This window comes from Mobula birostris, chromosome 20, assembly GCF_030028105.1.
Source record: "Mobula birostris isolate sMobBir1 chromosome 20, sMobBir1.hap1, whole genome shotgun sequence".
Taxonomy (NCBI): Eukaryota; Metazoa; Chordata; class Chondrichthyes; order Myliobatiformes; family Myliobatidae; genus Mobula; species Mobula birostris.
In genome coordinates, this window is record NC_092389.1 from 11,114,596 (window position 1) to 11,258,774 (window position 144,179).

Genomic DNA, 144,179 nt, shown 5'->3' on the forward strand with positions numbered 1-144,179 from the left:
TACAATTCCATTAACACAACAATTGTCTATACTCAACCGTTCTGACTGAATTTGTTCATTTAACAGCCAGCACAATGTAAAAGGGCACCAAAATTACAATGTAAAGACATGATCTTTTATTGAAACAGTGTACTCACTGAATGTTATGCCGTACTTCTGGCTTCTTGTCCAATAATTGCACTTTTAAACTACTTCTGATGGCTTTGGATTAAAGTCATCTTCCAGTTTTTACGCAGTCTTTAAACAAGACATCCTTCACTTGTTTAGAGTAAGATTTGTCAGCATACCATATACTTCTGGTCCAATTTCCACTAGAGAATATTTTCATGCTCTCATATTGCATTGTTTTCATCTTTCATTATATCATCTACTGTTTTAACCCTTTGGCTACTGTTTGCTTTGAAGAATATTTTAAGTTTGTTCAATGTGCAAACCATTTTGTTAGCTTGGTAATACATGCCAGGGTCTTCTTCAAAACAGTGGCATGGCTCAACTTAATCAGTGGGGTATGATGTCCATTGGTTCACACAGAGTCTACACACATGAGAAAATGTGCAAGAAGTCACAGCAAACCATTGTGTAAAATCAGCTTTAATGTGTTAAATGTCCTGCTTGCTAGTTGACAGTTAACAATATCTTCATCAATGCTGAAGGAAAAGTAACAGTTGTATCACCAACCCGAAAGCATCGAGATACAGAAATTGTATATCCAAACGAGGCAGAGATTACATACGAGGCAACAGCTTTTAAAATAGTTGCATCATTGAGTTGTGGCAGACTGAATGTCTATCTGTGACAACGTTTCATAGCTGAGGTTTAGTAAGTCCACATGACTTTATTATCCAATAAGACCATTGCATAAATCATGCATGGATGTAAAGATGACTCCATGCCATATGCTTAAACACAAATGGAACACACACAAAATGCTGGAGGAACTCAGCAGGTCAGACAGCACCTACAGTATGAAGGGAAATGAACAGTCAGTTTAGGATCAAGATCCTTCACTGGAAATGGAAAGAAAGAGGACAGAAGCCAGAATAAAAGGGTGTGGACAAAGCGAGGAGTACAAGTTGGCAAGAGGTAGGTGAGGCCAGGTAAGGGGGTGAAAGGTGAGTAGGTAGGGGAGGGAGGGAAGTGGGAATGATGTTAGAAGCTGGGAGGTGATAAGTGAAAGAGGCAAAAGGCTGAAGAAGATGGAATCTGATGGAAGAGGATAGTAGACCATGGAATAAAGGAAAGGAGGTGGGAATCAGAGGGAGGAAGGTGTGGGAAAGGTACAGTACAGGTTTAAGTGAGTCCAAAGATAAGTTCATGACAATTGTTGTTGAATATTTTCCAGACTGACATTTGGTTCTTTCAATGATTTTCAGATTCTCTGCGGGTCAAGACAAGCTGCAGGTAATAACTACCTTTCTTTCTTTTTTCTTGTGATTGTTTAAATGATGGTTGATATGATATTGATTTTGTACAAAGTGGATTTGACCACAGGTCCCAGAGGGTGATCCATTCCCCTGCCCAATTTCAATCAGAGCAAAGAGCCCTGTCTCCCCTCCGGCTGAGAGTGGAATGATGCATGTCAAGATTTTTCTACGGCATTGCTGGTTTCCAGCACAGTGGGAATAGAATGGAGACTATGCTGCTGTGACACTGAATTGAATATAGATGGCATTGCATTGGAAGGACCAGGATGAGCATGTGCTTCAAAGTTCAAGGTAAATTTCTTACCTAAGTACATATATGTCACCATATACAACCCTGAATTTCATTTTCTTACAGGCATACTCAATAAATCAAAGAAACAAAATAAGTGGCAGGGTGGCGGTGTGTCCCGGGTTCAATTCCCACGCTACTTGCAGGTGTTTGTACATTCTCCCTGTGACTGCGTGGGTTTCCTCTATGTCTCCGGTTTCCTCCCACAGTCCAAAGACGTACCAATTAGTAGGTTAATTGCTCACTGTGAATTGTCCCGTGATTAAGAAGGAGAATGCCCTTAACTCCGAGTGGAGTTATCGGGACGCCGTCATGATGGCGTTTTTTTTTTTAGCAGGCTTCCTTATTTTTATGAGGCCGAGTTGCTAGCTCAACGCTCAACCCAGCACGGATGGAAAGTGTGCAAGGGAGCCGGCTGGATTCGAGCTCGGGAGCCTTCGCTCCGAAACCCAGCACTGATGCCACTACGCCACCACCTGTGATTAGACTAGGATTAAATCAGGGGTCGCCGGGCGGCACAGCTCAAAGGGCTGGAAGGGCCAATTCCATGCTGTGTCTCAATAGACAGATAGATAAAAGATCTCACCCAGCAGGACAGACAAGAAAACAATGCACAAAAGGCAACAAACTGTGCAAAAATAAATAAGCAATAAATATTGAGGACACGAGATGAAGAGTCCTTGAAAGTGAGTCCATAGGTTGTGGGAACAGTTGAATGATGGGGTGTCATGAATCCTTCAGACCGGCACTGGGCGCATGGTAGCGGCAGGTCTTGACCAGCCTGAACATCATTATTTGAGTTCATTACAGCTATTTAATGACTGTGCTTATTATTAAGCTGTCACTGTGTTTTTCCTGATGCTCATTATGTGAATATAGTTTCATTATGCTTCTCGTTTTTAAGTGATTAGTTTGTGATTTCAACCGCGCAGGTTTCCCATGCTTTATATTCTGGGTTATTTAGGGTTATTCTGGGCCAGCGCTCATTGCTGAGTCCTGAATTCAAGTTCTGTGTGCTCAAGTCCCGAGTAAGGGAGCTCTTAGATTGATTATTCCCTGTATTATTCTCCGAATAAATCTTTGTCAGTTATTTCTACTATTGAGTCCTGAGTTTGCTCCAGACCTGGGTACGCTTATCTAAAGATTATTACAATCTACCAAACGTAGGCAACTGAGGCATCATAGTCAGAATGATGAGGTGGGTTGAAAGGGCTCGCTTCTGCACTTTATGATTCGAAGATGAAATTCCTTACTAAAGATCAGAAAAGGAAAACGTATTTATTTATTGGTAAGATGAATGATGCAGCTCAGAAAGGAGGTCTTTGGCTGATTGTGGCCTGGTTAGTAGGTCGTTGTAAATTGTCCTGTGATTAAGCTAGGGTTAAATAGATGGGTTGCTGGGCAGTGTGGCTTGTTGGCCTGGAAGGTCCTGTTCCACACGGTATCTCTAAATAAATAAATGTATCTACCGTATTTAGTTGTAACTCTTACCACAAGCAGACAAGCCCAAGTCATGATGAATGACTGTCGAGTGGACAGCCAGAGCAGAAATGGTTGATGCAAGGGGCATAATTTTAAGGTGATTAGAGGAACATATAGGGGGATATCAGAGGTAAGCGCTTTACACAGAGAGTGATGGGTGTGTACTTCACTCTGCCAGGAGACAAAGTGGAGGAGGATATATTAGGGGCATTTAAAAAAACTCTTAGATAGGCACATGGATGATAGAAAAATAGAGTTATGTAGGAGGGAAGGGTTAGATTGATCTTAGAGTAGATTTAAAGATTGGCACAAAATTTTGGGCTGAAGAACCTATACTGTGTTCTAATGTGCTACACTTAGTGGCCACTTTATTAGGTACTCCTGTCCATCTGCTCTTTAATAGAAACATCTAATCAGTCAATCACGTGGCAGCAACTCAATACATAAAAACATGCGTCCGTAGTCAAGAGGTTTGATTGTTGTTCAAAACAAACATCAGGATGGGGGAAGAAATGTTATCTAAGTGACTTTACACATGGAATGATTGTTGGTGCCAGATGGCGTGGTGTGAATATCTCAGAAACTGCTGATCTCCTGGATTTTCACACACAACAATCTCTAGGGTTGCAGAGAATGGTGTGAAAAACAAAAAAACACATCCAGTGAGTGGCAGTTATGTGGGCAAATATGCCTTGTTAATGAGAGAGGTGAGAGGAGAATGGCCAGACTGGTTCAAATTTACAGGAAGGTGACAGTAACTCAAATAATCATGCATTACAGCAGTGGTGTGCAAAAGAGCGTCTCTGAAAGCACATCAAGCCTTGAAGTGGATGGGCTACAGCAGCAGAAGACCATGAACGTACACCCAGTGGCCACGTTCTTAGATACAGGAGATACCTAATAAAGTGGCCATGGAGTGTATGTTCTGTGTTCTAATCATGCTTTTAAAAATCCTGACAGAAGATTGAAACTTGAAAATTAAATACTGAGTGGAAAGTTGCCAGCTGTATTAAAATCAAACTGAACCAAAGCTTGGTTGTGTCTGCTCCTGCACAATGTCACCCCATCCAGTTGCTAATCATAAGAAATCTCCCAGAAAATGCCCTTGTGGAAATCTCAGAGGAAATTAATTATTCAAACTGGAAAGTATTGTCACTTCAGAACATGGGGTCATCAAAAGTAATGACCTAATACATGCAACAGGCTGTGTAGAGATCAGCAGCTGGCCCATTCTACCACCCGCGTACACAAGGAGAATAATCATGCAAAATGTTGTCTTGTCATTATTATCCAAGTCAAATTATAATATTTTAATTTTGTGCTGGTTCCTGACTATTTACCAAGCAGCTGTGTGTCAGGTTACAATGTAGAATTTCTTGCAGAAGCACATTGAGGACATTTTCTGCTCATTAACCTGAGGCTTTCCAATGAGGTGGAACAATTTAGTACCAGGCAATGGGGATTGTGAGGCCAGGTGGAATATACTAACAACATGGAGAAACTAACAGGCTCTTTCTTTGGTTACTAAAAATGGTCTCCAGGATGTACACAGAAACAATTGAACCACAGTAGCAATGGATCCAATGAACAGTAGGAATCTAAAAAACAATTTTTCTGGGAGGGGATTCGATACCAATTTCAAATGCTTTCTGCAAGTCAAATTCGTAACTGCGCAAACACACAAAAATGTACACTAGAAAATGGGAGCAGAGTAACCTACTCAGCCCCTCAGACCTGCCCCACAGAATGATAATATCTCCTCTTTCCAGACTACATTACCTCTTTTGCGCCAATTCCAAATTGCCTTCATTTCCCTAGTATTTCAACAAAGTCTCCAGAACCCTCTGAGATATGAAATTATATCTTTCACTGCAATCCAATATAAGAAATTCCTATGCACCATATTTTTTTAATGACTGTCAACTTACATCCCCTCATCCATAATTGTGTCTTGGAGTGAAATATCTCTGTTGTTGTCTTGTCAGCCCATTAGGATCTTAGATGCTTCAATAGGATGACTCATTATTTCACTGAACTCCAAAGAATATTGGTCTATATTTTTAACTGTTCATGACAGGGCAATTCTTTCATCCTAGGAATTAGCCGAGTGAATCTCTTCTGGATGACTTCCAATGTTAGTCCATCCTTTATGTCAATGAAAGGTAACTAAAGGACAAGAACAAGCTGGCACATAAAAAGCTGGCATGCGAGGACTCATGGTCTTCTGGAAGAATGTTAACATAGATTGAAGACAAAGAGTTTGAATAAATGGGTCTTCCTTGGACTGGAAAGGTTTAATAAATGATGTGTCCAAAGGATTGGACCTTGTTCTTCAGTTGCTTTTCATTCCTGATGAAAGGTCTCAACCCGAAACATCGACTGTTTACTCTTTTCCATGGATGCTGCCTGGCCTGCTGAGTTCCTCCAGCATTTTGCGTGTGTTGCTCTTGTTATATAAGTATTGGTTAGGTTTATTATGGTCACATGTACCAAGTTACAGTGAAAAGCTTGTCTTGCATACTGTTCATAGAGAACAGATCATTACACAGTGTACTGAGCTAGAACAAGGTAAAACAGTAACAATGCAGAATCAAGTGTAAGAGCTGCAGAGAAAGTGATGCACAGGTAAACAATAAAATGCAAGATCATAACAAGATAAACTGTGAGGCTAAGAGTCCACCTTATTGTACAAAGGTCCATTCAAGAGTCTGATAATAGTGCGATAGAAGCTGTCCTTAAGCCTCGAGGTACATGTCTTCAGGCTTTTGTATCTTGGGTCTTGTGATGTGCTGAGCTGTGTGACGAGCTCCAGAAAATTTATAAACACGATTTCCCTTTCATAAAATCATGTTGAATTGGTTTGATCGCATTAAGCTCTTCTGAATGACCAGCCATTTCTTCATTCCTCCTGTTTGAAATTCGCCCATCTGTTACATTTGGGACGTCTTCAGTGTTCTCTGCTGTGATGACTAATGCAAATTATTGATTTAAATTATCTGCCATTTCCTTGCTTCCCTTGATTAATTCCCTTGTCTCACTCTCCCAGTGTCCCATCCTGACCTGAACTACCCCATTTCTTTATCTCTATCCATTGAAGCTCTCACTGGTTGTTTCACATTATTTCAAAGTTCAAAGTGAATTCTATTATCAAAGTATATATATATGTCACCATATACAACCCTAAGATTCATTTTCATGTAGCATACTCAGCAAATGTTTTAAATGGTAACTATAACAGGATCAACGAAAGATTAACCAGAGTGCAGAAGACAACAAACTGTGCAAACGCAAATATAAATAAATAGCAATATATAACGAGAACATGAGATAATGAGATAATGAGATAAAGAGTCCTTGAAAGTGAGGTCATTTTTTGTGGGAACATTTCAATGATGGGACAAGTGATGTTGAGTGAAGTTATCCCTTTTTGTTCAAAAGCCTGATGGTTGAGGGGTAATAACTGTTTCTGAACCTGGTGGTGTGAGTCCTGAGGCTCCTGTACCTTCTACCTGATGGCAGCAGTGAGAGAAGAGCATGTCCTGGGTAGTGGGTGTCCCTGGTGATGGACGCGGCTTTCCTACTACAGCATTTCATGTAGATGTTCTCAATGGTGGGGAGGGCTTTACCCGTGATGGAATTGGCCTTGTCTACTACTTTTTGTAGACTTTTCTGTTCAAGGGCATTGGCGTTTCCTTACCAGGCTGTGATGCATCCAGTCAATATACTTTTCACTATACATCGATAGAAATTTGAAAAATATGTTTTCTTTCTTTCTTTTCAAATCTTTTTATTGTTATATTATACAGAAGAAATAACATGAGTACATTGAAGTAACAACACTTACAATGTCTCAAAAAAGACATTATCTTAAAGATTGAAAAAAATTTCTGTGATAACGAGAAAAACCTACTAAGCAGAAAAGTGAGAAAAAAAAGGAACCCATTAGGTGTACAACCCTGGAGTCATGCGTCATACAAAAAGCTTCTAAAGATAAACATCAAACCGCCAGCAAAAAAAGAAAATGTACTAAAATATTTACAATTAGATCATGGAAAAATTATATTGTTTAAATGTTTTAAATGTCATGCCAAATCTCCACAAAGTCCTAAGGAAGTAGAGGTACTGCTGTGCTTTCTTCACAATTGCACTTACTTGCTGGGCCCAGGACAGGTCCTCTGAAATAGTAATACCCAGGAATTGGGTTGCTAACCCTCTCCACCTCTGATCATCCAATGAAGACTGGCTCAAAAACTTCTGGTTTCTTCCTCCTGAAGTCAATAATCAGCTCCTTGGTCTTGCTGACACTGAATAAGAGGTTGTTATTGTGGCACCACTCAGCCAGATTTTCAATCTCCCTCCGATATGCTGATTCATCACCACCTTTAATTCGGCCTATGACACTGATGTTGTCTGCAAACTTGTATATGATATTGGAGTTATGCTTAGCCACATGGTCATAAGTGTAAAACGAATAGAAGAGGGGACTAAGTACACATCCCTGTGGTCCACCTGTACTGATGGAGATCGTGGAGGAGATGTTGTTACTAATCCAAACTGACTGGGGTCTACAAGTGAGGAAATCAAGGATCCAATTGCACAAGAAGATATTGAGGCCAAGGTCTTGAAGCTTACTTGAGAGGATGGTGGTCTTGAATGCTGAACTGTAATTGATAAAGAGCATCCTGATGTATGTGTTTTTGGTGTCCTGATCTTCCAGGATTGAGTGAAGAGCTAATGAGATGGCATCTGCTGTAGACCTGTTGCTCTGGTAGGCAAATTGGAGCGGATCCAATTTGCCTCTCAGGCAGAAGTTAATATGTTTCATCACCAACCTCTCAAAACATTTCATCACAGTGGACGTAAGTGCAACTGGGCGATAGTCATTGAGGCAGGTCACCATGCTCTTCCTGGGCATGGCTATGGTTGAAGCCTGCTTGAAGCAGGAAGGTACCACACACTGCCGAAGCTAGAGGCTAAAGATCTCAGTGAACACACCAGGCAGTTGATCAGCATAGGTCTTTAGTGGTGGCCATGTACCCCACCTGGTCCGGATGCTCTCCACGGGTTCGTCCTTCCGAAGGCAGCCTGCATGTCAGCTTCACAGACTGAGATTATAGGATCATTGGGGGATGTGGGAGTTTGCGAGTCTGCATGTTCTGATGGTCAAAGTGAGCACAGAAGGCATTGAACTCATCTGGGAGTGGAGCTTTGCTGTCTCGCATGTCGCTTGATTTAACTTTATTCAAACCCTGCTACAGCTGGCGAGCATCCCTCGTTGATTCAATTCTGGTCCGGAATTTCCACGTTGCCTGTGAGGTGGCTTCCCGGAGATCATACCTTTACCTCTTGTAACTCTCTTAGTCTCCAGACTTGAATGCCTCTGATCTGGCCCTCAGCAGATTTTGGATCTCATGGTTCATCCAGGGCTTCTGATTGGTGAAGACTCTGAATGATTTAGTGGGGACCCACTCATCTGCAGCTGTTTTAATAAAGTCCGTGACAACCTTGGTGTTTTCATTCAGATCTCTAGATGAGTGCTTGAATATGGCCCAGTCCATTGACTCAAAGCAATCCTGTAATCACTCCTCCAGTCTGCGCGCCTTATCTTAGTGTACTAGTGGTCTAGTATGTTGGGACCTCTGGTGCTGCAGGTTATATGCTGGTGGAAATTGGGCAGGGTTTTCTTCAAACAAGCCTGGTTCAAGTCTCTGACTTTAAGTTGAAATGTGTCCGGATGGGCTGTTTCTTGTCTAGAGACGACGACATGCACTGTTGCGAGCGCTTGATTATTTGCCATATCTTTGCAAATACATTTATTTAAGTTGAGGACAAAGTATTCCCCCACCGGCTTAAATTCCACCTGGAATCCTACCATGGTGTGATCAGTACCCAGTGAAAGATCCTTAACTACATAGCCTCTTAATAATCCTATTTCATTATACGTGGGCCAATCTAAGACAACATGTTCCTGGGTAGATCCTGTAACATATTACTCAAAGAAATAATCCCTGATATACAGCACTAGTCTAAAAACTTCTTTTATACTGTTTTCTTACTAGTTTTATTAGCCCAATTGACATTCAGATTAAAATCGCCCATGTTAGTTGCAGGGCCCTTCTTATACACCTTCGATATTTCCCCATTTAAGCTTTATCTTACTGTGAGGCCAAAACCACACCCACCCTGGTCTTTTCCTCCCTACTCTTTATTTCCACCTATATCGATTCTATGTCACGATCCTCTGCATCTATATCGCTATTCAGCATTGTACTGATACCTTCCATGATTAAAAACACTGCTCCACCTCCTTTTCCTTTCTGTCTATTCTTCTGGAACATCAAACAGCCTGGAATATTGAGTTCCCGCTCCTGATCACCCTGCAACTGTGTCCCTGTAATAGCTAGTAAATTAAATTCATTTATTTCTATTTGTGTCGTCAGCTCATCTATCTTGTTACCAATGCTGCATGCATTCAGATAAAGAGCCTTAAGCTTTGTTTTTTTTTATCTACTCTGATTCCAGCTTCTTCTGCTCACTTCACTTTTGCTTATATTATCTGCTTTTTTCTGTCAGATTTTGATTTGCATTCTCCCTTTCCTACCCAACACCACTGCTCCCTCATTGCTCTTTTACTAAATTTCCCAAAGCATACATACACTCTCCTAATCCTAATTATGTAATTCACCAGGACACTGGTTACCAGCACTAAATCTATCCCAATAGAACAGTATTCTTTTTCCTCTGTACTGATGCAGTGCCCCATTTCACCCACACCAAACTTTCAATTACATGAATATACTCTTCTTGGGCTTCCAGCCGGGCACAGGCATCGATTTTAACCAATGTTTCGATGACAAACTCTGCCATCTTCATCAGGGATGATGCCTGGGCATGTCCAGTCCAGTGGTACTTATACCCCCATCGTCCGTCCCTCTAACCAATCAGGATACCAATCAGAATCAAATGCCACCAGACTAGAGATGCCCAGGCATCATTCTTGATGAAGATGGCAGAGATTGTCATCGAAACATTGATTAAAATTGATAGCTGTACCCAGCTGGAAGCCCTAGAAGAGTTTATTCGTCATATATGCCAGGAAAGCACTAGATCCTTTTTGAACTATATATTTACTTTCCTGATTTTATTTACTCTCTGCCAATTGCATGCAACTCAGATAATAATGTAAAGTTTATTACTCCTGTGGTTCTTTTAATTTTGCCCTGATCTGCTCATAATCTATCAGTGAAGCCTCCTTGCTGGTCCTACTAAGCCATAAGTGCCTATACGGACCATGACAACTGTTCTTCCCACTCTCACATCAAGTCTTTCTTCAGCCTGGAAGAGCTATCCTTACACAAAAACAAAATGCTGGAAGACCTCGGAGGATCAGGATCTGTAGAGGGAAATGGATAGTCAATATTTTGGGTTGAAATCCTTCTATCGTCAACATTTTGGACCAGCGCGAGGCGTCGAGTAGCAGCAGGACTCAATGCACCTGAACGTAAGTCGTAACTGTGTTTTTTCTGACACTCATTATGTGAATATGGTTTTGTTATGCTTCTCGTTTTTAAGTGATTAGTTTGTGATTTCGACCTGTACAGGTTTATATTCTGGGTTACTTAGGGTTATTCTGGGCCAGCGCTCATTGCTGAGTCCTGGATTCAAGTTCTGTGTGCTCAAGTCCCGAGTAAGGGAGCTCTTAGTTTGATTATTCTCTGTATTATTCTCCAAATAAACCTTTTTCAGTTATTTCTACTATTGAGTCCTGAGTTTGCTCCGCACCCGAGTCTGCTCATGGACCCAGCAGAAATTGATCAGCTTTGCATGCCATTGGCCTGCCAGGGCCAGGCAGTTGGGTGGCATGAGCAGCTTTCCAGGAGATACTTGCATCATTGCAGAAAGACTCTGGTTTCGAGCATTCGCCTGTGTGTCCTGCTACGTGTTCCTAGAACCACTAAATTGAAGAAGGAGAAGCTAAAGTCAGACTTATTGGTATTACAGTAGAGTAAAGGGAATTACAGAGGCATGAGACGGGAGTTGGCCGGAATTGATTGGAAAAGAACACTGGCAGGGATGTTGGGAAAGCAGCAATGGCTGGAATTTCTGGAAGCAATTCGAAAAGCACAGGATATATACATCCCAAAGAGGAATAAATATTCTAAAGGAAAGATGACACAACCGTAGCTAATAAGAGAAGTCAAAGCCAGTATAAAAGCCAAAGAGAGGGCATATCGTAGAGAAAAATATTTGTGGGATGTTAGAGGATTGGGAGAACTCGAAGATAAAATGTTGAGATTTTATAAAGCACTGGTGAGGCCTCACTTGGAGTATTGTGAGTGGGTTTCGCCCCCTTATCTGAGAAAGGATGTGCTGAAACTGGAGAGGGTTCAAAGGAGGTTCACAAAAATGATTCCAGGATTGAGTGGCTTGTCATATGAAGAGACTTTGATGGCTCTGGGCCTGTATTCACCAGAATTCTGATGAATGAGGGGTGATCTCATTGAAACCTATTGAATGGTGAAAGGCCTTGATAGAGTGGATGTGGAGAGGATGTTTCCAATGGTGGGAGAGTCTAAGACTAGAGGACACAGCCTCAAAATGGAGGGGCATCTTTTTGGAATGGAGATGAGGGGGAATTTCTTTAGCCAGAGGGTGGTGAATCTGTGGAATTTGTTGCCACAGGCAGCTGTGGAGGCCAAGTCTTTATGTATATTTAAGGCAGAGGCTGATAGATTTTTGATTGGTCAGGGCATGAAGGGATACAGGGAGAAGGCTGGAGATTGGCTCTGAGAGGAAAATTGGATCAGACATGATGAAATGGCAAAGCAGACTCGATGGGCTGAATGGTCTAATTCTGCTCCTATATCTTATGGTTTTGTGGTACAATGGGGACCCTGAATCCTGCCACGAGTTCTTAAATTAATGCTCCCTAGTCTTTGAATTACAACTCACAAAGTTCCCCTCGGACAGGAGTAAGGTGGCCTATATAGTTTCCCTCCTCTCGGCCAGGGCCCTTTCATGGACAACAGCTTTATGGGAGAAGGATGCTCCCATGTGTTCTGATATAAATTTAGTTCTAAGAATGATGAGGAGGGTATTTTTTCATCCTGCTAGGGATGAACAGCCAGCCAGCAGGCTCCTCCAGCTGCATCATGGCTGACTATTCCATTGACTTCCATACCCTAGTGGCAGAGACCAGGCGAAACAATGAGGCTTTGGTTGCTCTGCTTAGACAGGGATTAAAGGACCAGCTTAATGACTTTCTTCTGACCAGGGATCATGTAGAGGATTTGGAGGAACTTATCGACATGACCATAAGAATCAACAACCAACTTTTTAAATACCACACTGCCTACCTTTCCGATTTCACACTCTACTGATATCACGGACAAAACTTTAGGTTTAAATCCTTATCAGAAGGGATTGATGGCAACTATTTATGATATAATTATGAAAATACAGCCAGGTATAGCTGATAAAATTAAAAATGAATGAATGGGAAAGGGAACTTCAACTTCGCCTACCTACGGAGAAATGGGAAAAAATTCTTCAATTAGTTAGCTCTTCCTCTATATGTGCTAAACATACGCTGATACAATTTAAGGTAGTGCATAGGGCCCAATGTCTAAAGATAAACTAGCCTGTTTTTACTCCCATATAAATCCTATTTGTGACAGATGTCATTCTGAGGTGGCTTCTTTGACTCATATGTTCTGGTCCTGCCCTCTCTTGGAAAAATTTTGGAAAGATATTTTTGATATTATTTCAACAGTTTTGCGCTTTGATTTACAACCCCATCCTATTACGGCAATTTTTGGTTTGCCAATGACGGAACATAGTTCTCTATCCTCTTCAGCCTGTCGGATGATCACGTTTGTTACATTAATGGCCAGAAGATCCATTTTATTGAATTGGAAAGAGACCAACCCCCCTACTACATTTCAATGGTTTTCCCAAACTATATCATGTTTAAATTCAGAAAAAATCAGAAGTGTCATTTTTGATCCTTCGGTTAAATTTGAAGAGACTTGGAAGCCATTTATTCAACATTTTCATATGATGTAGTTTGACCTTTTCCGAGTCCTTTTTATTAACTTAGAATATATGAATGGAGGAGCGGAGTGGACGACATTAATGAATATATTTGATCTAATATATTGGTTCAGCCTTGTTTTGTTCTGTTTGCTTTTTTTTGGGTTTATCCATTAGTTCTATTTTTTTTAGTTTTACTGGTTTTTGGGGTTTTTTTCTTGGCAATATCCTTTTCTCTTTATTTCTTTTTTCTCCATGATTAACTATATCAAGAGTTTGGAAGTCTATTACACATGTACTATTTGTATTCTTTTTTGTATATGTTTATTAACAATAAGGTAATTCCAATCTCTTTGTATCACTGTTGTTATTATGTTTATGAACTTGAAAATTAATAAAAAGATTAAAAAAGAAAGAAAGAATCAACAACCGTATTTCTGAAAGAAGGAGAGAGAGATGTGGCGAGTTCACCTGGAGGGCCAGTTCTCAGAACTTTCCACAGTCAGTTCTGGAAGAACCCACGCAACTTGGAAGGACCCAAGTCTCCCCAGCGGAGCGAGAGAGACATATGAAGCAGAGGCGTTGCTTATCCTGTGGTAAGGTTAACCACTTCTGAGTCACCTGCCCTGGGCTGTCTGGAAAACTTCCAGAACCATCCAGTCAGAGGGGACTGTAATAGTTTCAAGGCTCTCTCCTGTTCCTCATCTGGGAGTGAAGCCTTGTTATCATCTATGTTGCTTGGTTTCATTTTGTAAGAAGTGATAACATTCAAGTCCTTCAACAGCTGTCGAGCATTCTTCAGTGATTCCAGCTTGGTTCAGAATTGCCACCGCACGTGAGATGGTTTTCTGGAGATGATACCTGGACCTTTTGTATCTTACTTGGTCACCAGACCTGAATGCCACTGAATAATCTGATTGGTGTCAACCATTCTGCCCAGAGATCACCATCTCAGCAAATTATTGCCTTGTACACTTCACAATTACAATATTTCAGCTAACTAGGGGCTAGACATTATGCTCCAATTGTACAACTCTAATTAGTCCTCATTAGAAATATAGATGACATCCTTGAACATTGAACAAGCCTTAAAAAATTCAGTATAACTTCACCAGATTGATACCACGATGAAGGTCTGTCCTTGAATGAACAGACTAGACTTCTAATTTCTGGTATTTCGAAGGATTAATTAAATGAGATGGTTAAAGATTTTAAGTACTGCTATTTAACTGTCAATAATGAGAATCTATTTCCTCTAATTCTTGGGAATCTTGAACAAGAGATAGGAAAATGGGAACTAAGCTAAGCCAGGGTTATGTCCAGAATTATTTCTTCACTCTTTTGTGGAAATCCAGAGCTCTTTGCTCCCAAAGAGCAATACTGTCATATTGTGTAACTTCAAAACATCAGCCATGATAGAACTAGTTCAAAGGAAAACAGGAAAATCAAGAGATGCGAGTCTAATTCCATCTTTTACTTAAAGCAAGGTGTGTCACGTATCACATGGTAGCATGATGACATGATGATGTATGCAATTCACATAGTTATAGATAAAACACATAATGAATTATTTAAATGAAAAAGAATGCTTAATTAGTACGTGTGTATGTATGTATGTGTGTGTATATATATATATATATATATATACACACACAAGATTACTCAAGTATTACTGAAGTATTAAAGACACAACACTCCTCCCTGCTTTGCTATTAACCCCAACACAATAGAGAATGCTTCTCAAATATATACACAGTATATTATAGAAATAATCTGCTATATACAACTACAGCACAGTAAACCTTAACTTGTCCCATTCAGGCCTAAAGTTTTAAACACTGTGGAGGATTCCTTACTCTTGTGGGTTAGGATCTTTCCTGGCGAGGGATGTCAACTCTGCTTGGCAGGTGAGACCTGTGGCTGTGAAACAATCTCAGGTGTGTTCTGGGGCCTCCTCCGTGGTACTTGTAGGAGTTGACTCTGAGACTGCAGGAAATGGTTCTGACAGCTCTAGATACCTTTCTTCTCCTTCCTTTTTCTTCTTCTAGCTTGTGCATCTTGATCTTGGGAAGGTCCATTTAGTTAACTGGAGCATTCTGTCATTAATCCTTCTATTGTTCCCTTTACGATCTGATCTCTTCTCTTCGTTTCCACATCCACAACATCATCTGACAAATCTTCAGTTTTCGTATCTCTATTGACTCCTTTCTTCTGGCCTTCCATCCATCCAGCTGGGTGTTGGTCTTTGCATCTACTTTTACAAGCAGCTTTTTGTCTCCCACTTGAGGTTCATGCAATAACCTAATGCATGCAGAGTAGATTCTGGCTCCTTATACCTCACAAAAGCCGAATGCTTGCCACTTTCATGTAGCTCCTGGAAATCTCTTTCAGCTTAAAACCAAGCCACATCTCGCAAGTAACTCAAACAACAGGAATTCTGCAGATGCTGCAAATTCAAGCAGCACACATCAAAGTTGCTGGTGAACGCAGAAGGAAGAGTTAGTAAGGGATTTGTTTTTTTTTCTCTCTTTTTTCTCCCTCTATCCCTCTCACTATAACTCCTTGCCCATCCTCTGGGCTCCCCTCCCCCTTTCTTTCTCCCTAGGCCTCCTGTCCCATGATCTTCCCCCTTCTCCAGCCTTGTATCCCTTTTGCCAATCACCTGTCCAGCTCTTGGCTCCATCCCCCCCCCCTCCTGTCTTCTCCTATCATTTTGGATCTCCCCCTCCCCCTCCCACTTTCAAATCCCTTACTCACTCTTCCTTCAGTTAGTCCTGACGAAGGGTCTCGGCCTGAAACGTCGACTGCACCTCTTCCTACAGATGCTGCCTGGCCTGCTGCGTTCACCAGCAACCTTGATGTGTGTTGTTTCGCAAGTAACTGTCTGATTAACACATCAGAGGCTTTTGCAGATACATTACTGACTGAAAGCTTTTGTAGTCAGACTACTGCTTTCATCACGTTCGCAATTCCTCTGAGCAGCATGGTCCAAAACCTTGGTCCAATATTCTTGCCAATCAGACACAGAGGCTGGCACCTATACCTGTTTGCCCTCTGATGGGCAACAGTTCATGGTGTTCAACATAGAGACAGATCTGGCATCATCTAGTATCTTCCTAAATTAGCTTTCAGTTGATTCTGTTGCAGGGGATGTGGCATGCAAATAGTGGATGGATATCCAATCAAGTAGTTGTCTCAGCCAATCACATCCCCAAAATGCTGGCCCTCCTGTTTTTTTTTACCACATACAAGCTCAATGTGGTTTGTTGGTTGTTGTATTTCACTGTTATGGGTATCATTCCCACAGGAGTTACATTTTCTCCGGTATAAGTTCTTAGTTAGATATCTGCAGGATACAGTTTAGTATCTTTGAAATGCTATTCAAACTCATTTTGTGTAATTACTGAAACAGCTGAGCCAGGGTCCAATTCTAGTTTAATTAATTTGCCATTAACTTCTGGTGTAAGCCATATTGCTTGTCTACTGTTAGTCTTCACATTGTAAATCTCAAGGCTATGTAGTCCTGTTTCACTCTCATCATTATCAGATTTTTCATCAACAGCATGCAGATTAGTGGTATTTTTGAAACTGCAATTTGATTTTTTATCATTTTCTCTTCCCTATGCAGTCCATGTATTTTTATCTGTCCAACATGCTTTTTGTATGTGTCCTACTTTGTTGCATATTCTGTAAGTTTCATCTTTACCTCTGTATTAGTCTGGTGTATGTGAGTCGTTGCCACAATTTGTTCAGACAGGCAGATTTCTGTTTAGATGTTGCAATTTTGTTCATGTTCACTCTTATTCCTGACTGCAATTCATATGTGTCTCTGTCTACAGTTTCCATTGTTATAGTGATTTCAACTGCTCTTATAGATGTAAGCTGTGCTTCAGTTAGGAGCTGTTTTTGAATGCTTTCCTGTTATGTTTTGTAACTACAAACATTAAACTAATTCAAAGGAAAACAAGAGAGCCAAGAGATATGACTCTCACTTTGTCTTTTACTTTAAGCAAAGTGCGCCACATATCACATGGTAATGTGATAACGTACGCAATTCACGTATTTATACATATAACCTGTAATTAATTATTTAAATGAACAAGAGTGCTCAATCAACCTATATACACAACAAGTACTGTTCCTTTATTATGTCACTTTCTAACTATGGATGCCTTTTGCTGTTGAGCCAAGCATAATGTAATAAGTGTGTTCTATCCACACCAACCAAAGGTCAGCACTCACAGAGTTATAGTGAGCTTAATCTTTGCTGCAGGAAAAGTGTGCTTTTGACTGAAAACAAACTCAGTTTTGCTTGTGTTACAACAGTGATTAAATGTCAATAGCACAATGTTGAAAATTGGTGAAAGATGTTCAAAGTTCAAAGTAAATTTATTATCAAAGTACATACATGTCGCCAAATTCAACCCTGAGATTTTTTTTCTTACAGGCATTCACAGTAGAATAAAGAAACACAGTAGAATCAATACAAAAACCTCACACAAAAGACTGATAAACTGTGTGAATACAAAAATAAATTAATAATAGTAATAAATCAATAAGTAGATAAATAATACTGAGAAAATGAGAGTGAGTCCATAGGTTATGCTCAATAATCAGTTCAGTATTGTGGTGAGTGTAGTTATCCACGCTGGTTCAGGAGTCTGATGGTTGAAAGGTAATAACTATTCTTGAACCTGGTAGTGTGGGACCTGTATCTCATTCCTGATGGTAGCAGCAAAAGAGAGCATGGCTTGGGTGGTGGAGGAGCTTTATGGTTGATGCTTACAGCCAGGGGTGCAGTGCTAGCCTGAGTGCGTCCTCTTTAAGGAAAAAGCCGAAATAAACAAGCTAATTAATTAGGAGCCGCCCAGGGTGATTTGAGTATCTCAGAAACTGCTGACCTCCTGGGATTTTTACGCACAACAGACTCTGAAGTTTACAAAGAATGGTGCCAAAAACAAAAAAAAATCCAACGAGTGGATTTAACAAGATGATTTCCCTCACAGAACAGCCACTCGCTGGATTTTTAAAAATAATTTTCAGGGGATGATGGTTTTAGATGCAGAGCTGTAGTCAATGAAGAGCATCCTGATATATGCATCTTTGCTGTCCAGATGTTCCAGAGCTGAGTGAGCTGATGAAATGGCATCTGATGTTAACCTGTTGTGACGGTATGCAAATTGGAGTGTATCCAAATCACTCCTCAGGCGGATATGTAGATGAGTGAACTTTTACTTTTTTAGCAACAGGTACAGTGGATTCCAGTTAATTAGGATACATCAGGAGCAGTACATTGTGGCCCAATTAGCCAAAGTTTCATTGATATAGCTAAAAAGGTATAAAAAAGACAAACTACTCTTTAACTGAGTAACAAATTATGTATTTGAGTAAAATAGAGAGAAAATTAGAATATTACCAATACTAATACAGTACTATAAAACTGTGTATTTGTTCCCAATAGTTATCGGTCAATGAATTTATCCAGTGAACACTGCCTTGTTCTTCTGATTGACTGTAAATGAACAAAATCAGCTCAGAGACTTAGTACAGATAATGGACTGCCTTCGTATAATGCTTTCAACAATCGCACCATCCCAATCTTTATTTACATTGTAACATTCAAGATGATTGTTGATACCTTCAAACTCTTCTTAGGTCCTAACTTGTTGAAGTAGTGAAATCATTTCATTTTCACTCACGGCGGTTTCTGGCATCTGCACACCTGAATGCTTGAAACCGCAGTGAGCATAACTGTTCTGAATGATCTCTCTGCTTGTTTCTCACCAAATGTCAGCGACAAAAATCGTTGTTTTTTGAACACAAACACATGCAACTGATGCTATTTAAAAACCGTTCACTCTAAGTACGATGTAGTGTTTAACAGCCACACAAGTGCATGCCCAATTAAGCAGCATAGTGTTCCAAATAAATGACGGGAATCCTGGATATTTTCTCAATTAGTTTTAGTTCTTTAAGAGGTGTCTCAAGTAAGCAGTTGCCCCAATTAACCAATGCCCCATTAACCAGAATACATTGTATATAAGCCTTAAATTTGGGTTTAAAAAAACCCTGTGTATTTCCTCTGAAAATCTCTTTTGCTCCATTCCTATCCTGTTCAAAGCAGGGTTCTTGAGAATGTCTTAGTGGAAGAACCTTCAAGAAAATAAATTTCCTTATTGGGCTTTACTTGAAAGGAAAGAAGGTGTCCTTAAACTTACAACAATCACCAAATGAATCAAACGAAATGTGTTGTGTGATAACAGTAATCCTCCTTCATGTCATTGATCTATCATTGGAGTGGTAAGCAGTGGGCCCAATATAGATCACTGATGGAGTAGACTGAAATAGTTGAAAATGTTATTTGATTGCAATAGTCCAAAATGAACAGAAGCAGAATGGCTGACCGTTAATCAAAACAAAAAATTAGCTTTGCTGAGAATGTTCTTCTCCTTGTCCAAAGAAGTAATGAGAGAACATAATGTTTACATTTTCTGGTAAGGTTATGGAATTTAGTCTCATGGAGCTGGAGTTAGAATGCAGTGTCACTGCTCAGATTCTGTGAAAATGGTATCTTTTTTACTTGCTTTATTTACAGATGCAGTGTGGAACTGGCCTTTCTGGCCCAATGAGCCTCACTGCCCAGCAACCCATTTATTTACTTAGAGGTACAGTGTGGAGCGGGGGCTCGTCCAGCCCTGCGAGCTGCTCCACCCAGCAACCCCCGATTGAACCCTAATCTAATCATGGGACAATTTACAATGACCAAGCAACCTGCTAACCGGTACATCTTTGGACTGTGGGAGGAAACCAGGGAACCAGGAGAAAACTCACACATTCCATGGCGGGAACGTACAAACTCCTTACAGGGGACACTGTCACAAGGTGAACGTACCAACTCCTTACAGACGGTGCATAAATTGTACTCTGAACTTTGACACTCCAAGCTGTAATAGCGCGGCACTAATTGCTACACAACTGTGGCACCCATCTTCTTTGGGTGCCAAGCCTTGGTTTCTAGTTCAATCGGTTGTGATATACATGAATATTAACAGGGATAGACCAATGTGCAGATGTTATCTGAGATTGAAAGATATGAACCCATCCCCACTTATTTCTCACCCATGTGCCGGTCAACAACCTATGTATAGGAAGAAATAAAATTAGTGCTTCTAGTAAATCATCTTTCATTTATCCTGCTGAGTATTTCCAGCATTATCTTTTTTTTAAATTCAGAGTTACAACCTCTGCCATTTTTGTTTCTTTTTTCTGTTCGAATGGATTAATGGGCGGATTAAGAAGGGAATTGTTTATGTTTTTGTAGAGTTGGGGGAGAACTTCAGCAGCTGGATACATATGGAGTCTTCCAGGACTCGGTGTCGGGCCCATTACGATTTATCATCTTGGTTAATGACCTGTATAAAATGCCGGATGAATGCTTGGAGTGTTCTGCTGATTAACGTGAAGAGATGTATGAGGGTCAGGGCCTTGGATCTATACAAACCTTATAAGCACGCTGGTCTCCTTCAGGTATTGGACCTTTTTTCCATATTTGAACCTAAATAAGCAATAAATCTGGCTGGGGATGATTCGGAGTACATGATCACTCCATGGAGCTCTACACTTCATGATAGGAAAAGGATCAGCCATGGTTGAATAGTAGAGCAGACTCAATGGGCCAAATAGCCTAATCCTGCTCCCATGTCTTATGGTCTTATGGAAATGGAGAAGGAGGAACTGGTGATAAAATGTCCAAGGCTAATGTCACAAGTTTATTGCAGAACCGTTGGACTGCAGATCATGGGCTCTCTGGGGGCTTTGCTATTGCTTGCTTGGTGGGTGGAGGGTGCTGATGCTTCCTGCTGAACACGTGGGGAGAGGGATGATGCTTTGCTGCTGCTTATGCGTGGGAGGGGATTGGAGATTTGGTGGTTCTAAAGTTTTTCTATCATTCATTTTGGAGGGGTCTTCAGTTTTGTGGATGTCTGTGAAGAGTAAGAATTTCAGGTTGTATATTGTATACATTCTCTGATATTAAGTGTAACCATTGAACCATTGAATGTTAATATTTTTGGTAAAGCATACATATAGGACAAATTTTTTCTCCTGTATAAAACTTCAGTATTCTTACTCAGTTTTTAATTTGGACTACAACTAGCAGAGAGGAAGGGTGGTGGAACTATAAGCCATCTTAACTTGACTTGAATTGTCTGTGATATGTTTTATGATATTCAAGCAACACACATCAAAGTTGCTGGTGAGCGCAGCAGGCCAGGCAGCATCTCTAGGAAGAGGTACAGTCGACGTTTCAGGCCGAGACTCCTCGTCAGGACTCAGGGTCTCGGCCTGAAACGTTGACTGTACCTCTTCCTAGAGATGCTGCCTGGCCTGCTGCGTTCACCAGCAACTTTGATGTGTGTTGCTTGAATTTCCAGCATCTGCAGAATTCCTGTTGTTTGTGTTTTATGATATTAGTGGCCTTATTCCATGTCTGAATGGGACTGGCTGAATGAATCATCTGGTTATTGAGTCCAGGAAGGAAAGTGGGGCAAAGCAAGAGAAAAAAGTGGAAGAGTGAGATAAAAAAGAAATTAGAAGTCCATGTTCCACATCATATTCCTTTTCTGTGAAAGATATTTTCAAATTTCAATTTGAGGAATTATTTCCCAAGAAGTGATAATGGAGTATTTGTCTGGTATGCTTTTTACACTGATTAAGCCGGTTTCTAGGAGTTGTATTCTCATAGCCCAGTGTGTAGGCTTGTTATAACCCACCTTTAAGGCTACGTGTATGATATTATGACATAGTAGAAGTTATTTGGCCCTTTGTGCCTTTGCCATCTCTTTGAAAGAACTGTCCAATTAGTCTCAGTCACTTGTTCTTATCCCCCATGGCCCTCAATTTTCTCCTCTTCAATTATTTATACATAACAGTTTCCTGTAGAAAGTTACCATCTCTGCTTGCAGCACCCTTTCTGCAAGTTAGAGAAGACTTTGGTGCATAAAATAAATTCCTCTATCTACCTTCCAGTTCTTTCAGCACATACAATAAACATTGATTCTCTGCTTATCAACTATCTTGCCAGTGGATACAATTCTTCCCTTTCTACTCATATTGTGATTGTATCAATGAAATCACTCTAAGACATTTGATTCATAGAGTTGTAGAGGATGAAGTCAGGCCCTTTGGCCCATCACATACATGTCAGCCCATCCACACTGATCATATTTTTCATCTTGCACCCTCATCTCACCAAACTATACTTGGGCAATCCTAGTGAAAGTGCTTGCAGTCACAAGGGGAGTGTGCAAGCTTCACAAAAACAACAACCAGGACTGTATCCAGGTTTCTGAGATGTGAAGCAGCAGCCCAAATCATAATACTTCCTCAAAGGAGAACAGTCTCTCTTGTCTGATTATTCCACATCACATACTTGTCAGTCCATGGGGATGTAACCCAGTGGCCACTTTATGAAGTACACCTGTACACTTGCTCGTTAATGCAAATATCTAATCAGCCAATTGTGCGGCAGCAATTTAATGCATAAAGACATGCAGACGTGGTCAAGAGGTTCAGTTGTTGTTCAGACCAAAATCAGCATGGGGAAGAAATGTGATCTAAGTGACTTTCACCATAGAATGGTTGTTAGTGCCAGATGGGATAGTTTGAGTATCTCAGAAACTGCTGATATCCTGGAATTTTTATGCACAGCAATCTCTAGAGTTTACAGAGAATAGTGCAAAAAAGAGAAAAAAATCCAGTGAGTGGCAGTTCTGTGGGTGAAAATGCTGTGTAAATGAGAGAGGTCAAAGAATGGTTAGACTGTTTCAAGCTAACAAGAAGGTGACTGTACCTCAAATACCCATGTGTAACAACAGTGGTGTGCAAAAGAACATCTCAAAATGCACAACACACCGAATTTTGAATTGGGTGGGCTGCAGCATCAGAAGACCCCTAGGTGTATTTTGAGGTGCTGTTTCCAGGAAGGAGAAGTATTAATAACACAGAATGAGAACATTCACCCCCTACAGTCTCTTCTACTTAATCTCTCTGCATGCTCATCAACTCCTCTCTTCCCATCATTAAGCTAAGGGGAGACTGAATAAGCTAGGACTGTTTTCTACAGAGCAAAGGACACTGAAAGGTGCCAGAACTCACATTCAGACAGGACCATGAACTAGAAAAATTTAGAAGGATAGGACCCAACACAGATAAATGAGACCAGGTCAGGTCAGGTAGGCACCTTGGTCAGCATTGACGAGTTGGGCTGAAGGGGTTGTTTCCAGGCCATATAACTTCATGAGTCTATGCTAATAGGCAATTTGCAGTAGCCAAGGTACTTCATAGCACAAGTGTAGGACGTGGGAAGAAGCTGGAACACCCAGATGAAACTCAATCAGTCCACACTCCACAACGAGATCAGGATCAACTCCAGGTTCCTGGAACCTTGAGCTCATAGCACTAGTTTCTGCATGAAGATAAAGATATTGAAACATCAAAACAGTGAACTGAGTTGTTTGCATCAACGTCTAGTACAGTCCGAGGATGTGCTGTGGGCAACCCGCAAGTGTTGCCATGCTTCCGGTATCAACATAGCATGCTCACAACCTACTAGCCCTAACCTGTATCACTTTGGAATGTGGGAGGGAACTGGAGCACCCAGAGAAACTCACATGATCATAAGGAGACATAAAATCTCCTTACAGACTGCGGTGGAATTCAACCCAATTCACTTGTTCTGTGAAACGTAGCACTAGCCACTACACCCAAAAAGAAAGCTTCATTGCCTTACCATTATGAAATGTCCCTTGAAATTCAATTTCAGTGGTAGGGAGAAAATTGACACGAGATATTCTTGCTCATTATACAGGAAGGTTCCTAGTTGTCCTGGGGCCTGAGGATGTTCACCGATAATACAGCAGTGCCTCTAAATACTCCAACATGTCACTTCTAATTCAAAACCCTTTACAGTGTAACAAGTTAATGAACACACTTTGCTACAGATTAAACCCTTTGGGTGTTTGATGCCTCTTTATTGGGATGTTGCCTCTTTAATGGGACATGTGCAATATCTGCCAGCTAACACCAGCAGAAAGAAGCATCTTGTAGTGTTGGTGTTGAAAGAAAACTGGAATGTGTAAACTTTTTCCTTTAAAGTGCCTGTGATAGTGGTTCTTCTGCCCTGTCCCACAAGATTCTCATTCTATCAGAACATATACAAGAGACAGATAATGGGTCCAAAGAAATACTCTCAAGGAGCAAAAATAGATCAATAAACATTTTCTGAGACAAGTTATAGAGGATAGAAGGAAGCAATCTTCCCTGCTGGGGTATCCAAACTTGTTGGCATAACCTTAAAATCTGAGCTTCATTATTGTATGTGATAACAAATAGTGCTTCATGCAATGAATGTACAAACCTGGAATTCTTTCATGCCAAGACCTATTGCACCAGAGGGTTAATTGAGAATTTCAAAACTAACCCTGAAGTTTTGTTGAGCAATGGTGATTAGAGGTAGGGGTTCAAAATGAATAGGATAGTGTTGAATGGCATGGTGGGACAGACAGAAATTACAGGTTAGATGGCAGGGAAACTGTGAGGGGAAAGTATGGCGCAGTTGCAGAAATTGTAAATCACAACACCAATACTTTCTTAAATAAGAGAAAATCTGCAGCAAAATCCAAGCAACACACACAAAATGCTGGAGGAACTCGGCAGGCCAGGCAGCATCTAGGAAAAAAGTACAGTTGACGTTTCTGGCCGAAACCTTTTGGCAGGACTGGAGAAAAAATGCTGAGGAGTAGATTTAAAAGGTGGGGGAGAGGGGAGAGAAAAACACCAGGTGATAGGTGAAACCTGAAGGGGGAGGGATGAAGTAAAGAGCTGGGAAGAAAATTGGTGAAAGAGACAGAAAGCCATGGAAGAAAGAAAAGGAGGGAGAAGCACTAGAGGGAGGCAAGGAGATAAGGTGAGAGAGTGAAAAGGGGGTGAGAAATGGTGAAAGAGAGGTGGGGTGAGAGCATTACCTGAACTTTGAGAAATCAATATTCATGCCATCAGGTTGGAGGCTACCCAAATAGAATATAACGTGTTGCTCCTCCAACCTAAGTGTGGCCTCATCACAACAGTAGAGGAGGCCATGGATAGACATATCGGAATGAGAATGGGAAGTGGATTTAAAATGGGTGGCTACTGGGAGATCCTACTTTTCCTGGCAGACGGTCTCCCAATCTACATTGGGTCTCACTGGTATACAGGAGGCCACACTGGGAGCACCGGTCACAGTATATAACCCCAACAGACTCACAGGTGAAGTGTCACCTCACCTGGAAGGACTGTTTATGGCCCTGAATGGTAGTGAGGGTGGAGGTGTATCACTTGTTCCGCTTGCAAGAGTAAGTGCCAGGAGGGAGATCAGTGGGAGGGACAAATGGACAAGGGAATTGCGTAGGGAGTGATCCCTGTGGAAGGCAGAAAGTTGGGGGGGAGGGAAAGATGTGCTTGGTGGTGGGATCCCAATCGAGATGCCTCTTCAACTCTGAACTGATTCCACAACGTATGGACTGAGAGTATTAACCTGAGAAAAATTAATAGAGGTGTTTAACAAGTGAGAGGTCCAGATAAAATACAGAGGGAGAAAGTAGAAGATTTGATAATCCAAAAATGCAGATTTATCATGACTGGTAAAAGAACCTGAAGAGATTTTTTCTTTCAAGTCTCTGTATATGTCAGGACTTGCGATCTGGATTGCTCAACCCAGAGGATCAAGCATCTGCATCAGCTTGTAAAAATTAGGCATGTTTTAGAAAGATAAAATATTATAATGTGGAATAATTAATGATAGAAGATGGAGCCAGCAAACAATGCTACCATGAGCAGCATTCTCCAGATGGTTCACAAAACTGTTTCTTTCATTTCTTTTATGTTTTCATTTTCTTTTAAATGTGGCTCTAATGTTCCACACTTAGTGGCCACTTTATTAGGTACACCTGCACATCTGCAAATATCTAATCAGCCAATCATCTGGCAATAACTCAATGCATAAAAGCATGCAGACATGGTCAAGAGGTTCAGTTGTTGTTCAGGACAAACATCAGAATGGGGGAAGCAATATGATCTAAATGACTTTGACTGTGGAATGATTGTTGGTGCCAGACAGAATCAGATTCAGTCAGGTTTAATATCACTGGCATATGTCGTGAAATGTCATGGTGATTTGAGTACCTCAGAAACTGCTGATCTCTTGAGACTTTCACACACAGCAATCTTTAGAGCTTACAGAGAATGGTGTGAAAAACAAAAAAAAACATCCAGTGAGCGGCAGTTCTGTGGGCGAAAATACGTTGTTAATGAGAGAGGTCAGAGGAGAATGGCCAAACTGGTTCAAGCTGACAGGAAGACAACAGTATTTCAAATGACCATGCTTTACAACAGTGGTGTGCAGAAGAGCGTCTCTGATTGCTCAACACGTTGAGCCTTGAAGTGGATGGGCTACAGCAGCAGAAGACCATGAACATACACACAGTGGCCACTTTATTAGGTACAGGAGGTACCTAATAAAGTGACCACTGAGTATAAATTTTACAGCAATCTCGCCTTCCTCACATTCTGCTTCATTTCTTCATTTCCATTGCAATTTATGAGTCTCCAGATCTTCCTCCTGTTTAGCACGATATCAAATTCAATTTTAAACCTTGAATAGGTCCTCCCCTTTAAAGCAAAAAAAAACCTTAAGTTACAAGAGTAGGGATCATTTTGAAGCGAGACAGAATGTTTGAGTATATTAAGATGGGACTGTGATAAGTGAAGACTGAAATGGCAGTCTGAGTTCAAGTACAGAGAATCTATACCGTGAAGTTAGTTACACAATTCTGTTTGGGGAATCAACTGAGTAAATCTGGGCAGAGGAGATAGATAGACCCTTTAATGCTCGAATCAGCACTTGGAAAGAAAATGACACAATTGTACTTGGAATTTCAATTTATCAGAAGTTCATTCAGTGGATTATTAAGTGGAGTAACAGAAGTGACTTTCTATTTTTGAACATGCCTAAGGGCTACTGCAGGTCCAGTAATTGTGTAAACAATAACTGTGCGAAAATACTGGATTTACTAAGACCACAAATTCACAGTAATTGTTTGCTGATGATTTACAATGTCTACCTCCATGGAAAGCTCCTTGAGAAGGAGCTAGAGGCTTATATGGTGGTCTCAGAGGTGAAACCTTGCAAAAATCAAGAAGAAAGAAACATGCGTGGATTTATTTATTCAAAGGGACAGCACAGAACAGGCTGTTCCAGCCCAATGAACCTCACCACTCAGCAGCTTTAACTCTAGCCTAATCACAGGACAAGTTACAATGACCAATTAACCTTCTTATCTTAAACTTCTGGTTTAAGATGATGCTGGTGAATCCCAGTGACTTATGGCTGGTAACAAGAAAATCTGCAGATGCTAGAAATTCAAAGCAACACACACAAAGTGTTGGAGCAACTCAGCAGGCCAGGCAGCATCTGTGGAAAAGAGTACAGTTGATGTTTCAGGCTGAGACCCTTCATCAGGATTTATGGCGGCGGTTAATAAAACAAAGAAAACAACTAAATACTGTACTTTGTTAGTCACTCTTTTTCTGGTAAACGATCATCACAAACAATGGCCTGCAATTTCCCTTTAGACTTGGAGGCAATTTGATATGGCAGAACTGAGACAAGACGAGGCAGCAAGCCCGTCGCCAAGAGTGAGGAATACCTGAGGTTTAATCAATTTTAAGCACCAGGCCGGATTTAAAAGGTCAGGTACAGGACAAATCAATGTGGCGGGGTTCAGGCGCCAGAGCGCATTGAAGTAACTGAACCCAATATTTGGACAACGAGTTAGGCACCGGGCCAGATTGAAAAGGTCCTGGTGTTCGGGCTCAATGCAATGGATGGGCCGGTCCAGCTCACTGCTCTGCCGTGCTCTGCACCAAACTAAGGCTCTGTGGATAAACTCTCTTTGCGGACTTCAGTTCAGAAGGTTATTTGCTCGTGTTTATTGTTTGCATGATTTGTTTTTTTTTCTCTGCACATTGGGTTCTTGATGATTTTTTTAATGGGTTCCTTTGAGTTTCTTTGTTTTGTGGCTGCCTGTTAGGAGACGAACTTCAAGGTTGTAAAATGCATACACACTTTGATAATAAATGTACTTGAACTTTGAACTTAAACCATACACCTTTAGACTATGGGAGTAAACCAGAGCACCCAGAGGAATCCCACACAGTTACAGGAAGAAAGTACAAACTTCTTTCTAACAATGCCAAATTAAGCTCCGAACTCCAGGACATCTGAGCTCTAACAGCGTCGCGCTAACTGCAAGGTTACCATGGAAAAGTGAAGACTGAGGAATGACCTAACCATTAAAGATTATGTGTGTAGTCTATGTAAATATATTGATGATGTCATTGATGATGTAACTACTACATGGGATACTTTTATCTGCAACTGGCAGCTGGAAGGAGACATCACACCACACCTTGCCAAAGCTCCTGAGATCTCATCTACCTGCTGGAGCAGACTTTTCTATGGCTTTATCAGGATCCATTGCTAATAATGAACAGGCGTGGTAGGGTGGAAGTGGGATAGGTGGTCTCACTTGTGAGTTAGTTAGCACATTAAGAAGGACATGCTTGGATGTAGCATAAATGCTGATTCAGAGCAGTAGGGCTGAATGCATCACACACAAAATGCTGGAGGAACTCAGCAGGCCAGGCAGCATCTATGGAAAAAAGTACAGTCAACATTTCGGGCCGAGACCCTTTGGCAGGGCTGGAAGAAAGAGGAGAAGTCAGGACAAGAGGAGAACTTCCAGAAGTCAGAACCCTGTCTTCTCTTCTTTCTTTCCAGTCCTGATGAAGGGTTTCAGCCTGAGTCTTTGAATGTTTTAAAAAATCTTTCTCATAGATCCAGCATCTTGTGTGTGTTGCTTTGGATTTCCGGCATCTGCAGATTTTCTCATGTTTGGAGTAGGGCCGAATGGCCTGTTCCTGCAAAATATCTCTTCAATTTTTACCTCTCCACAAAAATTAGGAGAGGGGAGGCAACATGAAAGATAATGCCACCTGAGTTTGGAGCATTTTGCACAGAGTAGCGTTTGGGGGGAGCCGAGCAAGAATATGCGAGATGACCATAAAGTGCAATGAGACAAGGCAGAAAGTCGATCTGGACAGAGATAACAGAGGGGATAACAAGTAACTAAGTATTTAACAAGGCACAACAAAACAAAAGGATAAAAGTGATGAAGAAATTGATTTGATGCCAAAACAATTCATGAGATTATAACTGCAGCACAAAACAAAAGAATATTTGAATGATTTCTATAATATATTCTCAGAAAATGAGAGACAAAAGAGCAGAAGAAACCCTAGGGGATCTCAATGTCTGTGTTTTCCTAGGATGCATTATAGAAACTGGTCACATTCTTTTTGATATTTTCTGTAATTGTAATCTCATGATCTGTTTTGGAAGATGTCATGAATAATTTCTAAATGTCAGTATTTACAAATGGATCTGAAGTCTGCTTTCTCCATACAATGTTTGTCTTTAAAGGCATGGGGAATATTAGCAGGTGAGCTTAGAAATTAACCAGAACAAACCAGAATACGGTAGCGTGGCGTCGGAATTCAGAGTTCAATTCCGGCGCAGTCTCTAAGGAGTTTGTACATACTCCCCATGACCGCGTGGGTTTCCTCCGGGTTCCCTGGTTTCCTCCCACAGTCCAAAGATGTACAGGTTAGTAAGTTAATTGTTCTGTGATTACGCTGGGGTTAAACAGGTATGTTGATGGGCAGCGTGGCTCGTTGGGTGGGAAGGCCCTGTTCCATGCTGTATTTCTATATAAATAAATACATAAAATGGCTGAGAGGCAAAGAATGTAAGGAGGAAATATTACTGATAAATGGCTCAAGGTTCCTCAGAGAACCGTTTCCAGGTTCCGCTGAGTTAATTTCCGAGTGGCATGAGTGCCAAAATTACAAACAGCATCCTTTTAGGATCTGTTGGCTCAAGTTAGATCAAATTTACCTCTGGTGCATTCACAAGGGACCACATGCTATATGCCGTGATGGTATAATGTTATCAGAACATCACTGCATGGTATCTGCTCAAAGCTGTAAAAATACAACTCACCCAAAGAGCATTGTAGCATTTACCACTAAGTACAGACCTCATTACCCTTCCTAGGACATTACATCATCCTTGTTTCATTCAGGACATGAGGACTAGTGGTTTGGGGAACCCATGCTCTTCCTCAAACCTTCTCCAAGATAATGTCTGCTTTACCACCCAAACCCCACAACCTTTCTACCTTTAGTTCCAAGAAAGTATTGATTTCATTAATGAACATATTCAATAATTGCATATTCACAGCCTTCTGGAGTGGAGAACAACAAATCTTTGCAAGAAGTTTCTGCTCAGTTTATTATTGAATACAGTAGCTGGATCCTATCAGGCCTATAGCCTTAAGTTATATACTCCCCATCAAGATGAAGCCATATGTACCTCACCTACTGTATCTGTTTAAAATCACGGTGTCTAAATGAAATTATATACTCTCTCTCTTTTACACTCTGCATTGATTCTGCCCTACTCTGATCTCCCTTCATATTAAAATCCCTTCAATACATGAATTAATCCAGAGAATCTGCATCTGCATCATTTCAGAAGCATGTTTCTTGATTGGAGACAAGAAAGGTGCACAGTACTCTAGAGTGGTCTAGGCAAAGCCCTTTGATGTTGTTGGTCCCAATCTGATCTCAATCTCATTAGATTAGAGCAATTTATTTTTAATAGGTTCAATAGGTACATTTAATGTCAGACAAATGTATACAATATACATCCTGAAATTCTATTTCTTCACAAACATCCATGAAAACAGAGGAGTGCCCCAAAGAATGAATGACAGTTAAATGTTAGAACCCGAAAGCCCTCCCAGCTCCCTGCACCCACGCGTAAGCAGCAGCAAAGCAACAATCACCCTCCCCCACCAGCAAAAAGCACTGGCGCCCTCCACTGAGCACTCAAGCATGCAGCAAAGCATCAATAAAGACACAGACATGCAGTACCCCAAAGACTACTCGTTCACCCTGTATTTGACATACCACAGGCTCTCTCTCTCCCTAATAAGGGAAAACAAAGTGTCCCCATTTCAGAGCAAAAGGGGAGACAGAACAAAATAATGCGCTGATTTATGGTGTTAAAAGTCTGTTGCGTCACTTCTTCCGAGCTCTGTGCCCAAAGAACTTGTGTCTCTGGGCACACAGCCAGCAGCCAGCTTGCTGCTTTCGATCTTCTGTCTCCCACGACACACCAGTTTTCAGCAGAGGCACTGACCTTGAGTGCACCCACCTCCAGAGCCATGAAATCCCGGCACCCTGAAGGCACACTAGTCTTCTAGGCTGCGTCCTTGGCATATCGAATAGCAGCCAGTCGTGAGACCCTGACAGCAGGTCTCATTTCCACGGTGAAACAAGTCAGCGTGTAACTCCAGGTCAGGGTCTTTAGAAGAACCCTGAAAGGGAAAAATAGAGATATTAAAGATAGAAATAGAGCTGTTTCCGAAGGTGCAAACAAAGGAGTCTCCGCCATTTCAACATGGCTGAGCAGACTCGATGAGACTTCCATGGAACAAAAACCCAGGACTTTCACAGGAATATTCTCAAACTAAAGGCATATTTCCAAAGATCAATAGATTTGAGTTCCAAGGGATAGGAATCTATGTACCCATCAAGAGCTAATTTTCATATTTAGATTGATTTTATTTCTTAAAAGTTAAAATGAGTATATAGAGATAATTTGTGCACCATCTTTGCCTACTTGAATGGTATCAGAAACATGAGGGACTAAATAGATTTCTCCTGTTTCTCCTTGCACAATAAATAACCTATAGCTTTGTACAGTAAATTTTCATCCATCTTCCTGTCTATGCCATCATGTTGTCGAAGTCCAAGATGTTATATATGAACTCTGATAGATGGTCCAATGCACCATTGCATTACTACAGAATACAGTTGCAGTCCCCGTCGAAAATTAAGCAAGGACTGCTGATGTAATTTGAATGTTGGATTAATTTACATAGAATTTGCATTACAGAATCCAACCATAATGCCCATCTGGTGCATTTGCTTCACTTGAGTCTCCTTCAACCTCTCTTCCTCTCATTATAGACAGCGGCTGTATTTCATTAGGAGTTTGAGGAGGTTTGGTTTGTCAGCTAAATCACTCGAAAACTTCTACAAATGTACTGTGGAGATGCATTCTGATAGGGTGTATCACCGTCTGGTTTGGGGCGGGGGAATCCTACTGCACAAGAATGAAGTAAGTTGTAGAAGCTTGTAAAATTAGTCAGCTCATCATGAGTACTAGTCTCTTAGTTTCCAAGATATCTTCAAGGAGCGATGCCTTAGAAAGGCGGTGTCCATCAATAAGGATCCCCACCACCCAGGACATGCCTTGCTCTCACTGTTACCGTCAGGAAGAAGGTACAGAAACCTGAAGGCATACATACAACGATTCAAGAACAGCTTCTTCCCCTCTGCTATTTGATTTCTAAATGGACATTGAACCCATGAACACCACCTCACAACTTTTTTATTTCTTTTTTTTTGCACTCGGTATTTTAATTTAACTATTTAATCTCTATATTTATTTATCATGGATTTCATTGTACAGCTGCCATAAAGTTAGCAAATTTCACAATATATGCTGGTGATATTAAATCTGGTTATAATCCTGATTATTCCATATACTTATATTTCAGTCTCCCTTCAAATATAACATCCTATAACATTCAGCTTAACTACTCCTTATTCTAAAATCTCACCACTGCATGAATATGGAAGTGTCTCTTGAATTTACTTTTGCATACATTGGTGATGTTTATAGCCAATAATTCTAGTCTTTCACTGTACACATGCATTGATGCTATTGGTCTTATGAAATTTCCCAGTCCATTTTTTCTGTGAAGTGGCTGAGATCACTGGAGTAGAAATTACCTTCTCTTCACATGACACAGTTATATAATGTGCGACAGACTGTGATTGTCTCAGAAATCCTCTGCAGGGATGGATAGAAGGAGTCAACTGACTGGCATCCCCAGTCACACTGGGTTGGTGAGCATGTTTCATCTGCTGTCAGGAGTGGTGAAGTAGATTAGATATTATAGAAATATTTGAGGCATGTGCTGTGAAAATTCTGAAATAGATTGGATGTGGAAGTTGTGGGGAATATTAAGCATGGATGTTATTGAAGGTAGTTGGATGACAGATCAAATGGGGCACAAGTAGTCCAGTGTCTGGGTCAGATTTACCATCAATATTTCTCTTCACTTACACATTCACAGGATGTGGGCATAACTGTCAATTGCAACATTTATCATCCACCCCTGATTACTGACAGACTATCAAGGCAATTAAGAGTCAACTGCATTGGTAGGTCTGGAGTCACACATATGTCAAAGTAGGTAAGGAGACATATTACTTTAATGCAACAAGATAATCAGCCGTGATGATATTGAACAATGGGACAGGTTTAAAGCATGGAGCTTCCTGTTCCTGCTTGTATTTTCTTGTATTCTAATTTGTTTTACAACAATCTCCATGTTATGTGCTTGCTGTTACTGAAATGAGTGACTTCTTAATAACAGTTTTATTTGGTTTGAATATACATTCCCAGCTGGCATGTTAGGATCAATCATAGCAAGGATAAATGATCTGATAATCTGAATCACTGTCACTTGTGGTATCTTGCTCTATAAACAAAGGAGCAGGAGAAACAGGAGCAGGAGTAGCTTCATTATCCAGTAAGAGCACAGCAGATCCAGTTTTGGTGTTCACACCACTTTTTTACTCTCTCCCATATCCCTTCACACCCTCGTGGCTCAAATGTCTGTCAGTCTCCATCTTGTATATATTCAATCACTTTACTTTCACAGCTTTCTGGGGTAAACCTCCTGAGAGAACTCATTCCATCATAAATGAGAAACTCTTTATTCTAAAACAATGCCTCCTAGTTCTTGGTGCTCCAACCAGAGGAAAGATTCTGTCAGCTTGGCATGCAAAATCTTCTTAACAGAACAGTCTATTAGCAGTCGATGTTTCCTTATATTTCAATATTCTCCAACCTTCATTGGCCAGAGTGATCTTTGGAGATTTCAGAAGACTGCTTAATCAGGATTTTATTTGGATGCACCATTATGGGTAACATTATTTATTTATTTATTTATTGCAATACTTTGAGCCACACTCTCCAGCAATACCCCGATTTAATCCAATTTTATTCCGCTCGTAGAAACATAGAAAACCTACAGCGCAATACAGGCCCTTCGGCCCACAAAGCTGTGCTGAACATGTCCCTACCTTAGAACTACCTAGGCTTTACCCATAGCCCTCCATTTTTCTAAGCTCCATGTAGCCATCCAGGAATCTCTTAAAAGACCCTATCGTTTCCACCTCCACCACCATCACCGGCGGCCCATTCCACGCACTCACCACTCTCTGCGTAGAAAACTTACCCCTGACATCTCCTCTGTACCTACTTCCAAGCACCTTAAAACTATGCCCTCTTGTGCTAGCCATTTCAGCCCTGGGGAGAAGCCTCTGACTATCCACACAATCAATGCCTCTCATTACCTTGTACAACTCTATCAGGTCACCTCTCATCCTCCATTGCTCCAAGGAGAAAAGGCCGAGTTCACTCAACCTATTCTCTGCTGATGTCCAGACCCTTGCCCTTTTTACCTCTCACTGTCCATACAGTCTTTTATACCACTTACGCTCACCCAAAATTCTTATTCTCCTGTCTTAACTCGTGCAAAATATGCCCACCCTGTTGTCACTGACTTTTCACTGACTGCTGGTGAAGCATTGTCTCACTACTAAAACTCTCAGCTTCCTTTTAAAGCCCTTCCATGCCTATGAATCTTACATTGTCCCTCATCTCCTCCAACCTTACAACTCTCCTTGATCTGTGCACTCAGCCATTTTAGCATCTTCCTCAAGCCTGCTTTTTTATGCTTCACCGCTGGATGATTATGCCTTCAGCTACATGGTCCTAAGCTGTGGGGTTCTCACCTAAATGTCTCCAGCTCTTTGCCTTTCTCTCCTCCTTAACCCATTGCTCTTTGACCAAGCTGAGAATCCTCATATCTCTTTATGATATGGGATGTATGGGGTCATTAGCTTTATCAAAGTTCAATGCAGAATGCACAGACTTGTACATATGAGACACGAAGTGTATTCAAAAACCCTTCACAGACTGTCTCTGGAACTTTCTACACACACAGTGACACCCTCCAGCTGTTGGTCACATGACAAAGAGGTGACGGCCTTAAATCATTGTTCATGATCAATTTAACATAAACTACAATATCAAATTTCTCTTGAGAATCTTCCTGTGAAACACCTTGGGACTTGCTACTTTAAAGAGACTATTTTAATACAGGTTAGTCCAGTTTCCTGGAAAAGGTTCTGAGATAATTAGCTTGTTATATTATCTTACAATGTAAAGAAAGAGAAAGTGGGGCTGAGGAAGGTCATGTGGAGGAGAGAGAAATGGAGGAAGCAATGTTGAAAAACTGAATGTACTAATAAGACAGTTTCTGTCACTGGATGGAGACCCTACAACAGTAAATCACAGCAACAATAATACATCCTAGAAACATCTCAGCTCCCAGTGTTCTCAGAATAGAATCTTAAATACAGCAAAAGACGTAAAGTATCTAGGTGACAAAGTGGAGCAAAGACAACAATAAATAGAATCCTTCTGATGTTTTCCTGTGATCAGCAGAGAACACATAAAAAGCACATTAAGCATTCAAAGATCAACGCTCGACTGAAGAGTGTTCATGACAGGCCTGGCTCGCAAGAGCAGTCAACATAAAATCTGGATGACTATAAATGAGGGGTTACACTGTGGGGTAGGAACACTGTACATGAGTGCCTCCACTAAAGAGGGCTTGTTCTCTTGACAGAGAACAAGGCAGTCTAACTCTTTATTTGAGTGAACAGTCCACAGATTTGGAGCTCTAAGAATACAAGGGAGCGAACAAAGGCCTGGGACACTGTTCCTGGGGGAAGCTCGGCAGGTTCGGACTCTGTACATCTGTACATGAGGTGGAGGCTCTGCAGGCCCAGAACATTGTCTCAAGGCCTGAAGCATGTGACACAAAAGGGACATTACAGTCTAGGGTACCAGGAATGGGGCAGCAGAGACCTGGAGCTCTGCATATTTGGGAAGTGCAAGGGGCCAGTGTCACTCTACCAGCTACCTATTGTTGGGAGCAGAGAGACACAGGTAGAGCAGATGAATGCCATCTGCTTTCAATATAGTGGAAAATAAAATGCGACGGGACTGCTTCATGTCTTTGATCAATTGGTAAATTGGGGTCATCACTGAAGTCTGCTGGCCATTGGGGTCAGTGCAGAGGTGATGCTTCAGAGGTGAATGGCTGGTAGGTAGGGTTAGCAGGAGAATCAGTTGATGATAGGGTCAGGGCAGAGTTAACAGGCCATCAGGGTCTGTGTGAATCTACACTGCTCACCAGACCATCCTCTGACAGTTCTAAGGTGCCCATCAACTGACGCCAGACAAAGGTCAAAGTTCAAAGTAAATTTATTATCAAAGAACATATATGTTGCCATGTACTAAATTGAGATTCATTTTCTTGCTGGCATTTACAGGGAAAATAAAGAAATTAAATAGAATTTATGAAAAACTATACATAACCAGACAAAGACTGACAAATAACCAATGTGCCAAAGAAGACAAACTGTGCAAATTATATATATATATATATATATAGAGAGAGAACATAAGTTGTAAAGAGTCCCTGAAATTGAGTCTGTATGACGCAGAATCAGTTCAGAGTTGAGGTGAGTGAAATTATCCACACTGGTTCAGGAGCCTGATGGTTGTAGGGTAATAGTTGTTCCTGAACCTGGTGGTGTGGGACCTCAGACTTCTGTACCTCCTGCCTGATAGTGATAGTGAGCAGCTGCCCCATGTTTCTCATGCATTGTCTGGTGGGAGTGCTGTGACCTCACGGTGCATTCTCTGCTTACCGCACCCAGCAGTCCACCATCCCAGCACCACACTGCCAACCTATGCACAGGTACTAGCAAAGTTATGCCATGCTTTATGTTACCTCTCAATGTCTGCAGGTGCATTAGAGCTGACAAAATGCTTTACGGAATGTAGTCAGGAAAGGCAAAACCAATTTACTCACATTTCCACAGCAGTAAAATGACTGACCAGATAATCTGTTACGGTGGAGACATAAGAAACTGCGGATGCTGGATTCTGGAGCAAGAAACAAATCGTCCCGCTGTTCTAAGACTCTTGAAAGACCATTGCCCTTGTATTTTATTTATCTACCTGCACCAAAGTCCTTATTTGGGACACACACAAGCTGGCAGCCTTTGGTGTCATATTCATGCAATGGGGCGTTGATTGCATTCATGCATATGCAAACATCTCAAGTCAATTGGATGGTTCCTGTTTCGAGTTGCATTTCCCACTAGGGCTGCATTTTAAATGTAATCTCCAATCCATATTCAGATCTGAAGGTCAGTTGCTGAAGGTTAACATTTGCTATATTGCAACTCCAAAATACGCCCTAACACTACACCACCTCAGTATACTCATGTATGGAATGATTTGAATGGCATGCAAGCAAAAGCTTTTCACTATAGCCTGATGCATAAACCAGTTACCAATTACTGCTGGAAGAATTCATTGAGTCAGGCAGCATCTGTAGAGGCAAAGGAATGGTTGACATTTTGAGTCAAAATCCTGCAGCAGGACTGCCATCTTATGCAGTGTTTTGACCCAAAACTTTACCCTTTCCTTTGCCTCCACTGATGTTGCTTGACCCGCAGATTTCTTCCAGCAGATTGTTTTTTAATGTGTTATGGTGTTGATGTTGGCACTGTTCACAGAGCAGAACTTCTCTGCAATTACAAATCATTCAGTAGCAATCTATCCCCGCAATTCCCCATGACAGTTTAAGCTCTGGAATTAGCCACATCTTGCTTGAAAAGCAGCTGACTTTTTATTACATGGATGCTTTGTTATTGAGATTGGATGTTAGTCACGCAGCCTGTTACCAGGCCCAACATTATACAGTGACAAGAAGTGAACCAACCCTGCACATCCAAAGCTGAGGTAGCTTCTTTAGGAGATCCATGTATATTGTTCATATTAAAAGTCACTAGAGTATGACTAAGCCAGCAGCCCAAATCCCTTCACAACTGTCCCAAATCCGATAATGAAGGACGGGTGAGAATTTTATTGAAATGTCTGCACTAAGATGTCTGTCATGGTTTGTAGGAGGCAGCCTGCAGCAAACTCATGCCTGTTTCATGGGAATCATTTCATTGTCCTACTCAACGGTGTGTAAATCTGATGTAAATCTATGTCTCTGTGGCTCGGGCAGTCAGGCATCAGGCTCCTAGGGAATGGAGCAATTTTGATTTACAGGAAGAAGTGTTTTAAGAAGCATACAGAATTACACAGCAAGGGAGCAGGCCGTTTCGCCCAACCAGTCCATGCTTATTCTCTACACATGAGTCCATGTCCTGTACTTTTCATAGAAAATGTAGAACAGTACAGCACAGGAACAGGTCACTGTCTATGCTGAGTGCGATGCCAAACTAAATTAATCCCTTCTGCCAGCTCATGATCCATATTCCTCCATTTGCTGCATATTCATGGACCTATCTAAAAGCCTCTGGAATGCCAAAATGGTATCTGCTTGCACAATGACCCCTTGCAACATGTTCCAGGTACCTACCATTCTCTGTGTAAAAACCTTGCCACATACACATCCCCTTTAAACGTCTCTGCTCCTGAAAGCTACACCAATCAGAATTTGATATTTCTACTCTTGGATAAAGTAGAAATACTTTTCTGCCTGTTGACCCTATCTATACCTCTCATAAGTTTTTAAAACTTCTATCAGATGTTAAACTGCTGAACGGATCCTGACCCGGATCCAGGCTGTACCCTCCAAATATCCGGACCTGCCTCTCGGTTTTTTTGCACTACCTTACTTCCCATTTTTCTATTTTCTATTTATGATTTATAATTTAAGTTTTTAATATTTACTAATTTTTACTATTTTAAATATTTTTAATATTTAATATTTGTAATCCAGAGAGCGGAAAGCACAGAATCAAATATCGCTGTGATGATTGTACGTTCTAGTATCAATTGTTTGGTGACAATAAAGTATAAGATGTTGATTTTTTGCATACCCCTTTGTCCTTCTTTTCTGTTACACACAATTCACATCTCTAGCCTATTCTTAAAATGTTAACATGGTCACTAACTCCTGTAGTACTTCACAGTCTCGTCATCCTGTGTTTTTTCCTATCCTTATGCAGCCCCATACAAGCCTCCTTCCTAACCCTCTTCCTATAATCCCAGCAGCCTAGGGTATCATCCTGTTCCTTTCCCCTCAATTGTTTATCTGCCTTTCACTGAAAAGCATCGCAGTGAGAGCACTTTCTGCATTCTTACTGCTTTCTAGTTAAAGGCATTTACCCTGAATTCCCTGCTGAAATTGTTAGCAACTACCACATACTGTATTTAGCCCGCACCCCTCATTCTAGGTTCACCATTCAAGAAGAAACCTCCTCCTATTAAACTTCTGAGTATTTTAAATATGCTAGTGCCTCCACAGTTTCCCTTTCAGGTGAAGTGAACCAATCTGTTCAAATTCTCTGATAGCCATCACCTCTTCGTTCTGGGGTTAAATTTCTGACATTGTACACTGTGCTCAGGGCAAGCTCCCTTTTCCAGCCAATTCTTTATTACTATTGGTTCTCTGTACTTCTGTTATTGCCGGCTGTTGGTGTAGTGACATCCGCACTGGACTTCGAGACAAAGAGGTCCAGGTTCGAATCTGGCCGGCTGCTTGCACACTTTCCATCCGTGCTGGGTTGAGCGTTGAGATAATAACTCGGCCTCGTAAAAAACAGACAAATGCTAAAGAAATGGCAAGGTTGCCAGCCGATGCACCACAAGACGCGGAGAGGGACAGCAACAGTTTCTGTTATACACTCAGTGGCCACTTGATTAGGCACAGAAATATTAGGTAAGTGTTAAAAGAATTAGGTACGCTTTTGTACCAAATAAAGTGACCATAAGTGTGAAATCCAGTGTGATCTTTTGCAGCGGTAACCCATCCACTTCAAGGCTCGATGTGTTGTGCATTCAGAGATGCTCTTCTGCACACCACTATTGTAACATGTGGTTATTTCAGTTACTGTCACCTTCTCGTCAGTTTGAACCAATCTGACCATTCTCCTTTGATCTCTCTCATTAACAAGGTGTTTTTGCCACTCACCAGATGGTTTTTGTTTTCTGAAACTCTAGAGACTGTTGTGCGCAAAAATCTCAGGAGACCAGCAGTTTCTGAGATAGTTAAACCACCCCGTTTGGCACCAACACTCATTCCACACTCAAAGTCACTTAGATCACATTTCTTCCCTCAACTGATATTTGGACTGAACAACAACTGAACCTCTTGACCATGTCTGCATGCTTTTATGCATTGAGTTGCTGCCACATGATTGGCTGATTAGCTATGTGCATTGTTGAACAGGTGTACAGGTGTACCTAATAAAGTGGCCACCGAGTGCAGATTTGGTGTTTAATTCTCGAGTTCACAGTGAGTGGAATCCGTCTGCTTCCATGATGCCCTCCTACATAATTTTAAACATCTCTTTTAAGCAACACTTAATCCCCTCATTCCTATTGACAAGAGACAGGCAAGCAGCCTGTTAAACCGCAAAACTTTAAACTCAGCCAGGGGCAAAACTGATGATATCTGGTAGTGACCTCATAGCTTCCAAAATCAAGGAGGGTAACATTATAGGTCTAAGACCAGAGGGCACAGCCTCAGAAGAGAAAGTCATCCCTTTAGAACAGAGATAAAGATGAATTTCTTTTGCCAGAGGGAGGTGAATCTGTGGAATTCATTGCCACAGATGGCTGTGGAGGCCAAGTCATTGGGTAAAATTAAATCAGAGGTTGGCTATTTCTTTATCAGTAAGAGTGTCAAAGGTTATGGGCAGAAGATAGTATTGAGAGAGAAAATAAATCATCCATGATGGAATGGTGGAGCAGATTCGATGGGCCAAATAGCCCGATTCTGCTCCTATGTCTTATGGTCTTTTGGTCCTATTATTTAAATAATGGTTGCTGACAGCCACATCTGAAGGAGTACATCTCTGGAGAAGAGTGTGAGGCCATGAGTGAGACTGTAGAAGAACACTTGCAGAATGCATGCATTGTTTTCCCTTGTGAAGGGAATAAAAGAGAAATGTTTCAACTCTTTGAGTACACAAGTAATGACCAAGACCGGAGTCTCCTGGCCTGGTTACAAGACCTCTCATTAGGTCAGTTAGTGCACCTGCTCTTTGTCAATGTTTTGCCCCACTGCATCAAATATTTCCAGGGAAGACACATCAAGGTTTAAAAAGAAAGGCCAGATTATCTACTTTGTTTGATAAGTGTTAGATACAGCGTAAAGATCCCTTCATGCTGTCCTTTCAAACACTTCCAGGGCAGATGCAGCTTAGATTGGATACAGAATAAAATATTCTCCATATTTCCATCATATTCTTCCATGTATCACAAACAGGAGAAAATCTGCTGATCCTGGAAATCCAAGTAACACACACAAAATGTTGCAGGAGCTCAACATGCCAGGCAGCTTCTGTGGAAAAGAGTAAACAGTCGATGTTTCAGGTCGAGACCCTTCATCAGGACTGGGAAAAAAAGATGAGAAGTCAGAGTAAGAAGGTGGAGGGAGGGGAAGAAGAAATACAAGGTGGTAGGTGATAGGTGAAACAAGGAGAGGGGGTTGGGTGAAGTAAAGAGCTGGGAGTTGATTGGTGAAAGAGATAAAGGTCTGGAGGAGGTGGAATCTGATAGGAGAGGAGAGAAGGCCACGGAAGCAAGAAAAGGGGGAGGAGCACCCGAAGGAGGTGATGGGCAGGTAAGTAGATAAGGTGAGAGAGGGAATGGTGAAGGGGGGAGCAGTTACTGTAAGTCTGAAAAATTGATGTTCATGCCGTCAGGTTGGAGGCTACCCAGACGGAATATAAAGTGTGGCTCCTCCAACCTGAGTGCAGCCTCATCACGACAGTAGAGGAGGCCGTGGACTGACATGTCGGAATGGGAATGGGAAGTAGAATTGAAATGGGTGGCTACTGGGAGATCCTGCTTTTTCTGGCTGACAGAGTGTAGGTGCTCGGCGAAGTGGTCTCCCAATCTACGTCTGGTCTCACTGATATACAGGAGGCAACACCGGGAGTGCTGGACACAGTGTATGACCCTAACAGACCAACAAATGAAGTGTTGCCTCACCTGGAAAGTCTGTTTGGGGCCCTGAATGATAGTGAGAGAGGAGGTGTAGGGGCAGGTGTAGCACTTCCATGTATTCCCTCCACTCAAGTCCAATGAAACTTTCAGGAAGAATCTAAAACAGGAGGGTACCCTTGAACTTGCAGATACTAGTCCCAATATATTGGACACTAGACATCCACAAGAAAGCAACAAAACAGGAGAGGTGCAGTTTCTAATCTACAGTACACAGGCCTAATGTCTGCCGAGCACCCTGGCATATATCCCGCTTCAATACATGGTTTCACTAAAAGTTGTAAAAACAGAAAGCAGCCTGAGCTTTATCTTCTTTTTCATGTTTGCTTGTACGAGAGGCACATAACATCATAAAACCTCAGGAATTTGGCTGATGGTACTCGTGCAGGTGTTACCTTTTAAACTGGCTCGGTCTAATCTAATCCCTTGCCTTGGCCTTTTTTCCCTGCATTCTTCATCCTTTAGAAATGTTTATCTACGTTCCCAGCTGTCAGTGGCTGTGACAAAGCGACACTTACTAGTGGGGTTAATTGTATGAATATTAATAGGACCCAAGGGGTTAATCCAATAATATGAATTACACAGCAGCTTTCATGTGTTAAGTATGAGACCAGAGGTGATTACAAATTCATCAATTTGTGACCTTGTCACTCAGGGCAATTTGGGAAATAATTATGTAACTGAAATAATTTTGGAGCCATATTAATTACATGTCAAATTGGAGAATAAAGAGCAGCAACATAATAATTCTACATTTGACCCTTAAGAGGTCTTTTCACTTTCAAAGAAGTTTGGATGTTTTCAAACTTCTGATTTTAAGTCTAATTTATTTTTCCTCTGGTCCTGGTGTTGGTCTTCATGACCATTAATGATTCTCTCCTGAAGCATTGAGGACTAGTTCAGACATAATTCCCATCACTCATCCCACAAGTCCCGTCATTCCCTCACTTTCTAAGGTAACCACTCACTCTTCTCAACACCACTCCTGGGGTAATCCGCACACAAGATGCTGGAGGAACTCAGCAGGTCAGGCAGCATCTATGGAGGGAAGTAAACAGCCGATGTTTCAGGCCGAGACACTATTGAAGTTGCTTTAGCATTTTGTGTGTGTGTTGCCTCAGATTTCCATCATCTGCTGTCTCTCTTATGTCACCATCCCTGGGGACTGCCTTGGTACAGGGGCTCTGACCTCAGTGAAGCCCAAATTGCTCACCCACCATATCATTCCCAGGGCTGTTGCCATTATTCACCCCAAAAGTTTTAACTCTGGGATAATTTTTAATGCCCTGATATCATCACTCTCAGGGTATGTCCCTCTCTGCTCATCTCAGCTGTCCTGGGGCTGCTGCAGTCTCACCTAGCAGCCCAATGACATCACTCCCTATTCAGTGTGAACTTGCTTCCCATTCTCTGTCCTTTTGTTTCCCATTTTGATGTCTTCTGGCTTCGCTGGTTACCAGTTTATTGGGAAGCAGGGCTGTGTAAATTTGATTTTTTATAGGAACAGTTTCGATATTGAGAGAGGCAGCTGGATTATCAGCATCAAACTATTAAAAGACTCAGTGGGAAGAGATAATGACACTGATTAAGTTTCAGTAGGAGACAGGTAAAAACCGTTCCCTGTAACAGAATATGTAATCCTTCTATTTGGCTCTGTGGCCATCATTCTCACAACTGGTAATGACTTCATGCTTTAAATACAGTTCCTATAGCATTAAAGCCGCCTCAAAGTGCATTAAATATCTTCTTGAAGTGACTTCAATTTAATGTCAGATTTAACATATACAGGATGCCAGTGATCAAGTAGGAACAAAAGAACAAGGGAGAAAGCACACCTTATCTTCCATTGAGCACGTTACACCCTTTGATACTTCATAGTGAATTGAACAATTTCTGATAACCAGCTGTTCCTATCACATAGTAGCGCTGATTAAGACTATCCACCTGTATTAACTCAGATTTCCTGTCCCATAGATGCATCCTGATCTGTCGGACATTTCCAGCACTCCATTTGCTTCATAACATTAGCAGCTACTGTGCTTTACCTCTGATGTGTCCTTTCATTTTTACCTCTCTCTCTTTCTAATCACCTGCATCAGCAATAATGTTATCTGAAAAACTTCCGGCTTCACTCTATCACATGCATCCCCTCGCTCTCTGTGTCCACGCCTCTCGTGTTCCATGAACTGACCCACCAACTCTCTACAGCTCAAACCACTGATGAAGGTTTGTCAGCACAAGATGCTGACTCTTGCTTCTCACTTCACAGGTGCTGCCTGACACATTGAGCATTTCAGGATAATACAGACAAACTGCCGCAGGAACTCAACGGGTCAGGCAGCACTTATGGAGAGGAATATCTCTCAAAGTTTTAAAGTTCAAAGTTCAAAGTACATTTATTATCAAAGTATGTATACGTTGCACAACCTTGAGATTCGTCTCCTTACAGGCAGCTACAAAACAAAGAGACCTCAAAAGAACCCATTAAAAAAAGACCATCAAACACCCAATGCACAGAGAGAGAGAGAACAAAAGCAAATCGTGCAAACAATAAAAGTAAGCAAATAGCTTCAGAACTGAAGTTTTATGAAAGACACGAAGCCAGGCATCACTGCAGCCGATTCAGGAGCAGGCCACAGCCTCAGTTTAGCGCAGAGCTGAGGAAATATTGCGGAGCGGCGAGCAGAACAGGGCAGAATCAGCCCTCATCTCATCTTCAGACCTGGCACCCTGATATGGCAGGTCCTTTCAATATGACCTGGCACTTAGATCATCCAAACGTCGGGTCATTCCTGGCCCTCAGACTGCTCTGGGGCCTGAACCCCTCCACCACAACTCGGACCGTACCCAACATTTCCAAGACAAAATCAAGACATGTGATTTGGAGTGTTTCTTCCATTTTCTGCTTTTGTTTTAGATGTCCATTTCTGATTGAATGTTTGGTTTATGTTGGTCCCATGTACTGAGATACAATGAAAGGCTTTTGTTTGTGCATCATCCTGACAAATCATTCATTGAGGTAGTACAGAAGGAAATATAAAACAAATACAGAATGTAAGTTCAGAACAGGTGGCCAAATAAAATGCAAGGTGCATTATAAGAAAGATAGAGAGATCAAGAGTTTATCTTTATGATATAAAAGGTCCATTCAAAAGTCTTTTTGAGAGTGGGATAGAAGCTGTCCTTGAGTCTGGTGGTATTGCAGTCTCTATTCGCTTTAAGGAGAAAAAACATGTCTGAATCAAAGATTATGATTGAAAAGAATAAAGAATAGCAGAGAGATAAAATAATCAATAATAGGCCAGATCATGTTCAGCTGCAGCTGACAGCTCCACAGAGGATTCACCTCCTGGATAAACTCATCCCTCACATTAGTGCCTGCCTCGCAAAACCATGGGAGTCAGGAATTAGCCATTGCATCAGAGATCCAGCTGCCTGTTTGCAATCAACATTGATTCCAGTGGCAGGGCACTGATGTACTGAGCTGAAGGGCTGTTTGCACTGGGCCTTCAGACTTCCATTTTACCCAGTAATGTTTGGAAGAGGTACCAACGTTGCATTCTTTTGAAATAGAGTCATTGACCTGAAATTTGGCATTTACTGTTATTTTTATTTCAGCATTTTAAATCAGTATAAAGATCTTTAGCAGGTTCTTAAATATTACTTTCATAGTACTTTTATAAAGTTATATTTTTTTTAGACTGCTGAGCTTTTTTTGTCTTTTCTGATTATTTCTGCTTCTTTCTGTCTTTCCTGCTCTTTCTGGGTTACTCTCTATCCCATCTGTGATGACTCTGGGTTACTCCGGTGTCTCCTTATCCCTGACCTCTTTGTCAAGCGGTCTTCTGAACATAATAGCAGTGGGGTGTCAGGAGTCACCATCCGAGGCTCATCTCAGAAGGGGCTACTCTTCACGTTTTGGCTGCACCTCAGCTTCACAGTCCTGATCTTTGGTCACCTGGTGTGAAGGGGGATCTCCTGGTCGATTTGTTCCTGGGCTTGGCCAAGGTAGCCATTCATAGGTGCAGACAAACGGCACTCAAGGGTTCTGCCGGAGCTGATTGCCTGCCCCTCATCTGAGGCTACATCCGTGCCCTTGTGCCCCCAGAGAAGGAGCATGTGGTGTCCATGGGTACATTGGAGGCTTTCTGGGTCAGGTGGGTGCCAAGGGGTTCGAGTGCATTCTGGATAGAGATGATTGGCAGATAATTTGAAATTGTAATAACGTGCCATGGTAATCACTGAATAAATGTTAGTTGAAAAAGAAAATGCAAATTGGGTTTTTGTTTCTATCTTAACAAAACAGACAAACTGGTGGAGGAACTCAACAAGTGAGGCAGCATCTATCTATGGAGTGGAATGAACAGTCAACTTTTTGGGCCCAGCTCCTTCTTCAAGACTGGAAAGGAAGAGAACAGAAGTCAGTATAAAAAGATGGGGAGACGAGTAGGAGCAAGCGATAGGTGAGAACAGGAGTGGGTGGGGAAGGGTGGTGATTATCAGAAGTTAGAAAAAAAATGATGTTCAGGCCATCAGGTCGGAGGCTACGCAGATGGTATGTAGGGTGTTGCTCCTGCACCCTGAGAGTGGCCTCATCAGGGCAGTAGAGGAGGCCATGGACAGGCATTTCAGAATGAGAATGGGAAGTTGAAATGAAACGAGTAACCACTGGCAGATCCTGCCTTGTGTGACAGTTTCTGCTTGTAGTGTCCCCTACAACGTGGGAGGTCTCCCAAGTACACAGGATCAGTTCAGTCAGCCCTCCTCACTTGGGTCAGGTGGCAAAGGCAGTGAGTTCAGGGAACAGGATGCATCAACGATGACTTGCAAGAGAGATAAAGAAGAATGGGAAAGAGAGGGGGACTGCGGGGAAGACAGAAAGGGATAAGAGATGGCATGAAGGTTGAGCAAAGGGGAGAGAGGGAGAAAGCAGAAAAAAGAGACACTGAAAGAGACAGAGGACAGGGAAAAATCACAAAGAAGCAGAGAACAACCCCAAGATGCTAGCAGAGAAAGACAGAAAGGAATAAAGGAAAAGATAAAGACTGATGCAGATGGAAAGGAGACAAAGGTAAAATGTTGGTGACACAGGAGACTGCAGATGCTGGAACCTGGAGCTACAAACAATCTGTTGGATTAACAGAGATTCATAATGCTCTCAGCCCTAAAGCTTCTAAAATCACAAATACTATTTCTTAGAATTGTTTATATGAAGTCTCATTGATAACCTTTGCAAGTCCATGGGGGGAAGACCTGTAAAGATTTCCCTGCTTTATTGGATATCTCAAAAAATTGCTACTGAAGGGTTTGTACACTAGGTGCCAGAGTTAGTTCTAGATTGATCAAAGTTGCTAGTGAACGCAGCAGGCCAGGCAGCATCTCTAGGAAAAGGTACAGTCGACGTTTCAGGCCGAGACCCTTTGTCAGGACTAACTGAAGGAAGAGTGAGTAAGAGATTTGAAAGTTGGAGTGGGGGGGAGATCCAAAATGATAGGAGAAGACAGGAGGGGGAGGGGTAGAGCCAAGAGCTGGACAGGTGATTGGCAAAAGGGATACGAGAGGATCATGGGACAGGAGGTCCGGGAAGAAAGACGGGGGGTGGAATCCAGAGGATGGGCAAGGGGTATATTCAGAGGGACAGAGGGAGAAAAAGGAGAGTGAGAGAAAGAATGTGTGTATAAAAATAAATAACAGATGGGGTACGAGGGGCATTAGCGGAAGTTAGAGAAGCCAATGTTCATGCCATCAGGTTGGAGGCTACCCAGACGGAATATAAGGTGTTGTTCCTCCAACCTGAGTGTGGCTTCATCTTTACAGTAGAGGAGGCCGTGGATAGACATGTCAGAATGGGAATGGGATGTGGAATTAAAATGTGTGGCCACTGGGAGATCCATCGATGACTGCATTGGCGCCGCTTCCTGCACGCATGCAGAGCTCGTTGACTTTATTAACTTTGCCTTCAACTTTCACCCTGCCCTCAAGTTTACCTGGTCCATTTCCGACACCTCCCTCCCCTTTCTAGATCTTTCTGTCTCTGTCTCTGGAGACAGCTTATCCACTGATGTCTACTATAAGCCTACTGACTCTCACAGCTATCTGGACTGTTCCTCTTCTCACCCTGTCTCTTGCAAAAACGCCATCCCCTTCTCGCAATTCCTCCGTCTCCGCCGCATCTGCTCTCAGGATGAGGCTTTTCATTCTAGGATGAGGGAGATGTCCTCCTTTTTTAAAGAAAGGGGCTTCCCTTCCTCCACTATCAACTCTGCTCTTAAACGCATCTCCCCCATTTCACATACATCTGCTCTCACTCCATCCTCCCGCCACCCCACTAGGAATAAGGTTCCCCTGGTCCTCACCTACCACCCTACCAGCCTCCAGGTCCAACATATTATTCTCCGTAACTTCCGCCACCTCCAACGGGATCCCACCACTAAGCACATCTTTCCCTCCCCTCCTCTCTCTGCTTTCCGCAGGGATCGCTGCCTATGCGACTCCCTTGTCCATTCGTCCCCCCCATCCCTCCCCACTGATCTCCCTCCTGGCACTTATCCTTGTAAGCGGAACAAGTGCTACACATGCCCTTACACTTCCTCCCTTACCACCATTCAGGGCCCCAGACAGTCCTTCCAGGTGAGGCGACACTTCACCTGTGAGTCGGCTGGGGTGATATACTGCGTCCGGTGCTCCCGATGTGGCCTTTTATATATTGGCGAGACCCGACGCAGACTGGGAGACCGCTTTGCTGAACACCTATGCTCTGTCCGCCAGAGAAAGCAGGATCTCCCAGTGGCCACACATTTTAATTCCACATCCCATTCCCATTCTGACATGTCTATCCACGGCCTCCTCTACTGTAAAGATGAAGCCACACTCAGGTTGGAGGAACAACACCTTATATTCCGTCTGGGTAGCCTCCAACCTGATGACATGAACATCGACTTCTCTAACTTCCGCTAATGCCCCTCGTACCCCATCTGTTATTTATTTTTATGCGCACATTCTTTCTCTCACTCTCCTTTTTCTCCCTCTGTCCCTCTGAATATACCTCTTGCCCATCCTCTGGGTCCCCCCTCTCCTTGTCTTTCTTCCCGGACCTCCTGTCCCATGATCCTCTCGTATCCCTTTTGCCAATCACCTGTCCAGCTCTTGGCTCCATCCCTCCCCCTCCTATCTTCTCCTATCATTTTGGATCTCCCCCTCCCCCTCCAACTTTCAAATCCCTTACTCACTCTTCCTTCAGTTAGTCCTGACGAAGGGTCTGGGCCTGAAACATCGACTGTACCTCTTCTTAGAGATGCTGCCTGGCCTGCTGCGTTCACCAGCAACTTTGATGTGTGTTGCTTGAATTTCCAGCATCTGCAGAATTCCTGTTGTTAATTCTAGATTAGAAATCTAAAAGGGAGGGGGGGGCTTGCCCTCCCGAATTTTAGATTTTATTACTGGGCAATTAATAGTCGATATTTAAAATTTTGGTTACGAAATTTGGACGTATCTTTAAACCCTCATTGGGTAAATCTTGAATCTAATTCATTACAAGGGTTTTCCTTGGGTTCGGTTTTAGGAACTTCACTTCCTTTTACTTCTTTTAAATTATATAAACAAATGAGTAACCCAATAGTTAAGCATACTTTACGTATATGGTTTCAATTCCGAAGATTTTTTGGGTTTAATCAATTTATTCTAGCAAGTCCCATTATATCAGATTTTCTTTTTCAACCTTCCACGATGGATCAAGCTTACTTTGATTGGAAAACCAAAGATATAATATCTTTTCGCAATTTATTTTTAGATAATTGTTTTATGTCTTTTGATCAACTCTCTAATAAATATAATTTACCCAGATCTCACTTTTTTAGATATTTACAGATTAGAAACTTTTTAATTACTGTTTCTCCTAATTTTCCACACCCATATCCAATGGACATTTTGGAAAAAATCTTAGATTTAAATCTCTCTCAGAAAAGTGTAGTAGCAATTATATATAATATAATTATGAATTTATGTCCTGATGCTTCTAATAAAATTAAAGCTGACTGGGAAAGAGAACTTGACATTAAACTTGACTGAAAAATGGGAAAAAATTCTTCAGTTGGTGAATTCATCCTCTGTATGTGCTAAGCATAGGCTGATACAGTTTAAAGTAGTGCACAGGGCTCATATGTCCAAAGATAAACTATCTCGTTATTACTCTTATATTAATCCAATATGTGATAGATGCCATTCCGAGATAGCTTCTTTAACCCACATGTTTTGGTCATGTCCCTTGTTGGAGAAATATTGGAAAGATATTTTTGATATTATTTCAACGGTCCTAAACATAGATTTACAACCTCATCCAATTACTGCTATCTTTGGACTACCAATGATAGACTTAAATAATTTAACCTCTTCATCACAAAGGATGATTGCATTTCTTACTTTAATGGCTAGAAGGTCCATTTTGTTGAATTGGAAAGAGATCAACCCTCCTACTGTATTTCATTGGTTTTCACAAACTATGGTGTGTTTGAATTTGGAGAAAATTAGAAGTGCAGTTTATGACCTTCCATTAAGTTTGAAAAAACTTGGTGGTCGTTCATTCAGCATTTTCACGATGTAATTTGATCATTTCCAAACTTGTTTTATCTCTCTGTACTGTTGTTGGAGGGGAGTGGAGGCGTCGACGCTGAGGTTTTCTTCTTTTCCATTTTTAAGTTGTTAGTTTTGCCCAAGTCTTTTAGTTTAGTTGATTAATTCTGTTTTTCTTTGGGGATGGGGTTTGTTTTTTTTTTTTGGTTTTGTTTTGTTTTTTTTCTTTTTCATGATTTTTTTTCAGTTTTTTTTTGATTTGTATTATCCGTTGTCAGTTCTACATGATTGGGAGCTTTGTTAACTTACACTATTTGATTTTACAATTACTTTTCCTAAGTGTAACTCCTACTATTTGTATTATTGCTATGTTTTGTTTCTACTTCGAAATTAATAAAAAGATTGAAAAAGAAAGAAAGAATTCTAGATTGAGGAGGTTTAACAGAATGACCTGGGATTAGACAAATGGAAGCAGAGTGCAGAATTGTGGACCTACTTTTCAAAGCAGCCTTCACTAAGTAATATACGTGTTGACAGATGGATAAAGCTAATAGCTGACTGCACAAGCCAAGAGGTAGTGATATCGCATTGTAGCAGCAAACATGAGCAACAGAATGTAGAGCTCCTGAAGGGGAAGAAGGAACAGCAGGCGCACCAAGAATAGTGTCTTATCACCACCTGACGGGCTAGCTGGGTCTCGGAAATGTGCAGCAGACTTTGCTTCAAGACTACAGATGTCACCTGTAATTGCTTCTGCACTCTTTGTGCTACTGTTTCTCTCTCGCCCGCCCTCACTTTTTCCTTCTTTCCCTCTTGCTCTTGCTCAGTTTCTTTTCCACCCTCTGTCTATACTCTCCTCTCACTCTTTCCCTCTGTATTTTAATTTTCTACTTGTCCAACTTTTAACCAGCAAACGGTCAGCTCGAGGAACTTAGTAGGTCAGGCAACATCTGTGGAGGGAAAGGAATTGTCATGCCAGGTTGAAAACCCTGCATCAGGTCTGGCCCAGTCCTGTTTAAGAGGTTTGATCCAAAATGCTGACAATTCCTTCCTCCTACAAAATATTTTGGCTTGTGCAGTCAGCTATTAGCTTTACCCACCAATTGACAAGTCTGATTCCTGGTCATTCTACTTAACCTTCTTGGTTTAGAATGAACTCTGGCAGCCAGTGTACAAACCCTTGAGTATAGATTTTTTGAGATATCCAAACAAAGCAGAAGAATCTCTCCAGATATTCTCTTCATGGACTTGTGAAGGTAATCAGTGAGGTTTCATATAAACAATTCGAGTTGTACTTGTGATAGATATTACAAACATTAGGACTGAGAGCATCTTGAGTTGCCACCAAAATCTAGTCGCTGTCTATAGGCTTCCTCCTTTCACACGATAATAAAGGCATCTGTTAGTCTTGTGAGACCATGGATCTGTGCCTGGAAAGTCTTCACTCTCCAAGGGCAGCCTGGGCAAGGTTGCATGGAAGACCAGCAGTTGCCCATGCTGCAAGTCTCCCCTCTCCACGACACCGATGTTGTCCAAGGGAAGGGCATTAGGACCCATACAGCTTGGCACCAGTGTCGTCACAGAGCGATGTGTGATTAAGTGCCTTGCTCAAGGACACAACACGTTCCCTCGGCTGGGGCTCAAACTCATGACCTTCAAGTCGCTAGTCCAATGCCTTAACCACTTGGCCACGTGCCCACACTTTGACATGATAGTGGCCAAGGAATTTGGTGGCTTGTTTCAGTATCCACAATCCGGTTTCCTTTCTTAAACAAAGAACACAGAATATTACAGCACAGTACAGTCCCTTCAGACTACAATGGCCTGCTGACCTTTTAACCTACTCTTAAGATCAGCCTAACCTTTCCCCCTCTCCATTTTTTCTGCCATTCATGTGCCTATCTAAGAGTTTCTTAATTGTCTCTAATGTATATGTTTCTACCACCACCCCTGGCAGCACATTTCCACCACTCTCTGTGTAAAAAACTTACCTCTGACATCTACATATCCTTCCCTCCAATCACCTTAAAATTATGCCCCCTTGTATGAGCCATTTCTACCCTGGGAAAAAGTCTCTGGCTGTCCACTCTATCTATGCCTCTTATTATCTTGTACACCTCTATCAAGTCATCTCTCATTCTCCTTCACTCCAGAGAGAAAAGCCCTCTGGCCCAGTCTACCTGCATATGCTCTCTAATCCAGGCAGCATCCTGGTAAATCTCTTCTGTGTTGAGTGACAGTGGGCCTGAGATCAACAAAAGTAGCATTTCCCATAATATTTCCTTTATTTTGAACAACTAAACTTACAAATGATTCCAGGATTGAGTGTCTCATCATATGAAGAGTGTTTGATGGCTCTGGGCCTGTATTCACTAGAATTCTGAAGAATGAGGGGCGACCTCATTGAAGCCTATTGAATGGTGAAAGGCCTTGACAGAACGGATGTGGAGAGGATGTTTCTTATGGCGGGAGAGTCTAATACCAGAGGACACAGCCTCAGGATAGAGGGGCGTCCTTTTAGAACAGAGATGAAGAGGAATTTCTTGAGCCAGAGAGTGGTGAATCTGTGGAATTCTTTGCCACAGGTGGCTACAGAGGCCAAATCTTTATGTATATTTAAGGCAGAGGTTGATAGATTCTCAATTGTTCAATGCATGAGGGGATACGAGGAGAGGGCAGGAGACTGGGGCTGAGAGGAAAATCAGCCATGATGAAATGGCAGAGCAGACTCGATGAGCCAAATGGCCTAATTCTGCTCCTGTATCTTACGGTCTTATGGTCAAAGAGCACCTTTTAGAAGCCTGAAGTCTACTGGCTTACAGCTTATGGTTGCAAACAGTTTTATTGTATATTAGAGCTTGTTACCCTTCTGGAGGGCAGTGAGGTATAAGGGTGGGAATCCACCTTGCTACCAGTGAATAAATATGTCCAGGAGCATTGGCTGTCCAGTAAGCCTTAATCAACTCCACTAAGCTACTGTAGATCTTTTCTGTATGTAAGTGTATATATGAGAGAGAAAGAGGTATGAGGAAAGGGGCGTGGTGATGGTTTCCTTATTTTCCACTGCTGATTTTTGTTTAGATCAATGTTGGAAAGAGTAAGCAGACTTAAATTCCAGGATATCACATCTAGGAGGATCTATCTTGGGTCCAATACATTGATGCAATCACAAAGAGGGCACTCCAATGATTCTACTTTGTTCGGAGTTTGAGGAGATCGAATAAACCCTTGCAGATATCTGTAGATGTACAGTGGAGAGTATTCTGACTGGTTGCATCAAAGCTTGGCTTGGAAGCTCTAATGCACAGGATTGCAAGAGGCAGCAGACGGTCGTAGACCCAGCCACCTCTATCCTGGCCACAATCATCCACACCATCAAGGGCATTTCAGGAGCCAGTCCCTCGCGAAAATGGCATCCATCATTAAAGACCCTCACCATCCTGGACGTATCCTCTTTACTTACTATCATTGAGGAGGAGGTAGAGGAGCCTGCAGACCCACACGCAACAATTCAGAAACTGTTTCTTTCCCTCTGCCATTTGAATTTTGGATGATCCATGAACACTAACTCATTATTCTCTTTTTGCACTATTTATGTATTTTGTAATTTGCCGTAATTCTATGTCTTTACAAAGCAACAAATTTCACGTCTCTCTCCCAGACCTCAGACCATGCCACTCCTCATTGGTTTGTCCCCCCCCCCCCCCGCCAAACTAGACTTGGAGGGCTTTAGAAATTAACAACGCAAGGTTTATGACCGAGACAGCTAAGAAGATGTACTGTAGGCACCAATGATGGAGTAAATGTATTCATATCAGGAACTGATTAGCTTGGAGGGCATAGGGCTGGAATGGATTACAGGAATAGGACAGGGCCAGGTTGTGGATGGACTTGACAGCAAAGTAAGATTTTTAAAATTCACGCAATCCCAAGACAGGAGGCCACCTTGGTGAGTGAACACGTGCATTTAATACACAAGCATCAGAATTTCAGGGGAAGTCAGTTTGTGCAAGTTAGAAGCTGGAAGATCAGAGAGGTACAGGTCGTGTCGGAATCATCAGATTTGGAGGTAATGAGGACATGGATGAAAGCAGCAGACAAGCTGAGGCCAGATGGACTCAGGCAATATAATGGAGCAGGAAATAAGAACCTCTACATCGAGATCTCACTTTAGACTTGGCTGCATGTTTATCCTACCTCTGTTGAACATATCACAAAATTGTGAACCTTCTTAAGTTGTTTGGTCTAAACATTTTACATTCCATATTTAGAGAGGAATTAATGCATACATCTCAGGTATATGATTAAGCATTTGAGCTTCAAGTACCCTAATGAAATTGAATGAAATCTATTAGATCTACAATCAGTTAGTGCATGAAATTGTAAAACTGTTATCTCATTAATATTCTATTCAAAGTTAATTTCATGGAATCAAGCTTGCTCTGTGTTATTGAGAAATGTATTGAGCTGAAATTGTGGAGTTGAAGAGAGACTACACTAGAGTAGTAATGAATACTGAATGTTTTTCCGGCTCTAAGATTACATTTGCATCTTCCAACAAAGAATTCTAATTCAGCAACTTAATAAAGAGTCTGCTGTGTAAAATTATTCCCACAGAGGACGCAGAATACAAATTACATCAGCTTGACGCACACTTTCTCTTTTTTTAAATCTTAGAACTCATTATAAATGTTCATAATCAACTATCGATTCATTTTTCACAATTGTGATTGTACTTGGTATGTTAGCTAAGTATTACAGCTGTCTGTCCATTCCAAATACTTACATAAAATTCAGTTCATAATACAAGATTTTCAACTTCCCATGAAATCATGAGCAGATGTTGAGCTGAGCACAAGTCGCACTAGCATCTGCCAAAGTTTAAAGGTTAATCCTGGTTCAAATGCTTGACATGGAGTCCAGACAGTAAGATCAGCTTGGATTGATACAGTACTACAGGATAGAGGTAGACTAGTCTGGGATTCATTCAGAAGAAGGAGCAGAGAGTGAAAATAATTTAAAACTGTGCCAGACAATGGGGAAAGAGCAGACAGTGAGATTTGATTGGGATTGATGCAAAGCTATGAAGCGAGAATGGAATTGAGAGATTAGCTCATTAATAATATGTGCCCCATCACAGTCCTCTGCTAGATTCAGCTGTAGAGGTGCTGTATGAAGTAAGGGGCAGTAGAGGCCCTGGAGAGTGTGGAGCAGTACCTGCCACATGGGAGGAAGAGCACCCAGAGGCAGTGGTAATCCATACCACCACAGCTCGGCATTCTGCCAAACCTGTCATGGATATAATACACATAATTTCTGTCACTTGCTGAACTCATCTTTGTGACCTACCATCAGTGACCAGGAAAATCGAAGAAGTGAGCTGCATTTATAAATTGTCATTCACCTTTGGTTTGAGATATCCCCAGGCATTTTTGGAAGTATTTAGAAGTGCACTATTGGATTCTCATGTTTTAATCCAAGGCTCTTTCAGAAGTCAGGAAAGAGGCACAAAACCTGGTGCTTCACAATCATTTTATTAAGCAATAATAGAACAAAGAGAAATTGAAACGAACAGTGATTAGAGGTCTACTAAGTGAAGGGAGAGACAAAAGAAAGATGCACTGCCTTGTGGTACAGCTCTTATATACCCATGCATAAGGAAAATTTCATCCAAATTTGTAGGAAAGAGTCAACCAATGAGATACCCCCTATTCAAATGATGCAGTGCCAAGAGAATCTTCAAGAGCTTCCCAGAATTATACCAATATGACTGCTAGAGGACACATTGAATCTGCATATACATATAAGAACTACTTAAAATGCAAGCAGATAATTAATTGTGAAAGAAAATAACAATTAAAGAGTCTAATCTAAGAATTAAACAGTCAGATCCAACAGCACTCTCTATTTTAATATATGAAACATAGCAGCCAAGTTGTCCACAGTAAGCTCTCATAAACAACAACATGTTAACAATTTGATGATATGTGTTAGCAATATCAGTTAAGGAATACGTGTTGGCCAAGACTTTGGGGTAACACCCTGTTCTTCAACTCTGCTAAGGGATCCTCTACATTAATTTGAAATAAGAAGAGGGAGCTAGATTTAATGCCTCATTATAAAGTGACATCTCCAAGAGGAGAGCATTTCCTCACTGAAGTAATAGCCGAGACTATTCCAGAAGCTGGAGCTTCTGACTTAGTGGTAAAAGAGGTGGCACTGTCATTGCCTAGGAGGCAGTGACATTCTTTTTATTACCAAAATAAACTTTGTTCATAATAAAAAATATTTACCTTTTCATTCTTACATTCATAGACAATGTGTTTAGGTTTAATCAAAACCAATAGCACATTTGTCATTCATGTGCCCCCCTGGGGCAATACACTACCACAATAATTGAGGGACGTCCTTACCCAACCTGACCCCCTCTCTATCCAGTAGCAAAGGGAGGGTTTTATCTGTGATGGACTGGGCTGTATCCAGCACTTTCTGTTGACTTATCGTGAAGCTGGCATCCGTACACCAGCTGGGCATCATGACGGAAGCATGTGCCAACAGGGCCATATTTCATGCTAGCCTAAATGGTGATGTCGCTGTTGAAGCTTGTATGAACGTTTGTAGTCTGCTGCCCTCTGGATAACAGGCACAAGGTTAAAGTTCTGACTCTGGGTGGAAGATAAGTTATTCTGCTATAGACTCATGAAGATGTCTTAACCTCCAAGCACACTCCACGAGAAAATCCTAGAAATACCATTCCCAAAATATACTTCCCTCAGGAGGTGACCCTATGTTATTGAACAATTTGGAAGGAAGCTCTGAAGGCTTTGTGTCCATGACTTACCCGATACTATCAAACCCTTCCATGGAAAGGGGGTTATAGAGTCATACAACAGGATAAGAAAGTTGACGGTCAGCAAACACGATGTGAGAAATTAGGTTTCATTCATTCTACATCATCCATGACCTCTTTATCCATTCAAAAGACAGGTGCTCTTCAGAACTCCATTTCTATAAGGAAAGATCTTATTAAATAATCCAGGACTTGTCCTCTGATCAAGTTTGTTCTTCCACTTTGTTGTGTGTGATTATAAATGCTTTCTGTGATCAGGCATGGCATGGTGACAGAGGATTTTTACTGTGTAACAAGAAAAGCCAATGACAGCAGCCATTCTGGTTGGAGCTGGTGGGCAGGGGTTGGAGGGGGAGGTGGTTTGGCTCATGTCTGAAGCAGAAAAAGGATTACTTATCAGAACACTGGGTGCATCTGACCAGGGATCAGAGAAATGTAAAGAGAGTCTCACAGAACTAGGGAACAACATTCAGTCTCAGATAATATTTGACTAATACTGAGACTTCCTGAAGGAACAAAATGATTGGAACAAAGGAGCCACTGAGCTCCTTGGGAAGGCAGATATAACAATGAAGGAGATGAAAAGTCCAATTTGGAAAAAGAAATTGTGCACTGACTATCTGTTTCATACTCTCTGGATCCTTGCTGTGTGAATCCAGAATTGGCTTGCCCACAGAAGGCAAAGAGTGGTTGTAGATGGACCATATTCTGCATGGAGGTCAGTGACCAGTGGCGTACCTCAGGGATCTGTTCTGTGACCCCTTTTTGTGATTTTTATAAATGACCTGGATGAGGAAGTGGAGGGATGGGTTAATAAATTTGCTGATGACACAAAGGTTGGGAGTGTTGTGGATAGTGTGGAGAGCTGTCAGACGTTACAGCAGGACATCGATAGGATGCAAAACTGGGCTGAGAAATGGCAGATGGTGTTCAGCCCAGATAAATGTGAGGTGGTTCATTGTGGTAGGTCAAATATGATGGCAGAATATAGTATTAATGGTAAGCCCCTTGGCAGAGTGGAGGATCAGAGGGATCTGAGGGAGCTGAGGGTAGCAGACACCAACAGAATCAACAAACTCATTTGTAAGGCCAGTGATGTTGTGGGGACAGAACTGGACTCTCTGACGGTGGTGTCTGAAAAGAGGATGCTGTCCAAGTTGCATGCCATCTTGGACAATGTCTCCCATCCACTACATAATGTACTGGGTGGGCACAGGAGTACATTCAGCCAGAGACTCATTCCACCGAGATGCAACACAGAGCATCATAGGAAGTCATTGCTGCCCGTGGCCATCAAACTTTACAACTCCTCCCTTGGAGGGTCAGACACCCTGAGCCAATAGGCTGGTCCTGGACTTATTTCCTGGCATAATTTACATATTACTATTTAACTATTTATGGTTTTATGACTACTTAATTATTTATGGTGCAACTGTAACGAAAACCAGTTTCCCCCGGGATCAAAAAAGTATGACTATGACTATGACTATGACTATCTTGGGGTCCGAGTCCATAGGACACTCAAAGCTGCTGGGCAGGTTAATTCTGTGGTTAAGAAGGCATACGGTGCATTGGCCTTCATCAACCATGGGATTGTGTTTAGGAGCCGAGAGGTAATGTTACAGCTATATAGGACCCTGGTCAGACCCTACTTGGAGTACTGTGCTCAGTTCTGGTCACCTCGCTACAGGAAGGATGTGGAAACTATAGAAAGGGTGCAGAGGAGACCTACAAGGATGTTACCTGTATTGGGGAGCATGCCCTATGAGAATAGGATGCGTGAACTCAGCCTTTTCTCCTTGGAGCGATGGAGGATGAGAGGTGACCTGATAGAGGTGTATAAGATGATGAGAGCCATTGATTGTGTGGGTAGTCAGAGGCTTTTTCCCAGGGCTGAAATGGCCAACACAAGAGGGCACAGTTTTAAGGTGCTTGGAAATGTCAGGGATAAGTTTTTTATGCAGAGAGTGGTGAGTGTGTGGAATGGGCTGCCAGTGACGGTGGTGGAGGCGGATACGATAGGGTCTTTTAAGAGACTCCTGGATAGGTACATGGAGCTTAGAAAAATAGAGGACTATGGGTAACCCTTGGTAACTTCTAAAGTAAGTATATGTTCAGCACAGCATTGTGAGCTGAAGGGCCTGTATTGTGCTGTAGGTTTTCTATGTTTCTATGTTTCTGTACTGCTAAACCAGTTTTGGTTCTAACGTCACTTTCACTTGGATGTCTGTGATATGGAACTCCATCAAATACTTTGCTAAAATCCATGCAGAATGCATTGAGTGTGCAACCCCTCACCAAAAATCCTTGTCAGCTCCTCCGAAGAGACCTTCAGATCCACTGTTCTCATAACGTAGTGAAGACATCTCTCAACAACTTCCCTATAAGTCTTTGTATAGAAATTAAGGACTTTTCCCAAACCCAAACCATGGATGAACCAGGATATCCACTCCCCACTGAAATCTAGGACTGCAACATTCAAATTAGGTAACCCAAACTTTTACAAGAAATCGAAATACAACCTCCATAAAGCTATTGTGGATGCCAGGAGACAATACAGTCTAAAATCAAGTTCCAGACCAGCTGTCAGTTGTGACATGGCTTACATGCTATCATGGACTACAGGATAAAGTCAGAAAGTATTACCAACAACAACACATTCCTGCCCAGTGAATTTAATGCATTCTTCTGAACAGAAAGGGATTGGAATGTCACAATGGAACCCAGTGCACCTAAACCCAGGTCGCATTATGGACATAAGATCAGTCTTCCAGAGAATGAACCCACAGAAAGCATTTGGCCCCAGTGATATCTCTGGCTAAATCCTTAGATCCTATGCAGATTAGCTGGTGCAAAATTTGCAGACATTTTAACTTCTCCCTGCTTCGATCTGAATTCCAACCTACTTTAAGAAGATCACTATCACCCCAGTACCTAACAAAAACAAAGTAACATGTCTTAATGTCTACCACCCCGCGGCTCTGATATCCGCCATTATGAAGTGGCTTTGAGACGCTGGTTATGCACGCATTAACTCCAGCTTCCGAGACAACCACTGCTCACTGTAATTCACCTTCCTCTGAAACAGGCCCATGGTGGGTGCCATCTCCCTGGTTCTATACTCAGCTGTGGAGTACTATATGGAGAGTAAAGACTATTGTTTATTCAAATGTTCACAGGTCCAATTTAATGTCAGAAAAGTATACAATATACATCCTGAAATGCCTTTTCTTCGCAAACATCCATGAAAACAGAGAAGTGCCCCAAAGAAGGAACGATGGTCAAACGTGAGAACCCCAAAGTCCCCCCGCAGCAACCCCCTCGTGTAAGCAGCAGCAAGCAACGATGCCCCCTCCCTCCCCCAGCAAAAAAAAAGCGCACCCACTACCGAGCACAGGTGTGAGCTAGGCGATAGCAAAGACACAGACCTCATTTCATCCGGTATTCGACAAACCATAGGTTCTCTCTCTCCTTAATAAGGGAGAGGGAGGTGTCCCCTATTTTCACAGCGACCGGGAGACATAACAACAACCTGCTAGTTTACGATGTTAAAAAGTACATTTCGTCACTTTTTACGGGCTCTGTGCCTGAAGATCGCAAAGGTCTCGGGTCTTTGGGCCTACAGCGAAAGATTTTCTGGCCTCCCCGATGACACATGGGTCTCCTGCCCTGACACCGACCCTCGATCCGCCCGTCTCCAGAGCCCCGAGATCTTAGGCTTTCGAATACAAGCCAGACTCTCAGGCCAAACCTTTGGCGTGCCGAACAACAACGGCCGATCCTGAAACCCCGAGAAGGGCCCTATTCCCGCAAAGAACCGAAGTCTACGTGTAACTCCAGGTTAGGGACTTCAAAATAACCCTGAAAGGGAAAATTAAAGATATTAAAGATGGAAATAGAGCTGTTTCCTAAGGTGCAAACAAAGGAGTCACCATTTAGTGCCATCCGCCTCCAACTTATTGACTACAGCTCTGCATTCAGTACCACAATCCAAGCAAACTTCAAGCTCCTCAGCCTGGGATTCAACATCTCCTTCTGCGTTTGGGTCTTTGACTTCCTGAACAACAGACCATGATCAGTCAGTATATCAGTCAGACGGCAACATCTCCACTACCATCATCTTCCTCACTAGTGCCCCACAAGGTCACATCCTCAGTCTCCTACTCTACTCCCTATACACTCACGACTGTATGGCTAGTTTCTGCTCTAACTCTATCTAAAAGTTTACAGATATCTCTGTAGTTGGACTTTCCCTCAATGTCATCAAAACAGGGCAGCTGGTCATTGACTTCAGGAAGGACCACATCCTCCTGTTTACATCAATGATGCTGAGGTGGAGAAGTTTGAGAGCTTCAAGTTTCTAGAAGTGAACATCAGCAAAGCCTGTCTTGGTCCGACCACGTAGATGCCACGGCTTAGAAAGTTCACCAGTGCGTCTACTTCCTCAGGAGATTGAAGAAATTTGGCATGTCCTTTTTGACCTCCACCAATTTTTTTATTGATGCACCAGAGAATCCTATCTGGATGTATTATGGCTTGGTATGACAACTGTACTGCCCCGGACCTCAAGAAACTGCAGAGTGCTGTGGACACAGCGCAGCACATCATAGAAACCAGCTTCCCCTCTGTAGACTCTGTCTATATTTCCTGCTACCTCAGTAAAGTAGTCAGCACAATCTGTCAAGCGTGAAGCCAAGCAGAGCTGCAGAACGGATGCTGTTAATGAGAGAGATAACGAGAGACAATGGAGAGCCATTCAAAATGCTAATAAGAGAGAAGAGAGAGATAACGAGAGAGAGAGAGAGAGAGAGAGAGAGAGAGAGAGAGAGAGAGACATAATTCAGTATGTTGGCATCTGCCACGGACAGTTTGCTTTGAACCTGAACTGTTCATTAACAATCCTGCTGAGACAATAGGAAGTGTGAAGTTTGATGGACAGGTGATACCCCATCAGGGGGATAAAATAGCGGGTTTGCTAAGGTACAACACACACGCCACGAGACCCTGGAAAGAGCATTGTGCCCCACAAGTTAGTGGGAGTTTGGAGGACCGATTCGCGGGAACCGGCCAGAGGCTCACAGGGTGTAAAGGTACGACCGATGGGGACCTGTTATGTGTCCGCCCTTGCCTGGGTGCCGGGTTCACCATGGAAGAGCAGTCGCATCCAGAACGGAGAGGTCACAGTCAGTGACCACAGCGGGATCAGAAGGCATCGAAAGGTTTGCCTGAAACCTCAACTGTATCTCTCACTCTTTCTCCAACGGTACAACAACAGCGATTACTTCGAACTACACTAGACTGAACTGAACTCTGCTTCACCTTAAGACTGATCATTTTACCGCTAGACTGCGATAGAGCTTGGTTGATTCCTATTACCCTATCTCTGTGTATATGTGTATCATTGCTAACCTGTTACATTTATATCCTTGTGGTTAGTGTACTGTATTACTTATTTTTGTTAATAAAATTTTATTAGTTTCTAGTAATCACAGATTCCAACGAGTGTTCCATTTCTGCTGGTTTGACAACCCAGTTACGGGGAATGTAACAAATCAAAGACCCCACCCACTCCAGACACTCTCTCCTCTTCCCTCTCCCATCAGGCAGAAGATACAAAACCTGAATGCATGTACCACCAGGCTCAAAGACAGCTTCTATCCCACTGTTATAAGACTAATGAACAGTTCTTTAGTATGATCGCCTATGACATTATCATTAATAGGTCGAATTAATGCTACTAAGATGATAGTTTTACCAAATTTCTTATATATATTTCAGGCAGTTCCTTCCTTTGTTCCTGAAACATTCTTTGACAGAATAGATTCTATAATCTTATCTTATATTTGGAACTATAAAAATCCTAGATTGAGTAAACCCTTATTGCAGAAATTAAAAAAGGATGGTGGTACGGCTTTGCCAAATTTTAGAATGTACTACTAGGCAATTAATATTCAATATATTACTTTTTGGATTCACTATTCAGATATACATGAATGTCATGGTTGGATTTGGAGGAAAACTCGGTGAAGGGATTCTCTTTGGCCTCCTTACTGGGAACTCCTCTTCCCTTTTTGTTTCTAAGATTAGTAGACAAGAATTTAATAAGACCATAAGACCATAAGACAAAGGAGCAGAAGTCGGCCATTCTGCCCATCGAGTCTGCTCCGCCATTTTATCATGAGCTGATCCATTCCCCATTTAGTCCCACTCCCTCGCCTTCTCACCATAACCTTTGATTTTAATCCCATTATTAAACATACATTAAGAATCTGGTTTCAGTTTCGTAGATTTTTTGAGTTAAGTAATTTTATTCTTTCTAGTAATATCTGTTATGTACCCTTAGGGGTCATTTTTTTATGGACTATACCTTTAAAAAAGAGAGAGAGAGTTGTACAACACAAACACTTTGTTTTTAAGAGAGAGAGCGGCGAAGACTGCTTTGAGATGGTGTTATGGTTTCTCTGCAGCATGTTTACACTTTCGCAAGGACACTGCCAGCTTCTAAGTTCTTACAGGGAGAGAAGAGAGGAGCTATTTGATGGACAGCTGGTGTTCAGCATGGTGAGATAAATAGAAGGTCAGGTGATAGACTCACGGACACATGGTTTTGGACACTGGACGACCTTTGTTGTGCCCACAGAAAGGTGGGTTTTCAGAGGATTGATCAGGAGAATCGATCAGTGGCTCTCGCATTGTGGAAAAGGTGTGACCGGTGGGGAGTTATTAATGTGTCCAACCCTCGCCTGGGTTAATAACTCCAGCACAGAAAACTTTCCCCTTGTTGTGGTCACATTTTGGTGACTTTAAAGGAGGAGAAGAGGGGAGAGAAAGGTTTGAAACAGAAGAAACCTAGTGACAAAGAGGTCACTGTTTGGACTCTCTCTCCTCTGTAGCCTGTGAGGGTGAGTTTGAGTTCCATTCGAATACGAAGGTGTGACTGTCACGTAGTTAATCCACAGGAGTGGGTTCTCTGGTGAGGGGAGTACCTTTGTGAATACCACTTGTGTGTTACCCTTGTCTGGGTGTGGTAGTTCACTGAAGAAAGGCACCCCTGTGGCAAATCACTGTTGGAGTTATTTTGTATGTTGTGGAACTGGATAAGTGGCTATCATGTTGTGTGTTTGGGGTTGGTTCCCTTGAAGAGGGTCCCTTTTGTGATAATCCACTGTTGGTGATAATCCATATGTGGATTCTGTTTGAGTATCCTGTGGCCACCACTTAGGAATGACCCGTAGCTGAATTCGGGTGTGGTACCACTTGTGTTGAAAGGATATTTGTTGAAGATCACTGTTGGTGATACTTCGTGTGTGGAGTGGAACAACTTCGGAGATAAGACCTACCACTATTGTTATTTTGTACTGCTGCCATGGAATCTGTGGAATATCAACATAATTGCCTTCTCTCGACATTTACCCTGGATTACAAATATCTCTCTCTCATCACCTATTCTGTGGATGAACTGAACTTTCATACTTTACCATCTCAAGACTCTAAGCCTTGTTTCCCCCAAGCTCAATAGTTTGGGAGTTATATTTGCACACATATATACACATGACACTGCTAACTTGTTTGATTTATCGGGTTATATATGACTGTATTAAGTAGTTACTAATAAAAATAGCTTATGTTAACACCAATGCCAGACTCCAAAGTGTTCTCTATTTCTGCTGGTTCTTTAACCCATCACGGGGTACGTGACATATCCATCTTAATTATTTTTTTAAACCATCAATTTTGGATAAGGCCTTTTTAGTTTGGAAAACCAGGGGAATAACTTTTTCAGATTTGTTTTTAGGGGATTTTTTAATGTCTTTTTCTCAGTTAGTGGATAAATATGATTTATCTAATGTACACTTTTTTAGATATTTACAAATTAGGAATTTTTTATGTGGCTTGTTGCCAAGTTACCCTTCTGCTTATCCACCTAATTTGACAGATGCTCTCTTTCAGTTTAAACCATTTCAAAAAGGGTTGATAGCTATAATCTATAAACGGTTATTGAATTCACGAATGATAATCGAATGATAAAATTAAACGTGCTTGGGAATCGGAATTTCAAGAGTCATTTTCAGATAATCAAAGGAGTAATATTTTTCATTTGGTTAATAACTCATCTATTTGTGCCCGTCATTCCGTGATACAGTTCAAGGTAGTGCATTGGGCCCACGTGTCAAAGGATAAACTAGTGACAGATGTAATATTGAGGTGGCCACTTTAACTCATATGTTTTGGTCTTGTATAAAGCTAGATAAATTTTGGAGAGATGTTTTTAAAATACTATCAAAAGTCTTGGATTTGGATTTACAACCTAATTTACTTACTGCAATTTTTGGGATTATCCCATCGGAAGCAGGAAAGATTCCTGTTTCCGCTCAACGTATGATAGCCTTTTCGACTTCATTGGCTAGGAGAGCCATTTTATTGAAGTGGAAGGATTCTAATCCACCTACTGTATTTTATTCGCTTTCCTCCATTATGTCCTGTTTAAGTTTAGAGAAAATAAGAAGACGGACACTTGATACATCCTTTAAATTTGAGCAAATATGGCGACCTTTTATTTTATTTTTTCATTTAATTTGATTTATTACTCTTCCATTTATTTTATTTTTTTTCGAAGTTTTAGATTTGATCAGAAAGTCTTTCCTTTTTTTCTTGGTTGTATTCGCCGAATGGACTGCCCAGTCCCTTTTTCTTTAACTTTTTTTTAGTGCAGTGGGCTTTTTTTCCTTCATTTTAAATTTAAAGCTTTTTTCCTCTTTTTATGAATTGATAAGAGGAGAATTAATTGTCCTTTTTTATTGTATATTTCATATTTGCTTATTACTATGTATGATTATGATAATATCTATTTCATCTTTTGTTTATATTGCTGTTGATATATATATTTGAGATAAATTCTCCCTGTGTCTGTATATATGTTTTATCCAAATCAATAAAAAGATGAATAAAGAAAGGAAGTTCTTTAGTATGATAAGATGGATTCTTGCACCTTTTTGTCCACCTGCACTACATTTTGTCTGTAGCATTTTATATTGCATTTTGTTACTGTTTTCCTTGTACTGCCTCAATGCACTGTTGTAATGAATTGTACACATAGTAAGCAAGACAAGTTTTTCACTGTACTTTGGTACATGTGGACAATAATAAACCAATTTCCCACATTATATTACATGATTTACAGGATTTGAAAAAGGCATTTGTCTGATTGGTATGCCTGATTAACACAAACTTCCTATATATATTATCATCTAACCTTAATAACATAACCTTTCTTTGGCTCATTTTCACATACTTGCCAAGCTTCTCTTTGAATACATTGTGTTTTTTGCTTCTACCATTCCACACGACAGCAAGTTCTACTCTGGCACAATGCTCCATGTAATGAAATTTCTCCTGAATTCTCTTTTGGCTTAATCATTAATGATCTTCTACTTGTGGCCTCCAGTTCAGTCTCACCTGAAAGTGAAAACATCTCCTCCACATCTACCCCATCAACCCTCAGCCTTTTTACTTAAGGAGGAACAAAGTCCTGCCTTTTTCACCTTCTCACACAATTTTAATTTCTCAAAGCTGGTATCATCTTTATAAATCTTCTTGTGATTGAGACTTGCTTAAAAGGGTAAAGTAAGTCGCAATTCATTGAGCGTCAGTGATATTCAGCTGAAGCGGAGGAAATACCTGGTGTCACATACTGCTGAAATGAAACATTGTCTGCTGAATGCTTAAATTCCATACACAGGAAAAAAAGTTTCATTTCAGTGTAAAAATAAAATTCCTGTCTTATGAGCAATAGCAAAAAATTGTTTTACTAGTAATTACTTCCCCCATGATAAGATTACTGTCAAGTACTAGGCAGTAAAAATCTGCTGAGCTCAAATACTCAAAAGAACTGCAATGAAATGGAATATCTATAATCAGAAGATCAGTGCAGGGGATTTATCGCATATAGGGAAACTGGCAGGTGTCAAATATGCACACGAGCTACCCCATCTCTCTCTCTAACATTAGCATGGATGTACAGCTAGTCAAAGGGAAACCAAATCTCATTTATCCACTCACTGAGCTTGCTGACATTGATATTGTCGCAATTTAGAATCAGTCTCTGTTTTCAATACCTCCCTGGCTGTCATTTTTTTTTCCTCCCCAGAAACCTGCAGCTTACGAAATCTCCTCCAATTCTGGTTTCTCGGACACCCCTGATTTGAATTGCTTCATCAGTGGACACTGTGTCTTCAGTTCCATCTACCCTAAGCTCTGGAAATTTCAAAGTTCAAATTTAATTCATTATTAAAGCACACACTGTATAAGTCACCATATACTGCCCTGAGATTAATTTTCCTGTGGGCATTTACAGTAGAACAAAGAGTGAGTGAGGCCTTCATCAGTCAGGATCGACCATGGATATTGCATCCCAGCTGCCTAGATACACAAGCCTGGGCAGTACGATATGGAGAGCAAGCTGTTGCCCATGCAGCAGGCTCCCCCTCTCCATGTATCGGATGAACCCAAAGGAACAGCAGAGGCCAATACAGTTTGGTACCAGCAGCACTGCAGGAGAAGCCAGTCACTGTTGAAATCTAAGTAAGACTGCCTTAGGAATTCCAGCTCCTGAATTTTCCCTCAGGGTGTACTCCCAAGGCCTTCTCCATGCATGGGTATAGTCAGCATATACAGAAAATAAACAAATAATAAACAAACAAATAAATAAATAATACTGAGAATATGAGTCATATGGACCTTGAAAGTGAGTCCATAGGTGATGGAAACAGTTCAGTGTTGAGGTGAGTGAAGCTATCCACACTGGTTCAGGAACCTGATGGTTGAAAGGTAATAACTGTTCCTGAACCTGGTGGTTTGGGAACTAAAGCTCCTATATCTCCTTCCCAATGGCAGCAGTGAGAAAAGAGCATGACTTAAATGGTGGGGGTCCTTGATGATGGATGCTGCCTTCTCATTGCAGCACTCTTTGGAGATGTGCTCAAAGGTGGGGAAGGATTTCTCCTTTCATTTTCCTGCTACTACACAAAAACTAGCTCGTTGAGTCAAGCATTTAATCACTCTCGTATTGTGGAGGTTACTTTTAGAGATGCTGTGCATTTATTGATCACCTGTTTCTAAGTGTTGGGGGTGATTTCACACACACGCGCGCACACACAAACACACCTAAACTTTGCTCAATGTTTACAAACCAAACACTGTAATGGTGCCACTATGTAAGTCACCTTTTCTAATGTGATTTACTGTCAATTGCCTTGCTCCCGGAAAGCTTCTGGGGAGGGTTTATTAAGTTATAGGCATTATACAATTATAAGTTGTTTTTGAAGGAAAATTAGCTTTACTGTGGAGTGAAACAGACACAACACTCATCTAGATGGTTGTTTGCAGTATTAAAGCCACAAGTGACAGCTCCACTTCCTTGTACAAAACCATTCCTGATCTCAGCCGTGTGTCCCTGGAGAAGTAGCATGCAGTATCTGCAGGTACAGTGGAGCGTTTCCAGTACAGGTGGCCACCATAGGGGCTCAGGTGCGTTCTGGATAGGATTGATCATGTTATAAATTGAAACTGTAGATAGCGTGCGTTCTGAAGTACTATAATATTGTAATAGGGTGATTTTGTAATCACTGAATAAACCTCCTTTGGAAAAGTTCAAGTGTAATTTTCACTAGAAAAGTTCAAAGTTCAAAGTAAATTTATTATCAAAGGGCATATATTCATTTTCTTGCTGGCATACTCAGTAAGTCCAATAACCATAATAGAATCAATAAAAGACAACCAGTGTGCAAAAGACAACAAACTGTACAAATACAAAAAGAAATGATAATGATGAGCAAAAAAGCAATAAATATCAAGAAAGCAAGATGAAAAGTCCTTGAAAGTGAACCTGTAGGTTGTGGGAACAGTTCAGTGACTGGACAAGTGAGGTTGAGTGAAGTTATCCCCTTTGGTTCAAGAACCTGATGGTTGAGGGGCAATAACCATTCCTGAACCTGATGGTGTGAGTCCTGAGGCTCCTGTACCTACTTCCTGATGGCAGCAGCGAGAAGAGAGCATGATCTGGGTGGTGGGTGTCCCTGATGACGGATGCTGCTTTCCTGCAACAGTGCTCTGTGTAGGTTCGCTCAATGGTGGGCAGGGCTTTACCCCTGATGGGCTGGGTCATATCCACCGCTTTTTGTAGGATATTTCATTCAAGGGCGCTGGTGTTTCCATACCAGGCAGTGATGCAGCCAGTCAATATACTCTCCACCACAGATCTATAGAAGTTTGTCAAAGTTTTAGATGTCATGCCGAGTCTTTGCAAACTTCTAAAGCAGTAGAGGAGATGCTGCGCTTTCTTCGTAATTGCACTTGTGTGCTGGGCCCAGGACAGGTCTGCTGAAATTATAACACAGAGGAATTTAAAGTTGTTGACCTTCTCCATCTCCGATCCTCTGATGAGGACTGGCTCATGGCCTCCAGCTTCCTCCTCCTGGGAAAAAATTGTTCCTGATTTCCAGGCAGGAAATAAAGACGCTGAATACCTCAACATAAACCAGGAGACTATATAACCACTCTGACTTGGCCAATGCTACATCTAGGAATGCACAGCGTAATTTCCTTTTATTCACCTGAATGAGAAGGTAGTTTCCCCCCAACGGTGGTGGGGAGCTGCTTCCTGGGATCTTACTTGCCAGCAGAGGAGCTTAGGCCTAGCTGAAGCTAATCTGAGGAGCCTGTGTTAAGACCGGTGCCTGAGCTTTCTCATTTTTATGTTTTCCTTCATGAGTTGGGCATTGTCAAGGCCAGCACTTATCCATAAGGTTGTGGTGAACCCTTGCAGCCCTTTCACAGAAGTTTCTCCAACGTCAAGTGGACAGGTAGTTCCAAGACGAAAAGAAGATGAGGATTATTTGTATATTTCCATAACAGAGTGGTGTATGACTTGGAGGTGAAGGTGGTGGTGTTCGTGTTCTTCTTGGTGGTAAAAGTCCCAGATTTTAGGAGATGCTGTCAGAATTCTCTGAGTCTACAACTGCTGTTGCCCTTATAGATGGTAAGTACTGGAGCCACTGTCTGTCAATGCTGAAGGCAATGAATGCTTAATGTGTTTAATGGTGTTTCCAATAGTGGGGGAATCTAGGACCAGAGGGCTCAGCCTTAGAATCCAAGGATGTCCCTTCAGAACGGAGATAGGGTGGAATTTCTCCAGCCAGAGGCTGGTGAATCCGTGGAATTCATTGCTACAGATAGCTGTGGAGTCATTGGGTATATTTAAGGTTGAGGTTGACAGGTTCTTGATTATTAATTAATTATTTTTTATTTAGTGATACAGTGTGAAATAGGCCCTTCCGCCCCTTCAAGCTGCGCCGCCAGCAAACCACTGATTTAACCTTAGCCTAATCACGGGACAATTTGCAACAACTAATTAACTTACTAATAACCAGTACGTCTTTAGATTCGAAACCTGGAAGCATAGAAAACCTACAACACAATACAGGCCCGTCAGCCCACAAAGCTGTGCCGAACAAGTCAGAACCCAGACTGGATGTCAGTCAGTAAATTATTGGTGATGCCACGGTCATGTTGACTTTCATTACTTTGTTAATCATCAAAATGTTTGCAGGTCACCACAATTAACTAAACTACATATTATAATCACAAACAAGAGAAAATCTGCAGATGCTGGAAATCCAAGTAACACACTCAAAATGCTGGAGGAACTCAGCAAGCCAATAGATGCTGCCTGGCCTGCTGGGTTCCTCCAGCATTTTGTGCATGTTGGCGACCTATTATAGTCCATAATTTTGTCTCTCTTGCCCACAGCTCAGAAACATATTTTTGATGCTCATGCCACAATCTAGGCAGGCCTTATTCATCATTCATTATTCAACTCTAGGCTTTTGGGTTTCTGCTCTGCTAGAGTTCCATCTAATCCTATTGCTTAGAGTTAGCAGTGGGACTGAGCAAGTCTGGACTCAGTCAACAGTAGGTATTTACAGTGGGAGCCTTTGAAACATCACAGAAACTTCATGTATCCTCTTCAAAAAAACAGCCTGAAACAAGTGCTTTTAACCTAAGAATCTACTTTAAGCTAAAATGAGTTTGACTTAAGAAAATTAACTTAGGTTGATAGAATGAGTTGAAGAAATGCAGACTGTTTTAGACAAAATGGGGAAAATTTGAATAAATAGAAGGGGGAGACACTACCTGAAAGAAAGTAATGGTGGGGGGAAAGGGTAGAGACTCATCTAGGGTCTGCTCTGTTTTACGTAGAGTAAAATCAATCTTAGTAAGGTTGCCCAATCCTCACGTACTGTCAGAATCATACAGCACAGAAATAGGCCCTTCAGAACAACTGGTCCATGCCAACCAAGATTCCCATTTCCCATAGTTCCATTTGCTCACATTTCAGAATCAGTTTATTATCACTGACATTGTCATGGAATTTGTTGCTGTGTGCTATCAGTACAGAGCAAGACATAAAAAATCACTGTAAGTTAAAATAACAAATCAATAGATAGATAAATAAATTAATAGTTCAAAAGAGGGATAGTGAGGTAGTGTTTGCAGGTTCATGGACCATTCAGAAGTCTGATGGCAGAGGGGAGGAAGCTGTTCCTGAATCATTGAGTGTGCATCTTTCGCTCCTGTACCTCCTCCCTGATGGTAGTAATGAAAATAAAACATTTCCGGAAGGTGAGGGCCCTTAATGATGGATGCTGCCTTCTTGAGGTACCACCTCGTGAAGATGTCCACGAGGGTGGGCAGGCTTGTGCCCGTGATGGAGCTGGCTGAGTTTACAACACTCTGCAGCCTCTTTCGATCTGGTGCACTGTAGGCAGTGATGGAACCAGTCAGAATGTTCTCTACGGTACGTCTGTAGAAATCTGCTAGAATCTTTGGTGACATACCAAGTATCCTCAAACTCCTTACGAAGTATAGCCATTGGCTTGCTTTCTTTGTGATTGTATCAATATGTTGGACCCAGGATCTTGAAGCTGCTCACCCTTTTCACTGCCGACCCCTCAATAAAGACTCGTGCATGTTCTCACAACTTCCCCTTCCTGAAATTCACAATCAATTCCCTGGTCTTGCTGACGTTAAGTGCAAGATTTCTGTTGTAACACCACTCAATCAGCCAATCTATTTCACTCTTATATGCCTCCCCATTGCCAGCTGAGATTCTGCCAACAGCAGTGGTGTCATCTACAGACTTATAGGTGGTGATTGAGCTGTGCCTAGTCATGCAGTCATGAGTGTAGAGAGAGTAGAACAGTGCGCTAAGCATGCAGTCTTGAGGTTTGTTCATGATAATTGTCAATGAGGAGGAGATCTTATTACAAATCTGTACTGTTTGTGGTCTCCTGAAGAGGAAGTTGAAAATCTGGGTGCAGAATGAGGTGGAGAGACTCAAGGTTTGGGTCATATTCCTTTATAGCAGGTGTTTCCAAACTGGGGTCCATGGACCCCTTTGTTAATGGTAAGGACCCATGACATAAAAACAGTTGGGAACCCCTGCTTTAAACCTTTCCTATCCATGTATCTGTTCAAGTACCTTTTAAATATTGTTAATGTACCAGCCTCAACAACCTCCTCTGGCAGTTCATTCCATGCACTGCCAACACTCTGAGTGAAAAAGTTGTCCCTCAAGTTCCTATTAAATCTCTCCACAGTTATCTTAGACAAGTGTCCTCTAACTTTTGTTTCCCCATCTCTGGGAAAAAAGAATCTGCATGACAAGTAGATCAAGGAACTAATGCAAATAAAGAGCAAGAAACAATCTGCTGGAAGAACACAAATGTCAATACCATAATAAAAGCAAAATGCTGTAGATGTTCTAAAATAAGAGCAGAAAATGAACTTTGAAAGGTGTGAGTGACTGTTTCTATCTCTACAGACACTGACGGGTCAACCAATTATTCCAGCATTTGAATATTCCAGTGAGAAATCTCCTGCTGACGATCAAGTGAATTTCTTACTGCAAGAGCAGTTTTATTTCACTGTCACAGTAGGTGAGATGAAAACTAACCACCAAGTTATTTTTAGAAAAAAAAAGTCACATTCTTGGATCTGGCAATTGCCTAAGGGTTGGTAAAAAGCAGATTCAGGACAAGCTCAAAGTTTCTGCTGTCGGCCAAGGTCAAAAATAAGCCTTCTCAAAGCTATTGCTTTTATCATTCCTCCTAATCTTTTCCAGAATCTGCCTCTGCAATTATTTCTATTCTGGGTTCTTTTATGATGCTAAACATATTATATAATCTCAGCTGCTGTTGCCAAGAATGCAAATTAAGTATATACAAATCAATTAGAAAAATTGCCAAGAAATGAAAATATTCCTCATCCGCATTTTTATCAATGGAACATGCTGGAAGTAATTCTGATCACATCGAAACTGACTCATCTATTGAAAGAGTACTTTAATCTATCTGATTAGGAGTCTAGTGGAAACCAATGGATGAGGCGGCACCTGTCTTACTTTATCATATAATAAAATGCAGGGGCTACTTGAATCTGTACTGACTTCTAAGGAGAAATCTCATTAGTCCCATTCCTCCCCTCCTTATTGCTCTCTATCCCATAAAAACACACAAAAACTAATACATTCCACCTACATAATGTCCATATCCCTCCATCTTCCTCACATTCATGTGCTGATTTGAACGTCTCTTCAAAGCCTTTAATGTTTTTGCTTCTACCACCATACCAGGCAGTGTGTTCTAAGCATCTACCACTGTCTGAGTGAAAAAAAACTTACCCTCCACATCCCCTTTGAACCTACCCCCTCTCACCTTCAATACATGCCCTCTGGAATTAGACATTTCAACCCTGGGAAACAGATACTCCTGTCTACTCTATCTATGTCTCTCAAAATCTTATAAACCTCTGTCAGATCTCCGTTCTGCCTCCAGCACTCTAGAGAAAACAACCCAAGTTTGTCCTGCCTCTGGTGATAGCACATACCCTCTAAACCAGGCAGCATCCTGGTGAACCTCTTCTCCACCCTTTCCAAAGCCTCAACATCTTTCCTATACTGAGGTGACCAGAACCGTGTGCAATACTCCAGATGTGACCTAACCAGAGTTTTAAAAAGTTGCAACATAAGCTCCTGACTTTTGAATTCAATGCCTCAATGAATAAAAGCAAGCATTCTATAAGCTTTCTTAACCATCTTATTGAGCTCAAATACCATCTATAAATTTGCTGACGATACAACCGTTGTCGTTAGAATCTCAGATGGTGACAAGAGGGCGTACAAGAGTGAGATATGTCAACTAATGGAGTGGTGTCACAGCAACAACCTGGCACTCAACGTCAGTAAGACAAAAGAGCTGATTGTGGACTTCAGGAAGGGTAAGATGAAGGAACACATACCAATCCTCATAGAGGGATCAGAAGTGGAGAGAGTGAGCAGTTTCAAGTTCCTGGGTGTCAAAATCTCTGAGGTTCCAACATATCGATGTAATTATAAAGAAGGCAAAACAGAAGCTATACTTTATTAGGAGTTTGAAGAGATTTGGCATGTCAACAAATACACTCAAAAACTTCTATAGATGTACCGTGGAGACCATTCTGACAGGCTGCATCACTGTCTGGTATGGAGGGGCTACTACACAGGACCGAAAGAAGCTGCAGAAGGTTGTAAATCTAGTCAGCTCCATCTTGGGTACTAGCCTACAAAGTATCCAGGGCATCTTCAGAAAGGCAGCGTCCATTACTAAGGACCTCCGGCACCCAGGGCATGCCCTTTTCTGACCATTACCATCAGGTAGGAGGTACAGAAGCCTGAAGGCACACACTCAGCGATTCAGGAACAGCTTCTTCTCCTCTGCCATCCGATTCCTAAATGGACATTGAATCTTTTGACACTACTTCTCTTTTTTTTAATATACAGTATTTCTGTTTTTGCACGTTTTTCAAAATCTGTTCAATGTATGTAATTGATTTACTTGCTTATTTATTATTATTGTTATTTTTATTTTATTTATTAAATAGTTTTTCTCTGCTAGATTATGTATCGTATTGAACTGCAGCTGCAATGTTAACAAATTTCACGTCACGTGCCGGTGATAATAAACCTGATTCTGATTCTGACCTGTGCAGCTACCTTCAAGGAGCTATGAACTTGGATGCCAAGATCTCTCTGCTCAGCCACACTGTTGAGGATCTTGCCCTTAACGGTGTTCTGTCTCCTTGTGTTCGCCCTACCAAGGTGCAACATCTCGCATTTATCTGGGTAAAGTGTGGGACATAATCCAGGCAGTCATGCACAAAATGGGCAAGCTCCACATGGTCAGTATCTGGGATTAGGATTGCACCTGCGCCACAGGTGCTGAGAGGCCCCATTGTGCCACCCATCTTGAAACCATATGAAGAGGGGCCCACACTAAACCATTTTTGAAAGCATGTATTGAAGGATTACTCAAAGCATTCACTTAAGACCGTAAGGCATAGGTGCATTAGGCCATTTGGCCCATCAGGTCTGCTCCACCATTCCATCATGGCTGATTTATTCTCCCTCTCAACTCCATTCTCCTGCCTTCTCCCCATAACCTTTGACACCCTTACTAATCAAGAATCTATTAAGCTCCGTTTTAAATATACCAAATGACTTGGCCTTCACAGCTGTCCATGGCAATGAACTGCACAGATTCACCACCCTCTGACTAAAGAAATTCCTACTCAGGAATTCACCAGAACTATCAAATTAAAGGGCTCACCTCAATCCATCTCTTGAAGCGTTACTTGATATCCTCTAGTGAAGACGCACTTGGGACCATCCATTGGAGAAGATCACCAAACACAATGAAATGACTGCATATAAATTGCTCAATTTAATTGCTTTATGGACCCAGTGTTTCCTGCACGGTTTTGAAATCAGGTTGTTTATGGCTGTTGCACCAGTTTCAGTCACGTAATGTGGGACTGAGCCACAGATGCAGTCACAAGAATTTGAATTTCAGTGTGTTTGTCCTTGAATGCATAGTGGAGCAGAAATCTCCATCTGTCGGATACTCTCTCCCTTACCAGCAATACCTTCTGTTGACAGAGAAAAAAAATCAATCTCCCATCTCAGGGAACTTTTAAGTATAAAATTTGGTGCCAGCAGTTTGGAGGTTGAAATTTCTATAAAGGTTCTGTGAAGGTTAAGTTGGAAATGTCCCAATTCATCTTAAAATAAAATCTTCTAAATGTTGTCTGCAATTTTCTTGAAATAACGTTTTACTTTGAGATGGTTGCACTATAATTGTCTTGTCTGTTGAGATGGTGACGAAATCTATTCCTGGAAAGTGTTGAGTTATGAATATTGATAAATCTGTTGTAGGGACATTGATTATATCCTTCCTGAACAGCTGTCATCAGACTGAGATGGGGATTGTGAGAGCCCCCAAGCTTAGTGGCAACCACATTCTAATCTGTAATGAACATGCAAGACAAGAGCTGCTATTGAAAGGCAGAATCGCAAGACTGAGCATCAGATCACTGAAGAAGATGATTAACAACTCATAATAAATACAATGAATGAATTATGATGGATTATAATGAAGACATGAATAAATTATAGTGAAGATGATTAAAGTGAAGGCAAGAAATTAAGCAGAGATGTTGTATTAATTATAAGACGCTACAAGATTTCTGATTGTACCTTGTCTGTTTATCCTCTGATACTTCTTAGCTCTTGGATGCTGGCTCTCGCATTTTCACTCAGGTCACTTTCAGGCTCCAGAACCTTTTCTAATGAAGAGGGCTGGAGAATCATAATATATAAGATAGAACTCATTCCTGCTTTTAACAACTTGGACACATTGTTTACATTAACTTCGCCAACAACTCAAGTGGATAATCCCAGAGCAGTGTTTGGAATATATTTAAACTGCAACGAATGCCTCAATTGAAAAGTTATCTCATCACAGTAGGCTTCTGTGCACAAAATGATAATGCAACAACATTAACAAAGCTTCAGATGTGCGATTGGGACAATTTAATGTCATGAATGGTTTGATAGTGCTGCAAGTGTCCTTTCTTTCTTGTGTCCCATCTTTCCCTCCTTCCTCCTTTCCTCTTCCTTTCCTCCTTTCCCCTTCCTTTCTTCTTGCTCTCACCCTTTCATTCTCTCCTGCCTTCCTTCCTTCCTTCAGTCTTTTTCTTTCTCTTTTTCTCTCGAGCATTTATCATCCCACAACCATGAAGCTCAACTCTAAATGCTCATTCATTTCTTGATGTTTTCTGCCTGTGCCATTACAGAGAGCCTTGTGTACTTATAAACACAACTGTCACTGTTCATCAAAAATAACTCACAGTGGGAAGCACATTCAGAAATGACACTGCACAGCATAAATTGTGCATGATTTATTTTTCGCAGATAATCAAAATAAAGTTCATGAACAGAGTGCATTTTCAAAAAGAATGGGTCAGAGTCTGTTGAAAAAGTAGCGCTGTCTTAAGAATAGTCACAATTATTAGCATGCAGCTTGTGATGAGGAACAGATATCGTGTTTACTCTGAATCCTCATTGTGCTGCATCCCTCCACCATTCTCCACAGCTCACTGTTAACCTAATTCCACTGACTTCATTCTCTGTCTTCCTCAATCCCATCAATCCCAAATCTTACTGTGGTAGGCGATAGTCATTGTTCCATCCATTCTTTGATAACACAAGTTAGTTGCTGACCTTATTGTGCTGTTATCAGCTTGCAGCTACAATATACAGAGTTAGAGAGTGAAATATGTAAAATGTAAATAGGCACAACTAAGTCGTGGGGCATGTCCAGCAAAGTCCAGCTTAAGGCATTCTAATGTGAACTTTAATTCTGAGAATTCAGGCTGATAAGCTCTCTGTGCCTGAGAAGCTGACATGTTTTTAAACAGCAATGAGAGCTTTCCTGCAGCATCAGTTCCATCTCAAGGTCACTGACTGCCACGAGTACAATAATTAATGGTGATGTACAGTAATTCAAGTTGTCAGCTCCATCTGATCATGCATTGCGCAGGATTGTTGCAGCTGCAAGACTGGCATCGTTTCTTGCTGTTTGCTGGGTTCCTGCATTGGATTATGGCTCCACTCCTGGCCAGTATGAAGCAGGGTGACAGGCTCTTACCGCACGTTATTGTCAATCATCACCCACACTGGTTTCTGATTAGGGGAGCGGGGGGGTGCTTGCGCAGCAGCATAGCGGTCAGTGCAATGCTTTACAGTGCCAGCTGTAAAACTGGGGTTCAGTTCCCACTACTGTCTGCAAGGAGCTTGTACATTCTTCCCATGACTACAAGGGTTACCCATGGATGCTACGGTCTCCTCCCACATTCCAAAGAAATACGGCTAAGGTTACTGAGCTATGGGCATGCTACATTGGTACCAGAAGTATGGCGACACTTACCCAATCCAATTTTGGTTTTGATGCAAACAATGCATATCACTGTATGTTCTTATATACATGTGAGAAATAAAGCTAATCTTTACCTTTATCTTTCTTTAGTCACCTACTATTATACACTCAGAGGCACTTTATTAGGTACACCTGTACATCTGCTCGTTAATGCAAATATCTAATCAGCCAATCATGCAGCAGCAAGTCAATTCATAAAAGCATGCAGACATGGTCAAGAGGTTCAGTTGTTGTTCAAACCAAACATCAGAACAGGGAAGAAATGTGATGTTAGTGGCTTTGATGGTGGATAATTATTGGTGCTAGATGGTTTGAGTATCTCAGAAAATGCTGATCTCCTGGGATTTTCACACACAACAGTCTCTAGAGTTACTAGAGAGTGGTGTGAAAAATTTTTAAAAAGCATCCAGTGATAGGCAGTTCTCCGGGCAAAAACACCTTTTGTTAATGAGAGAGGTCAGAGCAGAATGGCCAGACTGGTTCAAGCTGACGGGAAGGTGACAGTAACTCAAATAACCAGCAGTGGTGTGTAGAAGAGCATCTCTGAATGCACAACATATCAAAACTAGAAGTGGACAGGCTACAGCAGCAGGAGACCACGAACATACATTTAGTGGCCACTTTATTAGGTACAGATGGTACTTAATAACGTGGCCACTGAGCTTCTATATATTGATAAAAAATTTACTTTGAACTTTGAACTAGATGAGAATCTGAGGTGATTTAACCAAAATGCTGCACAAAGGACATTCCTCAATTCATGCACACGGTATTGGGGGTAAGGTATTGATGTGGATAGAGAATTGGTTAGCAGACAGGAAGCAAAGAGTGGGAATAAACGGGACCTTTTCAGAATGGATTCGAAGAAGGAAGTCTGAGAGTCTGAGTGGGAGTGCGGAGAAAGACATTTTTGAAATTTTCGTTATTTTTTTTCTCCAACGGCGTTCTGAGAGGCGGGACTGCGCAGGCATGTGTTGTCGGGCAGTGCAGCGCGGCAGATTTAAAAGGAACAGAGCCTCATAGAGCGGGCAGCGGAGTTTGCGGGCTGCGGAGTGAGCCAGGAGCAGAGTGAAGGCTTAAGGGCTTCGGCGGAAACGGGCGAGGCGAGGAAGGTTTGGTATTCATTTTCTGTTGTTATTTGAGGAGAGGGGCAGTATGAGTGTGAGGGCAGTTTGCTGTTCTCGGTGTTGGATGTGGGAGGCCCTGGAGTCTCTAAGCCTCCCGGACGTCTACATCTGCGCCAAGTGCATCGAGATGCAGCTGCTAAGGGACCGCGTTACGGAACTGGAGCTGCAGCTCGATGACCTTCGTCTGGTCGGGGAGAGTGAGGAGTTGATTGAGAGGAGTTACAGGCAGGTGGTCACGCCGGGGCCACGGGAGGCAGACAAGTGGGTCACGGTTAGGAGGGGGAAGGGGAAAGGTCAGGTAATAGGGAGTACACCGGTGGCTGTGCCCCTTAACAACAGGTACTCCTGTTTGAGTACTGTTGGGGGGGGACAGCTTACCCGGGGGAAGCGACAGTGGCCGTGCCTCCGGCACAGAGTCTGGCCCTGTAGCTCAGAAGGGTAGGGCAAGGAAGAGGAGGGTAGTTGTGATAGGAGACTCGATAGTAAGGGGGTCAGATAGGCGATTCTGTGGACACAGTCCAGAGACCCAGATGGTAGTTTGCCTCCCTGGTGCCAGGGTCCGGGATATTTCTGATCGTGTTCAAGATATCCTGAAGTGGGAGGGTGAGGAGCCAGAGGTCGTGGTACATATAGGTACCAATGACATAGGTAGGAAAAGGGAAGGGGTCCTGAAAGGAGAATATAGGGAGCTAGGAAGGGAGTTGAGAAAAAGGACCGCAAAGGTAGTAATCTCGGGATTACTGCCTGTGCCACGCGACAGTGAGAGTAGGAATGCGATGAGGTGGAGGATAAATGCGTGGCTGAGGGATTGGAGCAGGGGGCAGGGATTCATGTTTTTGGATCATTGGGACCTCTTTTGGCGCAGGCGTGACCTGTACAAAAAGGACGGGTTACACTTGAATCCTAGGGGGACCAATATCCTGGCAGGGAGATTAGCGAGGGCTACTGAGGTGACTTTAAACTAGAATGGTTGGGGGGTAGGAATCAAATTAAAGAGGCTAGGCGAGAGGAGGTTAGTTCACAACAGGGGGATGGGAACCAGTGCAGAGAGGCAGAGGGGTGTAAAGTGAGGGTAGAAACAAAAAGTACTATGGAGAAAAGTAAAAGTGGCAGGCTGACAAATCCAGGGCAAGCATTAAAAAGGGCCACTTTTCAGCATAATTGTATAAGGGCTAAGAGAGTTGTAAAAGAGCGCCTGAAGGCTTTGTGTGTCAATGCAAGGAGCATTTGTAACAAGGTGGATGAATTGAAAGTGCAGATTGTTATTAATGATTATGATATAGTTGGGATCACAGAGACATGGCTCCAGGGTGACCAAGGATGGGAGCTCAACGTTCAGGGATATTCAATATTCAGGAAGGATAGACATGAAAGAAAAGGAGGTGGGGTGGCGTTGCTGGTTAAAGATGAGATTAACGCAATAGAAAGGAAGGACATAAGCCGGGAAGATGTGGAATCGATATGGGTAGAGCTGCGTAACACTAAGGGGCAGAAAACGCTGGTGGGAGTTGTGTACAGGCCACCTAACAGTAGTAATGAGGTCGGAGATGGTATTAAACAGGAAATTAGAAATGTGTGCAATAAAGGAACAGCAGTTATAATGGGTGACTTCAATCTACATGTAGATTGGATGAACCAAATAGGTAAAGGTGCTGAGGAAGAGGATTTCTTAGAATGTATGCGGGATGGTTTTTTGAACCAACATGTCGAGGAACCAACTAGAGAGCAGGCTATTCTAGACTGGGTTTTGAGTAACGAGGAAGGGTTAATTAGCAATCTTGTCGTGAGAGACCCCCTGGGTAAGAGTGACCATAATATGGTGGAATTCTTCATTAAGATAGAGAGTGACATAGTTAAATCAGAAACAAAGGTTCTGAACTTAAAGAGGGGTAACTTTGAAGGTATGAGATGTGAATTAGCTAAGATAGACTGGCAAATGACACTTAAAGGATTGACGGTGGATATGCAATGGCAAGCATTTAAGGACTGCATGGATGAATTACAACAATTGTTCATTCCAGTTTGGCAAAAGAATAAATCAAGGAAGGTAGTGCACCCGTGGCTGACAAGAGAAATTAGGGATAGTATCAATTCCAAAGAAGAAGGATACAAATTAGCCAGAAAAAATGGCTCACCTGAGGACTGGGAGAAATTCAGAGTTCAGCAGAGGAGGACAAAGGGCTTAATTAGGAAGGGGAAAAAAGATTATGAGAGAAAACTGGCAGGGAACATAAAAACTGACTGTAAAAGCTTTTATAGATATGTGAAAAGAAAAAGATTGGTTAAGACAAATGTAGGTCCCCTGCAGACAGAAACAGGTGAATTGATTATGGGGAGCAAGGACATGGCAGACCAATTGAATAATTACTTTGGTTCTGTCTTCACTAAGGAGGACATAAATAATCTCCCAGAAATAGTAGGGGACAGAGGGTCCAGTGAGATGGAGGAACTGAGCGAAATACATGTTAGTAGGGAAGTGGTGTTGGGTAAATTGAAGGGATTGAAGGCAGATAAATCCCCAGGGCCAGATGGTCTGCATCTCAGAGTGCTTAAGGAAGTAGCCCAAGAAATAGTGGATGCATTAGTGATAATTTTTCAAAACTCGTTAGATTCTGGACTAGTTCCTGAGGATTGGAGGGTGGCTAATGTAACCCCACTTTTTAAAAAAGGAGGGAGAGAGAAACCGGGGAATTATAGACCGGTTAGCCTAACGTCGGTGGTGGGGAACTGCTGGAGTCAGTTATCAAAGATGTGATAACAGCACATTTGGAAAGCGGTGAAATGATCGGACAAAGTCAGCATGGATTTGTGAAAGGAAAATCATGTCTGACGAATCTCATAGAATTTTTTGAGGATGTAACTAGTAGAGTGGATAGGGGAGAACCAGTGGATGTGGTATATTTGGATTTTCAAAAGGCTTTTGACAAGGTCCCACACAGGAGATTAGTGTGCAAACTTAAAGCACACGGTATTGGGGGTAAGGTACTGATGTGGATAGAGAATTAGTTAGCAGACAGGAAGCAAAGAGTGGGAATAAACGGGACCTTTTCAGAATGGCAGGCAGTGACTAGTGGGGTACCGCAAGGCTCAGTGCTGGGACCCCAGTTGTTTACAATATATATTAATGACTTGGATGAGGGAATTAAATGCAGCATCTCCAAGTTTGCAGATGACACGAAGCTGGGTGGCAGTGTTAGCTGTGAGGAGGATGCTAAGAGGATGCAGGGTGACTTGGATAGGTTGGGTGAGTGGGCAAATTCATGGCAGATGCAATTTAATGTGGATAAATGTGAAGTTATCCACTTTGGTGGCAAAAATAGGAAAACAGATTATTATCTGAATCGTGGCCAATTAGGAAAAGGGGAGATGCAACGAGACCTGGGTGTCATTATACACCAGTCATTGAAAGTGGGCATGCAGGTACAGCAGGCGGTGAAAAAGGCGAATGGTATGCTGGCATTTATAGCGAGAGGATTCGAGTACAGGAGCAGGGAGGTACTACTGCAGTTGTACAAGGCCTTGGTGAGACCACACCTGGAGTATTGTGTGCAGTTTTGGTCCCCTAATCTGAGGAAAGACATCCTTGCCATAGAGGGAGTACAAAGAAGGTTCACCAGATTGATTCCTGGGATGGCAGGACTTTCGTATGAAGAAAGACTGGATGAACTGGGCTTGTACTCATTGGAATTTAGAAGATTGAGGGGGGATCTGATTGAAAAGTATAAAATCCTAAAGGGATTGGACAGGCTAGATGCAGGAAGATTGTTCCCGATGTTGGGGAAGTCCAGAACGAGGGGTCACAGTTTGAGGATAAAGGGGAAGCCTTTTAGGACCGAGATTAGGAAAAACTTCTTCACACAGAGAGTGGTGAATCTGTGGAATTCTCTGCCACAGGAAACAGTTGAGGCCAGTTCATTGGCTATATTTAAGAGGGAGTTAGATATGGCCCTTGTGGCTACGGGGGTCAGGAGGAATGGAGGGAAGGCTGGGGCGGGGTTCTGAGTTGGATGATCAGCCATGATCATAATAAATGGCGGTGCAGGCTCGAAGGGCCGAATGGCCTACTCCTGCACCTATTTTCTATGTTTCTATGTTTCTATGCTGTTTGTGGGAAGACAACTGGTGTTAGGAATACTGTTTTATTTGAGGATTTAGATTTAATCTGGCACCATAATCTTTCCAGATCAACCCATCCTCTCTCAGGTTTCAATGTAGACAACCTGCATCTTGTGAATTCAAACAAAGATTATACTCAACTGAGCACAAGAAAGACTTACACTGAAAACCGCATTGCAAAGATATGAGATTATAGAAAGAACTGAATAATCAATGTGTTTGCTCATAATTTAATGATAAATCTTTTAACAAACAACAGAGCAAAACATTTTTGATAATAGCATAGGATAACACCGGATGAAAATGAGACGTAACAAAGCTTCAAGCTTTACTGAATTAAGCAGTGTCCCAATTAATCATGAAATGAAGACATCTGCTCTTCGGATTCCATTGTCCACAACACTGGCGCAGGTCCCCTGATAATTGACAGTGACACACAACCATGTTGGATCCCTATAAATATAGACATTTACGGCCGCCATCCCTATTGATACTGATTCAGGTGCAGAGACAGGAGTTCACTGTTCTGAGACCCAATTTTAAACTTGTACAGTGACATATGAACATGTTAAACACAAACAGCAGGAATTGGGCAGGGCCAAACGTAGCCCAAGATTAGCTACATATTGAGGGTGACTAGTCCAACAATAGGAACTTAGCATCACAAGGAGGCCATTCATCCTCATCTGTTATTCAATTAGATCATGGACAATCGGAATGTATCAAACTGCCTTGTTTCCATATTGCTCTTGTATAGTTATCTAACAAGAATGCATCAACCTCTGGATTTCTTAATGAACCGGCAGTATCTTTAAGAGAGAAAATTTCATACTTCTCTTACCTTTGTCCTAAAAAAAAAATGCTTCCAAACATAACCCTTGAGTAGTTTGGCTCTTTGCAGCCTATCCTTGCTCTAGGGCCCAACACCTCAGCAAATGCTCTCATTTCTCAACTTATACTACACAGAAAATGGATCTGACAAAATTTGGCCGAGTGGTGTCATAACAAGAACCCCTCACACAATGTCAGCAAGACTAAGGAGCTGGTTATAGACTTTAGGAGACGGAAACCAAAGGTCCATGAGCCAGCTCTCATCAGAGGATCAGAGGTGGAGAGCGTCGGCAACTTTAAATTTCTGTGTTATTATCTCAGAGGACCTGTCCTGGGCCCAGCACAGAAGTGCGATTGCAAAGAAAGCACAGCAGTGCCTCTACTCCCTTAGGGGTCTGTGGAGATTCGTCATGACATCTAAAACTTTACAAACTTCTATAGGTGTGTAGTGGAGAGTATATTGACTAGCTGCATCACAGCCTGGTATAGAAACACCAAAGCCTTTGAGCGGAAAATCCTACAGAATGTAGTGGATCCAGCCCAGTTCATCACGGGTAAAACCCTCCCAAACAATGAGCACATCTACATGAAACACTGTCGTAGGAAAGCAGCATCCATCATCAGAGATCCCCACCACCCAGGCCATGCTCTCTTCTTCCTGCTGCCATCAGGTAGAAGGTACAAGAGCCTCAGGTCTTGCACCACCAGGTTCAAGAACAGTTCCTACCCCTCAGCTATCAGGTTCTCGAATAAAAGGGGATAACTACACTCACTTGCCCCATCATTGAAATGTTCCCACAACCAATAACCCCACTTTCAATGACTCATCATCTCATTATGTCATGTTCTCGCTATTTATTGCTATTTATTTATGCTTGCTTTTGCACAGTTTGTTACCTTTTGCGTTCTGGTTGATCTTTCATTGACCCTGTTATAGTTATTATTCTATAGATTTGCTGTGATTGTCCACAAAAAATGAATCTCAGGGTTGTATATGGGATCATATATGTACTTTGATAATAAAACTTAGTTTGAACTTTGAACTTAGAATTGTGGAGCATGGAAACGGGTCCTTTAGCCTGCTGAGCCACTACCAATCATCAAGCACCCAATATTTATTCTGCTTTATCCTTCCCACATTCAAATCAACTCCCCACAGATTCCACTACTCACATACACACAAGGAGCACTTTACACTGGCCAACTAAGGCAGGAACTGAATACTGATTGTGGATGATCAGCCATGATCACAGTGAATGGCGGTGCTGGCTCAAAGGGCCAAATGGCCTACTCCTGCACCTATTGTCTATTGTATATTGTCTAACCATCACTCCCGTCTTTGAGATGTGAGAGGAGATTGAAATATCTGAAGAAACCCGGGCAACCACAGGGAGAATGTGCAAATCTCACGCACTTAGCATGAGGGATCAGGATTGAACCCTGCTCACTAGAGCTGTGAGGAAGCTACTCTACCAGCTGGCATCACTGTGCTGCCCAAAAGGCCAATTAAACTTAAACAAGCACGGACAGAGGTTATGTGATAGTGAATGCAGAACTCTTGATCCTAGGCAGTCAGTAAATGGAATGGCAAACTTGGAGTGAAAAAGATTTAGAGTGCAGCATCATGCAGATTCCTAAAGAAGGTTCCTGGTGTATCCTGTCACTAATTTACAGGGAAACCGAAAACAGAGCATTACTTGCATTATTTGACCTATTTGTGCCCATGGATCTGAGACCCAATGTTTCCCAGATATGGAGAGCCCATTCTGTACCCCTCAACTACAAATTCCATTTCTCAACTCTGGTTTTCAGCTAGATGACATCATTGGATGCACAAAAGGCTACAGATGCTGGAGGAACTCAATGGGTCAGCAACATTTGTGGGGGAAATGGATAGTCAACATATCAGGTCGAGATCCTTCATCCAGACCGAAAGAGCAGAGGGGAGGAAGCCAAAATAAAAAGTCAAGCGGAAGCATGGAGCAGGAACTGGCAGAGCAACATCATTAGATGTTGCCCTCCATCCTTATGGTAGGACTACTGCGAGTATTCTTCAAGCAAATACCCTGCTCAAGAGGTAAGATTAATATCAGAATGTGACAGCATCTAAGCAGCTATCACTTTCAATTTCCTCCCATCTTCTGTCACGTCTGCACCAGGCAAGTGAAGTTAGAATATGGATAACGTGCGTCATATTCGCCTATCAATCACCTATAAGACCATAAGACATAGGAGCAGAATTAGGCCATTTGGCCCATTGAGTCTGCTCCACCATTCAATCATGGCTGACTTACTAACCCCCCAACCTCATTCTCCTGCCTTCTCCCGGTAACCTTTGACGCCTTTACTAATCAAAAACCTAGCAACCTCCACTTTAAATATATGAATAAAGAAATTCATCTCTGTTCTGAAGGGACATTCTTTTATTCTAAGTCTGTGCCCTATGGTCCTAGACTCCTCCACTATAGGAAATATCCTCTCCACTCTATCTAGGCCTTTCAATATTTTATAGGTTTCTATGAGATCCCCCTCATTCTTCTGAACTCCAGTGAGCGCGGACCCAGAGCTCTCAAACACTCCTCATATGTTAACCCTTTCATTCCCTAGATAATTCCTGTGGACTTCCTCTGGACCCTCTCCAATGCCAGCACATTCTTTCCTAGATCAGGGGCCTCTACACTGTCGCATACCAGGGACATTTAGGGTATGGGTTAGATACAGAATAAAGTTCCCTCTACATTGAGAAAATGAAATTAAATAAATTTGATATGAAGTGAAGTCCCTCCATGCCATTCTATGCAGCAGGGAGACAGGCACAAGAATCAAGGAAGGTGGAAGTGAAGTTGTAAAGAGCAGGAGCAATGGAACCAAGCCATGTTTGCTTTGGTAGTGTTAGTTGCCAGCGCAGCAAGGCCATGGTTAATATACAGCTGGGTGACAAACAGTATAAACTCTCAGTGACAGGTGGCTGCAGGGAACATCTCATCCGCACAGCTGAAAGAATGCTAAAGGACAGATTGTGCTAAATTAACCCGGACATTCACAGGCCTATCTTTTGTGAGGAGGAGGAGACGTGTGGACATGTTCGTGATTTTGAGTATTGAATATAAAACACATTGGAAACAATTCAAATGGTAAATTATGGGAGGTTGGAACTTATGTGATTTATTCAATACAAATAACTCAGCAAAGATTCAAGTTCTATTCGACTCGTCTTGACGGTAAATCCCAGTACAATAAAAATTTCAGCCTTTCACAACTATTCAGGCATCAGTTTAAAGCCTTCCGCCACTGCCCCTGCGACAAATAAATATCCGCACTGATAAAAGCCACTGATGAGCTGAGAACTAATAGCACTACAAACTCAAGCAGACAAACATCCCATTCTAAGCTGTGCACTCAGACTCACCCTCATCCTCCCTTGTTACTTGGGAGGGAGAGGCACATGAAAACTAACCTTCTACAGACATTCTAGGACAGTTTAAACTAATATAGAGCAATTCTCCTTCAGCACTGCTCCATCAAATATTCTCAGGTCAGGTGCAACACCATCTCAGTTGCCCAGTACTCTCCCAAGATTATGCTTGTGCCCAAATGTCCCTACAGAGAGAGCACAAGGGACTCACTTGTTCGCCTGAGAGCTTCAGTTACCTGTGAGTGCCACAAGGGCAGGTGTGCCAAGGATAACACTTTATCAAAGTGCTTTGTTTATCTTTAATAAAGCTATTTCAAAGCCAAGCACAAAAACGGACACAGAAGCAAACTGGTTAGATACCAAGCAACTTCCACGCTGTCCCAACAAACTTTCCCAGGACATATCAGAATCAAGCTCCCATACACACTCTCACTAAACCTACCTGTCCAGGCAGAACACAGTTAATATAGAGTAAAACTCCCTCTACCCCGTCTCATTCTTGGGACATTGAGAGAGTATGGTTTAAATAAAGAATAAAGCTCACTTTGCATTGACCAAATGAAATTAAATGAATTTGATATAGAGTAAAGTCACTCAATGCCATTCCATTCCACTGCATTGGTGAGATACAGAGCGAAAACCCTGTCTTGTTGTAAGGACACTTGTTGCACTGGCTTGTATTTAGCTGCATTACGTATATCAAGATATAACCAGAGAAATGATCTGGTCCATAACTTCTTTTTCTGTGATTATATATTAATATATGTTACAGAGTTCATGCCAACATGTGCTATAGTCAGGTAATGCCTTGAAAAAGCCCTGTTGGTTCTTTCTGCTTTCCTCATCTTGCTGTTGACATCCTTGTGGTTTGTGCTTGCCTTCTGAGTAATTCCTGAATAAGCAACTCTGGTGAAAAAGCTCATTGTGTCTCACCGTGTATCTTCAGTGGACCTTGCAGGATCTGACGTCAACCTTGCTTTATATTATCCATCATTCGCTGTTTACTCGAGTTTACATAATCCAGCATTACCTAGATATAAACTCGCTAGCTAATCAATAGGAAATTCTTGATTATCCTCCAGTATTGACAACACAATTGCTAATCCCTAAGTCTACGGTTCAACGAAAGCAATTTCAAAGCAGTAGTTTAATCTTGGAATTCATGCAATAGGTATCATCCTCCTCTGAATTTCTCAATTAAGTTTCAAACTAGTCCTCATTCCTTACATATGACTCATTGCCACTCAATAAGATTTTCTTCACTACTGCCTGCTAAGTGTATGAACATTCTAAGAATCAGAGTAACACAAGCTATAAGTATCCAAATATCAAATTCAAGCTTTTAAAAAATGTTTCTTTGAAAGCTGTTCTCAACTCTGATTTAAACTGAGATATCTGCAATGTGTTATCTATCAATTACCTTTCTTTCACATAGATCCTTGTATAGGCTACATCTGCAATTCTGCTCAGGCCTTCATACTACATGAAGTACACGGGAAGTGCAGCATGGAAGCGCAATTGCGAAGCCTCTAATTCCTTAGGACTTTACAAAGATTCGGCATGACACCTAAAACTTTAACAAACTTTTATAGATGTGCAGTAGAGAGTATTGACTGGCTGCATCACAGCCTGGTATGGAAACACCAATGCTTTTGAATGGAAAATCCTACAAAAAGTAGTGGATTCAGTCTAGTACGTCATGGGTAAAGCCCTCCCAACCAATGAGCATATCTACATGGAACACTGTTGGAGGAAAGCAGCATCCTATATACTTCCATCCCCCATCAGGAAGGTCTCAAAGCTCTCCGCTTCTTTTTGGATTCCAGACCTAACCAGTTCCCCTCTACCACCACTCTGCTCCGTCTAGCGGAATTAGTCCTTACTCTTAATAATTTCTCCTTTGTCTCCTCCCACTTCCTCCAAACTAAAGGTGTAGCTATGGGCACCCGTATGGGTCCTAGCTATGCCTGCCTTTTTGTTGGCTTTGTGGAACAATCCATGTTCGAAACCTATTCTGCTATCTGTCCCCCACTTTTCCTTCGCTACATCGACGACTGCATTGGCGCTGCTTCCTGCATGCATGTTGAGCTCGTTGACTTTATTAACTTTGCCTCCAACTTTCACCCTGCCCTCAAGTTTACCTGATCCATTTCCGACACCTCCCTCCCCTTTCTAGATCTTTCTGTCTCTATCTCTGCTTATCTACTGATGTCTACTATAAGCCTACTGACTCTCACGGCTATCTGGACTATTCCTCTTCTCACCCTGTCTCTTGCAAAAATGCCATCCCCTTCTCGCAATTCCTCCGTCTCTGCCGCATCTGCTCTCAGGATAAGGCTTTTAATTCCAGGACGAGGGAGATGTCCTCTTTTTTTAAAGAAAAGGGCTTCCCTTCCTCCATCATCTACTCTGCTCTCAAATGCATCTCCCCAATTTCACACACATCTGCTCTCACTCCATCCTCCCGCCACCCCACTAGGAATAGGGTTCCCCTTGTCCTCACCTACCACCCCACCAGCCTCCGGGTCCAACATATTATTTTCTGTAACTTCCACCACTTCCAACGAGATCCCACCACTAAGCACATCTTTCCCTCTCCCCGCCTCTCTCTGCTTTCTGCAGGGATCGCTCCCTCCGCGACTCCCTTGTCCATTCGTCCCCCCCATCCCTCCCCACTGATCTCCCTCCTGGCACTTATCCTTGTAAGCAGAACAAGTGCTACACATGCCCTTACACTTCCTCCCTTACCACCATTCAGAACCCCAGACAGTCCTTCCAGGTGAGGTGACACTTTACCTGTGAGTTGGCTGGGGTGATATACTGCGTCCGGTGCTTCCGATGTGACTTATATATTGGCGAGACCCCATGCAGACTGGGAGATCGTTTTGCTGAACACCTACGCTCTGTCCACTAGAAAAAGCAGGATCTCCCAGTGGTCACACATTTTAATTCCATGTCCCATTCCCATTCTGATATGTCTATCCACGGCCTCCTCTACTGTAAAGATGAAGCCACACTCAGGTTGGAGGAACAACACTTTATATTCCATCTGGGTAGCCTCCAACCTGATGGCATGAACATTGACTTCTCAAACTTCCGCTAATGCCCCACCTCCCCCTCGTACCCCATCCGTTATATATTTATATACACACATTCTTTTTCTCTCTCTCCTTTTTCTCCCTCTGTCCCTCTCACTATACCCCTTGCCCATCCTCTGGGTTTTCCCCCCCCTCCCCCTTGTCTTTCTCCCTGGGTCTCCTGTCCCATGATCCTCTCATATCCCTTTTGCCAATCACCTGTCCAGCTCTTGGCTCCATCCCTCCCCCTCCTGTCTTCTCCTATCATTTTGGATCTCCCCCTCCCCCTCCCACTTTCAAATCCAGTTGGAGGTAGCAGGAGTTGATGCCTCCAACCTGATGGCGCGAACATCGATTTCTCAAACTTCTAGTAATGCCTCCACCAACCCCCCTTCACCATTTCCCATCCCCTTGTCCCTGTCTCATGTTACCTCCTTGCCCTCCCATTGCCTCCCTCTGGTGCTCCTCCCCCACCTTTCTCCTTTCTCCCATGGCCTTCTGTCTCTTTCACCAATCAACTTCCTAGCACTTTGCTTCATCCCTCCCCCTCCAAGTTTCACCTGGCATTTCTCTCTCCCCTCCCCCCACCTTTCAAATCTACTCCTCAGCATTTTTTCTCTAGTCCTGCCGAAGGGTTTCAGCCCGAAACGTCAACTGTACTGTTTTCCATAGATGCTGCCTGGCCTGCTGAGTTCCTCCAGCATTTAGTGTGTGTTGCTCGGATTTCCAGCACCTGCAGACTTTCTCTTGTTTGTGAAGGGTGGGTTAGTAAGCTTGCAAGTGGATGGGGTGGTTATAAAGGTGTATGGTATATTGGTCTTCATCAGTCAGGGAACTGAGTTCAAGAGCCACAAGGTAATATTGCAACTCTCTAAAAGTCTGGTTAGACCACACTTGGAATAGTGTGTTCAGTTCTGGTCACCTCATTATAGGAAGGGTGTGGAAGCTTTAGAGACGTTGCAGTGGAGATTTACCAGAATGCTGCCTGGATTGGGGAGTATGTTCTATGAAGAAAGTTTGAGCAAGCTATGGCTTTTCTCCTTGGAGTAAAGGAAGATGAGATGTGACTTGTTTTTGTTTGAGTGCTTTTTTTGTCTTGTTCATCTCCCCTCTCACTGTATGATACGTCTCTGCCTCTTCATTAGGGAGAGAGAGAGTCTAAGGAATATCAAACTGTTGGGTGAATGATTAGTTTTTGTTGTACTGCAGATCATGACCTTTCTTGGGGGCTTTGCTATTGCTTGCTTGGTGGGTGGAGGATGCTGATGCTTTTTTGCTGAAGTAAGTCGGGGAGGGGGAAGTTGATACTTCGTTGCTGCTTGTGAGTGAGAGGGTGAGTAGAGGGAGTTTCGGGGTTCTAACAGTTTTGCTGTCACTCAATCTTTGGGGTACTCTTCTGTTTTCATGGATGACTGTGAAGAACAAGAATTTCAGATTGCATATTATATACATTCTCTGATATTAAATAGAACTATTGAATGATTGAATTTGATAGATGATAAGAAGTATAGACCGAGTGGAAATCCACAGCCTTTTTTCCAGAGCAGCAAGGCTTAATACATAATTTTAAGGTGATTGGAGGAAACTATAGGGGGTTGTCAGAGGTAGGTTTTTAATACACCGAGTAGTGGGTGCATGGAATGCACTGTCAGGCGTGGTGGTTTAAGAGGCTTTTAGATAGGTACATGGATGAAAGAAAAATGGAGGGCTGTGTACAAAGAAGGGTTTAGATTGATCTTAGAGCAGGTTAAAAGGTCAGCACAACATTGTGGGCAGAATGGTCTACACTGTGCTGTAGTCTATTTTATATGCTCTATGTTCTATGTAATCTCCTTCCCACCGTTTTCGCCTGTTGCTGCTCTCTGAATTCTACAGTATTAGGAACAACCCTGCAGGAACTATAAAAATTGGAATAAAAATGAGCATAGGTCATTAACATTCTGCTCTCCAGATTTATGAATGACACAATGATCATTTCATTCTCCATGTGCTCATTTACAAAGTCTCCGTGTGTAGAATCACACTATCTAAATCAGCAACAGACAGGGACAACCCTCATCAAATGTCCATTAACCAGTTTCTGCCCCATTGGCTTCTGCTGCCGATCTCCAGCAAATCTTCAGCATTTATATTCCTGTAACCTAGGTGAGGTTCTAGTTAGTGCCGTCATGCTATGAATCATTAGTTTCCATCTCAATCTACAGCAAGCGAGGTCCCTGAATATAAAAGATAAAGATTAGCTTTATTTGTCACATGTACATCAAAGCAAATAGTGAAATGTGTCATTTGTGTCAAAGTAAATCAGCGGGGATCGTGCTGGGCGGTCCCCCTTCCAGCACTAACAAAGCTCATTACCCCTATCATTTGACTTTGGAATGCAGGAGTAAACTGGAGCACCCAGAGGAAACCCACACAATTCCACGAATATTGGACAAACTCCTTGCAAACAGCAGCTGGGATTGAGCCCCAGTCTTCCAGATGGCGCCATAAAGCATCAAGCTAACCGTTACGCTACTGTGCTAGGCAGAGCTAAAGATGTCACCAGACAGTGACTTCACGCAGCTCATCAGTGAAACAGTTAAATTCTTCCTATTCTAATGTCTCTATTTTCCTTTTCAGGGTTGCTGGGTCCTGTTGGGATCTTTGACCTTCGGCAGACTCAAAAACTGCGGTTCTGTACAACGGCTTGTTCCCGTTTTTGGAGCTCGCAGATCAGCCGCGTTTCAGTATGTCCAGCTGTGGCCTGAAATCGGGCGATTTCGGGGCCGTGCGTGGTCCCATGGACACAAATTGTCACCCGTGCCATGAGCTGAAACGCAGCAGGAGCCAGAGAATCGAAGACCGTGAGAGTGGCTGTCGGGGTCTCTGCACTTGGGATCACTTGATCTCTCTCACAGTGGCGAGGGAGAGTTTGCTGCCGATTCTCGAGTCAGGGAACTCAAAATAAAAGGCAATGCTTCAGACTGTCTAACATCAAAATAGCGACTGTTGTCTCCACTCTCGCTGTGGAAGGAGAGATTTCTGTCTCTCCCTTGATAGTGTGAGGGAGAGTGCCTGGGGGATGTCGAAAGTGTTGGAGTGAACAGTTAGCTTTTGACGGACTGTAGACCATGGTCTCTCTATGGGGTCTGTTGCTGTTGCTGGCATGGAGGGTGGTGGGAATGCTGATGCTTTATGCTAGAATAAGTGGGGGAGGGGGAGTCGGGGGAGAGTTGATGCTGCTTGTGCGTGGGTGGGGGGCTTTGGGGCTCTTACGTTTTTCTGGCATTTTAGGGGTTTTCTTCTGTTTTGAGGATGGCTGCAAAGATTAAGAATTTCAGGTTGTAATACATTCTTTGATATTAAAAGGAACTATTGAACTATATCTGAAATACATATGAAAATAAAGAAATGGGAGTTTGCAGGAATCTGAAATAAAAACAGAAGATGCAGGAAAAACTCGGCATGTCAGACAGTATCTGTGGAGAGCCAGCAACAAATAAGATGCAAGAGGAATTCAGGAGAGGCCGGAAATATCAATCGATCATTTTCCTCCATAGACACTGCCTGACCTGCTGAGTTCCTGCAACATCTTATGTGTTGCTCCGGATTCCAGGATCTGCAGCCTCTTGTGCTTCTCTGAGAAGCAGTTAGTAATTCAGGTCTGGACCCTTTAACAGGGAAGTGTCTTGGACCTGAAATATTAATTGTGTTACTGCATTTGGCTTAGTTTCTTTGCTTCTGTACAAATTCAGCAACATGATGTTTAGTATGGCTTCTCTCACACTATGAAGTTAGAAGGCAGCAGTGTTTGTGAGCGTTTAGTACATTCTATACCGTAGTGCTACAGGAATGTTATCTTTAGAGTGCAGGACTAAACTGAGTTTCCTATGGTTTGCATGGACATGAGACCAGGAAAGACGGGGATAAAATCAGGCTCTAATTTTCTTTGGGCAGAAAAAGAGATAGAGAACATTTTGTATTCACAGTCTCTCAAGAATGATCAATTCCCTCCACAAAAATTAATTACTAGGGAGTGTAATGAGCATTTTTAAGTAGGGTTATACATCCACAGAATGATGCAAGACAACAAAAAATTACTCAAAATCCTCAACAGGTCAGGCAGTAGTTGACCTTCCATTACAACTGATGTGACAACTTTGCCTCATCCTCCACAGATACCATCTGAGGTGTGGAGAGTTTCTTGCACTTTGTGCTTTCACCTCTGGCTTCCCACACCTAAAGTGCATTGCTTCTGTAGTATAACCTACCATTTTATCTACATCTGCTGCTGATTGGATCTATTTTGGGTGAGACTGCCAGAACTCTATACTTTTCCTCCAAGGCTCTCTCGGGATGTTTGATGACCACTAATTAGAATAAGGTCATGAGTAGTTCGTAGCTCTAGATCAGAGTGCCGTGGGCTTGGGTCTGCTCCAATAATTACAACACTAAGTAGATTGGTATACTCAGTGCAGAGTTCCAGGACAGTTCAAGGTGTTGTCTTTCAGCTGAGGCCCATCTATTCACTCAAGTAGACTTAAAAGATCTCAAGCCTTGTTTCAAAGGACAGATGAGTTTCCCAATATCCTGCGCAATATATTCCCCTCAACTACCAGCAATAAAAATCATCTCTGGTCAATCAGAAAGTCATCCCTAGTCAGGAGCACTAAAAACAGATTTTCATTCACATGTCGAATGTAACGTGGTAGTCGTCCGAATGGTCTGGCCAGGAATAAATTTCTAAGTGTTGGACTGCCCATTCATTTCCCTGCTGCTCAATGCATCATGCTGTGCACAACTGAGCTGTGGGTTTGGTATATTAAAACAATGGTCACATGCTAAAAGTTCTTAAAAGTATATAAACTACTTTTGTCCATCCTACAGCCATGCAAAGTGTTACATAAATGCAGGTTCTTTAAACTTTTCCTTTTAAAGTCACAAGCAAAGGCTGTCATGGTAATTCTTCTGAAATCTCCTTGCATTTGTTTAGATTATCAATTTAATTATTTCTTACTGGAGGCTATTTTGTACATGGAGGAGGCCTTTACATGCCCCTCTTTGTCTCACTCTACCAGCAGATTTTGCCATCTCTTTTGTCTTCCTACCTGTGTCTGTTCACCAAACGTAGGCAACTGAGGCATCATAGTCAGAATGATGAGGTGGGTTGAAAGGGCTCGCTTCTGCACTTTATGATTCGAAGATGAAATTCCTTACTAAAGATCAGAAAAGGAAAACGTATTTATTTATTGGTAAGATGAATGATGCAGCTCAGAAAGGAGGTCTTTGGCTGATTGTGGCCTGGTTAGTAGGTCGTTGTAAATTGTCCTGTGATTAAGCTAGGGTTAAATAGATGGGTTGCTGGGCAGTGTGGCTTGTTGGCCTGGAAGGTCCTGTTCCACACGGTATCTCTAAATAAATAAATGTATCTACCGTATTTAGTTGTAACTCTTACCACAAGCAGACAAGCCCAAGTCATGATGAATGACTGTCGAGTGGACAGCCAGAGCAGAAATGGTTGATGCAAGGGGCATAATTTTAAGGTGATTAGAGGAACATATAGGGGGATATCAGAGGTAAGCGCTTTACACAGAGAGTGATGGGTGTGTACTTCACTCTGCCAGGAGACAAAGTGGAGGAGGATATATTAGGGGCATTTAAAAAAACTCTTAGATAGGCACATGGATGATAGAAAAATAGAGTTATGTAGGAGGGAAGGGTTAGATTGATCTTAGAGTAGATTTAAAGATTGGCACAAAATTTTGGGCTGAAGAACCTATACTGTGTTCTAATGTGCTACACTTAGTGGCCACTTTATTAGGTACTCCTGTCCATCTGCTCTTTAATAGAAACATCTAATCAGTCAATCACGTGGCAGCAACTCAATACATAAAAACATGCGTCCGTAGTCAAGAGGTTTGATTGTTGTTCAAAACAAACATCAGGATGGGGGAAGAAATGTTATCTAAGTGACTTTACACATGGAATGATTGTTGGTGCCAGATGGCGTGGTGTGAATATCTCAGAAACTGCTGATCTCCTGGATTTTCACACACAACAATCTCTAGGGTTGCAGAGAATGGTGTGAAAAACAAAAAAACACATCCAGTGAGTGGCAGTTATGTGGGCAAATATGCCTTGTTAATGAGAGAGGTGAGAGGAGAATGGCCAGACTGGTTCAAATTTACAGGAAGGTGACAGTAACTCAAATAATCATGCATTACAGCAGTGGTGTGCAAAAGAGCGTCTCTGAAAGCACATCAAGCCTTGAAGTGGATGGGCTACAGCAGCAGAAGACCATGAACGTACACCCAGTGGCCACGTTCTTAGATACAGGAGATACCTAATAAAGTGGCCATGGAGTGTATGTTCTGTGTTCTAATCATGCTTTTAAAAATCCTGACAGAAGATTGAAACTTGAAAATTAAATACTGAGTGGAAAGTTGCCAGCTGTATTAAAATCAAACTGAACCAAAGCTTGGTTGTGTCTGCTCCTGCACAATGTCACCCCATCCAGTTGCTAATCATAAGAAATCTCCCAGAAAATGCCCTTGTGGAAATCTCAGAGGAAATTAATTATTCAAACTGGAAAGTATTGTCACTTCAGAACATGGGGTCATCAAAAGTAATGACCTAATACATGCAACAGGCTGTGTAGAGATCAGCAGCTGGCCCATTCTACCACCCGCGTACACAAGGAGAATAATCATGCAAAATGTTGTCTTGTCATTATTATCCAAGTCAAATTATAATATTTTAATTTTGTGCTGGTTCCTGACTATTTACCAAGCAGCTGTGTGTCAGGTTACAATGTAGAATTTCTTGCAGAAGCACATTGAGGACATTTTCTGCTCATTAACCTGAGGCTTTCCAATGAGGTGGAACAATTTAGTACCAGGCAATGGGGATTGTGAGGCCAGGTGGAATATACTAACAACATGGAGAAACTAACAGGCTCTTTCTTTGGTTACTAAAAATGGTCTCCAGGATGTACACAGAAACAATTGAACCACAGTAGCAATGGATCCAATGAACAGTAGGAATCTAAAAAACAATTTTTCTGGGAGGGGATTCGATACCAATTTCAAATGCTTTCTGCAAGTCAAATTCGTAACTGCGCAAACACACAAAAATGTACACTAGAAAATGGGAGCAGAGTAACCTACTCAGCCCCTCAGACCTGCCCCACAGAATGATAATATCTCCTCTTTCCAGACTACATTACCTCTTTTGCGCCAATTCCAAATTGCCTTCATTTCCCTAGTATTTCAACAAAGTCTCCAGAACCCTCTGAGATATGAAATTATATCTTTCACTGCAATCCAATATAAGAAATTCCTATGCACCATATTTTTTTAATGACTGTCAACTTACATCCCCTCATCCATAATTGTGTCTTGGAGCGAAATATCTCTGTTGTTGTCTTGTCAGCCCATTAGGATCTTAGATGCTTCAATAGGATGACTCATTATTTCACTGAACTCCAAAGAATATTGGTCTATATTTTTAACTGTTCATGACAGGGCAATTCTTTCATCCTAGGAATTAGCCGAGTGAATCTCTTCTGGATGACTTCCAATGTTAGTCCATCCTTTATGTCAATGAAAGGTAACTAAAGGACAAGAACAAGCTGGCACATAAAAAGCTGGCATGCGAGGACTCATGGTCTTCTGGAAGAATGTTAACATAGATTGAAGACAAAGAGTTTGAATAAATGGGTCTTCCTTGGACTGGAAAGGTTTAATAAATGATGTGTCCAAAGGATTGGACCTTGTTCTTCAGTTGCTTTTCATTCCTGATGAAGGGTCTCAACCCGAAACATCGACTGTTTACTCTTTTCCATGGATGCTGCCTGGCCTGCTGAGTTCCTCCAGCATTTTGCGTGTGTTGCTCTTGTTATATAAGTATTGGTTAGGTTTATTATGGTCACATGTACCAAGTTACAGTGAAAAGCTTGTCTTGCATACTGTTCACAGAGAACAGATCATTACACAGTGTACTGAGCTAGAACAAGGTAAAACAGTAACAATGCAGAATCAAGTGTAAGAGCTGCAGAGAAAGTGATGCACAGGTAAACAATAAAATGCAAGATCATAACAAGATAAACTGTGAGGCTAAGAGTCCACCTTATTGTACAAAGGTCCATTCAAGAGTCTGATAATAGTGCGATAGAAGCTGTCCTTAAGCCTCGAGGTACATGTCTTCAGGCTTTTGTATCTTGGGTCTTGTGATGTGCTGAGCTGTGTGACGAGCTCCAGAAAATTTATAAACACGATTTCCCTTTCATAAAATCACGTTGAATTGGTTTGATCGCATTAAGCTCTTCTGAATGACCAGCCATTTCTTCATTCCTCCTGTTTGAAATTCGCCCATCTGTTATATTTGGGACGTCTTCAGTGTTCTACTATTAAGTCCTGAGTTTGCTGCACGCCTGGGTCTGCTTGTCTGAAGATTCATTTGAAGAGAGATCCAGTTGAAAGAGGTGAGGGGAGGGATGAGGCAAGAGCTGTCAAGCAAGAGGTAGAATGGATGATTGACAGGTGGAGGAGGGAAGAGTGTAAATAGTGACAAGAGGCTGGGAGGTGATAAATAGAGGCAATAACAGGCTGAAAATCATGAAATCTGATAGGAAAGGAAGGTGGAGTATGGAACCAAATAAGAGAGATGGAGGGACTTATGGCAGTGGTCCCTAACCACCAGGCCGCAAAGCATGTGCTACCGGGCCGCGAGGAAACAATATGATTTGGCGATATGAAACGATATGAGTCAGCTGCACTTTTCCTCACTCCCCTTCACGCCCACTGTTGAACTTGAACGCACGCGAAGTCATCAGTGACCCAAGGCATGCAAAGGAATGGGTCAGTGACCCATTTGTGAATGTCCACGGTGAATCATCCGTGTCAGCACGGGAAAAAGATCAACTCCTCGAGCTTGCAAATAACGGTGGGCTGAAAAGTATGTTTGACATAACATCTCTGTCGGCGTTCTGGATCACAGCACACCTTTAAGAAAATAGCCGAAATAAACAAGCTAATTAATTAGGTGCCGCCCGGCACGTAAATGTTGGCCCAGATCAGAGGTGATTGGGTCGCCTCTGATCTGGGCCAACATTTATGTGCCGGGAGGCACCTAATTAATTAGCTTGTTTATTTCGGCTTTTCCCTTAAAGGTGTGCTGTGTGCGTTCTGGCCACCGCTGCACTGCTGCATTCTTCGTGGCAATGTATCAGTTCGCGGCCCGGAGGTTGAGGACAACTGTTATAATTGATTTATCACTATATTCATGCAAGGAAAATATGCGCTGTGTGTTTAATATTAAATTCGTTAGGTAAACCATTTTAGAAACGAAATTGAGTGTATTTGCCACTTATAGGTTACTTATAGTTGACTTATCACCTATATTCTGGTCGTGATTAACAGCCCCCCCCAGTCGGCTGGTCCACAAGAATATTGTCAATATTAAACCGGTCCGCGCGCGGTGCAAAGAAGGTTGGGGCCCCTGACTCATGGGAATAGTGGGGGTGTATGGATGATGGACAAATGGAGGAGGTGAAGAATGGGATACAGACAGTCAGATATTGGGGGGAGAGGTTAGTTGTGTGAGTGAGTGAGAGTGTTTGTGTGTGTGGGTGTGCAGGAAGAACTGTGTGGACCAGGAGGAGAAAGAAAAGGGTAGTGGGAGAGCAATTATACCTGAAATTGGGGAATTCTATGTTCATGCCATCATGTTGCAGATCTATAATGAGCAAACAGGTCTACTCTTGACTTCTATTGGAAGGAAGATCAATGGTGGAGAAAACTGAGATGTTTGGATCCAGGACATTGTCTTGAGCAATCCCTGCTGTGATATTATAAACCAAGATGATTAGCATTCAAACTACCCTAAGGTTGCCTCCAAGCTTATGTTTTAATGAAGCTTCCTAGTTTGAAAATACATTCAAATATTCCCTTGAAAGTTTAGATTCTGGATGGCTTAACTGTAGTTTATCCAATTATTGAATTAACAGGTCAGCATGTCTGGAGGTTCAATGAGTTTTAAAGTGAAACTGCCAAATGCAGCTGAAAGTTGAAAATCAAAAAAAAAAAGATGCTGCAAATCTGAAATATGAAGAGAAAATGTTGAAAATACTCAATAGATCGGAAGGCAGTGGTGTAAAGAGAAAGAAATGTAAAATTATCAGGTCAAAGGCCTTTTATCAGAACAAGGAAAGAGAGACAATAGTTAGCTTTATTTTGCAGGGGGCGAGGGAAGGGATGATCAGACAAAGGGTATCGCTTTGATAGGATGACCCAGGATTGACTCTAAATGAGGATATGTAATTGGTGGGCTAACGGGAAGAGTTAAGGAGGAAAACATGGTGCTTCCTTTGGCACTGACTGATCTGTTGCCTGAGTTCTGCAGTGCTGTATTGTACAACTCTTACATTCTACCCTCTAACTGTCCTCCTTTCAGAACTTTCAGCAATAGAGTCCATATTCTCTCTCCCAAATTGCTCCCATTAACCCATCATGCCCTTATTTATGGTTAATCCCCAGTGCAACCCTGGCCTCACCTTTTCAAAGATCCATCCCTCCCCAGCCTCCCTACTACTTATTTTCTCTCCACTCCCATTCTGACAAATGGTCTTCCAACTGAATCATTAGCAATCTTTCTCATTCCACAGATGCTGTCTGACCTGCTGAATATTTCCACAGTCTCCTGTTTTTATTGTCGTTCCTTATTATTTTTAATAGAAAAGATGGCATGATTAGATACTTGGAAAACAAGAATATTTCCATTCTATGAAGTATTGAGAATCCATCAACTGAGTGTCTAGTGATTGAATGAACTGATCACAATCTATGGACTAACTTTCAAGGACACTACAAATTTTATTATCAGAGTATATATATGTCACCATATACAACCCTGAGATTCATTTTCCTGTGGACATTCTCAGCAAATCTATAGAATAGTAACTATAACAGGATCAATGCAAGATCATCCAGAGTGCAGAAGACAACAAACTGTGCAAATGCAAATATAAATAAATAGCAATAAATCATGAGAACATGAGATAACAAAATAAGAAGTCCTTAAAGTGAGGTAATTGGTTGTGCGAACATCTCAAAGGATGGACAAGTGAGTGTAGTTATCCCCTATTGTTCAAGAACCTGATGGTTGTGGGGTAGTAACTGCTCTTGAACCTGCTGGTGCGAGTCCTGAGGCTCTCATACCTGTTACCAGATGGCAGCAGCGAGAAAAGTTCGTGGCCTGGGTCATGTTCTCAATATTATTTATTTATTGATTAGTTTTTGTTTGCACATTTTGTCTACTTTTGCACATTGGTTGTTAGCCTTTCTGTGTAGTTTTTAACTGATTCCGTTATATTTTATTTGTTCTGCTCTGAAGGCCTGTAAGAAAATAAATCTCAGAGTAGTATATGGAGACATATGTGTACTTCGATAATAAATTTACTTTGAACTTTGAACTTTGGTTGTGATTAACAGTCAGTGACTGACAGAGGGAACGTACAAGCAGCTATAATCATTGCTCTCTCTAAGTGAAAATTTTACATTTTGAGAGACTGGCAAGTTTAAGGGCATCAAGAGGATGCAAGACAATATTCAAGACTTCAGTCAGAGAGGTGACCTCAAAAAAGTTTAGTTACACTGAGCTTGCCACTCACTGGTGCTGGCTTGTGTGAGGTGTTCGTCAGTGATCATGGACCATGTATGCGTAGCTGTGCTATTAAATCACATTAGAATTGTGGGTATCTAATAGTGCTAACTGTAGCAATTTACTTATAAGCTTTTGTTAATTTTTAAGTCAACAAAATATTCCAGAAATTTTTGTCTTTCCCAGATGTCTAAACTCTGTTCTGACAAAGGGATTTTGATACCATATGTTATCAAACAGATAGTATCAAAACCAGGGTACCTGGCCAAGTACTAAAGACCTGTGCTCATCAGCTAGCTGGAGGGTTCACTGAGATCTTTAATCTTTCGCTCGTCAGTCTGAGGTACCCACCTGCTTCAAGCAGGCTTCAATTATACTGGTGCTAAGGAGATCATGGTGGCCTGACACAATGACAATCGTCCAGTAACACTTACGTCCACAGTGATGAAGTGTTTTAAGAGGTTGGTGATGAAAAGTATCAACTCCTGCCTGGGGAGCATCTTGGATCCACTCCAATTTGCCTACTGGAGCAACAGGTCCACAGCAGGTGCCATCTCATTGGCTCTTCACTCAACCATGGAACATCTGGACAGCAAAGATGCAAAACATCAAGATGCTCTTTATCAACTACAGCTCAGCATTCAATACCATCATTCCTTCAAAGCTGATCAATAAGCTCCAAGACTTTGGCCTCAATACATCCTTGTGCAATTGGATCCTCGATTTCCTCACTTGCAGACCCCAGTCAGTTCAGATTGGCAACACATCTCCTCCACGATCTCCATCAGCACAGGTGCACCACAAGGCTGTGTGCTTAGTCTCCTGCTCTACACACTTTACACTTATGACTGTGAGGCAAAGCACAGATTCAATGCTTATTCAAGTTTGCTGGCAACCCCAGTGTTGTGGGCCAAATCAAAGGTGGTGATGAATCAGCATATAGGAGGGAGACTGAAAATCTGTCTGAGTGGTGCCACAACAACAATTTCTTAATGCCAGCAAGACCAAGGAGCTGATTATTGACTTCAGAAGAGGGAAACTAGAGGTCCATGAGCCAGTTTTCACTGGAGGATCAGAGGTGGAGAGGGTCAGCAACTTTAAATTCCTCAGTATTATTATTTCAGAGGGCCTGTCCTAAACCCAGCATGTAAGTGCAATTACAAAGAAAGCAAGACAGTGCCTCTACTTCATTAGGAGTTTGTGAAGATTCAGCATGACATCTAAAACCTTGACAAACTTATCTAGATGTGTAGTGGCGAGTATTATGGCAGAGTAACAAGCTGTCTAAAGGTATGGGAATTCACTAGCTGACAGGCTGGCCACACAAGAACAAAAAAATTCTCAGCAGACCAGTGGCTTCAGCAAAACAAAGCAGATGTGTTTCGTGAACAAGCAACTGTTTGGTTGGGGTCTTGAGGGAGGGGCCAGGGAGGCAAGTAGGTACAAAATATATTATGTACTAATGTTCAGAACAAGTTAATTTTATAACCAGCTCCTCAGTGTGCCAGAGCAAAATTCATTACCTAAGACATTTATGACACTCAGGACTGCGCGGTTAAGCACAGCTCTAATGCCACGTTCAAGTTTGTTCACTGTCATTTGCCGAATCAAATGTGGTGATGAATCATCATATAGGAAGGAGATTGAAAATCTGGCTGAGTGGTGCCACAACAACCACTTAATCAATGTCAGCAAGATCGAGGAGCTGATTATTGACTTCAGGAGAGGGAAACCAAAGGTCCATGAGCTAGTCCTCATCAGAGGATCAGAGGTGGAGAAGGTCAGCAACATTAAATTCCTCGCTATTATAATTTTGAAGGACCTAACCTAGGCCTAGCACATAAGTGTAATTACGACGAGTTTGTGAAAGTTCAGCATGACATCTAAAACTCTGACAAACTTCTATAGATGTGTAATGCAGAATATATTGGCTTGCTGCATCGCAGCCTGGTATGGAAACACCAATGCCCTTGAATAGAAAATCCTACAAAAAGTAGTGGATCCAGCCCAGTCCTACACGAGTAATGCGCTCCCCACCACTGAGAACACCTACATGAAATGCTGTTACAGGAAAGCAGCATCCATCATCAGGGATCCCCACTACCCAGGCCGTGCTCTCTTCTCGCTGCTGCCGTCAGGAAGAAGGTACAGGAGCCTCGAGACCTGCACCACCAGGTTCAGGAACAGGTACTACCCCTCAACCACCAAGCTCTTGAACCAAAGGGGATAACTTCACTTGCCTTATTATGGAAATGTTCCCATAATCTATGGGACTCACTTTCAAGGACCCCTCATCTCATGTCCTTGATATTTATCATTTATTTTCTTTTTTTTTGTATTTGCACAGTTTGTTGATTTTTGCACACTGATTGAACGCCAAAGTTGGTGCAGTCCTTCATTGATTCTACTATAGTTATTATTCTATTGTAGATTTATGAAGTATGACCACAAGAAAATGAATCTCAGGGTGGTATATGGTGGCATACATGTACTTTGATAATAAATTTACTTTGAAGTTTTGAAATCTGAACATTTACTCCCACCAGAAGTGCTTTTCCTAAGTGAGCCCATTGTACATTCCTGATAAATTGGGGAAGGACTATTCAATTATATCAGCATCACGATTGATGTTGTGTCCAATTCACCTCAACAACTTTTAAAAGAAGGGAAGTTATTCAGTTCATCACTAATTTTGGTGTCTTTTCTATATGGCTAAGGTCAGCTCAATATTGAAGCAAGACCCAGAAACTTCTGAAATAAGGCATCCGCCCTTTGGAATCATCAGAATAATCACAAAAATAGGGCTGAATCTGTAATTCCTCACATATTGATGGAGTTATTAATCATAATATTTAACTATTGTGTTTTAGTTTTCATTAGATTAAGGATTCAAACATACAATCATAGCCAATATATCAAACTTAGGAAATGGTAAAGGATTATGAGGTATATATTTTTTAATGCAATTGACTTACTCTACAATTACTGAGCACGTTTCAATTTTTCTAAAAATTTCTTTCAAAATAAAAAGTGAACATGAATAGGTTGAAAGGTTTAAATTTTCCACATATTGATTGGGATTCCCATACTGTTAAAGGTCTAGACGGGTTAGAGTTTGTGAAATGTGTTCAGGAAAGTTGTCTAAATAAATATATAGAGGTACCAACAAGAGAGGATGCAATATTAGATCTCCTATTAGGAAACGAGTTAGGACAGGTGACGGAAGTGTGTGGGGGGAAACAGTTTGGTTCCAGTGATCATAACACCATTAGTTTCAACTTGATCATGGATAAAGATAGATCTGGTCCTCGGGTTGAGGTTCTAAACTGGGAAAAGGCTAAATTTGAAGAAATGAGAAAGGACCTAAAAAGTGTGGATTGGGATAGGTTGTTCTCTGGCAAGGATGTGATTGGTAAGTGGGAGGCCTTCAAAGGAGAAATTTTGAGAGTGCAGAGTTTGTATGTTCCTGTCAGGATTAAAGGCAAAGTGAATAAGGATAAGGAACCTTGGTTCCCAAGAGATATTGGAACTCTGATAAAGAAGAAGAGAGAGATGTATGACATGTATAGGAAACAGGGAGCAAATAAGGTGCTTGAGGAGTATAAGAAGTGCTAAAAAATACTTAAGAAAGAAATCAGGAGGGCTAAAAGAAGACATGAGGTTGCTTTGGCAGTCAAGGTGAAGGATAATCCAAAGAGGATACAGGTATGTAGGATAATCCAAAGAGGATACAGGTATGAAGGATAATCCAAAGAGGATACAGGTATGTAGCCTAGGGAAAAGTACACGCTTAGGACAACAAAGACTTTTTCGGGTTTTAATTCCTTTATCTGTTTTAGATGTTTAAGTGCCAGAAGAGGGTTGCAAAACAAAATGAACAAATTTACAACCAGTTCTTGCCGTTACAATCCCAGTTTAACTTTCGATCCACACCCTCATGTATGGACAGAATTGCATATGCAATATAAAAAAATACCAGAACTAATACGGTACAAATACGGTAGTGGCAATCCTGAAGGAACACAATACAAACAACATTAGAATCCCACCCTCCCTGCATCTTATACATAACAGCGAAAAATGTAAGCCAATACACCTCATCTAAGATGTACACACGTGCTGAACTTCCGAACAGAGGTGAAACATTCATGCTACGTGGTTGCATGCACAATCAGTCCCGATACAATAAAGTGAGACAAAAGGTACACTTTGGCACAACTTTTACAAGGTACTGCCTGGTAGTTAAATTACAGGAAGACTGATCTACTTGGATGGTGAGGAACTTTGCCCAAGTCACGCAATCCAGCATTGAGTCACTTACTCGAGGAAATCTAAAGCATCCACATGTAAAACATGTCAAATTACCGATATTCTCGATCCGCCAACAAGCATAAATGAATTCACATGGATATTGTCAATTAATGCTCACCTTTCCTCACCATGCCCAGCACACTCTGGGAAGACCCACTTCCAACACCTTGCCACGTCTTCAGCAGAAAGCAAAATGGTCTCCCCTCTATCCTGTGTGTGCATAATGACATCACCGTCTCCCTTAAAGGCACAGACAACTATCCTAACATTACCCGGATGGATGCCTAAGTACGCTTTTAACAATACTGAATAAGATCCAACGGTCACCCGGTTACAGGTATATTAAGGGCAAAAGGATAGTAAGAGATAAAATTGGTCCTCTTGAAGATCAGAGTGGTCAGCTATGTATGGAACCAAAAGAATTAGGGGAGATCTTAAATGCGTTTTTTTGCGTTTGTATTTACTAAGGAAATTGGCATGGAGACAATGGAAATAAGGCAAACAAGTAGTGAGGTCATGGAACCTACACAGATTGAAGAGGAAGAGGTACTTGCTATCTTGAGGCAAATCAGAGTAGATAAATCCCCAGGACCCGACAGGGTATTCCCTTGGACCCTGAAGGAGACTAGTGTTGAAATTGCAGGGGTCCTGGCAGATATATTTAAAATGTCGGTATCTACGGGTGAGGTGCCGGAGGATTGGAGGATAGCTCATGTTGTTCCGTTATTTAAAAAAGGCTCTAAAAGTAATCCGGGAAATTATAGGCTGGTAAATTTGACGTCGGTAGTAGGTAAATTATTGGAAGGAATACTGAGAGATAGGATCTACAAGTATTTGGATAGACAGGGACTTATTAGGAAGAGTCAATATGGCCTTGTGCATGGTAGGTCATGTTTAACTAATCTATTAGAGTTTTTCGAGGAGGTTACCAGGAAAGTGGATGAAGGGAAGGCAGTGGATGTTGTCTACATGGACTTCAATTAGGCCTTTGACAAGGTCCTGCATGGGAGTTTAGTTAGGAAGATTCAGTTGCTAGGTATACATGGTGAGGTAGTAAATTGGATTAGACATTGACTCAATGGAAGAAGCCAGAGAGTGGTAGTGGAGGATTGCTTCTCTGAGTGGAGGCCTGTGACTAGTGGTGTGCCACAGGGATCAGTGCTGGGTCCGTTGTTATTTGTCATCTGTATCAATGATCTGGATGATAATGTGGTAAATTGGATCAGCAAATTTGCTGATGATACAAAGATTGGAGGTGTAGTGGACAGTGAGAAAGGTTTTCAAAGCTTGCAGAGGGATTTGGACCAGCTGGAAAAATGGGCTGAAAAATGGCTGATGGAGTTTAATACAGACAAGTGTGAGGTATTGCACTTTGGAAGGACAAACCAAGGTAGAACATACAAGTTAAATGATAGGGCACTGAGGAGTGCAGTAGAACAGAGGGATCTGGGAATACAGATACAAAATTCCCTAAAAGAGGCGCCACAGGTAGATAGGGTCGTAAAGAGAGCTTTTGGTACATTGGCCTTTATTAATCAAAGTATTGCGTATAAGAGCTGGAATGTTATGATGAGGTTGTATAAGACATTGGTGAGGCCGAATCTGGAGTATTGTGTTCAGTTTTGGTCACCAAATTACAGGAAGGATATAAATAAGGTTGAAAGAGTGCAGAGAAGGTTTACAAGGATGTTGCCAGGACTCGAGAAAGTGAGTTACAGAGAAAGGTTGAATAGGTTAGGACTTTATTCCCTGGAGCGTAGAAGAATGAGGGGAGATTTGATAGAGGTATATAAAATTATGATGGGTATTGATAGAGTGAATGCAAGCAGGCTTTTTCCACTGAGGCAAGGGGAGGAAAAAAGCCAGGGGATATGGGTTAAGGGTGAAGGGGGAAAAGCTTAAAGGAAACATTGGGGGGGGCTTCTTCACACAGAGAGTGGTGGGAGTATGGAATGAGCTGCCAGATGAAGTGGTAAATGCGGGCTCACTTTTAACATTTAAGAAAAACTTGGACAGGTACATGGATGAGGGGTGTAGGGAGTGATATGGCCCAGGTGCAGGTCAGTGGGACTAGGCAGAAAAATAGTTCGGCACAGCCAAGAAGGGCCAAAAGGCCTGTTTCTGTGCTGTAGTTTCTATGGTTCTATGGTTCTATGGTTCTATGGAGCAGTTGCCAGTAGAGTTCACTCCAAGCTTGCATGGGGGTAAACCAACATCAGACACACAAAGCCCCCAAATACTTCAACGCATTCACAAAACAGAGGCAATGGCAGAGTAACAAACTGTCTAAAGGTATGGGAATTCACTAGCTGACAGGCTGGCCACACAAGAACAAAAAAATTCTCAGCAGACCAGTGGCTTCAGCAAAACAAAGCAGATGTGTTTCGTGAACAAGCAACTGTTTGGTTGGGGTCTTGAGGGAGGGGCCAGGGAGGCAAGTAGGTACAAAATATATTATGTACTAATGTTCAGAACAAGTTAATTTTATAACCAGCTCCTCAGTGTGCCAGAGCAAAATTCATTACCTAAGACATTTATGACACTCAGGACTGCGCGGTTAAGCACAGCTCTAATGCCATGTTCAAGTTTGTTCACTGTCATTTGCCGAATCAAATGTGGTGATGAATCATCATATAGGAAGGAGATTGAAAATCTGGCTGAGTGGTGCCACAACAACCACTTAATCAATGTCAGCAAGATCGAGGAGCTGATTATTGACTTCAGGAGAGGGAAACCAAAGGTCCATGAGCTAGTCCTCATCAGAGGATCAGAGGTGGAGAAGGTCAGCAACATTAAATTCCTCGCTATTATAATTTTGAAGGACCTAACCTAGGCCTAGCACATAAGTGTAATTACGACGAGTTTGTGAAAGTTCAGCATGACATCTAAAACTCTGACAAACTTCTATAGATGTGTAATGCAGAATATATTGGCTTGCTGCATCGCAGCCTGGTATGGAAACACCAATGCCCTTGAATAGAAAATCCTACAAAAAGTAGTGGATCCAGCCCAGTCCTACACGAGTAATGCGCTCCCCACCACTGAGAACACCTACATGAAATGCTGTTACAGGAAAGCAGCATCCATCATCAGGGATCCCCACTACCCAGGCCGTGCTCTCTTCTCGCTGCTGCCGTCAGGAAGAAGGTACAGGAGCCTCGAGACCTGCACCACCAGGTTCAGGAACAGGTACTACCCCTCAACCACCAAGCTCTTGAACCAAAGGGGATAACTTCACTTGCCTTATTATGGAAATGTTCCCATAATCTATGGGACTCACTTTCAAGGACCCCTCATCTCATGTCCTTGATATTTATCATTTATTTTCTTTTTTTTTGTATTTGCACAGTTTGTTGATTTTTGCACACTGATTGAACGCCAAAGTTGGTGCAGTCCTTCATTGATTCTACTATAGTTATTATTCTATTGTAGATTTATGAAGTATGACCACAAGAAAATGAATCTCAGGGTGGTATATGGTGGCATACATGTACTTTGATAATAAATTTACTTTGAAGTTTTGAAATCTGAACATTTACTCCCACCAGAAGTGCTTTTCCTAAGTGAGCCCATTGTACATTCCTGATAAATTGGGGAAGGACTATTCAATTATATCAGCATCACGATTGATGTTGTGTCCAATTCACCTCAACAACTTTTAAAAGAAGGGAAGTTATTCAGTTCATCACTAATTTTGGTGTCTTTTCTATATGGCTAAGGTCAGCTCAATATTGAAGCAAGACCCAGAAACTTCTGAAATAAGGCATCCGCCCTTTGGAATCATCAGAATAATCACAAAAATAGGGCTGAATCTGTAATTCCTCACATATTGATGGAGTTATTAATCATAATATTTAACTATTGTGTTTTAGTTTTCATTAGATTAAGGATTCAAACATACAATCATAGCCAATATATCAAACTTAGGAAATGGTAAAGGATTATGAGGTATATATTTTTTAATGCAATTGACTTACTCTACAATTACTGAGCACGTTTCAATTTTTCTAAAAATTTCTTTCAAAATAAAAAGTGAACATGAATAGGTTGAAAGGTTTAAATTTTCCACATATTGATTGGGATTCCCATACTGTTAAAGGTCTAGACGGGTTAGAGTTTGTGAAATGTGTTCAGGAAAGTTGTCTAAATAAATATATAGAGGTACCAACAAGAGAGGATGCAATATTAGATCTCCTATTAGGAAACGAGTTAGGACAGGTGACGGAAGTGTGTGGGGGGAAACAGTTTGGTTCCAGTGATCATAACACCATTAGTTTCAACTTGATCATGGATAAAGATAGATCTGGTCCTCGGGTTGAGGTTCTAAACTGGGAAAAGGCTAAATTTGAAGAAATGAGAAAGGACCTAAAAAGTGTGGATTGGGATAGGTTGTTCTCTGGCAAGGATGTGATTGGTAAGTGGGAGGCCTTCAAAGGAGAAATTTTGAGAGTGCAGAGTTTGTATGTTCCTGTCAGGATTAAAGGCAAAGTGAATAAGGATAAGGAACCTTGGTTCCCAAGAGATATTGGAACTCTGATAAAGAAGAAGAGAGAGATGTATGACATGTATAGGAAACAGGGAGCAAATAAGGTGCTTGAGGAGTATAAGAAGTGCTAAAAAATACTTAAGAAAGAAATCAGGAGGGCTAAAAGAAGACATGAGGTTGCTTTGGCAGTCAAGGTGAAGGATAATCCAAAGAGGATACAGGTATGTAGGATAATCCAAAGAGGATACAGGTATGAAGGATAATCCAAAGAGGATACAGGTATGTAGCCTAGGGAAAAGTACACGCTTAGGACAACAAAGACTTTTTCGGGTTTTAATTCCTTTATCTGTTTTAGATGTTTAAGTGCCAGAAGAGGGTTGCAAAACAAAATGAACAAATTTACAACCAGTTCTTGCCGTTACAATCCCAGTTTAACTTTCGATCCACACCCTCATGTATGGACAGAATTGCATATGCAATATAAAAAAATACCAGAACTAATACGGTACAAATACGGTAGTGGCAATCCTGAAGGAACACAATACAAACAACATTAGAATCCCACCCTCCCTGCATCTTATACATAACAGCGAAAAATGTAAGCCAATACACCTCATCTAAGATGTACACACGTGCTGAACTTCCGAACAGAGGTGAAACATTCATGCTACGTGGTTGCATGCACAATCAGTCCCGATACAATAAAGTGAGACAAAAGGTACACTTTGGCACAACTTTTACAAGGTACTGCCTGGTAGTTAAATTACAGGAAGACTGATCTACTTGGATGGTGAGGAACTTTGCCCAAGTCACGCAATCCAGCATTGAGTCACTTACTCGAGGAAATCTAAAGCATCCACATGTAAAACATGTCAAATTACCGATATTCTCGATCCGCCAACAAGCATAAATGAATTCACATGGATATTGTCAATTAATGCTCACCTTTCCTCACCATGCCCAGCACACTCTGGGAAGACCCACTTCCAACACCTTGCCACGTCTTCAGCAGAAAGCAAAATGGTCTCCCCTCTATCCTGTGTGTGCATAATGACATCACCGTCTCCCTTAAAGGCACAGACAACTATCCTAACATTACCCGGATGGATGCCTAAGTACGCTTTTAACAATACTGAATAAGATCCAACGGTCACCCGGTTACAGGTATATTAAGGGCAAAAGGATAGTAAGAGATAAAATTGGTCCTCTTGAAGATCAGAGTGGTCAGCTATGTATGGAACCAAAAGAATTAGGGGAGATCTTAAATGCGTTTTTTTGCGTTTGTATTTACTAAGGAAATTGGCATGGAGACAATGGAAATAAGGCAAACAAGTAGTGAGGTCATGGAACCTACACAGATTGAAGAGGAAGAGGTACTTGCTATCTTGAGGCAAATCAGAGTAGATAAATCCCCAGGACCCGACAGGGTATTCCCTTGGACCCTGAAGGAGACTAGTGTTGAAATTGCAGGGGTCCTGGCAGATATATTTAAAATGTCGGTATCTACGGGTGAGGTGCCGGAGGATTGGAGGATAGCTCATGTTGTTCCGTTATTTAAAAAAGGCTCTAAAAGTAATCCGGGAAATTATAGGCTGGTAAATTTGACGTCGGTAGTAGGTAAATTATTGGAAGGAATACTGAGAGATAGGATCTACAAGTATTTGGATAGACAGGGACTTATTAGGAAGAGTCAATATGGCCTTGTGCATGGTAGGTCATGTTTAACTAATCTATTAGAGTTTTTCGAGGAGGTTACCAGGAAAGTGGATGAAGGGAAGGCAGTGGATGTTGTCTACATGGACTTCAATTAGGCCTTTGACAAGGTCCTGCATGGGAGTTTAGTTAGGAAGATTCAGTTGCTAGGTATACATGGTGAGGTAGTAAATTGGATTAGACATTGACTCAATGGAAGAAGCCAGAGAGTGGTAGTGGAGGATTGCTTCTCTGAGTGGAGGCCTGTGACTAGTGGTGTGCCACAGGGATCAGTGCTGGGTCCGTTGTTATTTGTCATCTGTATCAATGATCTGGATGATAATGTGGTAAATTGGATCAGCAAATTTGCTGATGATACAAAGATTGGAGGTGTAGTGGACAGTGAGAAAGGTTTTCAAAGCTTGCAGAGGGATTTGGACCAGCTGGAAAAATGGGCTGAAAAATGGCTGATGGAGTTTAATACAGACAAGTGTGAGGTATTGCACTTTGGAAGGACAAACCAAGGTAGAACATACAAGTTAAATGATAGGGCACTGAGGAGTGCAGTAGAACAGAGGGATCTGGGAATACAGATACAAAATTCCCTAAAAGAGGCGCCACAGGTAGATAGGGTCGTAAAGAGAGCTTTTGGTACATTGGCCTTTATTAATCAAAGTATTGCGTATAAGAGCTGGAATGTTATGATGAGGTTGTATAAGACATTGGTGAGGCCGAATCTGGAGTATTGTGTTCAGTTTTGGTCACCAAATTACAGGAAGGATATAAATAAGGTTGAAAGAGTGCAGAGAAGGTTTACAAGGATGTTGCCAGGACTCGAGAAAGTGAGTTACAGAGAAAGGTTGAATAGGTTAGGACTTTATTCCCTGGAGCGTAGAAGAATGAGGGGAGATTTGATAGAGGTATATAAAATTATGATGGGTATTGATAGAGTGAATGCAAGCAGGCTTTTTCCACTGAGGCAAGGGGAGGAAAAAAGCCAGGGGATATGGGTTAAGGGTGAAGGGGGAAAAGCTTAAAGGAAACATTGGGGGGGGCTTCTTCACACAGAGAGTGGTGGGAGTATGGAATGAGCTGCCAGATGAAGTGGTAAATGCGGGCTCACTTTTAACATTTAAGAAAAACTTGGACAGGTACATGGATGAGGGGTGTAGGGAGTGATATGGCCCAGGTGCAGGTCAGTGGGACTAGGCAGAAAAATAGTTCGGCACAGCCAAGAAGGGCCAAAAGGCCTGTTTCTGTGCTGTAGTTTCTATGGTTCTATGGTTCTATGGTTCTATGGAGCAGTTGCCAGTAGAGTTCACTCCAAGCTTGCATGGGGGTAAACCAACATCAGACACACAAAGCCCCCAAATACTTCAACGCATTCACAAAACAGAGGCAATGGCAGAGTAACAAACTGTCTAAAGGTATGGGAATTCACTAGCTGACAGGCTGGCCACACAAGAACAAAAAAATTCTCAGCAGACCAGTGGCTTCAGCAAAACAAAGCAGATGTGTTTCGTGAACAAGCAACTGTTTGGTTGGGGTCTTGAGGGAGGGGCCAGGGAGGCAAGTAGGTACAAAATATATTATGTACTAATGTTCAGAACAAGTTAATTTTATAACCAGCTCCTCAGTGTGCCAGAGCAAAATTCATTACCTAAGACATTTATGACACTCAGGACTGCGCGGTTAAGCACAGCTCTAATGCCATGTTCAAGTTTGTTCACTGTCATTTGCCGAATCAAATGTGGTGATGAATCATCATATAGGAAGGAGATTGAAAATCTGGCTGAGTGGTGCCACAACAACCACTTAATCAATGTCAGCAAGATCGAGGAGCTGATTATTGACTTCAGGAGAGGGAAACCAAAGGTCCATGAGCTAGTCCTCATCAGAGGATCAGAGGTGGAGAAGGTCAGCAACATTAAATTCCTCGCTATTATAATTTTGAAGGACCTAACCTAGGCCTAGCACATAAGTGTAATTACGACGAGTTTGTGAAAGTTCAGCATGACATCTAAAACTCTGACAAACTTCTATAGATGTGTAATGCAGAATATATTGGCTTGCTGCATCGCAGCCTGGTATGGAAACACCAATGCCCTTGAATAGAAAATCCTACAAAAAGTAGTGGATCCAGCCCAGTCCTACACGAGTAATGCGCTCCCCACCACTGAGAACACCTACATGAAATGCTGTTATAGGAAAGCAGCATCCATCATCAGGGATCCCCACTACCCAGGCCGTGCTCTCTTCTCGCTGCTGCCGTCAGGAAGAAGGTACAGGAGCCTCGAGACCTGCACCACCAGGTTCAGGAACAGGTACTACCCCTCAACCACCAAGCTCTTGAACCAAAGGGGATAACTTCACTTGCCTTCACTTGCCCCATCATTGATATACTCCCACAACCTATGGACTCACTTTCAAGGACTCATCATCTCATGTTTTCAATATTTATTTCTTATTTAGTTACTCATTTTGTTTGTATTTGTACAGTTTGTTGTCTTTTGCACACTGGTTGAACACCCACGTTGGTGTGGCCTTTTGTTGATTCTGTTATGTTTATTAGTTCATTGACTTATTGAATATGCCCACAAGACAATGAATCTCAGGGTTGTGTGATGACATATATGTACATTGATAATAATTTTACTTCGAACGTTGAACTTAATACTGTTCCTCTTTCATGGAGTCATAGAGTCATAGAAAAGTACAACACAGAAACAGGCCCTTTGGCCCATCTAGTCCATGCCAAACCATTTAACCTGCCTACTCCCCCCATCGAATAACCAGGACCATTGCCCTCCATAGCCCTCCAATCCATGTACCTATCCAAACTTCACTTAAATGTTGAAATCAAGCTTGCATGCACCACCTGCGCTGGCAACTCGTTCCACAATCTCACGATCCTCTGAGTGAAGAGGTTGCCCCTTATGCTCATGGCATGAATGGATACGGGATGAAGGCAGGAGATTGGGGCTGAGAGGAAAATTGAATCAGCATGATGAAATGGCAGAGCAGACTCGATGGGCCACATGGCCTAATTCTGCTCCTAAATTTTATGGTTTTATGGTCTTAAACTTTTCACCTTACTCTATTAACCTATAACCTCTGGTCGTAGTCCCACCCAACCTCAACAGAGAAAGCCTGCTTGCATTTACCCTATCTATACCCCTCATAATTTTGTATAGATTTATCAAATTTCCCCTCAGTCTTCTATGTTCCAAGGAATGAAGTCCTAACCTATTCAATCTTTCATTATAACTGTGGCCCTCACGTCCTAGCAAAATCCTTGTAAATTTTCTCTGTATTCTTTCAACATTATTTACATCTTCCCTGTAGGTAGGTGACCAAAACTGCACACAATACTCCAAGTTAGGCCTCACCAATGTCTTATCCAACTCCAACATAACGTCCCATCAGCTGTACTCAATACTTTAACTTATGAATGCCAATGTGCCAAAAGCTTTCTTTACGACCCTATCCATTTGTGTCAATACTTTCAATGAATTATGGACCTGTATTCCCAGATGCCTATGTTCTATTGCACCCATCACTGCCCTACCGTTCACTATTTAAGACATACCCTGGTTGGTCCTACCAAAGTCCAAACTCTTCCAGTTGTCTGCATTCAATTCCACCTGCCATTTTTCATTCCATTTTTTCCAGCTGGTCCAGATCCAGCTGCAAGCTCTGATTGTCTTCCTTGCTCTCCACCACACCACCAGTTTTGGTGTCATCTGCAAATTTGCTGATCCAGTTAACCACATTATCATCTAGCTGAATAATAGAGATGACAAACAACAACAGACCCAGCATTGATCCCTGCGGCACACCATTAGTCACAGGCCTCTAGTCAGAGAGGCAACCAGCTACTAACATTCTCTGGCTTCTTCCACAAAGTCAATGTCTAATCCAATTTACTACCTCATCTTGAATGCCAAGCAACTGAATCTTCTTGACCAAACTCCTATGTGGGACCTTATCAAATACCTTGCTAAAGTCCATGTAGATGACATACACTGCTTTTCCTTCATCAACTTTCCTGGTAACTTCCTCGAAAAACTCTATTAGATTGGTCAGACACCACCTACCACACACAAAGCCATGTCTATGCAAATACTCATATATACATTCTCTTAGAATACCTTCCAATAACTTTTCTACTATTGATGCCAGGCTCACTAGCCTATAATTTCCTGGTTTATTTTTAGAGCCTTTCTTAAACAGTGAAACATTAGCTATCCTCCAATCTTCCAGGACCTCACCTGTCGCTAAGGATTACTTAAGTATCCCTGCTAGGGCCCCTGAAATTTCTGCACTTGCCTCCCACAGGGTCCAAGGTAACACCTTGTCCATCCCTGGGGACTTATCCACCCTAATTTGCCTTAAAACAGGAATCACTTTCTCCTCTGTAATCTGAAGAGGGTCCATGACCTTGCTGCTGCTTTGCCTCACTCTTATAGACTCCATGTCCATCGCCTGAGTAAATACAGATGCAAAAAATCCATTTAAGATCTTCCCCATCTCTTTTGGCTCCATGCATAGATTACCATTCTGATCTTTCAGGGAACTAATTTTGTCCCTTGCTATCCTTTAGCTCTTAACATATCTGTAAAACCCCTTGGAATTCTCCTTTACCTTGTCTGCTAGAGCAACCCATGCCTTCTTTTAGCCCTCCTGATTTTGTTCTTAAGTGTTCTCTTTCATGTCTTATACTTGATAAGTACCTCATTTGTTCCTGCCTGCCTATACCTACTATGCACCTCCTTCTTTTTCCTTAGCCAGGGCCTCAATATCTCTTGAAAACTAAGGTTTCATTACACTTGTTATCTTTATCTTTTATTCTGACAGGCACATACTGTACAAGCTTTGTACTCTCAAAGTTTCACTTCTGAATGCCTCCCACCTACCAAGTGCACCTTTGCCTGAAAGCAGCCTGTCCCAATGCACACTAGCCAGAAGATCATTTCTGATACCGTAAAAAATTGACCTTTCTCCAATTTAGGATCTCAACCCACAGATCAGACCTACCTTTTTCAATATTTGCTTTGAAACTAATGACATTATGATCACTAGATGCAAAGTATTCCCCCACACAGACTTCTGTCACCTTCCCTCTCTTATTCCCTAATTGAAGATCAAGTATCGCACACTCGCTCATTGTACTATGTACTGATTAAGGAAACTTTCCTGAACACATTTGACAAACTCTTTCCCTTCCAGCCCTTTTGCAATGTGGGAGTCCCAATCAATATGTAGAAAGTTAAAATCACCTACTATCACAACCTTATGTTTCTTGGAACAGTCTGAGAGCTCTCTACAAATTTGTTCCTCTAAATCCCACGGACTGTTGGGTGGTCTGTAATATAGCCCCATTTCCACAGATGCTTCCTGACCTACTGAATGGTTCCATCATTTTCTGTTTCATTTCTGATTTCCAGCATCTGGAATTTATTGATTCCCAAACTGATGGATGGGGAGAGGGGTAATTCTTGAATGTGTTACAGTATCATGGGCTGTCATTCTCACCTCCCCATGGAGATTCGGGTCTTTTGCATGATTAAAGCTACAGTAACGTCTGGATCCTAGATGAGCATCTGCAACCAAGTTACAGGGTTTTGGAAGTATCACTGCTGTCTGCTCTTTCAGTCACTTAGCTGATATCATTTCTGTTGATGGTCAAATAGATTCTTTTTTTTCTTTCTCAGTTTGTTTGTCCATATTATTGGGAAACTTCCACATTGTAACTATGAGAAGTTTTTTTTTAAAAATCCGAAATAAACTTTATTCATAATAAAACATAATCACAATAATAAACCATGTAATGCTTTTTCATTCTTATATTTGTAGCCAATGTGTTTAGTGTTAAAGTTAGATTGTTTAAAACTAATAGCACTGTTGCTACTCATGTGGCCCCCGGGGTTCTACACTACTACAATAAATGACAGGCTTCCTCACTCAATCCAACACCTCCCTGTGCAATAGCTGAAGGAAACCTTACCCACCAAGCCATTGAAGAAGCTGCATCCCTCAGCACATACTGCAGTTGGCAGCATTCCTCCACAGACATCTCAATGTCCATGTAGAGCAAAAAAAATTAATTTGTCTCAAAATAAACATTATTCAGCATAAAAGAATTATTTATAAGAATATACTGTGCAATGCCTTTCATTCTTATATTTAGAGTCAATGTGTTAAGTTATATTCTATTACATTCCTTAAAGCCAACAGGACTGTTGCCTGTCATGTGGCCCCCGGGGTGATATACTACTACAATACTTGGAGGGCTTCCTCACCCAACCCTGTCACACTCCTGCAGCCTGGAATATGTCAGTCAGCAGCATTCCTCCACGGATATCTCGATGTGCTGGCAGACCAACAAGTTTCGGGCAGCCTAAAGAGCACCTTTCACCGAGTTGATGATCTGCCAGGAGCAGATGATGTTTGCCTCCGTGTGTGTGCCTGGGAACAGGTCAGAGGGTCCTCTGCCACGCAGCTGCTCAGGATGAACTGTGACACAGGCCCTTGCATTTTTAGAGAACAGTTTAGGCTTGTGCTTGAGAATGGGTGTTCAGCACTACAGCTGAGTTGTCCACGGCTATACCATATCCATTGTAAATGAGATTTGATCACAATTGTGTAAGGATGAGAAGAATCCTTCTCGAACATACAGTACTTTGTCACAATCTAAGATTGTTACTTGCTGCCATCTTTTATTCCTGCCTCTTTTCAAAGCTCCATTCACATTTTGAATTGGCTCATGATGGAATTTGAATTCATTTTCACTGAGGTGATAGGCCAAAGCCCTGGATTACTTGGTCAGGACCCCACAATACTGCCTCTCTGGAGAAGATTTCACAGGATCTCAGCTCCTGAGCACTCTCTTATTTCAGATTTAAATGATGCAGAAAAGCACTATTTCTAAACAAAAAATTCATTTGATATCAGATCTATAAACAATGAAGGTACATGTCAAATGTACAATAAGCTGTGAAAAACATTTCACTATAGAAGTGGCAAATACTCCAGTAGATAAAAAACTATTGATTCATGTAAAACACTCGTAAATCATATCTCATAGTACAACTTATTTCAAATTGTAGTTTGGAACATCTCAGTACCTACTCATCACTTAATCACTAGTAACTTGAACTGAACTCTTGTCATCTCTTGTGGATAATATGTTTCACATCTGAAAGCCTGGAATATATCTTATTTTAATTTAAATGAATGAATCAGTGACATTTCCATATGTGTGGTTTTTGATAAAACCTGGAGCAAAACTCAGTCATCCCAGGGCATATAGACAGAGGATGGACAAAGGGCGGCTCAGTTGCATTGCAGTTGGCATAATGCTTTATAGCACCATTGACCAGAAATGAGTGATTGGGGTTCAATTCCCAACGCTATCTGTAAGGAGTTTAAATGCTATCATGTGACTGCATGGTGCTCTGGTTTCCTCCCACGCAGGGGTTAGGATTAGTAAATTATGGACATTACTACATCACCAACTTCAGGAATAGCTATGAGCTTACAACCATCAGGCTCCTGAATTGGCATGGATAACTTCAGTCACCACTACTCTGAACTGATTCTATGACCCACAGACTCACTTTCAAGGACTCTTTACAACTCGCGTTCTCAGTATTATTTTTTTATTTGCACTGTTTACCTACTTCTTCCTGTGAGATGTGCGATCTCGAGGTACCTAATGGTCTCCCGAATGACCTCATCTGCAGGAAGTGCTCCCAACTTCAGCTCCTGACCAACAAGGTCAAGGAACTGGGGTTGCAGCTGGATGCACTCAGGACCATCTGGGAGGGTGAAAACTTCATAGATGAGACTTTTACTAAGGTGGTCACACCCATCAATGTCTTTTTCCCTGTACAGACAAAGAAGAGTCAGTGAATGTTGTTTACATGGATTTTCAGAAGGCCTCATGCTGCACATGAGGATGCTTAACAAAATAAGAGCCAGTGATATTACAGGGAAGATACGATCATGGATAGAAGATTTGACAGATTGGCAGGAGGCAAAGAGTGGGAATAAAGGGGGAATGACACCAAGGAATGACAGTCATTGCCTGTGATCTCTGGAGTTGATTGGGTTGGGATGAACATTGTGATGTGGGATTCAGGGCTGTACCCTGACCTGACAGATGGAATTTTCTATCTCCCACCACCCCCTCTATATGTGGTTGCACAGCCCTTCCCAGTCTGCAAGAGGTTAATGATGACAAGTTCAATGGCTAGTGACTACTGGTACATCAGCAAGGAGGGGAAGGGTCTGTATTAGGTTTCCAGTGCACACGTGTGTAATCTGAGCAATGTTTTATTTAATTCACTGTGTTTATCCCTATTTTTTGGACAATTTTCCAGTTTATGCATTTATTTAGTGATACATCAAGGAGTTGGCCTTTCTGGCCCTTTGAGCTGCACTGCCCCAGCAACCCTGATTTGACCCTAACCTAATCTTGGGACAATTTACAGTGACCAGTTAACCTACCTGGTACGTCTGTGGACTGTGGGAGGAAACCAGAGCACCTGGGAAAACCCACACATTCCACAGGGTGGACATACAGTACAGACTCCTTACAGAATTCCTGGGCGTTACTCTGTAGATGTTTGGAAAATAATTCCCGGGATCCCTGCAAGCGGAAGAAGTGCTATGGCTGCCCATTCACCTCCTCCCTCACACTTCTTCAGGGCCCCAATCAGTCCCCCCAGGAGAGGCAACTGTTCAGGTGCAAATCTTTTGGGGTTGTCTACTACATCCAGTGCTCCCGAAATGGTCTCCTAGACATTTGTGAGACCTGACATAGGTTGGTGGTTCGCTTTGTCAACCGCTGTCAATCCATCTGTAAAAAGCAGAATTTCCTAGTGGCTAACCATTTTAGTTCCTATCCCCATTCCCATTCCAAAATGTCGGTCCATGGCCTCCTCTTCTGCCATGATGAGGCCACTGTCAGGTTGGAGAAGCAACACTTTATATTTCATCCAGGTAGCCTCCAACCTGATGGCATGATGATCAATCAACTACCGGTAATTTTTCCCCTCCCCCTTCCTCCTTCTTCAATTCCCCACGCTAGCCTCTTACCCCTTCTCCTCACCTGCCTATCACCTCTGAAGAGTATTGATAATGGCTGGGATCACCTGACTTGTAAAGACACTGCCCAGAGGACAGCAGTGGCAAACCACTTCTGTAGAAAAAATTGCCAAGAACAATCATGGTCATGGAAAGACCATGATCGCCTGCGTCATGCGACATGGACATAACAAATAAACAAGTGTTCATGGGTTCATGGTCCATTCAGAAATCTGATGGCAGAGGGGAAGAAGCTGTTCTTAAGACATTGAGTGTGTGTCTTCAGACTCTTGTACCTCCTCCATGATGGTAGCAATGAGAAGAGGGCATGTCCTGGATGATGAAGGCTCTTAATGACAGATGCCACCTTTTTGAGGCATCGCCTATTGAAGATGTCCTTGATGGCGTGGAGGCTAGTGACCCTCTCTGTAGCTCACTTGTGCCCTATCATGCTGAGTCGACTTTCTTCTCAGTCTCATATCATTCCCAACTCTCCTCTTAAAAAAAACTTCTCCTGTTTACATGCCAACAGAGTGTTTCTGGATTCTCTTTTATGTTTGCTGCCAATCATTTCTCTTTTTTCCTCTTCAACGTGCATATTTCCTTTTTAACTTCCCTTTTGAACTTTATGTAATGTGTCTATTTTCATTTGCATTAACAACCTGACATCTCTCATGTACTCTTTATCTCTCTTTTTGTTATCTAACGTAACCTTCCCTCACTTGGGGATGCTATCCTAAGCCATCTCAAAGTTTGTAACTGTGACATACGTATATTAACGAGGATGTCCTTCCTGAGAAGCAGTGGTTTCATGAATGCAGAACGCCCTGCTGAGACTCAGGGGAGACAATCGCTTCCTGGACAACTTTTGTGTATATGCCTTCCTGGTGAGTCTTCCCTCTCAATTCTCCTCCCCACTCTCCTGAATTGCATTTTCTACCCTTATTCTGCAAGTCAAGCTGTACCCCAAGAGAAATGCTTGCAGATGTGAGTAACTGATTTGTACAGCAAAAAAAGGAACCCAATACAGTCCATATCTTCACATATTTGAAATGCCGTATTGGAACTGATCTGGTTCTTGTGAGGCTGTTTTTATTGTAATGAGGATGCAGTTGTTTGGGATCTATTCAAGATGTTGATCATATAAATTGTTTTGACATCGTTAAATTATTTGCATCCCTAAATAAATCTCTCTGATGTGACTGCTGTTCTTACCTCTGCACCTTATTGTTACTCCACATTCATTTCCATGATTTGAATAATGAGTCAAACTCTTATTAAAATTCATCCCAGTCTCTTTGTCCCTCGCTACCAGATTTGATCCTTGGTGTTGTATTTCATTGTTGCCTCAACCGAATCAAACAAAATCAGGAAATGCTTGAAATGGATCGCATTGTTTGAAGAAAATTATGGTTCTTTACTGCAGTTCTTTTGATTTGTAATGTTCAGCAACTCCTTTTGTTCAGCTCCTAAACAAAGTCTCAGTCTGCAGTGACAGAGTATGGAGAGTCAGGGGTTTGACTGGAGGCCAACAGCATGCAAAGGAAGCTGGTGCTTCACTGAGAACTCTGCAGTAATTAAGGGAAATTTCCAGGGCTCCAAAGAATGCTCTGCATTGTCCAAACTCAAGCCCTTGTGAGGTCATCCACACTGCCCTTAGGCAGTAAGCTTCAACTGCCATGTGTGCAGCCAGTGTTTGAGGATTGTACGTATCCCAGCTTTAGTTTACAGTTTGAAGTATCTCATGATTGGCTTTACTGGAACAGCTATGGGAGCTACTGATACAAGATCAGAGAGGAATTCAAAGTACAAGGGTGAGAATTTGAAAACTGAAGCACTGACTGGACCAAAGGCCATCGTAGATCAACAAAGAATAACCCTCGTCCCATCCCCACCACCATCCCAAGAATCTTGCTATTCGCTGTCTGATACATCAATAATTTAAGATGCTCTCCCCTCCCCCACTGGATTGTAAACCCTAATACAGTACTGATTTTAGTAGCCATTTTGTACTTCCATTGGAAATATTTTCTATAATGTGAAAATCCCTTTTAATATTTAAGTTCGAGTTTAAGTTTATTTCCATAAGCATGTATACCCAGAGCATAAATGCCGTGAACATGAGCTGTTTGTAGCAGCAGCACAGAATGTTAAAAACATGATGAACATACGTTAACATAAACTTAAATTAACATAAAATAAACTTAATTGTATTAGTACAAGTTGAAAGGGAGATAGTCCGAGGTAAAGGTTTCTCAGGCCTGTTCCAGAACCTGATGGCAGTTGGGAAGAAGCTGTTGTTGAACTTTGAGGTGTGGGGTCTCAGATTACTGTATCTCCTGTCTGACGGCAGCAAGGAGGCGAAGGCATGGCCTGGATGGTGGCTGGGTGGGAGGGTCCTTAATAATAGATGTCACCTTTCTGGGACATATGCTCTTCTAGATGTCCTCGAGGGTGAGGAAAGCTGCACTCATGATGAAACTGGCTGATTCCATTACTCTTTGAAATAAAGAGCAATTTGGCATAAACATCTTTTATTCCAGTTGATTGGAGTTTCCACTCCAGGGAAGAAACATCCATATCTGAAGATTCTCCATGAGGTAAGCTTGATGCCCTTTAATTTTTAATCCTGAATCCTCCAGGACAATGCTGACAGCTTAATAACCCTCCAAAACATGCAGTTTAAGAGTGCATCAGTGTTTGTGGAACATCTTCGATGTAGTAACGGAACCAGGTTGAATCTTTGCAAAACAAGTTAGAATTCCTTTAAGTCATGGTGCGAATGGCCAGGTAACAGAACGCAGTATGATTTTTACTCCTGGTTTAGAGCCAACATATCAATATTGAAATGGGTCTTAGTACTGTGTGAGGTGTGCATTTCTGAGTCTCAGTATAATTTGGAGCCTGATTATAAAGTGTCGATTATTACTGTGAATTGCTGTTGCCATGACAACCATCACATTCGTCATCTTGAGAGATCACATCTTTAATAAAGGGGTCTCAGTTCTCTTATTGTTTATTGGTTCTATTCTATAGATTCAAGGAGCAATTCCAGGCAGCAATTTCCTGTGCTACAAAGTTTTTGTAATGGCAAAGATGGGATCTTGAACAAAATGGTGGTTCTACCCATGTTTAATGCAAGATGTCATCTTGGTTGGTGACATACATACGTTTCTAAGACACAAGTTTCCAGGTTCAAGTTCTAGTCAGAATCCTAAGCAGAGAAATCTCAGCTGACACCCTAGTGCTGTACTGACTGAATGCTGAAGTGTAGACAAGATGATAAACCAAAGCCTCATCTGCACTCACAGTCCTGACATGACTATTTTGAAGAGCAGAGAACTCCTGGCCAATATCTACTCCTCAAGCAGGAATATACTAAATGTCTGAGGAATCTTGCCATACACAATACGGCTTCCAAGTTTATTGCGAAGTGGCTTCATTGGCAAATAAATACCTTGTGTTGTCCTGCAAGGGATCGAAAGGTGCAATACTTTCTATCTTTAGTACAAAACTTGAAACTTAGGTAGGAAGAGCAGCCCAGCTGATTGTTAAAGATCTCTATGTAAGTTCCCTATCTTATGCTTAAAGATGAGGTTGCACAGCACTTTGCTGGATGGTAGTTGAATCATAATCTTTTCTCCACAAGGGTTAAGTGACTCGGAGTGAACAACGTGACACTCAAACTTTTAACTGTTCAGTTTCTTTTGGAGGTCTGTTAGAAAACTTCTGAAACCCCTGGGAGGATTTCTAGGACACTTTGTCATGAATTCATCAACACTAAAGAACACTTATTCTGGCTGCTCTCTGAGGACTTCTACACAGAATCAGTGTTCTTCATCGTACAGGAGACACCAGGAGAAAGCTAGTGCCTCGTCATTGGTATTTCGCTAATTGCCTGAAAGAGAAATGGGACTAGAGAGTAACGCCAGCCGCTGTCCAAAGAAAGAGCCTGAGGATGAGGTGGCATCTGCACCCACACCACTCTCCCTTACTTTCACGCCCATACAGAACAATGGTCTATCTCAGGATATGATCCATCAGGGCCTCCAGTTCAAAGGACCGATGCATCCTTCCCCTGAAACCTGTGGCTGTGTGTTGGTGAGACTACTGTAGTCTTTCAGTGAGTGTTGTTCCCACATAGAAAACAGCATAAATATTTTAATAAACCAATGAGCAACACACATAAAATGCTGGAGGAACTCAGCAAGTTAGATAGCATCTATGGAGAGGAATAAGCATTCACCCCAAAATGTCAACTGCCTGGCCTGCTGAGTTCCTCCAGCATTTTGAGTGTGTTACTCAAGCTTTCTAGAATCTGCACGATCTCTTGTGTTTATGTAATAAACCAATGTTTGATTTCTAAACCAGCAGGTCTGGTTGAGTACATCCAGCTAAATTCAAATTATGGTGATCGGTGATTAAGACACAAAACTGCAACCAAGGTTTTAAGTGAGTGCCCCTTACTAACCATCCACGGCACCTGTTTTTGTCTTTCCTCAAAGGGTGTACTGAGGTAAAATCTTACATTACAGCTACCTGGAGTAAAAGTATTTGGTTAATTCACCTGTCAGCCAGGCCCAATCACCATTCTGTTGTAAGTGGCTATCACTGATCTACAACTTTTGAGCTTGATAATCCTCTCTCTGTTCACTTCTTTTCTCTAGAGAAATTACCCTGCCTTTATTGGGAGAAGTTGGTGTACTGTCTGTATTCCTCTTTTTGTTTTCAGAGTAGATGGAGTTTGCTGTACAACTCTCTCTTTTCTATAAGCCCCACCCTTCCTCCATGTCATTGGCTATTGTGACCAATAAATTGTTCCCAAACTAACCCCCTCAGACTGTGCCGCAGGGTGGGGGTGGGTTGAGAAAGTAATACAGAGACTGTACAGGTAGTCCCAAAGTACTCTCATGTAGAGTCAGCCAAAACAATTTGGCTTCATGCTGAGTTCACCTGCAGCATTTCATCAACAGGTGGGATATCGTCCTTACGCCTCTTTCAGGTCACAGAACAGAAAGTCAAAAAACCTGAAATACCGATTTTCATGGAATATACAGTACAGGAGAAACTATTCAGCTCAATTGATCTACGTCAGTCTTTATGTTCCCATCTCTCTTCATCTCACCCTTATTTCATTCTCCTCCTTGTAAATGCCTTCTAATTTCTGTATACTTGGTTTGATCTTGGTACTTTGTTCAATCTCCATGGAATACCTTGAAGTAAATTAACATTTTTACACACTCACTAGAACATCAATTATATTCCTCATTGAATCTGACCCAAAGAGAATATTGTTGGAGCTCCGCAGGATACATCTTCTCTAATAAAATTGTTAACTCTAAGTTGAAGGGAAAAGAGAAGCTATTAATTTATTTCTAAATCAAAATATTCTATACGGATCTTCAAAAAGTAGAACAAGGTTACATTATGAATTGTCCACTGCAGATCCTATACCAGGGATACTGTTCAGAGTTTTGATCTACTTTCTTTAGTAGTAATAAATTTCCCTTAGGCGGTAAATAAGGGTTCACTAAATTGATTCCTAGGACGAGAGTGCTGTTGGAAGGGACTGGGCAGATGGGCTCTTTTTCTCTGGAGTTGATAGGAATAAAAGGTAATTTCATTGAAATATGCAAAAATTATTGAATGTTTGATGTACTAGATTTTGAGAAGACATTTCTTGGGCTCTGGAGTCCAAGCCTACAGTCATGTTCTCAGGATAAAAAGACGACTATTTAAGACAGAGTTGAAGAAGAAAAATCTTCACTTAAGGGATTGCGAACCTTCAGAATTCTCTGCTGTAGAGTATATGGGGTGGATAGAGTTGTGAGTGCTACAATAAACAGTGATCAGATTCAGATTTCTGGGCATCAACATCCCAGAGGTCCTATCCTGAGCCCAACATATTGATGCAATCATGAAGAAAGCAAGCCTGCAGCTGTACTTCATTGGGAGTTTGAAGAGATTTGAAATGTCTCCGAAGACTCTAGCAAATGGAGAGGATGCTGACTAGTCGCATTATTGTCTGATATGGAGGATCCAAAGCACAGAATCGAAATAAATTGCAGATGTTTATATACTCAGCCAGCTTCATCATGGACTCTGCCCTCCTCACTAACGAATACATCTTCAAAAGTTGGTGCCTTGAGAAGCTGACATTCATCATTAAGGAATCTCTCCATCCAGGACATGCCCTCTTCTCAATCCTACCATTCATCGAAGAGTACAGGAGTCTAAAGGCACATACTCAGCATTTTAGGAACAGCTTCTTGCTCACCACCATCAGATTTCTGAACAGATCATGACCCAATAAACACTACCTCATTATTTTTGTGGTATTTACTTAATTATTTTTATATTTCTGATTGTAACCTACAGCAATTTTTATGTATTGCACAGTATTGATATGGCAAATCAACAATGTTCACAACATTGCCAGTGATGATAAACCTGGTTCTGATTTTGATTCTGTTCTTCTCCTGCCCTCATCTCTTATGATTATTTTTAAAGAGAATGTTACACCAAGCAATTGTATGCAATGATCTTCCTGCTTTGAGGAGGCTGAAGATATCCTAGTGGCCGCCACTCCCAATGCTTGTTTCAACATCAGTGACTGGATGTGTACATTAACACTCCTCTCTGCCTTCAGATTGTCTCAAGAAATTAGACTAGCCTCAGACTCCATATTATGATAATTCTTATTAATCTGAAATCCTTCCATCAGAATCAGGTTATCACTGACAAAGAGTACGTTATTAAATTTGTCATTTTGTAGCAGAATAGAGTGCAATACATTAAAAATTACTTTAAGTTACAAAATAGTGCAAAAGATGTATAACGAGGTTCATGGATTCATTGACTATTCCCTGATAGTAGTAACATGAAGAGGGCTTATCCCTCGATGGCACAGAGGGTTGTGTGTGTGATGGAACTGGCTGAGTCTACAAAGGATCAATTGTAATTTTATGAGTGGCTCATCAAAGTAGAATGGGAGACCATTTGGCCCATCTCTCAAATCCTACAGCCCTTTCAAGTACTGGCAAACTTTGAGGCTGTGAATTCTCCAGCAACTTGACAGAATTTCTGCCTGCACAAGGTGACTGCTACAGGACAGGGTGACAGTGGATGCAGCAGCAATTTTAACAGTAAGACCAAATTCCTCCCTAGGGAAACAGCAGGCTCACATTCAATTTCCAAATTTCAAATATCAATTTTCCAGCCTAATTATTGTCAGAATTTCCATTATCAGTTGTCAGACCTTGACGATAAGCTGGAGACAGATTGTCATGACATTTCCTGATGGCTCTCTCTCACCCTGGTAAAATTGCTCTTGCCCCTGTTTCGTAATCATGATCAAATATTCCAATGTCAATCAGATGCACAGCAAGATATGGCAACGCATTAAAATAATACTTGGGTAACTGCATTGACCAAGGGACTCGGTTTTGTAGGTTAGCAAAAACCCAAATCTAAGAAGGTCCAGAAGGGTGGCTCTGAGCTTTCAATTGCCTGTCAATTCACATCCCTGCTCACTCACACTGTGACCTCTCTGACCTCCACCCTTACACCATTTCAATGAAGCTCAATAGCAGCTTAGGAAAGAGCATCTCATCTTTTGCAACCAATTTTTGATTAGAATGACTACTGTCATTTTCTCATGCACCAGGCACTGAGAATGATTGTGTTGCAACACGCCTTTTCTCGTTTCCATTTTTATGTCTATACTTGTCTCACAAGAACCTCATTTTACTTTGAACCATGATCCTTTTGTTATTTTAATAAATTGTTCCTGACCTCTGTACAGAGATATCTGCAGGTTATTCTCTTTGGTGTCATAAAGCTTCCAGCCTAACAACCTTTTGTGATGACTAACAGCACACAGTGAAAAGCCATGGCTGATACCACAATATGTCTAAATTGTACTCATTGTACAATTAGTACTTAAAGATATATCTACATGATATACACTGCACTACTTTTCTCTAAAATCTGTATCAAATTCACAAAACAGTAACTATTAAATTATTTGTTCATCTACTGACTAACTATATGTAATACAAAACTATAAAGGTAAGCAGAAACAAGCAATCTGCTGGAGAAACTGTGGTAGGAAGGGAATTAACATAGAACATTACAACACAGCACAGGCCCTTTGGCCCACAATGTTGTGCTAACCTTTTACCTTTTAACCTACTCAATCTAACTCTTCCTTCCTACATAGGCCTCTACTTTTCTTTCACCCAAGTACCTATCTAACTGTTTCTTAAATGCTCCTAATGTACCTACCTCAAATTGTTGATTTTGTCATTTAAAAAAGAATTGGATAGGTAAATGGACAGGAAAGGAATGGAGGGTTATGGGCTGAGTGCAGGTCGGTGGGACTAGGTGAGAGTAAGCGTTCGGCACGGACTAGAAGGGCCGAGATGGCCTGTTTCCATGCTGTAATTGTTATATGGTTATATCCTGCTGCTCTGTTTTATATTCTATTAGCTCTATTGCACTTTTCTTTATGTTTAATTGTCTGCATTTATCCAGTCCAAAGTTCATGTTTATATCTTTAGAATCAGAATCATGCTTAATATCATCGGCATACGTCATGAAATTTGTTATCTTTGTGGCAGCAGTACAATGCAATACATGATAAATATATAAAAAAAAGAATTACAGTAAGTATATACATGTATATTAAATGGTTAAGTTAAAATAAGTCATGCAAAAACAGAATTAAATAAAAAAAAGTAGTAAGGTAGTGGTCATGGGTTCACTGTCCATTCAGAAATCGATGGCAGAGGGGAAGAAGCTGTTTCTGAATTACTGAGTATGTGCCTTCAGGCTCCTGTACCTCCTGCCTGATGGTAACAATGAGAAGAGGGCATGTCCTGGGTGATGAGGGTCCTTAATGATGTTAATAATGGACACTGCTTTTTGCTCGTCAACATAGCAACAGGAAAGATTTCTGCTTTTCCTCTGAGGTTGATTTAGATTTAAGGAATCCATTATCGGTTTTTCTTTACATCGTTTCATACTCTTATGGCATTCTTTCTGCTCTTCTGTAAGTATGATGTAGTTAGCTAAGTGCGTCGTGATTAGTTGTGAGATGCATGATATTGCTATTTTATATATAGTTTGCAAACAAACAATAGGACGATATTTTGATGAGCCATTTGTGATTTCTCCTTTAGGTAAAGGATATGTTTTACTTTCCGTCAAAATTTCAAAACTCAAAATTCAAAGTAAATTTTATTATCAGAGTACATGCATGTAACTGTCAATAGGACCAATGGAAGCAAACTGTGCAAATGAAAATTTCAATAAATAGCAATAAATAACGAGCATTAAATAACAAGATAAAGAGTCCTTAAAGTGAGACCATCGGTTGTGGGAACACCAGAAGTAGAATGAGTGTAGTTATCCCCTTTTGTTCAAGAGCCTGATGGTTGTGGGGTGGTAATTGTTCCTGAGCCTGGTGATGTAAGTCCTGAGGCTCCTGTACTTCCTAACTGATGACAGCAGCAGGAAAAGAGCATGGCCTGGGCGATGATGGGTGCTGCTCTTCTACAGCAACGTTTCATGTAGATGTGCTCAATGGTTGGGTGGGTTTTACCTGTGGTGCACTAGACAGAATCCACTACCATTTCTAGGATTTTCCGCTCAAAGGCATTGGTGTTCCCATACCAGGCTGTAATATCAAGCAACACACACAAAAATGCTGGTGGAACGCAGCAGGCCAGGCAGCATCTATAGGAAGAGGTACAGTCAACGTTTCGGGCCGAGACACTTCTATCTCTTCTTTCGGTTAGTCCTGACGAAGGGTTTTGGCAGAAACGTCGACTGTACTTCTTCCTATAGATGCTGCCTGGCCTGCTGCACTCACCAGCATTTTTTATGTGTGTTGCTTGAAATTCCAGCATCTGCAGATTTCCTCATGCCAAGCTGTAATATAGCCAGTCAGCACACTTTCCACCACACATCTAAAGAGATTTGCCAAGGTTTTTGATGACATGCCAAATCTCTGTAGACCCCTGAGGAAGTAGAGGGGCTGTCGGACTTTCTTTTCAATTATATTTATATGATGGGTTCAGGATAGGTCCTCTGAGATAATGATATCCAGGAATTTAAAGTTACTGACACTCTCTACTTCTGATCTTCTGATGATTACTTGCTCATGGACCTCTGGTTTCCCTCCCCTGAAGTCTACAATGTGCTTCTTGGTCCTATTGACATTGAGTGAGAGGTTGTTGTTATTACACCTCTCAGCCAAGTTTTCAATCTCCTTCCTGTATGCTGATTCATGAACCCCTTTGATACAGACCAGGACAGGATATTCCTTCAGGATTTTTAAGAAAATTGTTGATATGTATTAATAAGTATGGATGAAGACAAGTAAAATTTTATACTGATAATTATGAATATTATAATTATTATCACTGCCGGTATTTTCCAGTTGTGGGTAATTTTTATAACCACTTTCAGCACATCCATTGCAACTACATGCATTGTCTTCAATTGTATAAGTGCTGGTTTTTTCCCTCCCTAATCTAGTGTGCTTCTTGATTGTGTGTTGCCATGTTTGACCAGATATTAAACCAAAGGTTCATTATCTCTGTGCTTATTGGTAATTCTGTTCTATGGTTGGTAATATTTTGGTGTGTTGAACTTAGTTTCAACGTCCTATATAAACCTTTTCATTGTTCCTGAACTGATGATTCTGTTTTCTTCGTCTGGCGCATTTCATATATCTATTTAGTCTGGCTTTGTATTGTTATTATTAGAACATAGAACATAGACATCTACCGCACTTTACAGGCCCTTCGGCCTACGATGTTGTGCCGACCATGTAACCTACTCTAGAAACTGCCTAGAGTTTCCCTATTGCACAGCCCTTTATTTTTCTAAGCTCCATGTACCTATCTACGAGTCTCTTAAAAGACCCTATTTTATCCGCTTCCACCACCACCATCGGCAGTGCATTCCACGCACCCACCACCCTCCATGTGAAAAATTTACCTCTGATATCCCCTTTGTACCTACTTCCAAGCACCTTAAAACTATGCCCCCTCGTGTTAGCCATTTCAGCCCTAGGAAAAAGCCTCTGACTATCCACACAATCAATGCCCCACGTCATCTTATGCACCTCTATCAGGTCACATCCATTCCTCCGCCACTCCAAGGAGAAGAGGCCAAGTTCACTCAACCTATTCTCATAAGGTACGCCCTCCAATCCACACAACATCCTTGTAAATCTCCTCTGCAGTCTCTCTCTATAGTATCTACATCCTTTCTGTAGTAAGGTGACCAGAACTGAACACAGTGCTCCAAGTGGGGTCTAACTAAGGTCTTATATAGCTGTAATACTACCTCACAGCTCTAGAACTCAAAGCCACGGTTGATGAATGCCACCTCATCATACGTCTTCTTAACCACAGAGTCAATCTGTGCAGCAGTTTTGAGTGCCCTATGGACTCAGACCCCAAGATCTCTCAGATCCTTCACACTGCCAAGAGTTTTCGATTAATATTATATTCTGTCTTCAAATTGGACCTACCAAAATGAACCACTTCACACTTACCTGGGTTGAACTCCATCTGCCACTCCTCAGCTGAGTTCTGCAACCTATCGGTGTCCCGCTGTAATCTCTGACAACTCTCCAGATTATCCACAACACCCCCAATCTTTGTGTCATCGACAAACCAACTGACTCACCCTTCTTCTTCTTCATCAGGTCATTTATAAAAATCACAAAGAAGAGGGGTCCCAGAACAGATCCCTATGGAACACCACTGGTCACCAACCTCCATGCAGAAGACGAACCATCTACAACCGCCCTTTGCCTTCTGTGGGCAAGCCATTTCTGGATCCAGAAAGCAAGGTCTCCTTGGATCTCATGTCTCCTTACTTTCTGAAGGAGCCATGCGTGGGGAACCTTATCAAATGTCTTACTGAAATCAATATACACTACATCCACTGCTCTACCTTCGTCAATGTGTTTTGTTACATCCTCAAAGAATTCAATCAGGCTCGTAAGGCATGACCTGCCCTTAACAAAGCCATGCTGACTATCCCTAATCAGATTATGTCTCTCCAAATGCTCATAAATCCTGCCTCTCAGGATCTTCTCCAACAACTTGCCCACCACTGAAGTCAGACTCACTGGTCTATAATTTCTTGGGTTATCTCTACTCCCTTTCTTGTATAAAGGAACAACACTTGCAACCCTCCAATCCTCCGGTACTTCTCCCGTCCCTATTAATGAAGCAAAGATCATCACAAGAGGCTCAGCAGTCTCCTCCCTCGCTTCCCACAGCAGCCTGGGGTATATCTCATCCGGTCCCGGTGACTTATCCAACTTGATGCTTTTCAAAAGCTCCAGCACATCCTCTTTCTTAATGTCTATATGCTCAAGTGTTTCAGTCCACTGTAAGTCATCCTCACAATTGCCAAGGTCTTATTCCCTGGTGAATACTGAAGCAAAGTATTCATTAAGTACCTCCGCTACCTCCTCCGACTCCATGCACACGTTTCCACTATCACATTTGATTGGTCCTATTCTCACACAGCTCATCCTCTTGCTCTTCACATACATGGAGAAGACTTATTTTCATTTATTGTTATTATTATTATTGTGTTCTTTATCTTTGGTGCTTTTATTGTGCTGCATCAGACCCAGAGTAACAATTATTTCATTCTTCTTACACTTGTCTACAGGAAATGACACTGAACAATCTTGAATAAGGAGAAAGTTATTTTAAAAACTGGCAATTGTGGACAGAAGAAAAAAGAAATAAGAAGTAACTGAAAGAGAAATTTCACCTCCTCCTGGATAGAGAGAGGAAGGCTGTTTACTGGACCTTGTCAATTTCAATATTAAAGTTCCAAAGGCTGCAATGTGTGCAGGCGGGAGAGAAATTGTACATTGTTGCAGCACTGTAGGTGGCTAAAGGCAGAAAAGTCAGAGGGGGAGTGGACTGGAGACTTAATATGACAGAAAACTAAAAGCTCAGAGGGTTGTTATTTTCTTAGCAGTGGGAATATTTTTTAGTGGCAACTAGTTCAGAAGCTCTTTACAGACTACTCATTACTCCTTGACGTATCTCCTGATCTGCTCTTCTTGGCTGGCTTGGCACTGCGCCCATTAGCTTCTCCGTTCCAACCCATGGAGCCTCTACAGCGTTTTCCACTTTGCAGGTGTTCTGCCCAAGTACTTCACAGGCCAGCTCTTGCTAACAGACCCTCAAACACTCTCGTCAATACTGCAGATTCCTGAGTTTCAATAAACACTCTTACAACTCTTCCTATGCAATGGAAAGTACATTTTGCATTAATGTTTCCAATTTATGTCTGGGAGTAACATCTCTACATGTGCCATTGTGTAATTCCACTCTGGCCCGTGACTCCACACTTCACAGTAGAGTAACAGTTAGTGTAATGCTTTACAGCCCCAGCAATCTAGATCGGGGTTGAACTACTGTTGCTGCCTGTAAAGAGTTTGTATGGTCTCCTCGTGACCACATGGATTTCCTCCAGGTGTCCTGGTTCCCTCCCACATTCCAAAGATGTACAGGTTACGGTCAGTAAATTGTGGGCATGCTATGTTGGTGTCAGATGCGTGGCAATACTTGCGGGCTGCCTTCCAACACATCCTCAGATTTTGATGGTCAATCATACAAACAATGGATTTCACTTTATGTTTCAATATTTTGATGTTCATGTGACAAATAAAGCTAATCTTTATCTTTTCTAGCTACCCTTTGTTCATGCAACTGTAGTGTGCTTCTGATTTTCCTCATATCTGGAAAACCTTGCATGTGTTTATTTCTCTTGCCAATTGACCAAAGTCCTCAAACCTGGTGAAGGGTCTTGGATCTAAAACATTCGGTAAACTTACCAGTGATACAACTGTTGTTGGCAGAAATTTCAACTAGTGACAAGGATGCGTACAGGAGCGAGATAGGTCAGCTGGTTGAGTGATGTCACAGCAGCAGCCTTGCACTTAACATCGGTAAGACCAAGGAAATCGGAAGAACACATACCGGTCCTCATCAACTGGAAAGGATAAGCAGCTTTTAGTTCCTGGCCATCTATCCTGGGCCCATCATATTGATGCAATCACAAAAAAGGCAAAAAAGGGTTCATTTGGAGTTGGAGGGGATTGGGAATGCAAAGACTCCAACAAACTTCTACAGGAGAGCATTCTGACTGTTTGCATCACTGTCTGGTATGGAGGCTCCAATGCACAGGATTAAAAAAGCCGTAGGTGGCTGTAGGTTCAGCCAGTTCCATCATTGAGGACATCTTTAAAAGGAATTGCCTCAAAAAGGCTGTATCTTATCATTAACGTCCCTCACCATCCAATACATGGTCTCTTCTCCTTATTACCATCAGGGAGGAGGTACAGGAGTCTGAAGACGTACAACTAACATTTTAGGAATAGCCTTTTCTCCTCTTCCATCAGATTTCTGAATGGTCCATGAACCCATGAACATTACCTCACTATTTTGCTCTATCTATCTATAAATATTTATTTTTTGTAATTTATAGTAATTTTTATGAGTTGCACTATACTTTTACTGCAAAACAATAAACTTCATCATATGTCAGTGAAAATAAACCTGATTCTGTGTCCCTTTCCACAGAGGCTGCCTGATCTGCTGAGTGTTTCCAGCATCTTCTGTTACGGATATACCTGCAGTGGTGCAGGTGTACTGCTGCATGTGCTGCGATCATTATACTCACTGTTCCAGAATGAACTGCTAATCTTCACCATGCTCTCTTCCCTAGGCTCACCCTCCCAGACAGTGCAGCAGTGGCTACCAGTTATTGAATCCCAATGCCCACTTTGTTGAAGCTGTAGCTGTGAGACTTGCTGAGCCATGTGCACAAGCTTCGGATTTCTTGGGACCTCAGGAGGCCACTTGACCAAAAGGTAGGACTCTATTAGAATGACTGCAGGATCTGACCACTGTCCGACAATACAAGTTACTTGAAGCACATAATCCCTCAGGTCATGTGATTCAATTCAGTTAATGCCCATGACTATGGTACACAGCCCTGGCATAACCATGATAGATAACTAGACCCATATGTCTCCACCAACAACCAAGAGTCTCTCTCTCTCCCATAACCTGCAGAATTCTTTCATAGTTATTCAACATCAGTTTACTCTGCCTTACAGAAAGGGCTTCAGATATTCTGGGTGTACACGTTCTATTCATATGCATACTGAACATGATATCTTCAATTGATTTGGAGATTACTGATGTATTTTTCATAACTCCCTCGGCAGGTATACAGGAGATTACAGTGCTATACTTTGCTGGTGTAGTGGTTAAGTAACTGGACTTAATAACCAGAGTTCTGGATTGTTGGTCCAGAACCATCAAAACACAATGAGGGACTTGGGGAATTTAAATTCAATCAATTAAGTAAAGTTGGAAGTTTTTTTTTTAAGAAAAAAGCTATTAAACAGGAAAAAGGCAGGAGTCACAAAAACACATCTGGCTCACTGAAGTCTGTCAGGGAAGAAAATTGACTCCCTTGACCTGATCAGGTCCACGTGTGACCACAGAGCCATAATCTGTCTGCTCAGCTCATGACCACAGACTCATAGTTGGTTGCTCAGCTCCTGAGCGATAAGGAAATGATAAATAAAAACAGAAAATGGTAGAAACACTCAGTCAATCAGACAGCAATAAGCTCCTGCTTACCCACAGGAGATGCAGTATCTGTCCTTTCATCACCATCCAGGGACCCAAACTACCTTTCCAGGTGAAGTAATGATTCACCAGCATCCTTCCAATCTAATGCCCTATATTTGATTCAATAAGGTGATCTTCTCTTCATTATAGAAACCAAATATAGATTGGGTAATCGCTTTGCAAAGCTTGGTGGAAGGAGACAGTGTGGAAGAGCAGGACTGCTTTCTTAGATTGGAGGCTTGCAGCCACTGGGGTGCCTAAGTGGTTGCTGCATGATCCACTGTTGTTTTTAATGTGTATATTACATATATCTATGCAATTCAGATGAGAGTGTAGCTGACATGATTAACATGTTTGAGGATGATGCCAAAACTGGTGGTGTGGCAGGCAGTGTTGAAGGTTGTCTAAGAGTATGTAGACCATAAGATATAGGAACAGAGTTATGCCATTTTGCCCATCGAATCTGCTCCTCTCTTTCATCCTGGCTGATCCATTTTCCCTCTCAGCCCAAATCTCCTGCTTTCTCCTCTTATCCTAGGACTAGGCAGAAAATGGTTCATCACAGCCAAGAAGGGCCAAAAGGCCTGTGTCTGTGCTGTAGTGTTTCTATGGTTTCTATCCCTTCATACCCTGGCTAATCAATGGTTCAAAGGCTCAATGGTTCCATTAAATATCAGGGAAAAACCAGGGAATGTTACCAGTATGCAACCTGAAATTCTTGCTCTTCACAGATTCCACAAAACAGGAGAGTACTGCAAAGAATGAATGACAGTAAAACATTAGAACCCCCTTCTCCCCCCTCCCACACACAAGCAGCAGCAAAACATCAACCTTCTCCCTCCCTCACCTCCACTTATTCCAGCAAAAAGCATCATTACCTACCAACCACCAAGCAAGCAAATGCAAAGGCCCAAAAAAGAGACCATGATCTACATTACAACAAAAACTAGTTGTTCACCCAATTATTCGACATGCCACATGCTCTGAGAGTGATTGAGAGTGACAGTGAGAGTGAGGGAGAGTGAGAGAGAGAAATATTATCTATCCATCATAGCCTCTGTCGTCCCCTCCTTCTTTTACCTAACGTGAGAGTCTTCTCCAAGGAATCCTGTCTTCTCATGATGTAGCCAAAATATTTGAGCTTTTGTCTCATAATCAAGCCTCCTAGTGAGCAGTCTGGCTGTATTCCTTCAAGAATTGACTTATTGGATCTTCTTGCTGTCCAACGAACTCTTAACACTTTCCTCCAGAATCCAAATTCAAGGGCGTCGATTCTTTTGTTTTCAGCCACACTAATAGTCCGTTTCTCACTGCCATACATCACAACTGGAAATACCATAGACTTGACTATACGGTTCTTCGTAGACAATGTTATATCTCTGCTCTTCAGTATTTTATCTAAATTTGCCATTGCTGCCCTCCCCAGAAGTAAGCACTGTTTATTTTTGTGGCTGTGGCTACCATCTATAGAAATATCCTTGGGATATTGAAATATGGCCGGTTGGTAAGCCCCAGGAGCGGGAACCGTCACCATAAAGAACCACAGTTTGAGTGCAGCTGTAGATCTCGGACTCCGACAGAACCCCATCCACCTTGAAAAGGGAAAAAAGAGACATTAAAGGGAAAAAATTAAGCTGTTTTCGCGGATGAGCTCAAAGAAGCTGCCCTCTGGTGTTTGGTAACATCTTAACCTCGCCTCCAACATGATCAAGTATTTATCAGCCTCTGCCTTAAGTGTACTCAAAGACTTGGCCTCCACAGCCACCTGTGGCAATACATTCCACAGATTCACCACTTTCTGGCTAAAGAAGTTCCACCTCATCTCCATTCTAAATGAGGAATTCCATCTCTATTCCGAGGCTGTGTCCTCTGGTCTTGGACTCCCCCGCCATAGGAAGTATCCTCTCCACCACCACAACTGCTTCTCCCAGAATGTATACAGGACCCATCACAGCTCTCTTCCTCTTAAAATCAATCACCAACTCACCCCTCATTCTTCTGAATTCCAGTGAGTAGAGGCCCAGAGCCATCAGATGCTCCTCATATGACAAGACTTTCAATCTGGAATTATTTTCGTGAACTTCCTTTGAACCCTGTCCAATGTCAGCACATCCTTTCTAAGATAAGGGGCCCAAAACTGCTCACTATACTCCAAGTGAGGCCTCACCGGTGCTTTATAAAGCCTCAACATGACATCCTTGCTTTTATATTCTAGTCCTCTCAAAATGGGATCTAGGGATCTAGATCAGCTGGGAAAGTGGGCAAAAGAATGGCAGATACATTTTAACTTAGCCAAGTGCAAGTCATAGTGTCAAAGATTCTTAAAACATCGGAACTGACCCTTTGACACTACTGGTCCAAGCTGACCAAGATGCCCATACAAGCTTATGTTTGATCCATATCCATTTAAACCTATCTAATCCATGTATCTGTTTTTAAATGTTGTTATTGTACCTGCCACAACCATATTCTCTGGCAGCTCATTCAACATGGACATCACTCTTTGCATGAAAAAGTTGCCTCCCAAGTTTCTCTTTAATGTTTCCCCTCTCACCTTCAGCACCCTCCTACTTGCATGAGTATTTTTTAAAGAAAGTTCTACTAAACTTCATAGTCACCAACAGCACACCCTGTAGACAAGTTAAATTTCCTGAGTTCTGATAAAATGTCATGGGGTTGCCAAATGCAAACTAATGCACTTTGGGAAGTTAAACCAGTGGGGGAGATACACGGTGAATGACGGGGCCCTGGAGAGTAAGACCATAAGACATGGGAGCAGAATTAGGCCATTCAGCCCATTGAGTCTGCTCTGCCATTTGATCATGGCTGATTTATTTTTCTTCTTAATCCCATTCACCTGCCTCCCCCCCACCCATATCCTTTGACTCCCTTACTAATCAAGAACTCATCAAGCTTCACATTAAATATACCCAATGACTTGGCCACCACAGCCGTACGTGGCAATGAATTCCTCAGATTCACCCTCTAGCTAAAGAAATTCCTCCTCGCCTCTGTTCTTAAGGGATACTTTTCTATTCTTGAGGCTGTGCTGTCTAGTCCTAGGCTCTCCCACTGTTGGAAAAACCCTCTCCATGTCCACTCTATCCGGGCCTTTCAAAGGAGTGTTGTAGAAAAGAGTGACCGAGGGACTCCTGTACATTGTTCCATAAAAGTGGTGACACTGGTAGAGAAGGTGCATGGCACGTTTGGAGAATGGATAAGCTGCGACTATTTTCCCTGGAGTGAAGGAGGCTGAGGAGTGGCTCTGTGCTTAATAAAAATCATGTGGGCCATAGATAAAATGGATCATCACAGTCTTTCTCTCAGGATAAGGAAGTCTCAAACTCAGGGAGCGTATTTTTAAGATGTGAGGGGAAATATTTAAAGGAGATCTGAGGGGCAGGGTTTTCCAGATGGAAGATGATGGCCTTGTTTTCCTTGTCCTGTTTTGATGACTGGTTTTCAATCTGAAACGTTAACTGCGTTTCTCTTCCACAGATGCTGCCCGATCTGTTGAGTGTTACAGGAATTTTTCTCTTTATTTCACATTTCAGCATTTTTTCTATATTCACTTGAAGTGGATAGCTAATGTTGGCACATGGATAAGTAAAAGAAAAGTTCCATTGAATATCCATCAGTCCACCCCTTAGCTCATTGTCTGCAGCACATAGATGAGACTGGTTTATGTATTTGCACCTTTAAACCAGAAGTGAATGCAGATCACCTTCTTGAACTCGCAATGTGCCCAGTTAGGTGACTATTAAAATATCAAGCCATCTTCACTGGGAATTCTGATGCTGTGTAGATTCAACGACAGAAATAGCAAGTCCTCTCTTCTGCAGCATCCATATAACCAGGAGCCTTCCTGCCTTTAGATCTGCTGTTCTCCCACAGAAAGTAGTTTTGGCTTCTCGGTGTCTTGGCTTCAAAGACTATGTCATGAATAGCATTGTGAGCCCACACCTCAGGATCTGGTTCTGAGTCAAACTGGTTCACATTCATCAATGCCCCTTCCCAAACTTGTGGTTGGGACACTCCCAATAACTTTGATCACTTTCCTACCATACGGCTCGACGACTGCTAGGCCAGAGTTAATGTCAGACAAAAGTTCTATTTTTAGCCATCACCTTTAACCAAATGAAAGTTTCATCCATTTTTTGTCTCTATTTTCTGTCCCTAATAGCCCATATGAAATACGTAACTCATAAAAAAATTCTGATGTGAGTTCAATATCTATAAATTCCTGCTCGTCATCTGAAACAAACTTCAACAATTTTTCAATACCCGATTATAGCAAGAGTGTTCAGTGTAAAGTGTCCCAAAGGTACATCAGGAAATATGTTTACTAAATGGAAATAACAAATTATGTTAGGACTGGAGGCCTGTCAGACAAAATTGCAATATCAAATCCAAGTTATATACCCCTTACCTCAAATAAATATTTTGAATGTATGCATTGAATGAAACACCAGAGCAGGAAATGTCATTTAGACCCTCAAACCTGCCCTTCCATTCTGTTAGATCATGATTGATTGATCTACTGTACATAATTTAGTCATATTTGTTCCATGTTCCAGATAAATACTTTGAGCAGTTCTGAAACTGTCCTCTGACACAGCCTCCACAACTTTAATGGAAGAGAGGATTCCAGTTTCCACAGCTCTGTGTAATATCTGTGCTCTGTAATATCACCACTCAACAGCTTCCTCTAATTGTTAAATCATGCCCCTTTGTGCAAGTGGGAATATTTTCTAAAGTCCTTCTCGGTTCTGATACTCTCAGTGAGATCACCTGTTGAAGCTTTTATCTCCGGGGGAAAATTGGCTACTGTTTAAACTTTTAGTTTTGTTTCAACCTGGTGAAACTCTGCTATATCTTCTTCAAGGGCAAAAGTTTCACATGCCAAATATGTGCATTAAATGGGCCAGCATCACCGTCATCTCTGCCACTGTTTTCAACTCAGCCAACGCTCCCACAAAAGCATTACCACAATCACCAATGCTGGCATCGCTGACATTGCAACTCTTCCAACTTCACCACTACAGTTTGACCATTGCTACCAGCATCTTTGACCTCAACACCACTCCTCTATCAAAACCACCAGTAATGACATCACAACTACCAGTCCACTTACTACCAACGTTGCCAATGACACCAATACCACTTCCCTCATTGGCAGCATTATCTCTGCGAACATTGTCTTTGACATCACAAGCAGCACCCTCACCGCCAACACTGTTATTACCAGTGTTGGCTTCATCACCACTAGGATGCCA